Here is a 144179-nt window from a genome sequence, read left to right as displayed (position 1 = left end):
ACAAAGCTGGACAGGACTTTAACAGCTAATTCACTCCTGTCACAGGTAAGGAAACTGAGGCACAGATCAGTGAAATGATTCACTAAGACTTCATAGTTAGTTAAGGACAAAATTGGGGCTAGAACTAAGGAATCTTGATTCCATAACTGCACCTCCATCAGACCACTCTCATTAATTTTGGTTTAATGGAATTTTTGTTTCACCTGCATGTTTGTTTTATCTTAAGCTCATGTTTCTCTCCTATAACCTATTCTGGATGTGGTATGAGATTTTTCTTCTTAGAGAATGTGAAATTATACCACTGCATTTAGTGGCCTTGCCTAAAGAGTCACACTGGGGAGGAACCCTCCCACACAGTGAGTTTTGTCATGGGATGTCACAAGAAAAAGTCACATGACCTTTCCTTCTCCCTTCAGAAACAGCCTGAAAAGTCAGATTATACTGCAGATCCAACCTTAGTCCATTTGGTTTGATGTTTCTCCCTAATCCCAAACCATTTTCTGGGCCTGAGCCCAGGTACTGGTGTGGCCAGGAAAATGCCAGAAGCCATATGGACTCCCCAGGCCACCTCCTGGATGAGGTTGATGGCACACACCTAGGAACCAACTCACTCCAAGAGATAGAACAGATGGTATTCCAGATATGAATATGTAAAATTTAGACTGCTAAGGTTGTTAAATAAGTATGTGTTTTTAGGTGGATTCATGAAAATCAAGAATTTTATAACTGAAATGAAAGCCAAGCAAAGGAAACCACAAGGCACTTTCCAAGCTGTGCATTATTTCATATTCATTGGTGTTGGCCTCCATAGCATGCTGCAACCTCCAGAGAAACCACTGGAAAATAACCGGGAGGAGAGAAGTCAAAGCTGCAACAAAGGACCTCGACTTCAGATTTCCATGCTGCGAGACCCCAGAAAGGCCAGTGATGGCAGAACAAGAAGTGAGCTGAATTTATCTTTGGCTTTACCATCTCTTTCTATGGCCCTTTCCTGAGAAGTCAACCCTGAGTATCCCATCCCCAACTCAAAGTACTTACGCTTCAATCTGGCTGCCCAGGAACAAGGCCTGAGGGGCACAGCAGTAGTACAGTCATTCAATCAGTGGAACTGGATAAGTTCTAGATAGACTTCCAGAAATCTCCAACACAAACAGTACCCAGCAATAATACTGTCTTGTATGTGCAGTTATTTCCAGTTCACAAAACACTTTCATACTTATGATCTCCTTTGACTGGATCTTTATAACAACCCCATGAGATAAATTGTGCATGAATTCTTACCCTCATTTTAGAGATGAGGAAATAGAGGCTCAGAGAGGTTAGATGACCACTCGGGGATGCACAGAAGGTAAATGGTGCCATTGGGACTTGAACCTAAAACTTTTTGATTCTATGTCTAGTGATGCATCTGATTTGGCATTTGCCAATGAATCAACAGCCAAAAGAGCCTTCACTGGGGAAGAATTCCAACTGCTGCGAGAACAGCCTAATCCATGGATTAACTGCTTTAATGAGTTAGAACATCAGGGGGTGGAATAAAGTGATATTCCCATTTTCTGGAAACATTCCAAAGACAGAAACTGGATTCTTATTATGCATCATTGATAAGAGTGCTTCACCTTGGGGCACCTGGGTGGCTCAGTCGTTAAGCGTCTGCCTTCGGCTCAGGTCATGATCCCAGGGTCCTGGGATCGAGCCCCGCATCGGGCTGCCCCCTCAGTGGGAGCCTGCTTCTCCCTCTCCCACTCCCCCTGCTTGTGTTCCCTCTCTTGCTGTGTCTCTCTCTGTCAAATAAATAAATAAAATCTTAAAAAAAAAAAAGAGTGCTTCACCTCTCCTTGTACCCATGACCTTTTGCTATTCCTCCAACTAGAGGCAGAATACATTTCCCTGCTTCACTCATGATGGATGTGGCAATGTGATTTGCTTTACCCAATGAAATGTTAGCAATCATGATGTAAGCAAAGACTCAAAATGAACTTGCTTAGTTGGGTTTGCCCTCTTGTATTCCTACTACCTGCCCAATGTAGCTCGCTAAGCCAAGGGAAAAAAAAAAAAAAAAAACGGGGGCGGATATAGGCCCAATCTGCAACTTTCAGCTGAGCCCATCTGAAGCTGAAGTGAAGTTATCTTCACTCCCTGTTTTTTTCCAGGCAGCGAATCACCACCTCTTCTTAAGTCTTAGATTGGCAAGAGTTTCAATAACGGGATTGGTATCATCATAGGATTATGAAAAGCTATTATTAAGGACCCAAATGGTACTAAAAACAAGGTAGGTAAAGTTATACTCACAAAAAAAGAGCACCATAGAAGCCAAATAATTATTTAATGAGTGATTGAAAACTTTGGGCATTTGAAGGCTATTTTATAATTAGCATGTTAGAGAAAACACATTGCCATTAGACAATATTTCCCCTGTGCCTCTTTACATACTGACCTGGTGCTTGATATGCTAGGAAGACAGACCGCCCATCCCCTAGTGGCTTATTGACTAAAGCAGACAACACAGAGGCAGGCAATTGGTAGAAAACATTGTATAGGTAACAGATAAATAGATAAACCAAGGGCAAGTTTAGATATTTTATTTGGTCTGATTCTACCATGTTAACTTTGTTGGATGCATTCATAATCTTCAAAGCCCCAGAAAACCCAATTCTTCTGTCTCTTTAGAAACCTGTGGCAGGCTTCCATCTATAGAAAGTTATATGCTTTTCTAGGTGTTTAAGAAGTTCAAATCCCCTAGTTCTTTCATCAGCTTTTCCAAGCTGGGGTGGTTGGGGGGGGGCGGTTATCAAAACCAGCCCACTGATGGAAGAAGGACGTGGTTATTCATCAGTTATCTGAGGACAGTTTCCAGGAGATGCTGGAAAAAGTACGCCTCACACCTGGCCAGCACTCAACAATATTTGCCAAATGAAAGGAGGGAAGAAGACAGGAACTAGCCTGCCCTACCCAGCCTTCCATCCTTCCACACTGTTTCATCTCAGTTTGATCAAAAGTCATCCATTTGTCTGCTCCCTCCAACTCCCACTGGTTCCAGCCATGTGATTCAGCCATCACAAATCTCCAAATTTGTTCACTGATCACATTTCCCCCCTAGTCCCTGGCATAGTGCTTGTTTCAGACTTGATTCTTTTTTTTTTTTTTAAGATTTTATTTATTTGAGAGAGAGTGAGAGAGAAAGCACAAGCAGGGGAGAAGGACAGCGGGAGAGGGAGAAGTAGACTCCACGCTGAGCAGGGAGCCCAACGACGATGACGTGGGGCTTGATCCCAGGACCCTGGTTTCATGACCTGAGCCAAAGGCAGAAGTTTAACTGACTGAGCCCCCCAGGTGCCCCCAGACGTGACTCTTGATACCTGCAGATTTTCCTTTTAGCTTTCAACCCCATTTTTATGTGCCCCAGAACACTGTATTTTGTACACGGTCTCCATCCTGGCTGTCACTTCAGAAGGATGGACCTTAATTCTCAGTTTCTTTTTTAATATTCTTTCTAACAGCATCATGATGGGTACTGAAGTATCCAGTGTTATACTGCTTACAAAACACTCTCTTGCACACTAACTCATCTGACCTCACCACAATGCTCTCAGTACAACCCCACCTGTTCAAATGAGTACTTGGAATACAAAGAGGGTCACAGAGTTGGTATACAGAGCAACCAAGATGCAAACCCAGTTTTCCTGTCTTCAACTCTGGAAAATATTTCTTTGGATTATGCTATTTCAAAAAGTACTATCCCTGCTGAAAGTCTCGGACATCCTTTATAATATTCAAACTTAGAAGAGAAAAAAACAATAATTGCTAAGAACAGGAATGAGGTATTATGGTTCAAAAAATGGCCACAATAAGACCGATCCACTTAGAATGCTTGTATTTGCCCAAATGACTGTCAGCGATATTCCAACACATTAATACAGATCTTATGATTCTGGGTTCAGTTAATAGGACTCACTCTTCCCAAAATAACTCCAGCCTTAGTGGGTAGGATGAACTTCAGTACAAAAGCCCTGAACACTATAAACCTCAACTTCCAGCCATGCTCTCAAAGGTGATTAAAGAAATGTCAGGGGAGACCAAAGGTTGGCATCATATTGTGAACCACTCAACATCTACTGGAACTTACTACCTTTATAAATATTTACATGACAGAGTAATGGAACATTTGGAAGACCCTAAAAACTGCATCTTGAGAAGGTATCCAGCTTGCCCAGTGGCCATTGTCCAATCTGATTCCACTTTGAGATCATTTCCAATAACCAGCATGAGATGGTAGAAAAGTTCTAGGTCCAGAGGAGGTGTCAAGGGTTCGGCTACTGGTTGTTCCACTGACTTCGTGAAGTTGAGCAAATTCCTTGGCCTATCCCAACCTCATTCTTTCCACAAATATTAATTGAGCACCTACAAAGGTCCAGGCACTGGGAATTAGAACAGCCCACAAGACAAAGTTCTTGTCCTCAAGGAACTTACACGCTAGGGGAAATGCATGATAAATAAGTAAACATATAAGGAGCATAAGAAAACAGTAAGTAGATTTGCAGAGATAGAGAGGAGAGGTGCTATGGATAGGATGCTATTTTGGATAGACGGTCTAGAAAAAGGGGGAAGAGAATTCCAGGTGAAGGGGATAGCATGTGGGAATGCCCTCAAGTAGGGGGATCCTGGTGTGTTCAGAGAACAGAGAGAAAGCCAGTGTGGTTGGAGCAGACAGGGGAAGGGAAAAGAGTGGAAAGGGAGGAGGTGAGAGGTAATCGCCATCATGGAGGGTCTTTTAGGCTTGGTAATAACTTGGGATGGGAAGACATTGGTGGGATCTGAGCAGGTGACATTATGATCCAACTTAGTTTCCAGGAGCATAATTTTGGCTGCTGTATGAAGGCAAGCCAGGCTTTTCCTCGCCAGGAAGCAAACTGGTAGGGACTAGAGAAACAAAGTGGGCTTCCCACTGCCCCTGTATGAGCTGACTGAGCCAGTCACTGTGCGATCTGGTGAGGCACATCTAGACCTGTGATAGGTCTTTCCATCCCAGAGGCCCGGAGCAGTGCCATTCCCCTGCCATTAGCCTACTAGTGACTAGGGAAGGACAGATTCCAGCCATAGCAGCAGAGCCTGCAAAACCTGGTGACCCCACCCATAGCCCCGAAGTTAGGGTGGATTTTCAGAGTTGGACCCTTTAAGTGATTTCAGACATAAATGACGCTATCTGCTGCTTTTCACTTCCATCCCATCACCAGACTTTGTTCCCAAAAAGTCATCTGGTAAATCCAGTAGGGTTAAGGCACTTGGCCTTGGCCCAGCAGAGTGATTATTCTGTGGATGCTCAAGACTTTCAGATCTTATTTCCTTTTCTGGGTCACCTGCTTGATGTGACTTCATCCAAATACACCAGTTTGATATTTTTAGTTATACATTATAACTGCATTTCTACTCTCCCGCAGAAATTCGAGCTAAGGGTTGGGGCAGAGTCCCCCGCGCTTGAGACTTAGAGACTGGCAAGGCCCCTCGCCTCCCAGCCCTCCTTCTGGAGCCAGCCCTCCTCACCGCCGCCGCGCTGAGCGACTTCGAGAACCCTGAGTCATTTCACCATTTCTGTTTCCCCCTCTTTCTCCAGGCAACTTTCCCGATACAAAGGAACACTGAAGCTCTGCGAGCGCCTCCCTCCAGCAGGGCGGGCACCCGCACCCCCTTGGCCTCGCTCCAGCAGCCGCGGAAGGTCGGGGAGCCAGCTCCCCCCGAGCGAGCAGAAGGCGAGGGCGCGGGAGGCGAGGCGCGAGCGGGCCGGGGAAGGAGGGACACGGCGAGGGGCGAGGGCGTGGGCGGGCGGGCTCCGGCGGGCAGTGCCGCAGTGAGTCGGGTGGCGGTGACTCGTTCCCGGGTGCAGGAGGGGAGGAGGGGTTCCTGACTCACTGCGGCACAGGCGGGGCTGGCGCGGGCCCAGGCTGGGGCTGGGCCTCCCCCGCGCCCCTGCAATCTGCTTCAGGGGTCCTCTGTGGGCTTTCCGAACAGCCTGTGCTCCTTTCCGCGGGAGCCCTCGGGGCACCGTATTGTCACCATACAGTCACTGTTTGTTTATTTCCACATCTGCCCCAGGAGACTCCGTTAGGGCAGAGCTTTCTAATCCACCCCCTGATGGGGATTGGGGGGCCCTCCGCACTTGGCCCAGTGCCTGGCACGTCATCACGACTTGGGGGATCAGTAAACAGCAGTGGAAGGAAGGGAGAAGGAGCGGGGAGGAGGGAGACAGGGCCGGAGAGAACAGAAGAACAGAAACGGAAGGAGACTCCAGCCTCCATTTCTGCAGAAGTGCCAAACATCTCCCTGTGTGCTACAGGAATTAAAGCCGTGGGTATACGTGGGATTTGGCTTAGCTGCCCCTCACACATTTGGGCATCATCCCCAGTGTTTTTGCTCCTAGAATGACAGTGATGGTGGTCAGGAGGGAAGAAAGGACAAGGAGGGAAGGAGTTGTCTCACCCTTAAAAATGGCCAGGGTCATAAACACTCCATTGGCCCCAAGCCAGCAGTTGTCCCCAAAAGCAAAGCAGGTTGGTGGCCCCTCCCTTCTTTATCATCACAACCTCAGAATTTGCAGAGCCTGGAGGATTCTCTAACAGCATCCCATTTTACAGGGCGGGGGGGCTCCGTCATATGCCCAAGTAGAGGAAGACAAGACAGGAATGGATGTGTTGGGGCTTGGATTTCCAATCCATTACCTTGCCTACTGCACCCCACTGCCTCTCCCTGAGCATTCTCCACTCCCGGTTTCTCTAAGATAATAGTTCTGGGGGAAGCCCCACATTGTAATTTGTTCAGGGCCTGGACCCTGGTAAAGGAAAATGGGGAATTCTGGGTGCAGATATACAGGCAGCCAGAAGCTTCTGAAGCCTCCTCCCTTCCCCAACCCGGGGCGGTGAGCAGCTACCAGCCCCCGCCTGATAACAAGCTTTCTGGAGCGGCCCTTCGCTGGGAGAGGAGTGTCTCTTGCAGCTCCAAAAACAGATTTTGCCATCTCATCCCCACATTTGCAGTCTCAAGTTGGCTTCTCGTGATTGGCCAGAACTTTTCCTCACTAGAAAGATGAGGAGAATCTGCCTCCTCCCACCAGCTGGGAGGAAACACTGTGCAGAAGCCAAGGTGCAATGGCTGTCCCACCCCCCCTCTGATGGGGTACAGCGGAGTCAGGCAATGATGCCAGGGACCCCCCCCCCAAGGGTCTCCACACTTGACCCTGGGAGCGGTGGCATCTGACAGGGCAGTTAACCTTGTACCTTTCATTCTGCAATTGGGGGTGTCATAATGGGTTCTTTGGCTTTCTGGAGCAAAAGGTTTCTCAAATTTAATTTTAAAAGTTGTCATCAGGACTGGCAGCTCGTGTACACAGCAGATGGTTGCTAATATGGTTCAAATTGGGGGCAATCAGAGCTTCCTGTCTGCCTACCCCCATTCACTCCCACATTACTGCACCACACTGATTCTTAGCCTCCTCCAGTGTGGAAAACTCTACCCTGAGAGATGCAGTCTTTTAGAGTGACCAACAGCACTTCAAGGCATTCCCCAGGGTTAAGGCTTAATTAGCTATTAATATCACTAATGCAGCCGTTCTTTGCCTCGGCTGTTCATTAGAATCACCTAGAGAGTTTAAAGGAAGGCTGATGCCCAGGCCACACCTCAGACCAAGTAAATCACTATTTCTGGTGGTATTGTTGGAAAGTTCCCCCAGGTGACTACAGTGTGCTGTAAGATTGAAAACCACTGTTGTAATGGTAACTGCTGGTTTTGCCTGCCCACAACTGTTCTTTCTAGTAAGAGCACCTGATATTCTTCTGAAAGCCCCATTCTCTCTGGATCCACTCAATTTAGTAATGCTATCCCCAGCATCACCTCCTGTACCATGTTTTTCCTGGCTGGGGGGGGGGGGGGTTGGGGGGGTGGGGGTGGGGTAGGGGGTGGGTTAGGTAACAGGTCACCAGTTTGACCAAATAGCATGTTCCATTCCCCTGTAGAAAGTAAATGGTTCAGGCATGACATGTGACCCAAAGAGGTCCAGTGAGAATCAGCCTCAAGACTTTTGCTGAAACGAAGGGGACGGTCTCTTTGTGCTGCGATTATTCAGCAGAGAACAGAATGAGTCTTGGGCTCACAGCAGCCATTTTTTGTCACCATATGGAGAAAGCCTGCCTGTAAATTAAGGAAACATGGAGGAAAAGAGAGATTAGTGATGGAGTGAAAGAGCCTGAAACCTAATTAAAACCATGCCCGAAGCCAGATACCCTTCAGTAGCAGAAACAAATTCTCCTTTTCACTCAAGCCAATTTGAGCTGAGTTTTCTATGATGTGCCACATCATAGCAGAATTAATCTGTTACATAACTAGATGTTACCTTGAAATGCAAAGAACAGGGTTCTGATCTGAATGAGCTTAGATATTCATGGTGAATGGTCCCAGGCACCTAAAGACAAGAGGATGCTGTCCACCTTCAAGGTTGGTGGCTCTCAAAACAGATGGGTGCTGAAACTAAAGACAGACGTATCCCAGTCCATTGTTTTCTTTCGTAAACATCAGGAGTCATGAGTATCTCAGTCTTAACTAAATAAGAAGATGCTTGAGGCAGTAGATAAGTCTGAGGCATAATGTGTGAATTAAATTTTAACCCTGTCTGCTAGAGCTTTTTATTTATTTATTTATTAAAGATTTTATTTATTTGACAGAGAGGGACACAGCAAGAGAGGGAACACAAGCAGGGGGAGTGTGAGAGGGAGAAGCAGGCTTCCCGCTGAGCAGGGAGCCCGATGCGGGGCTCGATCCCAGAACTCTGGGATCATGACCTGAGCTGAAGGCAGACGCTTACACGACTGAGCCACCCAGGCGCCCCTGCTAGAGCTTTTTAAATAGCCAATATGAGAATGATACAGGAAGTCATATGGCCAAACAAAAGCAGGCCACAGACCATCAAGACAAGGTACCAGATGCTTTCTCGGTCAGGGGCACTCTCCTGGAAAATGTACCCTCTGTCTGAAGGTACAAGTGGGAGCCAAGTCATTGACTCACTGAATTTTCAATTTGGAAGTCATATCAGTGAGCAATAGCTGCAAAATAAACTATCCCTAAACTTAGTGGCTTAAACAAATGATTTATCTGGCTCCTTATTCTGTAGGTCAGCACTTGGACTTAGGGTCAGCTGGAGTGTTCTGGTCTCAGCTGGGCTCACTCTTGTATCTGCAGTTTCTGTTCAGCTAAGTGCCTGTTTCTGAAACTGGCTGGTTGTTGGTTGGGGCCATGGGTGACTGGGCCTTGTGTCTCTCATCCTTCAGCAGCCCAGCCTGGGCTTATTGACAGGGTGGAGGCAGGATTCCAAGAGTGAGAGGAAACTCACACAAGGAATCTTGAGATCTAGGTTTGGAACTTGCACATTGTCATTCTATTTGTCAAAGCAAGTCACAACTCCACTTTCTGACAGGATAAGTTGCAAAGTCCCATGGCAGCGAGCCAATGAGAACTCAGAGATGATGTGACCCAACCTTTCCCATTGACGGGCAGCCAGGGGGCTTATTCAAGTCCCCCTCTGACTATGGAGGATTAGTCTGGCCTCCACACTGATGCTGTGTCCATGCCAATGCTTTGTTTTCTACACTTTTTTTAGTTATTTCCCATATAATGTAGGTTTGCTTGACTCCTAGCAAAATCTCTGTGAAGTAACTAAGGCAGACAATGTCTATATTTGCTACTTAATAATTAAAGAAACACATACTCTTATTCTCAAGGTCACCCATCAAATATATTGGGATTCTTTCTCTGGACCAGCTACTGGGACACAAGAGAAAATAGGGCAGACGTGTCTATCTGCACAAAGCATAGAGTTTACCATTTAAACGACAGGTCCAAGACCATCCTATTCTTCCTCTGGACATACTTCTCATCCCTAGTTGCTGTTATGGATCTCCTAAGGCTGGTCGGCATATCAAAGCCAACTGTTTATATTTGTGATGGGAGCTATTTATATTAATTTATGGAGTTGTCAGCCTACCCTCATTCCCTTTCCTGCCCCTGCTATGGAGAATTTTCTTTTTGACTACTCAGCTTTGTTACCTCTCCCCTGGGGAATTGTCTTTCCTGGGTAGAGTCCCAGGCTTCTAGTGACAGCTGAATGTGGATAATGGGGAGAGCAAGTTGAAAAGAAGCAGGAGGAAAAGACCAAGAGAATGATGACACAGGAGAGTCATGTGTGGTGGGGCTTCAGAAAGAGAAGAGGTAGGGAATAGACAGAAAGGGATTTAGAGAATAGGAAAGTCCAGAAAAGTTACAGGTTATATGAAAACTAGAGAGAAGAAAGAATTTTTTTAAATGCTGTGCTGAGTCTAAGTTGGATCTCTTTTGTTTTGTTTTTCTTTCAGATATGCAAGTAAAGTTTGCTCTACCTTTTATTTTGATAACTTTTGGTTACTAACTTTGTTGAGTTTTTTTTAATGTAACATTTTGGTAAGCTTAGACCACATGAAAACTGGAAGTTTAGCTGGGGCAAATTTAATTAAGAATTATTATGTCCCCCGGCAGGACAACCAAATTCTGTACCCTCACTAGATACATGGTCCAGATAAAAAAATCAGTCATCCTTTTCTTAAAAATGCAAAAACAAAGACAAAACAAAACCCCGCGAACTCCATATTTCTTTCAGATTTCATTGATTTTTCCTTAATGATTTTTTTTTCTGCTCCAAGATCCCAGTTAGGATGTCACATTCATTTAGCTTTTTTTTCTCTGGATTGTGACACTTGCTCAGACTCTCTCTCTCTCTCTCTTTTTTTTTTTTTTTTTGGATAACCTTGACAGTTTTGAGGAGTCCTGGTCAAGTGTTTTGTAGAATGTCTTTCCATTTGTTTGGGGTTTTTTTCTTTCTCTCTCTTTTTTTTTTTCATAGTTAGGCTTGGATTATGGGTTTACAGAGGATGACCACAGAGGCAAAGCGGGATTTTTTAAAACACATCATATGAAGGGCCCATATGAATCAATATGACTTATCACCGATGATATTAACCTTGATGACCTGACTAAGGGAGTGTTTGCCAGGGTTCCCCACTGTAAAGGTACTTCTTTCTCCCTTTCCATAATCCTATTCTTTGGAAGCAAGTCACTCAGTATAATCCATCCTTTAGAGGTAGGACATTCTGCCTTTTACCACAGTAAAGAATTTTATTTCCTGGAATTTCTCTTCAAGTTAGGAATGGAAAAGGGCATAACTCTCCAAGTGTAATGTGCTGGGAATTCCCACGTCCCGCACGGTGGGCAGGCATATCAGAGAGTCTGAAATGAGGAAATGGTAAGCCACATGATGCTGAAAGGGATGTGTGGAAAGGGAGAAAGTTTAGCAGTTGTTCTTCCTGGAGACTTGGGAGACAGGTACCCGGAGAGGATATTCCCAATGTTTTCTGGGCCACTCACTGTGAGAAGCCCCTGTACTACATCTTTGAGGAAATGTATAGTAAAGATTTCCATTTGTCTCCAAGGCCTCAGAAGCCACACTGCTATCTCTTCCAGGCCAAGAGTGGTCCACAACAGAGTCCTATCACACTTGGGTTGTATGGGCAAATGATAAATCAGGCTAGGTCTGGCCCTGAAGTGAGAAATACATAGTCCAAAGACTAGATCAAGCCTATTGTGTAATTTCTTGACCCTCATGGAAGTTTTTAAACAGTCTCATGGAAGTAGGTTTTTGCAATAGCATTCCTTCCAGAGCTACTCCCCATTATTTATCTGAACATGCAAACGGTCAAGTGGCTGATGGTGACATTTTTGTCCAAAGATTGGACTTTTGTGAATCTTGTATTCCTTGATTATTGTGACCCCTGTATTCTTTGATCATTGCTACTTACCAAAAATTTTATATATATATGTATATATATGTATAAGTAGATAACAAACATATTTATATATACATGTATGTATATAATATGTATATTATATATAAAGTTATATATATATATATATATATATCCCATAATTGTCTTATTATTTTTCTACCACAGAGAGAAAGATTGGTCCCCACTCAACAGCCTCTGAGTGGTTGCTTTGTGGTTGCTCTTTTCATCATGTACATCTGTATTAAAAGATAAAGCATCAGTAACTTCTACCCAGCAGTCCAGCATGTTGCAAGAAATGAAATGTAGGATCCATGTGTTTCCACAAAGGATATGCAAGCTTCCACTAAAAAGATTATTTCAGCGTTTAGGGAAGAAATAAACATGTTCTAACAAGAACCTTGCAGTCAGCAAAACAAGGTGTGTGGTAAATAGGTCCTTTCTTGGGAATTGGCAGAGCCCCAGGGTGTGTGCTGCTGGTGCATCCAAGGAGACCAATTAAATTAATAGTCTGGTAGGTATCCAAAGAGATCCTTGGCTGGGGGGCAGAAGCAAGACCCTAAACAGGTGCTGCTTTCCACCATTTCTGGGCACAAAGTCTCATTTCCAGCCCAAGCGGAGGCAGTAGGAAATGCAATAGTTCAACCAAGCTTTCTTTCATCTCAGCATCCTCTGTGTAGTAATAATGCAAGGAAATTGAGTTCATAAAGAAAAGAAATGCCCATAGTTTTTAAAGAACCAGTCCTAGTGATAAGCCTGGGATAGGCAAACATTCTCAGTGATTCAATTACTCTTAGACAGAGGCCAGTTTCCAAGTGACATTGTGTGCCACATGCAGCCTTTTTTTCATTTTTTTCTGTGGGCTTATTAGAGTGAAGACATTTGCATGCTGTTTGTTATCCACTAATATCAGTAAAGCCATCAGTGACAATGGAGCCAGCCATCTAGTGTTTGCCATCGGTGTGCTGGCAGACAGGTGTCCTTTCTTCTTCCATCTATGTTTTCACTGGTTTCTGAAACCATATTTGCTTTGAGAAGGAGCAAGGTTGGCAGCCTGGATGCTCATCTGAGTTAGTGTCTGAAATATGTTGGTCATCTAAATCTAGACTTCACGGAGGTCTCCAACTGGCTAATTCCTGGGCCCCTGTGCTCCAGGTTAGCTTTTGTTTTGTTTTGTTTTATTTATTATTATGTTATGTTAATCACCATACATCACATCTTAAGTTTTTGATGTAATGTTCCATGATTCATTGTTTGCGTATAACACCCAGTGCTCCATGTAGAACGTGCCCTCCTTAATACCCATCACCGGGCTAACCATCCCCCCATCCCCCTCCCCTCTAGAACCCTCAGTTTGTTTCTCAGAGGCCATAGTCTTTCATGGTTCATCTCCCCCTCTGATTTCCCCCCCTTCATTCTTCCCCTCCTGCTGTCTTCTTCTTCTTCTTTTTTTTTTAACATATAATGTATTATTTGTTTCAGAGGTACAGGTCTGTGATTCAACAGTCTTACACAATTCACAGCGCTCACCATAGCACTTACCCTCCCCAATGTCTATCACCCAGCCACCCCATCCCTCCCCACCCCACTCCAGCAACCCTCAGTTTGTTTCCTGAGATTAAGAATTCCTCATATCAGTGAGATCATATGATCCATGTCTTTCTCTGATTGACTAATTTCGCTCAGCATAATACCCTCCAGTTCCATCCATGTTGTTGCAAATGGCAAGATTTCATTCCTTTTGATGGCTGCATAATAATATTCCATGGTATATATATATACCATATCTTCTTTATCCATTCATCTTTTTTAAGGTAGCTGAGAAATGATCAAACTCAGCAAGCTGCTTCTCTTGCATTAACAATAAAATAAATAGTGCTCCACAGGGAAACATAAAATTCTTTGTTTCAATATCAAAATCCAGAGCGGGGTGGGATATAAACCAGAGAAGAAGACCATCCTTGGAAAAACCTATTCCAAGGCCAGAAGCAATCAGATCCTTAGCCAGGAGGAAGCACTGGTTGGGACAAATGCTGTGCTGCCCCAATAGTCTGGATGACAATGCTCTGCGAGACTAGGATGCCTCAGTCTTGGAAAGAATCTAAATTTCTATCAGATAAAAATGTCTATACCGGCCCATCCCCTTATTCTCATGGTGGTAGGGCTGAGTGCAGGATGGCTGTGCTTGCCACATTTGGCTTCATCAGCTGTCCCAACCAGCCTGTTTACCTCTCTCCATCCTGAATCCACAACGAATGGGCCCATAGGTGGGAAGGGAAAGGCAGAAAGTAACTCAATAATGCTATCATTTCTAATGAGCTGGTGTATTAACACTTGTCACTTAGTTTAAAAAAAAGACTTCTTATTATTTAAACTATATGACTCCTATCCATTTACAATTGTAATGAAACTAGCCTTCTTTAATTAATTTTTTTAATTTAAAAGTAATACATACTTATGTAGAAAATATAGCTAACTATTACCCATGATGCCAGCAGCCACAGAACAGTTCAATTTTATATGTGTATATGTAAATATGAATATATATGTATATATAGTTTTGTACCCCACTTAGTTTAACAGTTTATTGTGAACATTTTGTCATGTCATGAAATATTTTTTAAGAACATGAATTTAATAGCTGTTTAATACTGACCCCAAAGGCATGTGCCAATTTTATTATTTGAGACATTTAGAGTTTTCCCATTTTTTCTGTAGTAAATAATGCTTAATATTTGCCTGCAGATTCCAAAGTACTAAGATTTTCTTTTTTTTCCTTATTTTTCTTTATTTATTAGTTATGATAGTAAAATCAGAATTTTGGCACTGAACAAAGCCTTAGAAAAAATAGCTCTCACTCTATTTTAAGGAACTGTACTTTGAGATTTTTTTTTAAAAGATTTTATTTATTTATTTGACAGAGAGACACACTAGAGAGGGAACACAAGCAGGGGGAGTGGGAGAGGGAGAAGCAGGCTTCCTGCAGAGAAGGGAGCCCGATGTGGGACTTGATCCCGGGACCCTGGGATCATGACCTGAGCCGAAGGCAGACATTTAACGACTGAGCCATCCAGGTGCCCACTTTGAGATGTTTTTAAAAGCACAGCAAATTAGATGGAATGATGAAACAAACATTAATTAATTATATCTCCTTCAGAATTTTAATTAAAGAAATTAGAATATAAAGCTGAAGCCTTGCTTATTCTATTTATCTCATCTTTTCCCCTTTCAAACTGACTGTCATAAATATGATGTATATCACCTAGTCCAGATTTTTATATTTTTGCCACATACATATGGGAAATAGATAGAGTTTCTTTTTCATATGTTTAAATGTTATCAGACTGAATGCAATATTTTTCTATTTCTTTTTCCATTCAACATTTTTAAAAAATCTGTCTATGTTGATTCATATGATTCTAGTTCATTCATTGTAACTGCTGTATAGCATTCTATCGTGTGAATATATAATCTGTTTATCCATTCCATTTTTCATAGCTCTTTAAGTTATTTCCCCGTTTTCTCTAGTACAAACAGTGTTGCGATTTGTATGTGACTTAGTTCATATCTCAGCCATGTGCAAGGCCAGCATTCTTTCAGTATTTACCTGATGTATCAAATGCCTTTTCCATCAACCTTTCTGGGTCTTGTTACTTTAAGTGTACCTCTGGAAATTAGCAAATAGATGGATTTTTTTAAACCAATATGATTGTCTGTACCTTTTATGTAATCTATTTGTATTATTATAATTACTGATATATTTGGACTTCTCTCTTCCATCTTATTTTGTGCATTCCGTTTTGGAGATTTTTCTTTGCTTCTTCTCCCTGTCCCTGAATTTTATTGGATCCATCTCCTTCGGCTTCTTTTATTGGTTGAGATGTCATATTTTATTTCTACTGTTTTAGTGGTTAACCTTACAGGTTTAAGATGTATACTTAAAAAATCTCAAGTTTGGGGTGTCTGGGTGACTCAGTCGGTTAAGCGTCCAACTCTTGATTTTGTCTCAGGTCATGATCTCAGGGTTGTGAGATCAAGACCCATGTGGGACTCTGCGCTGCGCATGGAGTCTGCTTGAGAGTCTCTCTCTCTCCCTTTCCCTCTGCCCCTCTCGCACCTCTGCCCACTCCCAGTGTGCACTCTCTCAAAAAAAAAAGGAATTCTCAAGTTAATTTGCATCTTTCTCCTTCTTCCAAACAGTACAATTCTTAGTAATGTGCTGACTCTGACCTCTTGCACTCATGCTGTTATTTTCTAGTACATTTGTTCTCGCATTTCTATGTGTTTGAGCTGGAAGGAGAGATTTCCTGGGTCAGGTCAACCTTCCATTGGAAGTCACAGAATAAAATTTCCAAGTATTGAATATTTGAAAATTTCTGGATAGATATGCACCAAAATATTGATAGTAATGATCTCAAAAATGGTATGATTAAAAGTGCCTTTTAATTCTTTTCTATGATTTTGTTTTTCTACATGTCCTCTTTTTTTCCATAATGAAAAAGTAGAAAGAGAGAGAGAAAGAAGAAAGACAGAAAGAAAAAGAAAAGAATGAAAGGAAAGTAACTTCCTTTACTGTTTTGTTTTCATTTGTACTGTGGTTTTCTTCTTCTTTTTTTTTAAGATTTTATTTTTAAGTAATCTCTACAACCAACGTGGGGCTCAGACACACAACCCTGGGATCAAGAGTCACTATGCTCCACCCACTGAGCCAGCCAGGCACCTCCTTCTGTGGTTTTAATTTTAACTAATGATAGGTTACAGTTTTAAACTCACCAATAATGGATAGCTCAATTGCCCCATGTATCAGTTATCTATTGACACAACAATGCCACAAAACAAATGATCTCGAAACCCCAATAGCACACAACAATGAGCATTTATTTTTCACACATCTGTATCTGCTGATCTTGGTCTGGCTTGCTCATATGACTGGTGTGGTAGAATAATGGTATCCAAAGGTGTCCATGTTCAAATCCCCAGGACCTGTGAATATATTACCTTACATGGCAAGAGGGACTTTGCAGATATGATCAAGTTAAGGATCTTGAGATGAAGAGATAATCTTTGATTATCTCGGTGGGCCTGATATAAACACAAGAGTCCTTATAGGAAGTCAGCAGGAGGTCATACAGGAGAGATGTCATGCTGCTAGCTTTGAAGATGGAGGAAGCATTCATGAGTCAAAGAAATATAGGTGACCTCTAAAAGCTGGAAAAGGCAAGGAGATAGGTTCTCCTCTGTGGCCTCCAGAAGGAAGGCAGCTCTGTGTACCCATTTTAGGCTTCTGACCTCCAGATCTATAATAATAAATTTGTGCTGTTTGAAGCCACTAAAATTGCGATAATTTGTTAGAGTGACACTAGAGAACTAATACATCTTGAGATGTCTGGCTGTCAGATGATCTAAGATGACTTCAGCTGGGATGACCAGGGCGACTCAGCTCTCTTCCACAAACCCTTAAGCCTGGGCATGTTTTCATGATGGTGGCAGACACAAAAGTACAAGCAAATGGAAGCACAGAAGGCCTTTTGTGACCTAGGCATAGAAGGGGTACATATCCCTTCAGCTTCATTCTATTTACTAAAGCAAGTCACATGTCCAACTCCAGATTCAGGGGTGTGGAAATAGACTATGCCCTAGACTCTACCTTGTTAGAAAGAGGAGTTATGAAGTCACGTGACAAATGACATAGATATAGGATGGGCAAAGAATTAGGGCAAATGATGCAATCTACCATAATGAATTAAACAGTCACATTTGGTTAAATATTAAGTACTTCTAATTCCAGATGCTCTATCAAGATTGTATCTCTTATTTCTCAGTTGGTCTCATAATCTGATCTACCCTTCTAATATGAGGTTTGGGTATAGGTAGAAGTTCACATTCTTCCCTAATGTGGTTCTCTGCTAAATCCCACTGACCTCAAATTTGGATATACCTCACCTTACCTGGCAAAACTCCGATCTTATTGCATCCAATGCTGATGGGTCTTATGTAATTCATGATGTTCTCTAGCTGAATTGTTCAACTTTTGGGGTCTTAGTGGTGATGCTCCTCCTCTGGGACATGGCAATGATTTCCATTCAAATTGATCTGGAGTGGCCCACCCTGCTGCCCTCTACTACAAAATCACCACATCCTTTACTACAAGGATCCCCTTCATTCAGGTCACAAGGCAGCTACTTCAATTATCTTACGTGCCCCTCTGTCCCACACTCTCTGGGGTATACAGGGGATTCTGAATGCCTTACAAAGCATTCTGAGGCTAAAGCAGGTGGTATAAGCTTTCTTGATGATTAACCACATCATGCCATGTATTCTTGTCTATTCTGCTTTTACCTCTTCTTGTTGGCATAGGATTCTTCTAATAATCTTGAAATATTCCTAAGATATGTTCATTAAAATTGAGACATAATTCCCCCCACTCTGGCACTTCTCCAAAACAGTATGGCTATTTCTCCCATTGTATTATCTCAGATGCTTTTGGCTCTAAATAACAGAAAGTCTGACTCAAATTAGATTAGAGAAATAAAATTATTATGTCACAAAAGAAGAAGTCTAGCATTAGGGTTGTTTGGTTCAAGACCTCAGCAATATCACATTATCAGCTCTGATACAGGTTCTTTCCATCTCTTCACTCTGAGAGCCACACTGTTGACCTCCTTCTAAAACTGGTTTCCTGCTAGCTCAGAAGTTGGCTGTAAATCATACTGGGAGCCTGCTTCCTCCATCACCAGCGGGAGAGAGAGGGAGAACACCTCTCTGTAATCTTGTATTAAAAAGTTTTCCCTTTTCATTGGACCAGCTCAAAACAAGTAAGAGTGGACAGAGGAATGGCTTGTGCTGATCGGTGAAAGCCTGAATTTCTGAACCAATTGCCATGAAGACAGTTGACATTACCATAATTTGGTTCAACTAAAGCTCCGCCCCTGTAACTGGAGGTGAGTTCAGTTTTCCTAGTCACACAGACTATGTGAAGTAAAGATGGACACCTAACAAAGTCTTCATTCTACCAGTAAGAAGATAAGCAGTATGGATGTTTGTTCTCCCACAATAATGTTCCCTAAAAACATATTTCAAAAAGGTATTTTTTAAAGATTTTATTTATTTATTTGAGAGAGAGAGAGAAAGAGCATGAGCAGGGAGAGGGGCAGAGGGAGAGGAAGAAGCAGACTCCCCGCTGAGCAGGGAGTCCCACCCAGGCTCCATCCCAGGACCCTGAGATCACAATCTGAGCCGAAGGTAGATGTCTAACTGACTGAGCCACAGAGGCAACCCACAAAAGGTTTTTTTTTTTTTTATATCTACTAGAAAGAACCAGTACATTCATATCTGATCTCTTGTCCTTCAGTTTCTCTCTCTCCCTTTCTATTTTAGTAGTGAGAAACTTCCTACTCCTTTCTGTCTCATTGAAACTTCTCTTTAAATATACACTAAATTCTCTCTACCTCTAGCTCATTGTGAAACCCTGTGTTTAGACTCCAATTCCCCTTACCATGTAAAGGAAAGGTTTGAAATTCTAAAATTCCTTTTTTCTTTGTCAACAAAAGCTAGTTTTATAAACTGTCGTTTAGTAGACAGAGCCCCCTTTATAATGATGACACTAACATTTGTCTAGGGGGCATCTGCCATCCTCATGAAGATATAAATGCCAGTAAGCCAATGAGTAGAGTGTACTAAGGCAGCAAGACAGATTCAGAATGTATTATAGAAATATAGAAAAAAAAAAAAACCCACAGAAAAACAAAAATCACATCACACTGCCTGCCTGATTTTTCCTCCAGGCAAAGAATATTAGACCCTTCAAATTTCAGACCATGTCAACTCTGTCCATGTTGCTTAACATCCAGTCCAAAAGACTTTTCCCAGTAATTCTCTAGTTCACCATTATAATGGCTTCCTTCCTAGAAATTATTAGAATTTATAATTATCTATTTATTTATAATTATGCCTATTTATTTCCTTGCTAGTTTATTTCCCATTTCCTGCACTAGAATGTAAGAACCATGAGGGTAGAGAGTTCAGGTATATCATTCACTACTTCATCTCCAACCTCTACCAGAGGACCTGGAACAAAAATAGACTTCCACTAGTTATTAGTTGGATGAATGAATGAATGAATGAATGAATTTGTCTCTTTCTAAATTGAACAACTCTTAATGGACCTTCAGATCCATTATCTTAGTGGATTCTCAGAATAAAGTTACTCTTTTCACCAGATAATAATAATGATAGCAGTATCTGGGTACAGAGATGTTAAGTGACTTGCTCAAAGACACATAGTAAGTGTTAATATGAATCTCAGACTCAGGTCTTCTGTCTCAAATTCTGTGCTCTCTCCATTCTGACCCATGCTTTAAAGTTCTCAAAGCTTAAGAACCACTTCAACAGGTACATATGGTAGAAAGCCCTCTCTAGTCAAAGAGAACAGAATGAGCAATGTTAGGGAGATAGGAGGCAACAGGGAGCATTCTGGGAGAACTGTGGTGCATTCTGGGAGCACTTTCCTGTACCTAGCCCCATAAAATGCCTAGGGAGATGCAAGACTTTCCAGAGGGGAGAGGAGCTTTTTCCTGCCTGTGTTTGGCTGTAAACAACCACTACTGCCTCTAGCAATGCAGAGAAGCAAGTTCCCTGCATAGTAAGAGTCTGAATGGAGGACACAGAATAGGAATCCCAAGGTGGAGGAGATTAAATTTAGCCTTTGTTTTCTTGGAATGTTCCCGGAGCTAGAGCTACTCGGGAACAAGGCCAGCAATCAGAGAGCAGGGCTTCTCCTTCAGCAAAGGGAAATATCCCAGGCCCTGCAGGCATGCCCCATTTCATGCTGAAGGATTGGCCAGGGCGGATGTCTGTCAGGAGCTTGGGGAGCTGACCACAAATCAGGAGGGAAGCTGTCAGGATGAGCAATGCTGGCTTTTTCCTACCTTGGAAACCCCAAAGCCTCTAAAACCAGAGACCTGAGGCAGCTCTGACGCTGCAACAGCTGTACAACCTCATACGTGCTTGAAGAGCTTCCTCCCAATGTAAGATATGATAAACCTTATCTCCGAATAAGCACTGGTAGGACCAGAGCCCACCCTTTAGCAGCCACTGTTCTCACTGACCCTTAATGAAAAGCTTTGCCAGAGGACTTGGGCTCTGTATTACCTTCCTAGGGCTGCCATAACAAAGCATTACAAACAGGAGGCTTAAAGCAACAGAAATGTATTGCCTCACAGTTCTTGAGGTTAGAAGTCCAAAATCAAGGTGTTGGCAGGACCATGTTCCCTCTGAGACTCTGGATAGAATTTTTCCTCCCCTCTTTCTAGCTCCCAGTAGTGGCTGTTAATCCTTGGCATTTGTGAACTTATAGCTGTATCATACCAATACTTACCTTCATCCTTACATGGCATTCTCCCTGTGTATCTCAGTCTTCATCTGGTGTTTTTCTCTTCTTATAAGAATAGTAGTTATATTTGGATTAGGGCCCACCCTAATAACTTTGTCTTAACTTGATTTCATCTGCAAAGATCCTATTTCCAAATAAGGTCCCATTCATAGGTACGAGGAGTTAGAATTTCTACATCTGTTGGTGGGACACAATTCAACTTATCACAGGTTAGTATTATTATCTCCATTTTTTGGAGGAAGAAACTGAGGCTCAGAAAAAACAAAAGAATTGTGTGATGTCACAGTGGTGAATCAGTTGCCTCATGACCCCAGTTTTTTCCATGCCTCTCTGTATCTACATCTTTTGGCAGTGCCTTTCTACACTGACTCTGGGCTTAGTCATGTGACTTGCTTCAGACAATAGATAGAGCAAACATGATATAAGCAGAGGCTTGAAAAGTGCTTTTACATTAGGACTTGCCACTCTTGCATACTCTTTGAGCTCTGTGGTCATCATGTGAATAAGCTCAAACTAGGCCTGCTGGATAATGAGTGACCACATGGAGAGAGACCCCAATCATCCCAGTGTCACCATAATAAATCAGCCAGCACAAGCCAAACCTCCAGGTGACCACAGATGCATGAGCAAGCCCACCAAGATCAGGCAAGTTCAACCCAAATCACCAGAACCCATACCTGACCCACAGATTCATGATTAATCATGAATAAATGGTTATTGTTCTATGCAAAAAAAAAAAATTGAGTGTGGTTTGTTATACTGAAAAAATTAACTGATATTGCCACAAAGATGTTAACGGCAGAGCTAGTTGTGGTAAGGTGGTGGGAGGGAGCAGGTAGGGAAGGAAGTGTATTACTGAATCAATTAGCTATTGCTATGCAAAAAACCACCCCAAAACTAAGTATCATAAAATAACAACCGTTATTTCTCATCAACCTGTGATTCTACTAGGAAGCTCTGCATCCTGGATCAGTCTTGATTGATCTTGGCAGGGCTTGCTCAGACATCAACTATCTGCTGCTAGATTGGTTATCAGCTGGCTGGTCTAAGGTGGCCTCAGGTGGGATGCCTTGGCTCTGCTCCATGTATCTCTCACATGCCTCCAGCAAGCTAGCTCAGACATGTCCTCTTGATGGTACAAGCGTCCAAAACAGAAAGCGAAGATGGGCATGCACTTTTCAGTAAGATGGCTATTATCTCATTAATCAAACACATCTCATGGCCAGGCCCAGAATCAGTGGGAAGGTCACTAACCAATGCTGTGGATAAAAAGAGGTATGGGGGCACCTGGGTACCTCAGTTGGTTAAGCATCTGACTTTGGCTCAGGTCATGATCTCAGGGTCCTGGGATTGAGCCATGTCAGGCTCCCTGCTTACCCCTCTCCCTCTGGCCCTCTCCCCTGCTTGTGTTCTCCCTCCCTCTCTCTCTCTCTCTCTCAAATAAATAAATAAAATCTTAAAAAAAATAAAGAGAGGCATGGAAATCTGTGTCTATTAATGCAATCAATATTCAATAACAAGCTAATAATCATGAAGCTGGACAGAGAACTGGGTTCTTAGAAGGAAGCAATAAGTCCCTAGTATTGACTAAGAAGAGAAGAAAATTTCCCAGAAGGCACAAGGGCAGATCCAGTAAGAGCTAAGGTTTTCCAGAGTATGGTCTTGGGCCTTGAATGCCTTTGGACAGAGGTACAGCTGAACATTTCATGGCTTCTATGACCTTATAATCACTACCACCGCTTAATTGTGAACATATTGTTATTTCCATGTCTCAAATTATAGGGTAAGAAATGCTCATTCTAAGGAAAAAACAGCAAATAATTCAAAAGTACATATGAAAAAATTATGGTGTGGCTTCTACCTCATTCCTCAGGGGTAGTCATTGCTCTCAATTTGGACCATTCTTTCCAGTCTTTTCCCTGCATATGTACTTTTTTGCATGTGACTTTCATGCATTATTGAGCAGGGCTGGGGTAATGAGGCCAACATTCTAGGCATCACTCTGACAGTCCAGAAAGCTAGCTTTTTCCTCCTTCTTGTCCAACCCTTGTGCTGTCCTTCCCTAACCAGAAAAATACTCCCCTTGCATGTTTGTGAAACATAACACTAGAAAGTCAAATGTAGAAACACTGGGGGGAACAAAATGAAGTGAGAGAAAGAAAAAAAAAATCAAGAAATATCAGCAGGAAAAAAAATGATAAAATGAAAAAAATCTGGAAAAATGCTGTGGAGATGCTCTGGTCTAGTATTTAATCTAAGGACCTAATGGAAGTACATCACATCCTGAATAAATATGGGTGATGAGCCCAGAGATTAGATACATCTTAATAATGAGCAGGCCAGGTGGGGCCTCATACCTCCCATTTAATGTTTGGTCCATTTTTAGTCTTATTAACTGGGCCATTTCAGTTTCAGAAGTCCCACTTCCACTGTTGCCTTTTACTTGAAAAGTGTATGTGTTTCAGCTAGCATTGGATTTGGGTGTAGATACATGTGACAGAATATGCAAAATAATGGTGCCTTAAGGAAGATAAAAGTTCATATTCCCCTCACATAAGGAGAATCTAGATTTAGATACCCAGGGCAGATTTGGCACTCCCTGATACCAAAGACCTAAACTCCTTTATTTTGTGGATCTATTATCCTTATCACATGGCCTCTACCTCATGGTCCAATCTAGCTCCTAAAATTCTAGCATCTACTCTGCATTCCAACCTGCACGGTGGAGGAAGGCAGTGAGGAAGGGTTGAGACTCTTTCTTTAAGGAAACTTCCCATCGGCCTCATACAACACTTCCTCTTATAGTGCATTGGCCAAAATGTAGTCTCATGACCATCGTTAGCCACAAGGAAAACTGAGAAATATAGACTTTGTTCTCTGGGGAGGGATATGTGCCCAGTTAAAAAATAAGATGTTCTACTACTAAGTATGGAAGGCAAAGGGTTACGGAGGGTCAACTAGTAATCTCAGACATATAAAGTCATCAAAATTTCCCCCCCCTGAACCCTTTTGAGAAACTGAGTACATAAACACATATGATGTCTGGGCACCTCAAACTTGTTTTAAATATACAATTTGTTTTCTCCAAAGGAGGATAGAAGGAAAGTTGTCCAAGTTAAAGAATGCAGAAGATTTTAAATGATCGCAGTCCACTTGGTCTCCACCTCCCCAGAGGCCATCCCAAACCAGAGTCTTTCCTGTAAACAGTGGGCAATGATCTCAATTTTTGTCTAGAAAGTCTTTGACTTTGAGGTAAGCAGTGCTCTCCTTACCTTCAAGTGACCAGTCTTCCCCAGGCTTTGCAATGAATGGGAAAAAGAAAGCCTGCATTGTGTTAAGCAGAACAGGTGGGCATGCTCTTGGATGTTTGGTGGAGTGCATAGAAAGACACAGGGAGGAGGACAGAAAGCTGAGAGTGAGTACCCCTTTGCATAGTCTGCTCATTTGGAAACCACTGGAGAGAGAGAAAGATGCTTTGTGCTTGTAGTAAGTTCTCACTCTCAGCTTTCATTTTCCTAATGTATAAAACAGGGACAGTGAAACCAGACTCATAGGCTTATTAGAAGGGTTATTTGGAAAATCCTTGCTGAAGTTCCTGGCAAACATCTCCACTTAATGTGTTCGAGTTCCCTTCTCCTTTTAGATATTCTTAGATTATCTAAAAAAGTATCTCATCTCCTTTTGGAATAAGATAATCTGATTGTAAGAACACATTTCCCAAGAAAACATGATGAGAAAAATTTGGCAAAGTGTTTAGAGCTGTAAAATGGTAGCCACTAGACATTTGTGGCTATTAAGCACTTGAAATGTGTCTACTATAATTAGGAACTGAATTTTTAATTTCATTTTAATTTATTTAAACTTACATTTAAAATCTGATATTGGGGCGCCTGGGTGGCTCAGTCGTTAAGCGTCTGCCTTCGGCTCAGGTCATGATCCCAGGGTCCTGGGATCGAGTCCCGCATCGAGCTCCCTGCTCGGCAGGAAGCCTGCTTCTCCCTCTCCCACTCCCCCTGCTTGTGTTCCTGCTCTCCCTGTCTCTCTCTCTGTCAAATAAATAAATAAAATCTTTAAAAAATAAATAAATAAATAAAATAAAATAAAATCTGATATTGATTCAAGTATTAGAAAATGTTTATGCATGTATGGAGCCACTTGGGTATGTGAATCTCCTTTTTCAACCATAAATTTTATAAAATTGAAATACAAATCAAGGATTTCCTATGAAAATTTAACACTTGAATAAAGATGTGCTGTAAGTGTCAAATACCACATATTGAAGACTTACTACAAAAAAAGAGAATGTAAAATATTTCATTAATAATTTTTACATTGATTACATATTTAAATGATATGTTGGATAAACAGAATACATCATAAAATTAATTTCATCTGTTTTTTTTTTTTACTTCTTTAATGTGGTGAATAGAAAATTTAAAACTGCATAAATGACTTGCATTATATTTCTATTGGATAGTGCTTGGCAGAGGACAGCAAATAATTGGATTGAGTTTTCTTACCAGCGTGGCTGGTGATTTTGGCCTTGGTCAGACATTTCATTAATTAATTGAGCACCTATTCAGAGCTAGGGAGAAAGGAACAATTGAATTATAAACAAGCATATAAACCAACATTGTAAAATAAGACAATTACAAATAATTTTCATGAGTACAAGGAAAAGATATGTGCCATAATGATTAAGGGAATAATTATCCAGAGATGGGGGTGTTTCCTTAAATGAGAGAGCAGGCAGAGAAGACCTCTAAGAGAAGGAACATCTGAGTTAAGACTTGAATGGTAAAGATGAGCTAGAAGTGCAACAATTTAGATGAGAGGAACATTTTACAGGAATATTAAATGATTATGTTCAAGATCAGACAGCTACTCAAGAGTCAGACTAGGATTATATACTCAGATTGGTCAGTCCCCAGAGTCTCTGATCCTAACCATTTGTGAAATGCTACTTTTCCCTTTGATAATAATACTGTCCTAGTCTTCTAATGGGGCAAAATTATTGCCACTGACTAACTGCGCTTTTCCTACCCTGTTGTATAGAACCTATCTCATTATGTTATGAAATTGGCATTCCTCAGTTAGATTCCTAAGGGCAGGAATCAATACACATAGGTATGTGGCATATCTTGGAGGAAAGTATCCTTTTCTACTCTTTTTAGCATTTTGATTTTCAATGACAAGGATAAATTACAAAGATTGCCGAAATGGTGGAAATTATTTCTGAGGAAAGGAGTTAAACAGATGTATCTTTCCAAAGCTAGGACTTAATGGGGTCAGGCTAACAAGCTTGAGGGAATAGAAATGACCTAGTGAGAAAATAATGGTAATTCTGAGAGGCGGACAGTGTGGATTTTGGAGTAGGGGCCCAACCAGCACTACAGTCCTATGGGGAGTTATTAGATCTGGAAGACAAGCCATCCCTTGAAGCTTCTATAGACTGAAAAATTGATGTAATCCGATGCATTGGGTTACAGAATTTTATAGACAAAACTGATGAGGAGTACCACCTTTTTCTCAGACTCTGAGTCTCCCATATTTCTTTTGAACTCCTAGGGACTGCTGTGAAATTACAAATGTGTGGTGTGGAGCCATTTAAGCTACAGACCTTGCTTGATTTTTTTTTTATGCTGTAACTAAAAATCCAGAAATCTAGTTGGCCTTTGCTTTACTTCACAAAAGAAAATGACTAAAGAAATTCTTCATAGGTACAAGAACAAAGATGGAGGAAAATGACCCCAGTTTTGTGTGAAGAAGCATGGGGGGATATTGAGATTCACGGGTTTGGAGAAAGACAGATAGACAGCTGTGTCAAAAGAATAATTCAAGTTAAAAAAAAAACCAAAAACCTCATTTTTGTGTAATAAGGGAAATTCTATATCTAACTCTGATCTCTCCTGTGGCTCCAGGCTTATAGACCCAATTGCCCACTTAGCATACAACCACCAACAGAAAAAATATCTCATGGTCATCCCAAATTGAACATGGCTAAAATAGAACTTTTGGGTTTTATGCCTAGTTTTTCCCATCTAGGGAAATGAGCACTATTTAATTGCTCAAGCCATACCTTCTGATATCAATTCTGTCATCAAGTACAGCTAATTCTACCTCCAAAATGTATTTAGAACTTCTTTTTAGCTTTTCATGTGTTCATTGGCCATTTTTTTATTATGTTATGTTCATCACCATACAGTACATCATTAGTTTTTGATGTAGTGTTCCATGATTCATTGTTTGCGAAATTTAAAACTTTACTTTTTTCTATCTCCAGAATCATCCCCCCCCAGTCCAAACTGCCATCATTCTGAATGTCAACAACAGCCTCTGACCAAGTGTCTTGGCCTTTATTCTTGCTTCCCAAGTCATTCTTCAGGTAGCAGTCACAAGCCAACCCAGATCCAAGGGAGGTAACATTGACACCCAAGCTCTCAGTAAAAGGCATGTCAAAGAACTTGCGGCCATTTTTTTTTTTAACTGCCACACTCACTCTTACAGAAATTGGTACCCATTGTAAAGTACTTCCTTTGGCATTCCCACTGCTTCTGGTCACATTCCCTGCCCAATGTGGAAAAAAAAAAAGTCCACACCAACTGCATCTTTCTACAAAGTCCATTTTTTGCATGGTTTACCTACAAGAACTCAGCAAGCCTGTCTGCTTAGACTTTGAGGTGACTGACTCAGAGCAGCCCCTTACCTCTGTATTGTTAGCTCTTCAGTGAGCCTTTGGAAAATTCTTTAGTCTCTCTAGGACTCAGTTTCCTGATGAATTAAGGGTCCTTATATCTCATCATGTCTAAGTGCCTTGCAATTCAGCCAACAATGTGAGAGTTCAGTCACTGACCATGCTCACACACTATAGATATATAGCTAATAATAATCTTTTAGTTGCTTTAGTTATAAGAGATCTGCTTACATTTCATCTTTTCATAGAACATGATGCAAGTCTTCTGAAGATTTGAGCTGTTTTGCCATCCCTCCTCCCCAGCATCCCTAAATCATTTGAACCTACTTTAGATGGTGTGATGATTTCTATAGTTAATTTTCTAAAAGCTACTTTCTCTTTTTTGGCCCAGCCAATTTATCCCCATTCCAGTTTTCCAAGCTAGCCACTATCTGATTTGGCCTTTTTCCCCCTGCAAGGTCTTCTTTTCTTTCTAACTGTTCCAATTTTTTCTTCAGTTGTCTTATTCAGAAGAACTTTATGTTAGCATAAATTTATAACAAAAAGCAATTTCCCCTCTGAATTTCTTTTGCTCTTGTGCTAAAAATACAATGCATGTTGACGTAGAAAACTGAATTCCTTTTACATTTAGGGGTTCATTTAAGCTAGGGTAAAAGACAAAATATATATTTTTTCAAAACTATTTAGATAAAAGTTGTTTAAATCCATTCTGATTGAACTGCTTATAAGGAGAAAAAAGATTATTTTGTTTATCCTCAAGCCTTTGTAAAGTACATCCTTTGGCATTCCCACCGCTTCTGGCCACATTCCCTGCCCAATGTTGAAAAAAAAAAGAAGTCCACACCAACTTTTCTAAATTTTGGTTCTGAGACATATGTGAATATATCACATATATGTAAATAAATATAACAAAAGTAAATTTAGTATTTTTATACAAACTAAACAACTATCAGGTATTAATAATCAAGAGGGCTGAGATAGCTTTAAAAAAAAAACTTTTCAGGGTGCCTGAGTGGCTCAGTTGGTTAAATGTCTGCCTTCGGCTCAGGTCATGATCCCAGGGTCCTGGGATCCCTGCTCAGCGGGGAGTCTGCTTCTCTCTCTACCCCTCTTTCTGCTCGTTCTCTCTCTCTCTCTCACATGCTCTCTCTCTCAAATAAATAAATAAAATCTTAAAAAAACCTTTTTATGGCAGTATAACATATACATGGAAGATTACACAAATAATAAGTATATGATTTGAGGAACTTTTCACAAACTGAAAACATCCATGTAACCAGCCAAAGGATTGACTTTTATCTTGCTAATGGATTCTCAGTGATGGGCTTTTAGAAACTCCTGTATAGTTGTCCTACATTGTTATTAATATTATCTAAGCATGAGGCTATTTTCTCCAACTAAATTATACGTTCAATATGGTTTCTACAGTAGGACTATAGTTTATACCTCATTTTTTCTACCACAGAGCTAGCCAAATGCCCTAAACTGAGGACAGCTTCAACAAATGAATATGAACTATATTCAGACTCAGTTTATTATACATTAATACATGCCAATTTCTTCTTTATATGCTTCTATTTCTTACTTCACCTGACTTTCTAAGTCTTTTTGCTGACCCCAACCTCACTGGCCAAATGGAATTTCTTAAGACCCTTCTTCATCTACACTTTCACTCTAGCTGAGCTCAGTTGTTTCCATGTTTTTAGCTAATATCTATGTGCTGAAGACTCTCAAATTATAACCTATAATTTAGTCAATTAATGGCATTGATGGCCCCAATTAATGGCCTCTTGGTAGCCATACCTTTGCAATGTGACTTTACAACTGCTCCCATGATGAGGCAGAGTCTATTTCTCCACCTACTGAACTTGGGCTGGCCTTATAACTTTCTTTGGTAAATAGAATACTGGGGAAGTGATGATGTACCAATTGTGAACTTAAGGCTCTACTTACTCTTGGAATCCTCCCTCTATTATATGAGCAAGCCCAAGGAATCCCACTAAAGAATGAAAAACCACAGAGATCATTACACCAATTGACAATCAACCAACCCCAGCAGCAAACCACCTAGCCAACTCAGAGCTGACTACCTATGCATTAGGGAACCCAGGTGAGACCAAATAAGACTCCCCACTTAATCCAAGATAATTTGCCAACCTGAAGAAATATAACAGGACAAATAGTTATTGTTTAAGCTGCTGACTTTTGGAGTGGTTTGTTACACAGCAATAGTTAACTAATATACCAGTTTAGACTTATATATAGACATACATTCAACTACCAGCCTGACAACTCCATATAAATGGTCCATAGCCATCTTAAAAAACAAAACAAAACAAAACAAAAAACAAACAAGTCTACACTAAACTGTTGATTTTTACCCCCAAGTACAAAACCTCCCCTTTCTAATCTTTTCCTCTTGGAAAGTAGCTCCACCATACAACCAGATATTCAAACACAAAATCTGGAAGATATCTTTAATTCTTTCTTTCTCTTACATCTCACACCCAATCCATCAGCAAATCCTGTTGACTCTATTTTCTAAATTTATCTTAAATCTACACTTCTTTCCAGCACCTCTAACATCATTCTCCCAGTCTAAGCCTCTGCCATCTCTTGCCTATAGCACCACAGTAACCTCCTATCTGATCTCCCCCTCTCTACTGCTAAATCTTTCCAACCCCTTTTCACACAAAAGCTAGTTTTGACTTTAAAAATCCTATAATATTATGTCACTACTTAAAATTCCTCAAAGACTTCCCATTGGGATTAGAATCAAATCCACATTTCTTATCACGGCCTATGAAATCCTACATGACTAAGTCCCTGCCATTCTCTTGCTGCCCTCTCTTTAACTCACCACATCCCAGCCACACTGGCCTTCTTGCTTCTCTCAGAACAACCAAACTCCTCCCATCTCAAGGCTTTCATTCTTGCTGTTCTGTCTGTTACAAATCTCTTCGCTTGCTCCTTGTTCTTTACCTGATGGGCTCTATTACATCCTTCTCAGGTTAACTCTCATCACCTCTTGGAGGTCTTCTGTGCACTTGTTTTCTTCCATCAGCCCATCTGGTCCAGCTCATTGAAATTATTACAATTTCTTATTCTTGGTATATTTTCTTTCTTTCTTTCTTTTTTCTTTCCTTTCCTTTCCTTCCTTCCTTCCTTCCTTCCTTCCTTCCTTCCTTCCTTCCTTCCTTCCTTCCTTCCTTCCTTCCTTCCTTCCTTCCTTCCTTCCCTTCCCTGTCTTTACTACCAGATCAGAAGTCCCATGAGGACTGGAGATTGTCTTTACTTTGTTCATTTAATATCATCTGTGCTTACCACAATTTCTGTCCCACAATAGGCACTCAGTAAATATTAGTTGAAGAAATGAATTTAATACAATCCCTTCAATAACAATATCAGATAGGTTTTTATTACCCCAATTTTACAAATAAGAAACTTGAGGTCAAATATTATGTGTATAACCATTTTTCAGAGCAGATAGAAGAGATGGAAACATGGTAGCTAGGCTAATTTATTAGAGAAAGAGTCAGGGACTAGAACCAAATTAACCTATTGGGAACCTATACAGTGCCTAATCCTTAGTCCCTCAATTCCAGTCACTTGAAAACCAAGCAAGTGTGCACTTGTCAGGAGGGAGTATTGTAAAGGGATATGGGAAAAAAAATGTCCCAACTCACAATTAGTTGTTTCCCACCCTTGGACTGTGGCTGCAGTTCCTAGAGTCACGTCCTCATAAAAATAAATCCAGATGTAAGGAGGAAGGGACAGACAATAATGGCATTTCCTCAGTACTTCCTTTTTAGCAGAGAGCAAAATATTTCCCAAAAGCCTCCAGCAGATTTTTAGTTATATTTCATTGACCATAATTTGGTTCTACTCCTACTTTTAGACAAATCACTTGCTAAGGAGACCAAGACTGCCACGTCTGGTCTGCATCCATCACCATTCATCACCTGGGCTAGGCTTCTTGCCACACAAATGCATCAAGATTTGGTATCCATGAAAGAAGGGGAGAATGGATGCAAACAACAGCATTTGTCAAAGCAATTCAATTACCCTGTGTGGGTTTTTGTTGTTGTTGTTGTCCCACTTTATCCTAGAAAGTATAGGTGCCATAGATTTAGTCCATGAACTAGGAAACTCAGAGTTCAATCTCATGACATTGAAGGTCTGCAAGGTTACAGACTATTTTTCTCAGAAATTGATGAACCCATATGTTACACTCAAAGAATTTCAACCTCTTACCTCCTGGCAGTGGATAAACTTAAATACCAGGCATAGTGAAACAAAACAAACAATATAATAAGGCACTGTTCTGATGATAAACCTAAAATTGTCCCGATAATAAATCCAACCCTGTTTTAATTTCAGTACTTGAAAAACAACCTAAATATGCTAATACCAAAATAAATCACTTTTGGCTAAATCTCAATGTTCCTTTCCTCATACAGACAACTTTTATTTTCCATAAAATTCAACCTGTGTGTTTCTGTTTCACTGGTGTGCTGAAAAGTATGTATAGACTAATAGAGGCAACTTTGGCCTGATGAAACCAGCCTTTCCCTGAGAATTGGGAGAGTGGATTCTAGTCTTGTTATATCTTAAAGATGGCTGAATGCAAGTCACTTCATTTCTTCTTCTGTGAAATGAAGAGATTAAATAGACTGAGAGCTTTCTAAGTTCTAAAATCTGTGATTATATTTGATATCCAAGTTGAAGCCAATTGGATAATTGATGTTACAACAAACAGTTCCCAAATTATAGTGGCTTAATACCATAAAAGCTTATTTCTCACATAATGGTCCAATTAGATTCATGAGGCTTTCCTGATGTCTCCTCCAAGCAGTGTTTCAAAGCCTCAGCTCCATTCATTTCATGGTGCTACCATCCTCTGTATTTGGCTTTCATGATTTCTGTAAGAGAGAATATGTAGAATAAAACATGGGTTTTTATAGGAGACACGTCAATTTGGGGAGATGCATTGGCCAGAGTCTTGTCACATGGCCTCAGACTAAATAAAAGTGAGGCTGGGTACTGTAATGTAGCTTGTGAGACCAGAAAGAAGCAACAGGATTGGAGAGTATTGAGACAGTTTCTGCCATAAACATTTTTGGAAATATTTCTTTCTCTGAATTGCAAGTAATTAAGGGAAATATTAATCTCACTTTGAATATTCCCATATGTCACTGCTTATCCTGTGTTCCCAAGTACCTCATACTACTACTGTGTTTTATCATGAATTAACTCTCTATATGTCTATGTCCCACTAGTTGCTGGTACTTCCTGAAAGAAGGACCTTGTGTACTTCCTCTCTATATAGTCAGAGCTCAGCACAGTGGATGGCACTTATTAAAGATTGGAGATCCTGGGCAAATCAGAAAAAAGAAGATACCCCCAACTGCTTTGTCCTGATGTTGGTGGTCAGTGCTCACTCCCAAATAACTATACTGAGTAGGGGTGATTTATAAGGTTTGATTTTTGTGTCTCTATTGGGGGGGGACATTAAATTGTTTGTTTAATACTTCAGAAAAGTTTGAAGAGAGAGCAATTGTCATTTCACAGGATGATGGGGAAGTTTTACTAAAATGAGGGTGGAAGAGGTAAAGCTATCAACTTTGAGCCCCATCAATGTTGAGGAAAGATAATAATGGGAGTAAATAATGAGATGATTGTGTATTTGTGAGGCTCAGATCTTTTTCACCACAAGCTGGCAAGGCCTCCTCCCTGAACCCATGGCTTTACCAAGAGAAGGTATCAGGGCCACCACAATGACTGACATAATAATTCTGCTCTAGGACAATTACTGACTTTCCCTCCACCTGTCCTATAGTCTAACACTGTCACCCAGCAGGGCCTAACCGAGAGTCCACTCCCAAAGAAGTGATTCTGCAGGTTGCTAGAATCCAAGATGCCCATACTCCAGAATTAGAAAACATTCCTGTGGCAGTCTCAGGTTTTCAGCATACAGACCAGGGATGCATACATGAGCTTCTTTTATTTCAAGTTAAGAATGCATTTTAGTGGGGTTTTTTTTACTTGAACAATAATAAACATTTATTGAAAGCCCAGCTGCAGAAATACACTATAAAATACAGTAGTCACTGGCCACACATGGTTATTAAGATTTAAATTTAAATTACTTAAAATTAAACAAAATTTAAGATGCAGTTTGTCAGTCACACTGACCACATGTCAAGTGCTAAATAGCCCACTGGACAATGTAGCTATAGAATATTTTCTGGCATCACAGAAAGTTCTACTGGACAGAAATGTTCTAGAAACTGCTTCCATATAGTGTGTCCAGCTTTCTAGATCAAGTTATCTCAACTCTATTTGGTAGAAAATATGATAAGCTCTTTTTAGGATACCAAAAGAGGACATGCATTTGGCTAAAATTTAGACATATACATGCAGTTTCTTAAAATAAATTTTACATATTTGAAAGGTCAGTCCACCTTGGAAAGTTAAATTTTGCATCTCTAATATGAATGAGGTTTTAACTGCCTGGAGCTCAGCCATCATTATAGATAAAAGGTTAAATAAAACCACAAATCTAATATCTCCTGACATCTTCCAGAGAGAGAGAGAAAACAAGCAATGTGAGACCCTTTTCAGATAACACTAGAATTAAGAATGAACTGAAAAAGAACCTTGCCTATTTTTAAGGGTGTGATCTCCAAGTACATATCATTTTAAAAATAAAATTCTATATTACAATATTCAAAGCACTGAAATATTTATACTCCTTGTACATGTTAACCTGTAAGCCATATAATAAGATATGGCATCATTTTTTTCCCCAAGAGAAGTTAGTCTACCCAAGAGGAAAGTGAATTGACAAGGGACCTATTCTATTATTGGTCCAGGAGAGGCAAGAATCCTACCTGGCCATCAGAGAGGCCAGCTGGACTAGTTATTAGGGCTGTTCATAAAAATTCCTGCTCTACTTCTCTAGGAATATGGGAGACTACACTTTACCACCCCCTAAAGCAAGAGAGGCCAGATGACTTGGTTTGCATGGTTAAATATGAGCAGGAGTGATGTATGTCTCTTCCAGTGTTAGCATTTAAGTTCCTCTGCTTGACTGATTCCTCCTTTCTCCCCAGGTTTATTTACAATCATAGAAACCCACATTGGAGTTTCCATCAGTGGAAATCCATTAGTGATTATGATGAAGAAAGGCCCTGCTAATATTGTATTGGACAAGTAGCGAGTAAAAGAATAAACGTTTATTATGTTAAGCCATTATGAACTGCAGTATAGTCTAGCCTGTTGTGACCAATACATCACCTAAATCCAGGTCATATGGCTCAAAATGGAAACGATGAGTTCTGAGCCTTTTGTTTCTGTGAATAAAAATAGAAAAGCTATATGTGTGCAGATCAAGAGTTAGAGGCAAGGGATCAAATTTGACAAAGTCAATCCTAGCCCTCATTTCTTATAGGCATTAAACACAGGAAGAAAAAATAACTTGTTTGTGCGAGTGTAAATGGTATATAGACGTTTATTGAAGCTCTGCTGTGAGGTGGGGCCTCTTTTCCTATCTGGTTGAAGAAAAAAGTGCTATATAGGCTGTGTATTTCTAAAATGCTTTTCCTGCAAAAGCCTTAAAATTTTCATTCCCCTCTTTCTAGATATGCTGCTAAGATCATTTTTTTCCCTTTAAGAAAAAATAAACCATTGAGATTAACATCCAGCTTGCTGAGTCACTTGTCTTCCACTTGAATTTTAACTACAGAAATCTGAAGGCAGCAAGGAGAAAGAGAGAGAGAGAGACAGAAGACAGAGACAGACACAGAGATGAAGACACAGAGACAGAGAGATTTAGGGAGAGAAGAAGAAAGATTGATTCTAGAAAGAAAGAAGAAAAATCTATTAAGTCAAATGGGAAAAGCAAAAATGAAATTTGGAAGATTTAGCTATGACATCAGTTTTCTTACTCTGTAGTAGGAGCCCTTTATACAATATTTTAATAAAAACTGTAATGTGATTAAGGTTTGAATCAGGTTTTCACAATGGAAAGAGCAAGGTCATTAGAATGGGAAAGACTTAAGGGTTTTAAACGCAGCACCTCCACTACTAGCTGTCTGACTGACAAAATTCAGCTCACTTTTCTGAGTCATGATTTCCTCCTCTGTAAGAAGGGAATAATAAAACTTAGCACATAAGTTGGTAAGAAAGATAGAATGCTATAAAATAAAATAAAGGATTTAGGAAAGTGCTTGATGCCAAGCAGAGATCACTGTTTCTTTCGCTCTTCTGTCTCTCACATTATCTCTTCTTTATTCTACAAGGACTTTTCTTTCTCCATAAGGCTTTCTGAAGACCAGTTTTAGAAAGGCAAACTGTAGTTTTAATTCTGCCACTTACTGGAGTACTGTGTTAAGTTTTTCACATTCCTTATCTAATAGTCACATAATTCTATGTGAGTTTATTCCTATTTTACAAAGGAAGAGACTTAGAGTTAAAAATTTGCCCAACTTCACATAGATAGCTTTTTAGTAATCTAATGCCACAGTAATGCAGTCTTGCAAACCTCAGTGGCCCATAAACAGCCATTTGGTATGGCTTGTCAACCTGTGGGTCAACTGGACAGTTCTGCTCATTTGCATTGGTCTCAGCAGGGCCCACTCATGCAACTGCTGTCATTTGGGGTTTGGCAAATCTCTCTAGTCTAGGGCTAAAGAATCATAAGTGAGCAGCAGGAAGTGGAGTAATCTCTGGCTTCTTTATTGAATGAAATGCTGACCATGAGCCAACAAACTAACCTTCCTTGAACCCTAAGCCAGGGACCTCCTCTGGTTCAATGCCTTAAATCTGTATAGGCCTGCAGTAGGGAAATGAGAAAGCCTCTGATTCTGACAGAAAGGCTGCCTCCCTCCCCATGTTATCCTTGAGAGAGATGACTGACAGCAGGACAGAGCCTACTAAGAAGTTTTGAGTCCCTACCATTTCAAGGGAAGAGCAACCAAGCTAGAAAAGCTAGAAAAGATTGAAGTTGATACCTCCACACAGTGCCACACCAAAATGTGGTCCATGAACCGGCAGCATCAGTATCACTTGGGAGTTTGTTAGAAATGGGGATTCTTGGACTCCACCCTGGACCTCCTGAATCAAAATCTAAGAAGCACTCCTTTTTAAAAAATATTTTATTTATTTATTTATTTTAGAGAGAGAGAGAGAGAGTGCATGTGAGTGGGGAGAGGAGCAGAGAGGCAGAGGGAGATAGAATCTCAACCAAATTCTGCACTGAGCATGGAGCCTGACTCGGGGCTCGATCCCACAACCCTGAGATCATCACCTGAGCCAAAACCAAGAGTCCCACGCTTAACCAAGTAAGCCACCCAGGTGCCCCTGAGAAGCACTTCTTTAGCAAGAATAAAAATAAAAATAGAGTCATACCACTGGAATAGCACCACTAGACGGTGCTAGTAGGTGAGTTAACCCTTCAAATCCCAGCACCTTGCTGAGCCTCTGACCTCCTAGTCAAGCTCTTAACACCTTCGGTTGCTCAACTGGCTCTACTCTCTAGAATGAATGTCTATTATTTTTGCTTATTCCACATGCATTTCCCTTCCTGCTGACCTCATTCTGAGACAACTCTCTTCCCCAACTCCCAGCCCGTGTATTTTGGATGGGATTTATCATGGTTCTGGGAAGGGACATCTGACCCAGGCCAGCTGATTAGAGCACAATCCTCTTCCAGCCACAGTGGCTGGTTCTGGAGGAAGCACATAACCTGGGACTGGCCAATGAAAATAATAGTCAGGGATATTTGTTGGAACTATTGGGAAAGTGGCATGCTCTTTTCTGCTGTTCACCACAGCAGGTGAAGTCTATCTGAGAATAAAGTCAACACATAGATGATAAGAGATAAATTTGATGACATTATTTGAGCACCTGAATCCAGCTTTGCTTAAAGCCATACCTGACCCCAGACTTTTTAATTGTGTGTCAATATGTTCCCCTTTTTGCCTAAGTTATTGTAATTTGGATTTCTATAACTTGCAAGCAACATAATCCTCATATACAAAGCCACCCTATGTTCCAAGCTTGTTGACCCCAAACAAGTCCTCAGCTCTCAGCTTCCACTCTCTCTTCTGTTCCTCATCAGCTGTGACATGGTCATTTTCCAACTTCCAAATTCCAAAATGTTTGTAATTGTACTTGTTGCCATGGTCACAAGCCTAATGGAGTTTCGTGAGATAATACTGGTCATGTCCCTAGATTTGGGCAGACATAATTTTTTTCCAAGTGTAACATAGACCTGAAGTGCTGGGTTCTATCTAGAACTTCACTATCCAAAGTATGGACCAACAGCATCAGTATCACTTAGGAGCTTGTTAGAAATGCAGGATTTCAGGCACCACCATAGACCTGCCAAATATAATTTGTATCTTAACAAATCCCTAGGGTGCCTGGGTGGCTCAGTAGGTTAAGCATCTGCCTTAGGCTAAGGTCATGAACCGAAGGTCCTGGGATCGAGTCCCGCATCAGGTTCCCTGCTCAGTGGGGAGTCTGCTTCTCCCTCTGCCCCTACCCCCCCCACTTGTATGCTCTCTCTCTTTCTCTCTCAAAATAAATAAATAAAATCTTTTAAAAAAATCCCTAGTAATTCATGTACATAAATGGTAAAAGTTGCTGCCTGGAAGTTAGAAGACTGGTCCTATAGTTCTTCCTCTGTCTCATTTTTTTCACCTGTGAAATGAACAGACCAGACTATTTCAGAGATTTACTGTAGACTGGACTTTCTAAGATACTCATGTTTTATAGTCCTTGGTTCAAATAAAGTGTGGCAGCCTAGCATACAGATTAATAGAAAAGGCAGGGGGCAGACAAATAAAAGAAAGCCTCTATCAGTCAGAAAGCAGTTGGTTGGACTCTGTGTGTAGAATGATATCCACCTCCAACTGGAAACAATTTTTATTTTAAAAATGAGAAAACAAGCCCAGAGATGTTAACAGGTTTTTAAAAAACCACACAGTGCAGGTATAGCAGAGCAGACATGAGAAGATATAGTAGAGATGAGAAGGTACAAAAGAACAGTGGGTAGTGTTTGGACACTGTTGCTCTGGAGCTGGGCTGCCCAGGCACTTATTACTGGGTGTCATTTGGAAGATCCTTAACTGTTCTGTGTCTCAGTTTGCTCATTTGTTCAGTGGGCATTATAATAGTACAAACTTCATGATGCTGTAGGGAATTAAATTTGTAAAGTGTTTAAATTATGTCAGCAACATATAACATTTTATATATGTCTGTTAAATAAAAAAAAAATAAATCCTGATCCCTGTCTGGAGTGATTTCCATGGTACACTGAAACTCTCCTATACCAGAAATGTCCCTTCTTTCCCCACAAGATTTTTTTAACCACCAGGCAATGTGTCTGAAATCCCACCTTAGTTCTTTTTAAAATTACTTGGATTTTTTTTTAGCATGGTGAACATGAATTAACATAATGTGAATTTAATATTAATTAGTTACCTGACAATCCATTCTTAGTAGAAGCTACCAAGGCAGCAGGTTAATTCCACTGCCATGTTGAAAGGAGAAGGAGATTTTATTAAAGGATTGAGTGGATAGAATGAAACAAAAAGAAATAAACAAGGTAACTCCTATTCATTAGTTTATCTCAGCACACAGCAATAGTTTGAAATACTGGATACATTTGGAAAGCTTTAAAAACATTATGAATGCCGAGGGCTCATTTCAACCCAATGAAATCAGAATTTCTAGAAATGGTACCCAAGCATGTGTGTTTTTTAAAAGCTTCCTCTAGTGGGCTGAATGATGTCTCCCAATGATATCATGTTTTAATTTCTGGAACCTGTAAATATGATTTCATTTAGAAAAAGGGTCTTGCAGATGTGATTAAGTTAAAGGCCTTGAGATGGTATTATCCTAGATTATCTGGGGTGAGGCTTAAATGAAATCAGAGTTCATGTATCCTTATAAAAGGGAGGCAGAGAAAGATTTGGACATATGTGCACAGAAGAGAGGTGATGTGTACTTCAGAAGAATGTGTATTCTGCTGTTGTTGGGTTGAATGACAGGTGGGATAGAAATCTGTCAGGATCTAGTGCGTTTTAGTGTTGTTCAAGTCTTTGAACCTTATTGATCTTCTATTAAGGTCTCCTGTCTATATTAAAAGTGGGGTGTTGAAGTCTCCAACTATTGTTGTTGAATTATCTATTTCTCCCCTCAATCTATTTGTGGTTCTGCTGTGATGTATATATTATTACGTCTTCTTGACCAGTTGACACTTTTATTATTATAAAATGTTCTTCTCTGTCTCTAGTAACAACTTTTGTCTGAAAATCTATTTTATCTGTTATTAGTATGGTCCAGTTCTCTTATATTTGTTTGCATTGTTTATCTTTTTCTGTCTTTTTTATTTTCAACCTATTTGTATCTTTGACTATAAACTGGGTCTCTTGTAGGCAGCATATAAGTGGATATTTGACCAATTTGACCAATCCCTGCCTTCTGATTGGAGGGTTTTATCCATTTATATTTAATACAACTGATAAGGTAGGATTTATGTCTGCCCTTTTGTTATTTGTTTTCTATATGTCTTACGTCTTTTTCCTCTACTCCTCCAACTGCCTTCTTTTGTGTTAGATATTTTCTAGTGTACCATTTTAATTTCATTGTCATTTCTTTTCTTATACTATATTTTTCTAGTTATTTTCTTAGTGGTTGCCCTGTGGTTACGTATTTTGTGTAAGGCAGTTATGCTAGCAACAAATTTTCTCAGTTGTTGTTGTTGTTATTGTTGTTTTTATCCAGGAATGTCTTAATTTCTTTTTGAGAGATAGTTTTGCTAATATTGAATTCTTGGTTGAAAGTCTTTTTCTTTCATCACTTTGAATATATCATATCATTGCTTCTATGGTTTGTGATGAAAAATCAGCTGTTAATCTTATTCAGGATCCCTTGTATGTGATGAAGCACTTCTGTGTTACTGTTTTCAAGATTTTTTCTTTGTGCCTTTTGATAGTTTGGTCATGCTGTATGTAGGTGGGGATATCCTTGAGTTTTCCTACTTGGAGTTCATTAAGTTGCTTAAATATTTGATTAATGTATCCAAAATTTGGGAAGCTTTGACCATGATTCCTTCAAATAGTCTTTCTACCCCTTTCTCTCCTCACTTTCTTGTACTCCCTTTATGAATATTTGGTATGCTTGATGGTGTCCCACTTGTCTCTGAGGTTCTGTTAATTCTTTTTAAGATTTTTTTTTTGTTTATCCATTTGAAAGAGAGAGAGAGACCACAAGTGGGGGTGTGGGGAGGGGCAGGGATAAGCAGACTCCCCACTGAGCAGGGAGCCTGATGTGGGGCTCCATCCCAGGACCCTGGGATCATGACCTGAGCCGAAGGCAGACACTTAACTAACTGAGCCACCCAGGCACCCCTCTGTTAATTTTTTAAAGTCTTTTTTCTTTCTGTTTCTCAGACTGAATAATTTTAATTGACCTACCTTTAAATTTGCTAGTTCTTTCTTCAGCCAGCTCAAATCTACTCTTGTTCTTCTCTAGTGAATTTTTCATTTCAGTTATTGTATTTTTAAGCTCTGGAACTATTTGGTTCTTTTTAAAAATAATATCTATCTCTTTCTTGATATTCTATATTTGATTGAGTCATTTTTCTAATGCTTTCCTTTAGTTCCTTAGATATAAGTTCTTTTAGTTCTTGACATATTGGTAATCACTAATTTAAATTTTTTGTCCAGTTAGCCAATTTCTAGGTGTCCACATGGGAAGTTTCTATTGATAGTTTTTCTTCTGCTTATGGGCCATATTTCTTTGCATGTTTCAATATTTAGTTCAAATACATTTTAAAATACATTTAAAATGGTATAATGTGGAAACTCTGGAAATCAGATTCTGCCACCACCACTACCCCCAGCATTTATTACAGCCACTGTTTGTTAGTTTGGTGCTTTTTCTAAACTACTCGTGTAAAGTGTGTATTCTTTGTTGTGTGTGGTCTGAAGTCTTTGCTCAGCTAACTTAGTGATCAGATAATGAATGGACAGATTTCCTTAAATGCCTGGAACCAAAACTTCTCACAATCTTTGCAAAGAAGATCTGTCTCTGTGCTAGGGTAGTGTTTCAACACTCCAGCAGGCAGTTTGCAACACTACCTTAGTCTTTACTTTGTACTTTTACAGAATCTCAAGGTCATTTAGAGAATAGGGCCTTCTCAGACCCTTTCTGGGCATGTGCATAGCCCTATTCATCTGTATGAATTTCTAGATTCCCAGGAATATATTAAAGTTTTTCAAAGCCCCTATGTACATCTCATTTCTCAGGATTTCCTTTTAAGTTTTTTTGTCAGCACCTTGTTTGCCCCAACTATCATTACTGCCTCAGGCAGCTGCTATGTTAAACATTTGCTGCTGATTGTTTTTGACAAGTGCCATGGGGAAAACACTGTTCACACTGAGTTCTGAGTCATATCAAAGACAAGCACTGAGAGTGGTAAATTCCAGGGAACTTTCACACAGGTAAAATAGTGACAATTCTCTTTGGATGGGGCTTCTGGGAAGCTCCAAACCAATTATACCTCCCTCCATTGTCTTCTAGGCTTCTAGGTTTTCAAGGTTACCACAGAACTGAGGAGAGGGAAGTGGGAATAGAGAAAGTTAAATGGTACAAAATTTGCTGTTCTTACCTAGATCTAGCCATTTTTCTCAAATAAATGCTCTCAAGTTGTTGCAAACCTTTTGTTAATTTCCAGAGTTCTAAAAAAAATTTCGTTTTGACAATTTTTGCCGGTGAGTTCATTGCTTTTATGGAGAAACAGATTATGGAGGTCCTTAATCCACCATCACAAAAGTGGCTCTCCCATAAACATAATTATATTATTGAGATGTTGACTCCAACAGGCCTCTTGCCCAGATGTTAACTCTCACATCTCACTTTTCAATTTTAATCCAGACTCTCTCTCTAGCATAACCCAGAAAAGCAAAAGGGTTAAAAATACATTTCAGTATTCTTTTTTGTTCTCCACTACAAAAGTGGATACCATTGTAACAGACTGAGCAAACAAGTTTTTAGAATCACCAAGGTGTTATATGATAGTCATTGTAGATAGAACATTGCAGCTCACCCAAACCAAGTGCCTCCTTAAAAGCATTGTGAAAGGGGCATCTGGGTGGCTCAGTTGGTTAAGCATCTTCCTTCAGCTCAGGTAATGGTCCAGTTATCAGGCCCCACATCTGTCTGGTTTCCTGTTCAGTGGGGAGCCTGCTTCTCCCTCTCCTGTTGCCCCTCCCCCCACTCGTGCTCTCTCTCTCATTCAAATAAATAAAATCTTTAAAAAAAGCATCTTGAAATAATTTTATAATTTTGCTATCTATTCTTTTTAAGAAGAGTGATATAGTCACATTTAAAAAACAAAAAATTAAAAAAATAAAATCACACATCTTAGTTTTTATTCTTCCCCAAAGTAACCATCTTTAAATATTTCACTTTTAAGTTCTTCTTGGTGTTTATAACTTTAATTTTAAATTATATACTTCTATTTCTTGATTTATGAACTTTGAATAATATGTATTAACTCTCTTTTATTAAAGATTAGATCTAAAGATTAGATCTAATTGGCTTTCTCTCTTATTCAAACACCCAAACCTTGTTTCTTTTATTAAATTTTGGTTTTGTCAATTAATTTTATAATTTTATACATAACTTTATATATAATCATGTAATATGATTAAAGTTTATTTCTTCTATCAACTTTATACTAATTCCCTTAACTCCTTACCACAGAAAATGAGTAAATTGGGGCTTATATATTAAATGACACCTCTTTACCTTGTCCCCTCCTCAGCTCCCTCCTTTAACTACCACATTCTGACAGTTCTACCACCACTTTTATAGGTTAGGGGTCATGACATTTATATTCTGTTAGGAAAACATAATGAAGTCTTTTGTGCTTGATTTACAGCTTGATTATACATTTTAAAAATCAATAAATAGCATTTATAGCATAATAATTATATGAATACTATTCACTGCAGAACAAAGTAGTGAGTCTTTAAATATTCCTTTGACACCAAATCTTCACACAAAGAAAATAATTAAACAAAAGAGATAGATGGAAGCTCCTTTCTTAAGCTCCATCAAAAATTGCTGGGGGGGGGGGCGGGGCAAGATGGAGGAATTGAAAGTGATAGAGCTGCGGAGCACAAAATTGGAACTTTTAGAGGTCGGCTCCGCTGAGGGATGTCACTCCAGTGGCTAAGCGGGGGGTGGAAACCTCGTGGGACAGTGTGGTCTCAGGACCCTCGGGGTCACAGAAAGACCGGGGGTGCCTGAATGCGGCAGAGCTCCCAGGTATCGGAGCGGGGAAGCCAGCTGCAGAGACAGAGCCCAGGCGCAGGCTCTCAGCTCGAGGTTGTCATAAACCGTGATCCGCAGCACAGTCGGGCCACTGCTCCTCCAACAGGGACCCAACAAGTGGCAGATCCTGGGAGACTCACCTTCTTCCCCTGGGAGGAGAGGTGTGGGAGCACACCGCAGGGATCTGCTGGGTTTGGAGATGCCACACGGGGTCGGGTGCCAGAGATAGAAGTGCGTGGTGACAGGCCGGGTGAGCACGGAGTGCGGCCGGAGACTGGGGAGATGGGAGTGACTGATGGCTTTTCTCTGGGGGCTCACTGAGGAGTGGGGCCCCAAGTTCCCGGCTCCTCCGAGGCGGAGATTGGGAGGCCCCCATTTTCACTCTCCGCCTCCAAAGCTGTACGGAAAGCTTGCAGGGAGCAAAAGCTCCGGAGAGCAAACCCGAGCAGATTACTTAGCCCAGACTGGGCAAGGGCGGGGCAATTGGGTCTCCGGCAAAGACTTTTGGAAACCACGGCAACAAGGCCCCTCCCCCAGAAGATCAGCGAGAACAGCCAGCCAAGACCAAGTTTACCGATCAATGAGAACGGCAGAACTCCAGCGCTAGGGGAATAATGCACATAGAATTCATGGCTTTTTTACCGTGATTCTTTAGTCTTTCAAAGTTAATTTTTTTTTTTAACTGTCTTTTTTTTTTTTGGAATTTTTCTTTTTCCCTTTTTCAACCAACATCTTATCAATCACTTTTTTAAAAAAACCATTTTTATTTTTCATTTTTAGAGTCATATTCTATCCCTTCATAGTAGTTACCCATATTTTTGGCATATATATATAAGTTGTTCTCTCTTTAAAATTTTGAGATAGTTTCTTCTAACAGATCAAAATATACCCTAAATCTCTAGTGTATGTTTTTTTTCTACTCCCCTGCCTGATCACATTCGCTCCCTTTTTTTCCTTTTTTTTAAAATCCTCTTGTTTCTTTTTTCAAACAACTTCTTATCAATTCCTTTTATAAAATTTTTTATAATTTCCAACTTTACAGTCATATTCCATCTCTTCATCATATCAGCCCTTATTTTTGTACATATATAAGTTTTTCTTTCTTTAAAATTTTGGGAGGCACTTTCTTCAAACAGACCAAAACACACCCAAAATCTAGTGTGTGGCACTGATCTATATACCGGCCTGATCATATTTGATCACATTCTGATTTTTTTTGTTTTGTTCTGTTTTTGTTTGTTTATATCTTTATCTTTTTCTTTTCCTTTTTTTTTTCTTTTTCTTTTTTCTCTTTCCCTTTCTTTTCCCACTGCTTCAGGTCTTTTCTGATTTGTTTAGAGTATATTTCCTGGGAACGTTGTTACCCTGTTAGCATTTTGTTCTCTCATTAATCTATTCTCCTCTACACAAAATGACAAGACGGAAAAAATCACCTCAACAAAAAGAACAAGAGGTAGTACCGACTGCGAAGGACCTACCCAATATGGACATTAGTACGATGTCAGATCTAGAGTTCAGAATCATCACTTTAAAGATACTAGCTGGGCTTGAAAAAAGCATGGAAGTTATTAGAGAAACCCTTTCTGGAGAAGTAAAAGAACTAAAATCTAACCAAGTCGAAATCAAAAAGGCTATTAATGAGGTGCAATCAAACATGGGGGTGCTAACTGCTAGGATAAATGAGGCAGAAGAGAGAATCAGTGATATAGAAGACCAAATGATGGAAAATCAAGGAGCTGAGAATAAGAGAGATAAACAGCTACTGGATCACGAGGGCAGAATTCGAGAGATAAGCGATACCATAAGACAAAACAAAATTAGAATAACTGGGATCCCAGAAGAAGAAGAAAGAGGGAGAGGGGCAGAAGGTATAATGGAGCAAATTATAGCAGAGAACTTCCCTAATTTGGGGAAGGAAACAGGCATCAAAATCCAGGAGGCACAGAGAACCCCTCTCAAAATCAATAAAAATAGGTCAACACCCCAACATCTAATAGTAAAACTTACAAGTCTCAGAGACAAAGAGCAAATCCTGAAAGCAGCTCGGGAGAAGAGATCTGTAACCTACAATGGAAGAAACATTAGATTGGCAACAGACCTATCCACAGAGACCTGGCAGGCCAGAAAGGACTGGCAGGATATATTCAGAGCACTAAATGAGAAAAATATGCAGCCAAGAATACTCTATCCAGCTAGGCTGTCATTGAAAATTGAAGGAGAGATAAAAAGCTTCCAGGACAAACAAAAACTAAAGGAATGTGCAAACACGAAACCAGCCCTACAAGAAATCTTGAAAGCGGTCCTCTAAGCAAAGAGAGAACCTAAAAGCAACATAGACCAGAAAGGAACACAGACAATATACAGTAAAAGTCACCTTACAGACAATACAATGGCACTAAATTCCTATCTTTCAACAATTACCCTGAATGTAAATGGGCTAAATGCCCCAATCAAAAGACAAAGGCTATCAGATTGGATAAAAAAAACAAGACCCAACGATATGCTGTCTGCAAGAGACTCATTTTAGACCCAAAGACACCCCCAGATTGAAAGTGAGGGGGTGGAAAACCATTTACCATGCTAATGGACACCAAAAGAAAGCTGGGGTGGCAATCCTTATATCAGACAAATTAGATTTTAAACCAAAGACTGTAATAAGAGATGAGGAAGGACACTCTATCCTACTTAAAGGGTCTATCCAACAAGAAGATCTAACAATTGTAAATATCTATGCCCCTAACATGGGAGCAGCCAATTATATAAGGCAATTAATAACAGAAGCAAAGAAACACATCGACAACAATACAATAATAGTGGGGGACTTTAACACCCCCCTCACTGAAATGGACAGATCATCTAAGCAAAAGATCAACAAGGAAATAAAGACTTTAAATGACACACTGGACCAAATGGACTTTACAGACATATTCAGAACATTCCATCCCAAAGCAACGGAATACACATTCTTCTCTAGTGCCCATGGAACATTCTCCAGAATAGATCACATCCTAGGTCATAAATCGGGTCTCAACTGGTACCAAAAGATTGGGATCATTCCCTGCCTATTTTCAGACTGCAATGCTTTGAAACTAGAACTCAATCACAAGAGGAAAGTCGGAAAGAACTCAAATACATGGAGGCTAAAGAGCATCCTACTAAAGAATGAATGGGTCAACCAGGAAATTAAAGAAGAATTTTAAAAATTCATGGAAACCAATGAAAATGAAAAAAAAAACTGTTCAAAATCTCTGGGATGCAGCAAAGGCAGTCCTAAGAGGAAAGTATATAGCAATACAAGCCTTTCTCAAGAAACAAGAAAGGTCTCAAGTACACAACCTAACCCTACACCTAAAGGAGCTGGAGAAAGAACAGCAAATAAAGCCTAAACCCAGCAGGAGAAGAGAAATAGTAAAGATCAGAGCAGAAATCAATGAAATAGAAACTAAAAGAACAGTAGAACAGATCAACGAAACTAGAAGCTGGTTCTTTGGGAAAGAATTAACAAGATTAATAAACCCCTGGCCAGACTTAACAAAAAGAAACAAGAAATGACCCAAATAAATAAAATCATGAATGAAAGAGGAGAGATCACAACCAACACCAAAGACATACAAACAATTACAAGAACATATTATGAGCAACTATGTGCCAGCAAATTAGATAATCTGGAAGAAATGGATGCATTCCTAGAGATGTATCAACTACCAAAACTGAACCAGGAAGAAATAGAAAACCTGAACAGAGCTATAACCACTAAGGAAATTGAAGCAGTCATCAAAAATCTCGCAACAAACAAAAGCCCAGGGCCAGATGGCTTCCCAGGGGAATTCTACTAAACATTTCAAGAAGAATTAATACCTATTCTTCTGAAACTGTTCCAAAAAATAGAAATGGAAGGAAAACTTCCAAACTCTATTTATGAGGCCAGCATTACCTTGATCCCAAAACCAGAGAAAGACCCCATCAAAAAGGAGAACTACAGACCAATATCCCTGATGAACATGGATGCAAAAATTGTCACCAAAATACTAGCCAATAGGATCCAACAGTACATTAAAAGGATTATTCACCATGACCAAGTGGGATTTATCCCTGGGCTGCAAGGTTGGTTCAACATCCGCAAATCAATCAACGTGATACAATACATTAACAAAAGAAAGAGCAAGAATCATATGATCCTCTCAATAGATGCAGAAAAAGCATTTGACAAAGTACAGCATCCTTTCTTGATCAAAACTCTTCAGAGTATAGGCATAGAGGGTACATACCTCAATATCATAAAAGCCATCTATGAAAAACCTACAGCAAATATCATTCTCAATGGGGAAAAACTGAGAGCTTCCCCCCTAAGGTCAGGAAAGCGGCAGGGATGTCCACTATCACCACTGCTATTCAACATAGTATTAGAAGTCCTAGCCACAGCAATCAGACAACAAAAAGAAATCAAAGGCATCCAAATCGTCAAAGAAGTCAAACTCTCACTCTTTGCAAATGATATGATACTTTATGTGGAAAACCCAAAAGACTCCACCCCAAAACTGCTGGAACTCATACAGGAATTCAGTAAAGTGGCAGAATAGAAAATCAATTCACAGAATTGTGAATGCCAATTCAGTGGCATTCCTATACACCAACAACAAGACAGAAGAAAGAGAAATTAAGGAGTCGATCCCATTTACAATTGCACCCAAAACCATAAGATACCTAGGCATAAGTCTAATCAAAGAGCCAAAGGATCTGTACTCAGAAAACTATAGGGGCACCTGGGTGGCTCAGTTGGTTAAGCGACTGCCTTCGGCTCAGGTCATGATCCCAGGGTCCTGGGATCGAGTCCCACATTGGGCTCCAGGCTCAGCGGGAAGCCTGCTTCTCCCTCTCCCACTCCCCCTGCTTGTGTTCCTGCTCTCACTGTCTCTGTCTCTGTCAAATAAATAAATAAAATCTTTAAAAAAAAAAAAGAAAACTATAAAATACTCATGAAAGAAATTGAGGAAGACACAAAGAAATGGAAAAACGTTCCATGCTCATGGATTGGAAGAACAAATATTGTGAAGATGTCAATGCTACCTAGAGCAATCTACACATTCCATGCAATCCCCATCAAAATACCATCCACTTTTTTCAAAGAAATGGAGCAAATCATCCTAAAATTTGTATGGAACCAGAAAAGACCCCGAGTAGCCAGAGGAACGTTCAAAAAGAAAAGCAAAGCTGGCGGCATCACAATTCCGGACTTCCAGCTCTATTACAAAGCTGTCATCATCAAGACAGTATGGTACTGGCACAAAAACAGACACATAGATCAATGGAACAGAATAGAGAGCCCAAAAATGGACCCTCAACTCTATGGTCAACTCATCTTTGACAAAGCAGGAAAGAATGTCCAATGGAAAAAAGACAGTCTCTTCAACAAATGGTGTTGGGAAAATTGGACAGCCACATGCAGAAGAATGAAACTGGACCATTTCCCTACACCACACACAAAAATAGACTCCAAATGGTTGAAAGACCTAAATGTGAGACAGGAGTCCATCAAAATCCTAAAGGAGAACACAGGCAGCAACCTCTTCGACCTCAGCTGAAGCAACTTCTTCCTAGAAACATCGCCAAAAGCAAGGGAAGCAAGAGCAAAAATGAACTATTGGGACTTCATCAAGATAAAAATCTTCTGCAAAGCAAAGGAAACAGTCAACAAAACCAAGAGACAACCGACAGAATGGGAGAAGATATTTGCAAATGACATATCAGATAAAGGGCTAGTATCCAAAATCTATAAAGAACTCATCAAACTCAACACCCAAAGAACAAAGAATCCAATCAAGAAATGGGCAGAAGACATGAACAGACATTTTTCCAAAGAAGACCTCCAAATGGCCAACAGACACATGAAAAAGTGCTCAACATCGCTCGGCATCAGGGAAATCCAAATCAAAACCTCAATGAGATACCACCTCAGACCAGTCAGAATGGCTAAAATGAACAAGTCAGGAAATGACAAATGTTGGTGGGGATGCGGAGAAAGGGGAACCCTCCTACACTGTTGGTGGGAATGCAAGCTGGTGCAGCCACTCTGGAAAACAGCATGGAGGTTCCTCAAAAAGTTGAAAATCGAGCTACCATAGGATCCAGCAATTGCACTATGGGTATTTACCCCAAAGATACAAAAGTAGGGATCCGAAAGGGTATGTGCACCCCGATGTTTATAGCAGCAATGTCCACAATAGCCAAACTATGGAAAGAGCCAAGATGTCCATCGACAGATGAATGGATAAAGAAGTGGTATATATATACAATGGAATATTATGCAGCCATCAAAAGGAATGAGATCTTGCCATTTGCAACGATGTGGATGGAACTGGAGGGTATTATGCTGAGCGAGATAAGTCAAACAGAGAAAGACATGTACCATATGACCTCACTGATATGAGGAATTCTTAATCTCAGGAAACAAACTGAGGGTTGCTGGAGTGGGGGTGGAGGGATGTGGTGACTGGGTGATAGACACTGGGGAGGGTATGTGCTCTGGTAAGCACTGTGAATTGTGCAAGATTGTTGAATCTCAGATCTGTACCTCTGAAACAAATAATGCAATATATGTTAAGAAAAAAAAGAAGAAGAAGATAGCAAGAGGCGAAAAATGAAGGGGGAGTAATCAGAGGGGTAGACGAACTATGAGAGACGATGGACTCTGAAAAACAGAGGGTTCTAGAGGGGAGGTGGGTGGGAGGATGTGTTAGCCTGGTGATGGGTATTAAAGAGGGCACGTTCTGCATGCAGCACTGGGTGTTATGCACAAACAATGAATCATGGAATACTACATCTAAAACTAATGATGTAATGTATGGGGATTAACATAACAATAAAAAATATTTTAAAAATCGCTCAAAATTATGTCACATTTGGACCAAAAGTGTATGGGATAGCTTGTTTTTCCTGGCATTTATAAGGCACTTTCATTTTTATTGCTATTCAAAGAGATTGATGTCAGACTAATACACCTTTTAAATCACACTATTTGTTAAATGATCTAATTTTTACTGATTTATTTCTATACTTGCTTCCTAGCTTTGATCCTAGGAAACAAATCCTACATTAATTCTAACATTTACTAAATCCCTAGGCTTCCTGCATTTTGTGGATTTTTTTGTGGATTGTTGTTTTCTGGGGTACAATCCTCAGAAAATGTTTTTATTTGTAGACAGAGTGCATAGGAAATAAACTTTCTGAATTTGTGTATGTCTGGAAATGTCTTTATTTTGCCCTTAATTCTTTATCAACCTTTTGGCTTTATACAGATTTATAGATTGCAACTTATTTTTTTTTCTAACACTTCAAGATTTATTCCATTGACCCCCTACTGTCTACATTTGCTGATGAGAAGTTGGATGTTGATGTGACTCATGTTTCTTTGTAAGCAACCATCTTTTTCTCCTCTATAAAAGTTCTTAAAATCTTCTCCAAGTAAAGTGGGAAATTATGCAAAAGAAGAAGCATACTCATTGTGTGGGATTAATTTATAACAATGCCAACCTATTCATATTAATAACTGAGTGATTATTTAATAAAAAGTCATGGTATTGAGAGGATGGGGAGAAGGAAAAGGGGCAATGTAAGAGAGCTTGATTATCATTGGTCATAACAATAAGTCAAATGATAGTTTATTTTATGAATCTAGAATTAGCAATGTCTGCATACTATTTAGAAACAAAAAATACTTTACCCAAAGGAAAAGCTAATGTCATTGAAAATTGTTACATATATGTATACATATATAATACATATATATATAATATGTACATATATATGACATATATAATGTCAAGGAGAGAAAAGCGCTATGAAGAAAAATAATTCAAGGTAAGAGAAATAATGATAGTGAATTGGAGGTTAACAAGGTTAGCTAGTTTGGATTGTCAGAGAAGACTCCTTTGAAAAAGCAGCATTTGAGGAAGTTAGATATGAGAAAATCTAAGGAAGAGTGTTTCAGGTAAAAGTAATAGTAAATACAAAGGTCCTGAGGTCGAAGTGTGTTTGATTGTACAATGAACAAGGTTAGTGTGATTATAATAGAGTAAGTAGAGAGAGAGTGTTGGGAAATGAATTTGGAGAGGTGGCCAGGAGCCTGATCTTGTAGGTTAGGACTCCTAAATGTGATAGGAGCCATTAAACAATTTTCAGAAAGATTTATTTTTTAAAAATGCCATCGTGGTAGCTATGTGAAGAAATCAGGACTAGAGAGCAAATCAGGAGGCTACTGTAATAGTACAAGTGAAAAATGATGGTGGCTTCAACTGTGGAAGTTGAGAAGTGGTTGGATTTAGAAAACGTATTGAAAATAGAACAACATTTGCTCACAGGTGAGATGTGCATGAGAAACAGATCAGTGACATAGGACAAGAGGAAGTAGGTGAATGTAGCTGCCATTTACAAATATAGGAAAACAATAGGGGGAGGGACCCATTTTGGAGTTAAAAACCACAAATTCCACTTGGTACCTGCTAGGTTTATATCCATATTTGCTTTATATTTAAGTGCAGGTATTGAGTAGTAAGTTGGATAGACAAACTGGAGTTTAAGAGATAAATCAGGGCTGAATATGTAAATACGAGAGCATTAACACATAGATGCTATTTGAGGTTCTAGAACTGGATAAAATCACCAAGAAATGAGTGCATAGAGAGGAGAGAAGGTGCATGACTGAACCCAGAGTTGGGGAGATGAAGAAAAGCCAGAAAAGGAGAATGAAAGGAAGATGCTTTCTGAGTGCTAATTTAGCAAACAGGACACCTGCTGAGATTGTTAATTAAGAATGTAAGAGATGAAGGGACGCCTGGGGGGCTCAGTCCTTAAGTGTCTGCCTTCGGCTCACGTCATGATCCCAGGGTCCTGGGATGCTGCCCCACATCGGGCTCCCTGCTCAGCGGGAAGCCTGCTTCTCCCTCTCCAACCCCCCCTGCTTGTGTTCCCTCTCTCACTGTGTCTCTCTCTGTCAAATAAATAAAATCTTTAAAAAAAAAGAAGAATGTAAGAGATGAAGAAGAGTAGAGGAAATCAACAGATGCATATACACGTTCAGTTTGAGGATGCCTTGATCCTGCAGATGAGAATACTCAGTAAGAAGCTAGGAATATGACTCTGAAGCTCATGAGAGAAGTTGAGATTGATAAAATAAAATTAACAGTTATACATATATAAACAATGGTTAAAATCAGGGGTATGAATCACATTCTTTTAAGACAAGGTGTCAAAGAAGGAATAGGACATTGGGTTCTCCTGATGTACCAAGGAAAGTACAGGAGTCTGGAAAAAATCAATCAGAATTCTCACATGTTAATTTAGAAATAAAATAATAATTGCTTTTATATATATCTCAGAGAATTGTAAGACTAAAATGAGATCATGTGTGTGATAGTGCTTTATAATTTGTACCCAGCTATACAAATGTGAGCTGCTAAATTTTCTACTCTTTGGTTTAGAGTACAGAAGTTTTCATGGTGGAGATTCAGGACACAGTCCATGACAAATGGAGCTCCCAGGGAGCTCAGGGAAATGTACAGCTTAACCTGCTGGGCATCACAATTTTGGTGCTTTGACTCATCTGCTATGGAAAATAAGGACAAGGGAGAGAACCAGAAGTGAAGCCACTTCATAAACAATTTCAGAAATGGAATGAATGGTAAAGAGTGTCAGGTGAAGCCAGAGGTTAAGAAACATGGGAAGCCCATTGGATATGACCAGGAGATCATTGATGCTACCTGCTGAGATATTAGAATGAGGAAAATGCTCTGGTGCCTGCTAGGTGGTAGAATTTCACTGCCTTTTGTGCCAAGACTGACAGAATAGTTCCAGGTATCCTTTGTCCATTCCCAGACATATCCTGAAGTATTCACCTCAACCCATCTCAACCTGATTTTCACTGCGAGAATTCTTGGCTCCCGGAATAAGTTCCTATTTAAGATCTCTTATCATTCCCTCAAAACCAGTGATCAAACTTGCTGTTCTGTTCTGACCTCCCTGGCTGACTCTTTCAAGTATATTTTGAGTACATCTTGACCCAATTCTTATTTATGCTGCTTATTTGGTATTGATCTCTGGATTTCTTCCTTGATTGTACTTGGCACTCTTTTCCTTTGACTATGTTGTTTCTGTTTACTCCAAGTAATCATCTTGCCAGCCTAGATCCCTTTCTTGGAATTCACCGCAACCAAGCCTTGTGTTCAGTGATCCATAGACTCATCCCATCAGCAAATGAAACCCTGAGGCTGCTAATGAAAAATGTCATACACAAGCCACAATATGTTGAGGCAGAGAGGTTAGCTGTAAAGGGAGCATGTGATAGTTAATTTTATGGGTCAGTATGACTGGGCCACAAGGTGTTCAGATATTTGGTCAAACATTATTCTGGATGTTTCTGTGAGAGTATCTTTGGATGAGATTAACATTTAAATCAGTAGACTGACTAAAGCAGATTACTCTCCCTAATGTGGTGGGCCTCATCCAATCAGCTAAAGGCCTAAATTAAATAAAGTCTGAATCTCCCCTGAGTAACAGAGTTCCTTCTGCCTGAATGCCTTTAAACTGGGACACGGGCTTTTTCTTGCCTTCAGAGTCAAACTGAAACAACAGCTCTTCCTGGGTCTCAAGCTTGCTGGCCTTTGGACTGGTACTACACCATTGGCTCTATAGGATCTCCAGCCTGTGACTCACCCTGCAAATCTTGAGGCTTATCAGCCTCCATAATCATATGAGCTTATAATAAGTCTTTTTGCACATATATACAGAGAGGAGCAGGGGAGAGAGAATATGTGTGTGTGTATGCATGTGTGTATACATTCTATTGGTTCTGTTTCTCTTTCTCTGAAGAACCCTGACTAATACAGAGGGAATGAATCTGATGGGGCTGCAAGAGTTTGTACTAAAGCATGATGATTATGAACTTGGGCCATGAGGTTCAAATTCCAGTACCATTCATTAACTGTGCCCTTAGTCAGGTTATTCAACCTCTCTAATCCTCGATTCTTTCCTCTGTTTTACCTAAACCCAAGAATGTTCCAGTGCCAAGCATGTGGAAGGTTTTAGATGTTGAGTAAATGAATGAATGAATACAGATGAAGAAACCAAGGCCCAGAGGACTTAAATTATACATGTCTAGTTAGTAGCTAATGAAAAAAAAATAACCTTCCACATTAAAGCAGCAGAGGTATGTGTCATTATGTAGAGAAAGTTAAAAGTCTCATCAAATTGATCAATTTATTTTATTTAACCAATGCTTCATAGTGTCAGACATGATGATTCTAAGTGCTTCACAATTTCCTTGTGAGTTGGTTATAATTATTGTCCCCATTTTACCTATGAGATAACTGAGGTACACAGAGCTGATGGAACAAGAAGATTCTTAAAAGATTCACTGAAGGAATACTGTGATCCCTTTCAAATAGCCTTTTTTTTTAAAGATTTTATTTATTTATTTGACAGAGAGAGGCACAGCGAGAGAGGGAACACAAGCAGGGGGAGTGGGAGAGGGAGAAGCAGTCTTCCTGCCGAGCAGGGAGCCCGACGTGGGGCTCGATCCCAGGACCCTGGGATCATGACCTGAGCCGAAGGCAGATGCTTAACGACTGAGCCCACCCAGGCGCCCCATCAAATAGCCTTTTTAATATTTCATTATTTTGACTACTATGTTCTCCTTCCTTCTGTCCGTAACTGACACAAGGTTCTTCCTTCCTACTTGACCACAGGTATGTGTTGGCATTGGAGAGGGTTCTAGGATGCATTCATGTACAAAAGAGAGCCTATAATTTTGATGCATTAAGGAACAGGAGTCTGGAAGCACCTAGCCTCTGGCTAATGAGCACTCTCCTCCTTTCCTACAATGCTGTTCTTAGTAAAAACCAAAATGTGATTTAAAACTCTGGATGTACAGTCTTATTTCTTCTCTACATGGCAAGACAGAAAGAGAAACCAATATTCCTGTTCTTTTTGTACCTCTCACAAGATCTGTCCCTACCTAAGTGGCTTCAAGGAACAAGGATAGGGCGCCTGGGTGGCTCAGTTGGTTAAGCGACTGCCTTCGGCTCAGGTCATGATCCTGGAGTCCCTGGATCGAGTCCCGCATCAGGTTCCCTGCTCGGCAGGGTGCCTGCTTCTCCCTCTGACCCTCCCCCCTCTCATGTGCTCTCTCTCTCTCATTCTCTCTGTCTCAAATAAATAAATAAAATCTTTAAAAAAAAAAAAAAAAAGGAACAAGGATAATCTGGGGAGTTTAGATTGGGAGCATTTAAGCTTTTACTAGGTACTATTCATTCACTACGTGTAAGTGGGGTGGGGGCTGGGGTAAGGGCGGGAAGAACATATAAAGAAAAAGCAGTAAACAAGCCATGTGGAAGGCAAACCAAGGAATCAAAACAGTGGATCTGTCAAATTGTATATTCCTGTGCCCAGCCTTGTGCCCTTGTGGTGTTTTGAAATATTGTCACAGGGTGCCAGGCATGTCCCAAAGGTGGACCTTGGAGAGGGGGGTTTCTGAGCTAAGCAAGTAGCTAACCTACTTGCAAATTGACTTTGGAAAGATCATATGATAGGAAGTTTTATAAAAACTTTTATTATTGGGACACCTGGGTGGCACAGTTGGTTAAGCACCTGACTCTTGATTCCGGCTCAGGTCATGATCTCAGGGTGGTGAGATGGAGCTCCCGTGTGGGGCTCCTCATGTTGCTCAGAGTCTGCTTGGGTTTCTTTCTCCCTCTCCCTCTGCCCCTCCCCATCTCAAGTAAATAAAAATAAATCTTTAAAAAGAAACTTTTATTATTATACTTTTTGAAGTTGTCATTTTTTAGTCAGTCATGCATCTTGCACCTTACCTGGCAAATATAAGCTAACTACCTGGATCTGGAGCTATTACAAACTAGAATACTTTGGGGCATGATGTACCAGAAAAAGCTTTCAGAGACTGAATTAGCACAGTATAAATATCCATCCAGCAGAGCAGGTAATTTTCTCATTACTCATCAAATGAGTTCCTAAGCATTAGTTACTCTACATGTTGGTTCTTTGTGGAAAAAACTCACAGGCAGCTGAATCATTTCAAAGCAAATTTTCCATCTCCTTCCTTCTCTGTGTGGTTTAGGCCTTTATAGACCCTGAATAACTTGAATCTCCTGGTTGCCTACTGGCAAAGATGACTATGGATATATTTTATTTTAATCAAGCAATGAGTAAATCCTAGGGGGAAAAATCTCATTATCATATTAAAAATAAATTTAGGGCTATCTGGTCATCCTTAATAGACTTAATATTTATCCAGTGTTTATGCTTCTCAAATTAGACTCTGTAACCTTTCCCAGAGCAAGATGAAGAAACTCTTAACCAGTATCATTTTCAGCATAAGCACAAGAGAGTGAAAAATGCTGCCACCACCACTAGATAATCCTGTGGGCCTGTGGTATTTTCTGTGAAGCTTTGAATCAGTCTGACTCTCTCCTCATATGTGTAATATTTAAAGATGTCAATGTGGGGCATCAGCAGTTGAAAATTCAGAATACCAAGCAAGTCCTCCCCTGTGACTCTCACATAACATGTGCCTGGAGGATGAGCCTATATCGATGTCAAACTTCCTTTATTTATTTATTTATTTATTTATTTATTTATTTATTTATTTATTTATTTAATTTATCTGGAAAATCCCCCGCTTCCTCCATTCTTTCACAAAACTTTCTGCATGAATGACTTTCAGTCTTAGGGCCATACATATATTTCGTTTTTCTCCACTTGCAGGCTTTTCTCCAAGAAACTTCCACATGCTAAATAAGTGTCACATTTGGGGGAAAAAAAAAATCCTGACTAAAGGATTTTGTAGTGACTTTGCATTTGTCACTACTTCCCCCAGCCCATGCCGGCTTGCTTTATAATGAAAGTCAGAACCATAACTCGGAGTTTTATTGGCAATTAAGGATCTGAGGACCATGCAGATCTTCTTCTTCTTTATTGTATAAGAATCTTAAATGTTTTATGAATATTTAAGTAAACAAATTTCAGCAACATGCCTTGTTTTAGGAATCCTGCTTTAATAAAATCCAAACACTATTTGTTTATTATTATTAAAAACATTAACATTTCAAAATACCCTTTGGGTCAGAGAATCTTTAAGAAAAAATGACTTCTGGGACGCCTGAGTGGCTCAGCCAGTTAAGCGTCTGCCTTCGGCTCAGGTCATGATTCCAGAGTCCTGGGATCGAGTCCCGCATGGGGCTCCTTGCTCAGCGGGGAGCCTGCTTCTCCCTCTGCCTGCAGCTCTCCCTGCTTTGTGCTCTCTCTCTGACAAATATATAAAATTAAAAAAAAATGACTTCTACTTATTTCAATTAAAAGCATCCTTTATTCAATTCTTACAGCTCTGCTAGCTCTAAACGCCCCCTTTACAGCTCTGCTTTCCTCCTTTTTCCCCCTGGGATTCTCTCTCCAATAGCTTGCAGTTAAGAACTTGAGCTTGGCTCTCAGGCCAGAGCGCGGGGTGGGTGTGTGGGTGTGTGGATGTGGTGGCAGGGTTGGGGATTGTGCGTTGTTTTTCCGGATCCGAGACAAGGATTTTCCATCGCCTGAAAGAGGCCATCAAGTTTTAACATTGCAAGGCACGACTTCTAATCGCATCCTTCCCGGAAAAGTACAAACAGTTCCTCAGCCGAGGTCCCCCACCTCCCACGCGCTCTCCAGCTCGCCCTCCCCGCGGAGAGCCCCGCGAGAGCCTCCCCAACACCTGTGAATCATCTGAGAGGCTGCCACCGCGGAACCATTTGCATACCCCACCACCCGCGCTCCCTCAGTGCCTAATGCACAACAAAGGAGGACAATTAGGATTGTTTCTTTATGATTATTATTTTTAGTCTCTCATATGACCAGCACAAGTAGCCTTTCTCGACCACGCTGTTTTGAGCATCACCCCCCGCCCCACGCCCCCGGCCCAAAGCTAGCCTCGACTGGTACCTAGGTTTGCGCACTGAATGAACCACCAGAATTTTGTAGCGTCCCAGAGATCCTTAACTCCTCAGCCCTCCACACTCCCCTTGGAAGTATGGACGGTTCTATAAGGTGTGTACGCGCTTCCGTGAACTATTCTTAAGAAACTCAACATAAAACCCCAGGCTCCGGTTGCATATTCAACCGAAAACAGCGTCACCTATTTTGCCCTCAGCAAACAACTCTCAACTCCAAGCCTTGAACTCCAGGAAACCCACGCTGGTCGGGGTAACTACCCTTCCCTCCCCCTTAGCCCAATTCATTTTATATCTCTCAGAGATAATTGCTCTGACGTACTTTAAAATAACGTGTATGAGTCTGTCACCCCAACTGACCACATTAATGCAAAATCCAAGCGCTCGATGCTGCTTTGATAAAATGAAGAAATCACTCATAAAAATAGCAGCCCACGTAGCCTGGCCATATATGGAGCTGGTGAGGGTTGACAGGGATGCCCCTTCTGAGCCGCTCCTTCAGAAAAAACAAATTGCTGCTGAAATCTCCTCGACTCCCTCCCCCACTTCTACTCCTCTGACTTCCCCTCCCCTTCTATGACTCAACCAAAGACAACTCAGCGGGGGGGGGGGGGGGATTACATATAATCGCATATATGTCGCATATATAACACAATATATACACACCCAGATAGATAGATAGATAGATATATAGATAGATATAGATATAGATATAGATATATATACATACACACACAAAGAATATCAGAAAACCAGTCGCGAGATAAATGTATTTGCCTGACACCGGGTGTTAAAATGGAGTCATAAGAATCGTCCCGTTCAGGTGTTTATAAAAGACTGAAATACAAAGGTTTGCAGTAAAGCGCACAGGGAGCTGAGTCAAGCGCTCCGCACAACTAGGCTCCTCCCCTCCCACCGCCAGCCTCCATCCTCCCTCCGCCCTCCCCTCAACACACTTCCTCCCCGCCCCTCCTAGAGAGGGCTATTAAAAGCTGCTGACGTCAAAAGGGACGGCCATCTTTGATGAGGGCAGAGCTCACGTTGCATTGAAGACGAAACCTCGGGGAGGTCAGGCGCTGTCTCTCCTTCCCTCCCTGCTTGGCGGCTCCTCCACACTTGCAACCTGCAAGGGGCCAGGCGAGCACCACCCTCCGAAGAAACCAAGGTAAGGAGCCTCCACCTCGGGTCGTGGTTCTGGTTTTGGATGGCTGCATACCCAGAGGGGACCACAGCCAGGGAGACCAAGTGAGCTTGGACAAATACAAGTATTTGTGCACCTAGGGTGCGGTATTCCGTGTGTGCGCCTTGGGATAGCTCCGGTCTGGAGCTTTATAAAGTATTTTCGAGGTGAGCTGCTTGGGGAAGGGAGGAATGGGGACACTGCAGATGGAGCGATGGGGAGGAAGCTCAAGGATACGTACCGAATAATAACTTACTCTTTTCGAAACAGTAGTGGGACTCTCTCTCTCTTCCATTTTGCGATGCAGTTTTCAGAGATGTTTAGGCTGCTGGGTTTTTTTTTTTTTTTTTTTTTCTGTAGACCAAAACAAACAAACCCTGTCGTTCTGACCCTGTTATTTTGATTATTGTCTTTAAGGCTCTATTATCCAGGGAAGAATTAGGGAGAAGGTAGGTTGTGGGCGCTGGGGAGGCGAAAGCAGAAGGGGGAGTTCCCGCCCCGGGCAAGCCGAGCTGCAGCAGCGACAGCAGCCTCCATGCCCCACGGACTTGATTTATGCCGCCTGCTCCACGTCAACTGCAGGCTGGCGGGAGGCGGGCGGGTCGTGCTGTGTGGGAGGGCTCTGCGGAGGGCTGGTGGGGGTGGGCTCGCCTCGGGGACTGCGGCGGCCCGCAGTCAGCACCCTGGACAGCAATACCGAGGGACCTCACGGGCGCCCGCGACCTTTCAGCACCGCGGACAGCGGTCCGGCAGCGATGCCTGGACAGACCTGGGTATTCAGGGCTGGAGGCCAAACTGCTTGTGTGAGACCCCGGTCTCACAGAGACTCATTAAGAGAGAAGGAATAGTAGGTTAAGAATTTTAAAAAAGAAAAAAATAAATCCTGCCCACAGGACTCCTTTGCAGGCAATTACCTCTCCCATCCTCAGCTCCTGCATAGCTTCAAAAAAATAAGTCTACTTGTGGAAATTTTCATGTTACCCTCTTCCCCCTTTTTTAGGTAGAAAATAAACACTTTTTTTTTTATTAAAAAATCTGCATTCATCCTCCAGTCGGATATCAAGGGTTTTGTTTGGTTTTGTTTTTAACACAGAGTATATTTGTCTGCAGACCTTTGGTGAGCATGAATAAGGTATATATGAAGATACCAACATGATCTGTTTACAGGAGTAATATATTTCCGTATATATTTCTATCTGACAAAAAAAAAAAATATGGGGGTAGTTGAACTAAGCAGAATCAACTTTAAGAATGAATCCCTCTTCCTCTTCCTTCTCCCCCATCCTTGTAATTAGGCATGAACATAAACACACACTCACAAAAATACATCTCTGAGAAGTATTACAGGTCCTACAGGGTATAGATTTAATCTCTTTGGCTATGGTTTCAGAGTGAGTGGAAGTGTTTCCTATGGACATTGGTTATCTCAGGCTGATAGTTTCTGATTTGGACATCATTAAGACTGGTTTTCCTCAGGAAAATTACCTTCAGGGTAATGCAGGTGTTAGATTGAAACCGGACTCTGACCTAAAGATCTACTGCAATTTCTATTACGGCACTGCGGGATTTTGCTGAGACAGTGATAAGTACTTTAACCATTTTCTACTCTGAGGCTTGGAGCCTCTGAGTGAACAAAAATTACCACAGGGTTATTTCCTCCTGTTTGATATAACTAAAATTGGCATAAAATGACCAGGAGCAAAACTGTACTATTTGAATAGTTGTTAAATAAGAGTAACAGCGTCATATGTAGGAATCTATGCAACTCATTAAAAGAAACACTGTCATGATCCCTTTAAAAGCCTCACAATAAGATCTTGGATTGTTTATGTAAATCATAATTCCAATCATTTCTATACTAGAGCTGTTAAAATGCCTGGTCCATATAAAGGAGGTACTTTCATTCCCAGCTATTTATTTCCTAATTTTTTTCAATTTCATGAATAACCATGTGTTTCCATTTGAGTGTATATTGACCTGTTACCGTATATGGATGTAAAATTAATATTCAGGGGTACGTAACTGCATGGAAAAATTTTATAAGTCTGCAATCCGCAAACAAAATAAACAACTGTGTTTTAGTGATGGGAGGAGGGGAGAAAAGATGGGTAGGAGTCATTAAAAATGCTTTGACTTTATGCTGCATGTCCAGACAGCTCTGCCTAGTTGCGTCAAATGAAAAAGCATAACGCTGCCGGAATTACGTGCTTGGACATTAGTAATTACTGCTGGGTTTGTTTGCTAGTGGAAGACCGGGTGGGGGGGGAGGAGAACGGGGGGTGGAGGTAGAAGACCGCAGTGAAACTGGCAAAGGGCAAAGATCTGGAAAGAAGTGACGATGTGCACAATTATGGAGCTAATTCTAGAACAGCTTACTGAGAAATTAAAGAAAAACATAATTGAAGCATGAATTTAACATTTATATTATTGATAAGCTTCAGGAAAAAAAAAGAAGAGATTTTCTCTTTTAAATTTTAAACATCCAGGGCAATACAGCAAGAAGAGGCCGGAGCAGATGGACGTCAGGATGTGCCAGGAAACATTCATGCAGACCCTCTGATGGTACCTGCTTGTTTGTTCATTGGCATTTTGTGCATTATCACCTTGGCATTCAGAATACGAAACAGTTTATAATCTTCTTAACCTCTCCATGGTAAAATCTCCCAAGAATTTACAATTTTATTCCTACTTTGTGAAACATGCACAACCACACGTGCGCAAACACAATAAAATGCCCCTTAATTAGTTAGTCTAAAGACATTCCTAAACTCTAAGTGTTAACCCCAGAGTGATGTTTATCAACCAGAAGACTGATATTTCTGCCAGTGGCACCTCTTCCCATAGCAGACAGCCTTCAACAGAACATGTAGGTTTTGAAGATTAGTAGAAATGTGAGATAACTTGAGAAAGAGATTGAGAGGGGAGACATGAAGGATAAAAAAAGATAAATCTGCTTTTTATATGATGTACTATGAATAAACTATTTTTCTCACATTATGGAAATGCTTTTCAATTCTATAAAGGTAAGAAAATTGGTGTTGTCAGCCTCAGCGTAGATACATTTCTGCAGTGTCATCCCTTGTCAGCAAGGACCAACATGATAGGAAGATATTGACCAATCAGTGAGCACCAGACACATAAACGAACCCCATGGAGGACATAAAGTCTCATGCTTATATAGTCTTTGACCTCAGTAAGTTTAGCATGTGGTAATCTTAGTAAAAACAATAAACAACAAAAATTAATAAATAATACCAGAATGAAATACAATAAAACAGTGGAAGAAGAATCATGAAGGAAATATATAATAATTTGCCCAGTGAATGTGACCAGAAATAAGGAAGGTAAACTCTAAGGAGGACAATATTGCATTGGGCTAGAATGATCTGAGCAAGGAGGCAGTACATCAGCTGGTTTTTGGAGGTTGGAGAAGTGGGGAGATTTGCTGAGTAAAAGTTACAGCATAGGCAGAACTATAAGTAAGGCAAGCCCAAGTTATGGACAGCAAATATCCATCCATTTGGGTAGTGAGAGGCTTATGTTGGGGAATATACTGGAACAGAGACTTGAAGCCTTCTATGGAAGGCCTTGAATACTAAGTTGATGGTTTAGTGCTTTATTTTCTACAGTTGATTTCAGAGAAGAAGCTGATATAATAAAGTAACCAGGTCCTTTTTAACATCTGAGAACTGCTATTCCCAGAATGGATTACATTTGTTTTCCTCCAGAAATAGAGGGGAGTAAATTGGTATAAAGGATGATTAATTAGAAGAAAAAAAAAAACAAAACCAGTCCTCATTTAGGCATCCTTTAAGATCCCTTCTCAGGATACACATGGACTTATGAGTCCTGCCCAGAAGTTAATTAAAAGTTTCAAATTTTCATTATTGACTAGAACAAATTATTCAAGATGAGCACCTACCAGAAAGATTGCAAAGCAGGTCAAGAGCCAGGAATGAGAGGTACCCAAAAGGTACACTTGCATGATAAACATGTAGAACACTCTCTTGTACCTTGGAGTATTCTGCATTGTCACATACACTGGCTAGCTGGATGAAAATAGAGGCCAGTTTTTCTGTGCCTGTTTAGGCAGCATGATACATAACAACCAGCCCCAAGTAGCTAAAACTGGAAGAGAAAAAAAAAAAAACTATAGTAAAATTTTGGAAAACTGAGGTGAGGTGGACAGAACATCATATTTCTTTCCCTACCAGCCTCGCTGAATCTGCTGAGCCCCCTCACTTCAGGACTAGCTCAAGGTCTGAACTATACCTTTTTCATTTTTAATCTTGTGGTTATTACTCTCTCAGCAGAGCTTCAAAATTCCAAATGCTGTCAGAACTGCTGAACTGAAATAGTCAGTGGCTCCATGTGGAGGAATAAGTGGCAGTTGCAGGCATAGATCTTGTTGCTATTTCAATTCTCACGCGGAAGTGTCAAGGGACTATCCTCATCTGTTCTTCACCAAAACACTGGCAGGTGAGACATCCTTAGGATAACGTGTTGATTTCCAAGATGATTCCCCGGGGGAAATTTGGAAATAGTGATGTTTCAGAGGAGGTCAAACTGGTGGTTATTAATCTGAATGCAGACGGCCTTGTAAGTATCAAGGGGGAGGGAGGAGACACCACACAGCATTGACATGAAGCAGGACATGGCGAGTGGAGAAAGAGTTTTGAAAAACAATTAGTTGTAAAAGGGGAAAGAGATTACAGGGAAATTTTCAGAGAACTCTAGCTGCAGTGTCAGAATTACTATCACTGCTGTAATGATAATAGCTACTCATTTCTACGTAATTTTCTTCACAAGGATTTCAAAGCACTTCACCCAATATAAAAGTACAACCAGTTTCTGATTTCTAGATGAATAATGCAAACCACAGTTATAGGATGAGTTCATATATGATAGTAGATAATGTTTAGTAAGCCATAGATCTCATGTAGAAGAATGGAGACACCCAGAGCCAGGATTAATCAGAATAGGCCTATGGGGGAGAAGAGTGAGCCACTAATTCTAAAAGCTTTTACCTGTACTAGTTCACTGAATCTTCGTAACAACCCTATAATCAGGGCACTATTACTATTTCTGTTCCAGAGGTACGCAAACTGAGGCAAAGAAAGGCTAAGAAACTTGCTTAAGATCACAGAGCAGAGCCAGGATTTAAATTTGATCACTCTGCGTCCAGAGACTAAGCTATTAACTATCTGTTAGGCGACCTCTTGCATCATCCACATTTTTCATATTGGCCAAATCAGGCACACAGAATGTACATGATTTCTTTTCCAATATCTTTTCCCCCTCAGTTGGGCTGCAGGGTGTGATGGCAAGGATGCCGATCAGGAGCAGGGAGACCTGGTTCTAGTCCTGAAGCATCTGCTTGTAATTTCCTGTTTGGGAATCACACTATCTTTACGTAAGTCACTCAGCCACCATTGAACTCAGTTTGTTCATCTGTAGAATGACAGAACTGGACTAATATTTTCCAGTATCCCTACCATTCAGAAGTTAATGAAATCAGTGCTGAAAACTCTGGGTAATAGGTCTGGGTCCAGTGACCTGTTGATCTCAGCTGTCACTGCCTTAATATTGCTTTAGTACCTGACCTGACTCCCTCCCCCATTATAAGATTATAAGGTTAATTTATATCCACAGCCTCCCCCGCTCTTCCATCTCTCTCTCCCTCTCTCTCTTTCTCTTTCCCCCTCTCCCAGTAATTTCTTTGACATCACCTTTCTGAAGTCTTTATGGTCAGACTTAAGAAACCCTGGCTTTTTCCTCAAAGCCCTTATCTGAGCCATCAGTGTTTTGGGGATCTTTCATCCTTCTCAATCAGATTTTATTGCTCTCTGGCACAGACTATTTCCTACAACCTGCCTAAACTTTTTATAATTATTTTCCCAACCTAATTAACTGGTTGTGGTTGTTTTTTTTATCCCTTTCTAGGCCCCCTTTTGATGATCTCCTGTGTCTGACTTAAAGCAATTTATTAGCTACTATTTCTTCATTTCTCCTCTTTCTTCCTCTGCCACTTGGAAAAAAGAAAACACTTTCATAGACTCTATGAGCCCTTAAGTACTTAAAACATAACAATTCCATGTGATCTGAATCACGTGATATTACTAGCTAGCTCAAAAACTAATCAAGTTTAATGGATGGGCTAGAGGTGGAGAGGGAAAATAGCATTTCAAAAAAGCTTTAAGGTCAAGGGACAAGGAGAAGGGGAAGCCTTAAAGCCTCTGAGATTTACAGTTCAGAGGCCAGCAGTGGGCAGTACAATGTTTATTAATTAAACTCAGAGTCCCATGTGAATTAAAGTCCCATGTTCCAGAAAACCACGTTCTCCTTGTTGCTACAATCCCATTCCTACTGTAGCATTTGAGCAGTGTTTCACTCATTTTCTTACTGCTGACCCTCAGAGGTTAGCCTCAGCAGTGATTAACGGATGATAAGAACAAATCTGTATCCCCTAAAAGAGATGGGGGACAATCCTGTTGAAGGGTTCGTGTTTCCTTTTAAATGCTCAACAATCACTCTAGAGAAATTCAAAGTGAATGACAATGTCAGCACCGGACTGATGCTCCATGACAGCTGCAGTAGCTTTGTGGCTTGCTTTCGGTGGTCACGGAAAAATATACATGATCCTCTTAGCTAGTAAAGGAAGCTAAATTCTGTTTCATGTGAAGGGGGAACGAAAACAACTCACTAATCTTTTCTTCTGTTATGGGGTTTTTATTGTTGCTGTTGACCTGATTTGGTTCCTAGTACCCAGAGATGGCTAATTCTCTTGTGTCTTAAGTTGAGACTGTTTGCAATTTCTGCTGATTCACCTCATCCATCCTCCAAAATGGTCCATTTTATACTTGAAGAACAAGGTTCTACTCCTGCTAAAATGGTAGGTTCTACAAAATGCCCATCTGGTCTCATCATTTCCCCATCGCTTCCTATATCCAAATCCCACCAGTCACAGGTTTTGAACTTGGGAGATGACTGTTCATGCGTGCAGGCTTGAGCGAGTGGCTTCTATTCTTTACTGATGGCAGCACTTCAAGAAAATGAGAGCCTCGGAGGTGCCTCCCCCCCCACCCAGGCCAGAATCGCCCTACACTCTGGCCCTGCTCCTATTTCAGACAAATCCCTCCATATAGCTCTGAGAATTCTGCAAGTTGGATAGAATCCCATTGCTATGGGGAATCTCAGACCAAATTGCTGATTTCCTTTCTTCATCTTCATCTTTTGTACAGTTTCAAAAAAATAATAACTGACAAATTGCAAAGCCATGTATTTCTTGAATTTCTTTGCAGTTAGTCCAAGATTGGTCTGATAGCTCTAAGTAACTCATACTGTGACTTCTCCATTGATAAACAGAAAGTGGAGGGAAATGCATGCCTGTGAGTCTGCTAGGAAGACTATGCAATAGTCCTGTTGAGTGAATTTTTTATTTTAATGGGAAATCCTATTGTAAACCTCACTGTAACACTAGAAATAAGATAGCATTCCTGATTTAGGCTGGAGAAATTGCTGAACATACCCACTTTTTCCAATTCCAAGATGACTCTCCCTGTATTCCTCAAACTTAAATCAGCTGTCATTATGGCACTCTTCATTAATTAATTAATTCAACAAATATTTATTGAGCATCTGTCATCTACAAGAAAACACTGCACTGATTACTGAAGATAGAGCAGTAAATAAAGCATGCATGTTTCTGCCTTCAATGCATTTTTCTGGGCATCCCCTTTTGAGGTATTATTATTTTAGAAGACATATTTCACATAGGATCCCTTTTTGAATCTAAGATACTAACCCAACTTAGAAAAGAACTTGGCTCTCTATTCAAAATGTACAATTGATTGAAGTTTTCTACTGAGTGGTCAGTATCCATAGAGAGTTTGCTGCATCATAGATGGAATATATATTAAGAACACCTGCAGCCATCAAGGAATTCAGTAAATGTCTAAGATATGCCCTTATGTAAATTTGCCTCTATGGACATGGCAATCAACTAGGATATCACTAACATTTCCTTTAAGTACATGTATCCCAGTCTATTGGGTCCTCTCCCTATATAGATCATTCCCATCACTCATGGGGAAAACAGGTCAAGCTTTGAGGAACATGGTACCTCCTAGGCCAGAAAACCTAGCCCCGACTATAAAGGTCATGGAACAATGCAAGAATAGGGTGACTGAGCGAAAGCAGCATCTTTTTGATGACAGTACTTCCCAAGCCAATCCACTTCCTTCCTCTGAGAACTCCCTGTCATGAAACAAGGTTCAAAGATTCAGGATCAAGTAGAAGTATGTATTAGTCTCCCAACTCTTGCCTTTAGAAATTTACCTCTTCTTACCAATGAGCAATGCTCCCATCTCCCTTATATAATTTCTCACATTGCTTTGTAATTACATATGCATTTTTCTTCCTTAACAGACTATAAAAGTTTTTGAGAGCAAGGGCAATATGTTAACCATCTTTGAATCCTTGGTAACAGTGCCTGTCACACACCAGGTATACAGGAAATGAATGAGTGAATGGGAATACCAACCACCCCTTTGCAGAAAAAAGAATTCTACTACTGTAAGTAATTCCTCCTTTTATTGACCAAATGTTATATCAGAACAACTCAGGAATGCAGATTCACCCTAACTGTTGGAATGAAGTTTTGTGCCAAGGAAGCACTTAATGTTCACCCAAACTAGCTGCCAAACTTTGGTAAATAATTTCTTTTTCTGATCTGCTCTTTTATCACTTATGAGTCAGGGGTTAAAATGCTAATGAAGACTCAGGTAATTCTCAAGGAAAGTGTTGCCAAAAGCAGGTTTATATTCAGAGATGAAAAGCCATTTCCTGTGAGTGATTTAAGTCAATTTACATACAGAGCCAAGCTATTTCACATATATAAAATACAAAGCTAAAATTCTTTACTTTTCACTAAGATTAAAAAGATATTTTTGATGCTGCTATCCACACATATCATAGTCACTGGGGGATAGATTGGTGGCTTCAGCTAACTCTAATTTTCTGGGTCACATATTTGCTGCTTCTCTGTTAGAATGGTGGCATGGTTGAGTTGGCTTCCCAGAAAATGTCCTCAAATACGTCAGCTTCTAACTTTTCCCTTCAAACATCCAGTGTTCTCTTGCCTAGGAGAGAAAAATAAACTGCGGCATGATGTAGTAAATCAGTCCCATTTATCTTAAAAAAAAAAAAAAAAGCTGTTACCGCAACTACAACTAAGCACTGAATTTTGCATTTCTTTTTCCCCAGCCTTTCTCATGAAACAAGTCTAAAACCATGGGTCAGTTACCCTGCACCCTACTTTCTCCATCTGAGAACAAGGATACCACTTGATGACCATAAGAAAAAAGTAACTAACTTATGGAATGACTGTGGTATGGTGCACTAGACCCTTGGCATACATTATCTCATTGAATCTCTACGGCAGCCTTAAAAGAGCTTAAAATTCTCATCTCTGACTGCAAAGTCTGTGTTTTTTCCCACCATCCTATGAGTTTTCCCATCAGTTGCATACAGTCCATGGCGATCTTCTAACGGAAAGCATGCTCCTGACGTGTAGAACATGGGTCAGCAAAATCCAAAGAACTCAGTCCTCTGGGCTAAAAAGTCAGGTGAGATATGGTGGTATGAGGAACCAGGAGAAATGGAAGTATCCAGACAAGCTCATTGAGCACTGGATTGCGAGAAATGGCTGCGTACTTGGCCCATTTATGCCACTGCGATTATATGACCCTGACCAACTTATATAACCTGAACCGAGCCTCAGTTTTCACGTCTATAAAAAGCAAGCAATAGCTGCCTTGCATACATCATGTGGTTGTCTTGAGACTTAAAGAAGCTAATGCTTGTGAAGTGCTATTCCCTCCACCACTCTGGGAGCGAGGAAGAAATTGTTGTTGCCATGTTCTGGTAGCTGTCATTTGCCATGCCAGATTTCCAGTGTTCTTTATTGCAGGTTATGTGAAGGTCATATGCTTCTTTTCCTCTTTATAATGTTGAGTTTGCTTAAAGACACAGGTCTTGGTATCACATTATTTTTTAGCTTGCACAGCATGCATGATAAAATGGGAAAATGTGTCAACAGTCTTTGGTTTTTCTGTTTGGGGGAGGATTTTTAAAAATGCCTTTGAATAGCATCTCTGCTTACAGAGTGGCCTCGTGAGTCTCCGGATAGCATTTGGAGACCCAAGAGGCTCAGTTACAGTTTAAACACTGGTCCCCTCTTGCTTGGTGCCTGGGGACTGAAGGCCCTTAAGGAGTTAAAAAGAAATGGTATGCAAAATTTTCTGCTATTCTGTAGCTTGAGAAAAAGAAATTTGCTGTAAGCTATTTAGTGAATCGTGATTGAAGCTACATCTTTTGGCTTCATTTTGTATTCAGCTTTGTGTTAGGTTTTTTTGTCAGGGAGGGTTGGATTCCTTACTAAATATTGTGTGTGTGCATGTATGTTTTGTATGTGCACACAATACGCAGGCAGAGAGGTGCAAACACAGACGCTTTCTTGCAGCCAGCCTTGGGTACAAGATTCCTGCATGTCTCACCTCATCATTAAAACCTTTAGTTTTATTCATAAACCAATAAAACCTGCATAGGCAAGTTACATGAGCTGCAAAATGGATGTTCCTAAGTCACAATCACATAATGATTTCTCTCCAAAGTTGGAACAGGCCCCCCAAAAACCCTGCCTGTGCCCATGACCTCAGATTCTGCTTTTGGGAGAAGTCCTGTGAATCTAGGCCTGGAGGATAAGAGAGCTCTTTGGGGAAAATTTTTGAAACCCACATTGTCTTTTGAGCACCTATTATGTACTACTTATTATATGATAGTCTACTATAGCTAGTATTTTTTTTTTTAGATTTTATGTATTTATTTTAGAGAGAGAGAGAGCATGTGTGCAAGTGGAGGGAGGGGCAGAAGGAGAGAATCTCAAGCAGACTCTGTGCTGAGCATGGAGCCCCACAAGGAGCTCAATCCCAGGACCCTGAGATCATGACCTGCGCCAAAATCAAGAGTCTGACAGTTAACCGACTGAGCCACCCAGGCGCTCCCTACTGTAGCTAGTATTATTCTTAATTTGTACAGCAACCTTCTAAGTGGTGGGTGTTATTTTCTATACTTAGAGAAGATACTATTTAATCAAGGCCCTTTCAAGGTGCTAAGTGCTGCCCCTCCATTCTGCATGAACCAGTGGATACATAAACTGGGGTTAGTGATGAAAATATCAGGCCTGACTGGAGAAAAAATGTTTAGGACCATTAGCCAGAATCAGATTAGTTCTGCTCCAAGTCTACATTGGGACCCACCAAGGGAGAAAGGACTGCAGAGATGTGTGTAATCAGACAGAACAGCTGGAAAACTAAGGTCCTACCTCCCTCCTCCACCCATCCCTCCCAAAGCACAGAATCTTTCTCAGGAGGTTTGCAGCTTGGAGCAGGCAGATCTGAGAGAAAAAAAGAAGTTGGGAGAGAGGGGGTTGGGAGCGATGATGAGCTATGATTGCTCACTGCCTATTTCCTATCTCACAGAGTACTTAAGCTGGGGCAAATAAAGAAAGGGTTGGAGGGGATGGTAGAAGCTATCTTCCCAGTACTGCTCTTCCCGAAGACTGGAGGTTCCCATTTTAAGGGACAAGGTAGGAATTGATGATTCTTTGAACATCAGAAAATAGTTCCTCCTTCTTCCACACAGCTAATAAGAGAGAAAACTTGAGTTTGAACTTAAGATCCGAAGTGCAATACTACTGACCCTCCACGATCAATGACACATTACTTTTAGGACATTCGTTCTTAGATGAGGAGCTTTGGACCAGCAGCATCAGCATCACCTGAGAGTTTGTTAGAAATGCTCTTCTCAGGCCCCACCCCACACCTACAGAATCTGATACTCCAGTGCAGTGGGGAGGGGCGGAGTCTGTGTTTTCATCACCTCCAGGTGATTCTGAGGCAGGCTCAAGTTTGAGAACCAATGTCCTAGAGATCTTAGGAGCTCCTTCATGTGTTCACATTCATCTTAAACTGGGTCTGATGAGGATGAGGTGTTTCCCCTGTTCTCTGCCTCACAAAAGTGGTGACCAGGAACTTAGAGAGAGAACTATCCTGGGCCACTGGATAGAAGTCTCTACTCACCCTCTCACTTAGTAATAAAGATGCGGTTACTCATAAGAATGAATTTGAAGGATGAGGAAGATGAGTGTCCACAGCATGAGGACAGGGGTCTTAGGTGGGGAACATAGGGCTGCTTTTTATACTTTTCTCCCCCTGCAACAATGGCTCAATCTCTGGCTCCTAGAATCTTCCCCCCAAAACTTATCAAAATGTAAAATCTCACCAGATGGAAGGACAGACCCTTTCTTCTTTCTGCTGCGCCAGCCTAAAGGATACCAGAGAGGAAAATGTACCCACTGTGCAAACGATACAGCCGTTCCCATTGCTCCTTTTTTGGGCCCCTCCATAAACTGTCATGGGTACAAGGAGGGGACTGGTCCCTTTTCACACATCCCTGCAATTTCTTATTTTCTGCTCTGGATCCCAGCACCAACTGCCCTTGGGGAAACAAAAGATCCTGGTGGCTCACACTGACCTTCTTTTCTGCCCTTCTCTCCTATAGAATCACGCATTTGGGTTGCTGGGGCAGACCTCACAAATGGCATTTTAAAAAAAATGACAAATGGCCAGGCCCAGAGATAAATGACTTACCAAAGTCACAGGGTGAGCATTGCAGCTGGGCTCTTGGCTCACAGTTGAGTGCTGCTTCCACTGCCTTGCCCCTTCTGCCTCCACCTCTTTCACATTTTCTGTCCAGTACAGGTCCACACTCCAGGCTGGAAATCTCTCAGTCTGTTGTTACCCTCAGAGGTCTTTGGCCTTGGATGGTGACCCAACATCTGTAAAACAAGGTAGGAACATTCTTATGATTCTCAGCTGCCAGGCAGAGCTTCCTGAAAAGGTTGACTATATGGCTTATGTCTTTTTGGTTTTGCACATGACAAAAACCCAAATATAAGTGGTTTAGGCAAAAATGGAGATTAATTCGCCCAGAGAATTCGAATAAATGTTGAACAGCTAAACCATGGGAAGGGCAGAGGAGATGTGCAAATACTATGGAGGCTCATGCTTTCCCTCCTGTCCCTGATTCCTTCTGCACACTGACTCCACTTTCTCTTGTGAAAAAGCCAGTTCCTCCTTCCACATACCAGAAACATGGCACCCAATTTGTCCTTCCTACACATCTGCCATGGAAAAGGCACAGCGACTTGTTGTCTGTACCCGGTGTTCAAAAATCTCAGGGAAAAGCTCTGATTGGCCCAGCTTGGGCCAGTTGCCCAGCTTACACCAATCAGCTGTGAATATGAAGTGTTATGCAAGAGTATGACTTACAGGCTGGAACCACATGATTCGATTGGGGAAAGAACCAGTTTCTTGGCAGACATAATAAGCCATATTATGTGTCCTATATACACAGACATAATTTTTATTAGTCACTTACCAAACAGGGTATATTAATTCACCCTGGAAGTGTTTAATGACACTTGTTTCTTTTTTCCAAATTGTTCCTCCACTCCCTCCCCCCCCACCCTTCGCTATGACCTAATTCCCCCACTATGACTTCATGGCAGCTCTGGCAAGAAAGATGGTAAAAGAAAAAAAAAAACAAAAAACATTTTTCAGATCTAAAAACTGGGGCCTAAAACTTGACTGCCCTGAAAAAGGCAGTCAAATTTATCAAAGGCAGAGCCAACTCAAGGATGAAGGTTGGCCAGATGTCCAGTTCTGCTCCTAATTCATGGATGGCAAACTGGTGGCCCCTAGGCTTAATATGATCCACAAACTTACTTTATTTGGCCAGTGCTGGATTTGCAGATATCTTAAATATGAATGCCTTAAGGCAGCATATGTCCCCTCCAATTTGCCATAGAGCCTAACACTACATGTCTTTGTATACCTGGTTCAATCCACCTGGTTGTCTTATCTTCCCGGCCCCTATAGACATTTGAGTTTCTTCTGCTGCCTACCAAAGTTAGAGCATTTGTGGTGGTTCTGTGAACTGCCAGAACCAAATCAAAGTAGAAGTTTCTTAGGTTATTTTGCCACAATTCTTCCCTCGAGATGTCTTCATAAGTCATGTCAATATTTTGAGAGACAAGATGGGGCAAATAAGTTGCACTAAATAGACCAACCAATTTTTACTTTTTAAAAACCTGAATAGAATTAGCTTTTTGTTTTTCCCACTGACCCTGCTGGCAGTCTGGTGACACCTATGAATCCCTTTGCAGAATGACATTTTTTTAATGTATAAAATAGAATACATAAGATTTCATAGGAAACAAATTCTATTGAAATACAGTTATCAAAATATTTCTGTGATTTGTGATATAGTAATACATGATCTTTTGAAAAGTACAGCAAGAAATAGCAATATTTGGTGGAGAGTCTAACAACAACCACAATTTCAAGTGGTGATGAGAATATAATTTTTTATATTTTATATATATTTTTTATATTTATATATATTTTATATTTTATGAGATATATTTTGAGATATCTGTAACAACCGTGAGGTGATAATGGAAGACATCTGAGATTTCTACTGGTGTTGCATCAGGGTTTGGGGCCCCTTCCAATGCTCCCAGTGTGGGGGTGGGAGTAAGCCAGTGGAGAGGAAGGAAGGGTAGATCGACATGTCATGTGGCACAAGCGATACTTGGGGTGCCCCAAAGCAGTTATTTTTTTGTTGTATAACAAATTACCCCAAAACTTAAAACAGCAATTCCTTATTGTTCTTGGGCCTCTGGGTTAACTAGGCAATTCTTCAATCAGCTGGTAGATTGGCTGGGGTCTTGTTGGTCTGTAACATCCTCACTTCCATGAATGGTGGCTGGTACTGACTGTGGGCTAGGGTTATGGATGACTAGACCACATATGTCTCATCATCCAAAAACAGCAAGAAAGGGTGAGCACCAATGTGGAAATGCTTTTCAAGTCTGTTTAGGCCACATTTGCTATTGCCCCATTGGCCAAAGTAGTCTCATGGCCAAGCACAGAGTCAGTACAGGAGGGGGCCACCCAAAATTATGGATACTGAGAAGGGAATTATTCCAACCATTTTTGCAAAATTATCTACCATAGCCCCCACCAAACTTGGAAGCATTAGTCAGAGAAAGCCCTTCCATCTGCCACAGGCTGGGCACCAGGCTCTGTTTGTCCATCCTGGGGCTACAGAACTCCCACTAAATTCCACAAACCGGGGAACTTAGACATGGCTTATTATTACCCTGCCAAACTGAGAGCCCTTGGGTTTAGTTTTAGATATCCTTGAGTCAAGAAGGCACCTGGAACATCTTGTTGCATCTCTGCAAGTTAACTAAACAACCACAGACTCAGATGTTTGGTAAATTCAGGAGGGGGTAGGCAAAAAGAAAATTTTCTCCTCTGAACATTAAGGATGAGTAAGCCTTTCTGGATTCAAACTGAAAAAAAAAAAAAATCACCTTCTTATTGTTTTGTGATGACGTTTCTTCATCTGAAATTTTGCCCGGGCTGGCCTTGGTGTGAGGACAGTTCATTTGAATTTTTTTTCTTTCCTTCCAGAAGCTCTCCCCCGTTTAAGCAAACTCTTCTTTCTGCTCTAATTGCAAGAGCTCCCCATAATGGTAGAAACAATTCTCAGCCAGTCTTCTGCCCAATGAGCACTTTGGAAATGGGAACCCAAGGGAGGAGGCAGTGGGAAATACCCTGAAGGCTTTTCAACTGTGCTGCGGCGTCATGCAAAACCAGCCAGGCACCTGCACTGGTCCCTCCCAGCAAGTCCCACCGGAGCCTTCGTCTTAGTTATTCTGTAGATGAGCAGGGGATGTCTGACTCACCCAGCGTCTAGTCCGGCACTTCAAAGAGCATTCTGAGTCCTGCTGTACATTTTCTCAGCTCGCTTCAGGTATCAGATGGCAGACTCCTGAGGATCAGACCCCGAGCAGAAGAACTGTTCACTCTTTCAGATCCTGCACCAGCGTCTTTACTGAGCTCTCCCACCACACGCACAAAATTCAAAGGTTTCTAAATTCTTTCGTCAGAGTGCTATCTTAGGTTGGGTCCTCCCAGAAGCAGACCCTGAGGAGGGGTGTGAGTACACATACTGTATTTGAGAGGTGATCCTAGGGAACACTGGTAGGTGAGCAAGGAAGCAAGAGAATGAGGAGGCAGCCAATGCGGGGGGCATTATGAGCAGGTTACCACCTGCTGGGGCTCAGTCCCAGAATGCTTCCTCTGATAGGCAAAGAATCTGGAGTATTTGTGAAGCAACTCCCATCCTTCATTGGCTAAGAGCTGTTCCCAGGGGTATAAACTTGCCTCCAGCCCTGTGGGAAGCCAAGCCTACTCCTGAAACTGGAGAAATCCCACGGCAGTGAGTCGTAGCTTGAGTAGCCCTCAGAATGTACAGGAAAGGTGGGTGCCAAGGAAACACAGTGGAGCATTAAGAATAGCTGCTACAGTTGTGCAAACGGTCACCTCCAGACACCCCAAGCACCACAACACCTGTCTCGAGCTTTGGCGCATTGTTGGTTTAGTCCTGTGTTTATTCAACATGTATTCATCGGGCTTCTACTGGATACCATTTATGCAGCACCTGTGTGCTAGGCAGTAAGCTAAGGTTTTGCGCACATCATCTCATTTGCTTCCCATGATAACCTGCAAGGAGGTATTATTAGTTTCATTTTACAGATGAAGAAAGTGAGGTTCAGGGAGGTTAATAAATTACCTCAAGTCCCTCAGCCTGAAAATGGCAGAGCTGAGATCCCCATCCTGGTTCACCTTCAGGTCTCAGCTCCATCCACTGTAACTACCACCCAATTAGGTCAGGACACTATTTTGCTCATTTGAGAGAAGGCTCAACCATGCCCAGCCCCTGTGCCTTTTCCAGAACCTTTCCCCTCTCCCTTCTTTGTCGGCCCTGTTCTTTTATCTCTTCTTCTCAGCCTGGCTCCGGGGAATTACCTCCTGCCCCTTTGGTGTTCCATACCCTTTCTCAGGGCAGTGGGCTGTCCTTCCCAACCTCCAGGGCCCCCTGACCCTGGGCACTGTAACCTCTTTCTCCAACCTCATTCCATCTTTGACTCTCCAGGTCCTTAAACACCCTCCGACTCACACCCACCCGTGATCTCTGCTCCTTTAGCCGGCTCTGTTAGGCACTTTGGCAGGTCCCACTGCTTCTGGTATCCTGCTAAAGGAATCAGGGAACCATCTCTTTGTGACGTCTCGTGACTTTAGGGCTGATTTCACTTTTCACCCGTGGGTCCCAAGCAAACGGGCAGCAAATGGTTTGTTTTTGAGCATCAGACCAAAATGCAAATCCCAATTTACTGTTGTTAAGATTTTAAAAATAAAATGGCATGAGGTGAGGACCAGGAGAGGGAATAATTATTCCAGCCTGCCAGCAGGGGAGTGGGAGGAAGGCGCAGCTCTTGCAGTCTCGGGGAGGACACCCCGCAGGAAACACAGAGCTTCAGCCTCCAGGTGGCAAAGGAACATAAATGGAGGCAGGTGGGGTGCAAAACGATGCTGCATGGCACCATTTTAGAGATACTAGGTCTGACTTCGAGAAACACACACTATCATTTTGAAAGACGATATCCTAGCGCATCAGCCAATACTACCTCTGGTGTTCTGGAACCACTACTGGTGAGCAGCCCATTCTCTCATCCTCTCCCAGAACAAACCAGAAGATAAAGTTGGAACTGCAAGAAGTAAAAGAATGGGGCTGAGATCTGTGATGGAAAAATGGCTTGTTGTAGATCAGTGAGTGAAAATTTTATACCATGGATCCAAATAGACCATTTTGACTTTTTCTTTTTTTTTTTAAAAGATTTTATTTATTTATTTGAGAGACAGAGAATGAGAGACAGAGAACATGAGAGGGAGGAGGGTCAGAGGGAGAAGCAGACTCCCCGCCGAGCAGGGAGCCCGATGCGGGACTCGATCACGGGACTCCAGGATCATGACCCAAGCCGAAGGCAGTCGTTTAACCAACTGAGCCACCCAGGCGCCCTTTTTTTTTCTTTTTTTAATTTAATTTTATTATGTTATGTTAATCCCCATACATTACATCATTAGTTTTAGATGTAGTGTTCCATGATTCATTGTTTGCGTATAACACCCAGTGCTCCATTCAATACGTGCCCTCTTTTATACCCATCACCGGGCTAACCCATCCCCTCCCCTCCAGAACCTTCAGTGTGTTTCTCGGAGTTCGTAGTGTCTCATGGTTCGTCTCCCCCTCCGATTCCCCCCCCCCCTTTATTTTTCCCTTCCTACTATCTTCTTTTTTCCTTTTTTTTTTCTTTTTGAGAGAGAGCGTGAACAGGTGGGAGGGGGGTAGACAAAGGGAGAGGAAGAGAGAGAATCCCAAGCAGGCTCCAGGTTCAGAGCACAGGCTGATGTGGGGCTCGATCTCACCACCCTGAGATCATGACCTGAGCCACAATCAAGAGTCAGACACTTAACTGACTGAGCCACCAAGGCACGCCCAAATAGACCATTTTTAAACGACGATTTTAAAATCCAAAGTGTTTTAGCAGAGAAGGAAGAGTAGGAGCCTTTGGCATTTAGGCTAGTTTTGCACCCCATCTTGGACCGCAGCTCTCTAGGCGCTTTGGAACCACACGACATGTTGTGCCAACTCTGCATCCCCGTGTGTGGGTTGCATCATAGAATCAGGGAAGGCTGAGCTGGAAGAAATGTTGGGAAGCCTCCAACCCAAAACCCTCACTCACAAGTAAAGATACTGTTGTGACTTTGTTAAATTAACACCTGTTACCTGGAGCCCCCACCCTACACCACAGTACCCACGAGGCTTCCCTAAGTGGAAGAGCAGAGGGAACAGAAGGGGGTAGAAGCCCTCTGATTTCAGGAGGCAGCACCAGGAATGCACAGAGGCCTTTCTGGAACCCAGATGCATTTCTTACTTTTGCTATGTAATAATATGACAGCAAACCCAGAGGCCTCAAGCAGTACACATTTATTATCTCACAGTTTTCACACGTCATGATTGTGGGCACAGCGTGGCGGGACTCCCTTCTCAGAGCCTCACAAGCTCCTGGAGCTGCATTCTCATCTGGAGCCTGAGGTCTACTTCCAAGCTCATTCAGGTTGTTGGCGGAATTCAATTCTTTGCCTAGTAGGATCGAGGGCCGGGTTTCCTGGTTGGCTGTCAGGCCAGAACCCTTCTCAGGTCCTCACCACGTGGCCCCCACAGGCCCTCTCACCACACTGCAGTTTACCTCTTCAAGGCCAGCAGCAGGATTTCGTCAGGAGGGACCAAGTCCTTCTTGGAAGGGCTTTCACCTGATCAGGCCAGGCCTAGGCCCAGATAATCTCCCTTTCGATGATCTCAAAGTCAACTGATTGGGGACCTTAATTACACATGCAGGATCCCTTTACCTTCTCCATATGACCTAACCTAATTACAGAGTGACAGCCTGTCATATTCACAGAAGCCACCCACACTCAGTGGGAGGAGATTCCACACAGAGCCTGTGTGCCAGGAGTGGGAATCGTGACAGCCATCTTAGAATTCTGCCTCCCCCACCGGGGAAAGCCCCGTTCTCCCTTCAGCCAGCCGCATCCTCCTACTCCAGAGAGCACCTGGAGGCACATCACACAGTCAGAGGCCTCCCAAATGACCGTTTCTCAGCGGCCAGGCTTCGTTCTGAACTGGGTAATTTTGATGTTTGCAGACCTGCCTGCTGGCCTGAGTTGGGGCCTGCGTTCATTTTCCTGACCTTGATTGCCTCAATCCACAATCATCGTTCCAGAAGAGGCAAGGCTCGCAGAGCCCTGGAAAAGCAGGCAGGGGGGCTCTAGAGGATTTGACTTTCAGTGTTTGCCGTCAGCATCCTGGAGAGTGATGCCAATGGCTCGGATCACTCTGTGGAGCCAGCCATCACGGCAGGCTTGCGGGGGGTGGGGGCAGGAGGAGGGGTCCCCTGGCATGAGCTATGGAAATGCCTCTGGGGAGCAGCTGCTGGGGGGTAATAGGGATGTTTGTAGCCTTGCTTAGCTTCCACAGAGCCAAACAAGAGGTCTGAGGCTGCCCACCCCATTCATGGGAGGTCAATGTGGCTGTGGGGTCCTTGGCATTCTGAACTTTTCCAAAGCTGGGCTGCTTTGAGCCAGAAAGAGCAGTGGAGGCCTTGACCAGAAAGACGGGGACTGGGACAGACTTCAAGGGGCAGGCTGGCAGAGGGTGCAATCAGGGCAAGGGTGGCCTCTTTGTTCAGTGATCTACAGGCAGCCTGGCAATGCCTCCTGAGCCTCAGAGGGCATCCGGTGGGTTGAACCCTGTGGATCCTCATCAGCACCCGTCAATTCTCCCTTCTTCCTCCGTCATCCACCACATATTTACTGAGCATCTATCACATGCTAAGCAGGAGGTTAAAATCTGGTGAGAGGGTAACAAGAGAGGCAGAGAAGGCCCCTCCGAGGAGATGGCAATTAAGCTCCGGATGAGGAGGGACCCATCACGTGGAAAGAGCATTTCAGAAGGTTGGTGCAAAGCCCTGAGACAGGAGCCAGGCTGGTATGTTTGCATGTCTGGGGATCTGGTGCCCCTGCCAAAAAAGAGTAACAAGGATCTGGGTAGGGCATTTCCAGCAGCCATGATAGCAGCCATGACTTTTCCCAGTGGAGGGCGGAGGGTGGGGACGGGGGGATGCCCAGGCTATGAAGAAAACATTAGACCCCAAAATTTCAAAATAAATGAAATGAGCTAACACGAGAGGCCTGTTATAGGAGGAAGCTCTCATTGCCCACTGGTTCTCTTCAAAAAACCTTTAAACAGTCAGCTCCCACTATGCACTTAAAATAGGAATTGATTTCCTGGTGCTCCATTCACCCAGCTTCTCAGTAATAAATTCAGTGCATGCTGGAAAGTGTCAGAAACCAAGCTGCATACGGAATAAAACAAAGCAGAGAGATGAGCGTATTGCAAGGCTTTTGACCTGCAAGCCAGGAGACACAAGGCTGTGGGAACAGTGAGTTCCAAGTTCCCCACAGACTAAGGGATTTTTATGGAATAAATACAGAAGTTATTTGGCTTTTTCAGCTGATTGGTTGCCTCGTGGTCTAGTTTACCTGAATCAGGGGAGTTGAGTCAGGGGAACAATGAGTCCAGAGATGGCATAAACAGACTTGGAGTTTGGGGGATTGGCTGGGTCCTTTGCTGATTTCTGAAAAGAACTGTAAATTTCTATAAGGTTAGGTTACATTTCCTTAATGCACCTGTGTTAACCATCTCCATTTTGTCCTTGACATAAGTAACTCCATTTTCATTTGGTTCTACAAAGGTTACATCTGAATATCCATTTAGCTAACATAAAAGAAGATTAGGAGTAGGCCCACCTACTCAGTACCTTAGAGTCTCCTGCCAGAGAGATCTAAATTAGTTTCTGAGAGTAAATATGAGAGTAGATGTGGCCTGTTCACAAGGAGTAGTTCTAAGAAGAACCACTGCGCTATGATCCCAGGAAGGAGCCAGTAGCTCAGGAGTAGGACCACCTTAACACGGCTGCCCCTTGTGACTTCACTTAAAAACTGGCTTTACCGCTCAACTGTGTAGCTCTTAAGAATGTAGACCAGTGGTTTCCAAAACTTGTCTGCACATCAGAATTGTTTAGGATCTTATAAAAATTTCAAAGCCCAGGCCATATCCTAAACCAATCAAATCACAATTTCTGGGGGCAGTTTTAAATAAACTTTTTATTTTGGAATAATTTTAGATTTGCAGGAAAGTTATGAAGATAGCATACCTCTCCCCTGAAGAATGCATACTCTTCATCCAATTTCTCCCACTGTTAACACCTTCCGCTATTATGGTACCTTTATCACAACTAGGAAATTGACATTAGTCCATGACTGTTAATCAAACTCTAGATTTTAGGTGGGGATTCCACCAGCTTTTCTATTCTGGGGTCCAATCCAGGTACCACATTGCATTTAGCTGTTGTGTCTCCCCATCTCCTTTCTGTGATAGTTTCTCCATTTTTCTTTGTTCTTCATGACCTTGATAGTCTTGAGGAGCATTGGCCAGGTACCCACAGAATGTCATCCAATCTGGGTTTGTCTGTTCTTCTCATTATTAGACTGGGGTTGTGGGTTTTGGGAAAGAATATGGCAGAAGTGAAGTGCCCTACACATCACCTCACATCAGGGTGTCTAGCAAATCCATATGACATCACTGGTGATGTTAGACTTCACTACTCGCCCAGGATAGCATTTGCCAAGTGACTCCACTGTGAAGTTACTATTTTTCTCTTCCTTTACTCTAATCTTTGGAAACCTGTCACTAAGTCTCGTCCAATATCAAGGGGTGTGTGTGTGTGTGTGTGTGTAGGTGGTAATCAAGCCCTACCTGCAGGCAAAAGTCTGAAGGGCACATTTTCATGGCCATGATACTGTCCTGATCTCTTGGCTTGGTTCCCAGTCATTACTGTGCAAACTTTCTCAAATGATCCAGGACTTGGCATACTCCTCCAATCCCCTACGAATGAACCAGTACCTCCTGGCTGTGTTACCTTGGGCAAGTGATTAGTCCCTGCTGAGCCTCAGTTTCCTCATCTGAAAAACAGGTGTCAATAGAGTATCTATTTCTAAGAGTTATTGCAAAGATGAATTAGATAACGCATACAGTTTTGACTGTAGTGCCGGACATAGAGCAAGCATTCCATAAATGTTAACTATCGACAGTAGTAATAATACTAGTAATGCCTTCCCTACTCCAGCCTTGTGTATCAAACATCGGGGCACCTCAATGACATGAAATGGTAAGTTGAAACTTACATTTGAGAGGGACATATTAAACAACGCATTCCAGAATGTTTACCTCTTAAGTGAACACTTCTTTAGCATTTACCATATGCCAGGCACTGTTCTAATCATTTTCATAAATACTGCCTCACTTAGTCTTCATAAAAAGCATATAAGGGAACAACTATTATTATCCCCATTTTACTGATAAGGAAACTGAGGTCCAGTGAGGTGAAGGAGCTTGGCTAACTGAGGCACATAGCCAGTGAGTAGCAGAGTCAGGATTCGAACTGAGGCAGTCTCACTCTCAAGTCCGTGTTGGTAACCACGACACTATGCCAGATGCTACAAATAAGTAGTGTTGAGTGTTGTGATACTGTTTAAAAGGGGAGCTTGGCTGGGTTAGGGAAGGGAGCCCAGTCAGGAAAATATCTGTGAAATCTTCAGTCAGGATATACCAGGCAAGTGTGGGGTGGGGTAGGGGAAGGAGAACGGAGGTGTTTCAAAAGATTAAGGAACATTCTGCTTCCCCCCAAAGCCAGCTGACGTTAGGCATCCTTTCCCTGAGAAGTCTCTCTCTCACCTCTCTTGTTTTCTTAATTCTTTAATGTGCACTTGGGGAAATTCAGCATGTCTTTGATTTTAGGGAGATCAGAGTGTGTAGGACACCTCTTGCAGTAACTGGAACTGATGGTTGGCATAAAACAATCTGGACCATTCAAAACACATCCTCATGCCTTGTCTTCTACACTTAAGGAAATCAGCCCGCCCTCCTTCATTTTTATGTCAGGAGTTTAGTAATGCAAAGGAAATTCCTGATTGTGAGAACTTAGATTAGCTATCAAACGTGTTTTGGGAAAACAAGTATTCATTTGAATCTGTAAGTCTAAAAAAATACTGTTTCTCTGGATTTCAAAGTATCACATTTAGGTCCTCATCCTGGGTATATCCCCAGGCCCATATTCTTGCACCTGAAATGGTGACAGGAATGCCATCTTATCTATCTTTTACACATACACACACACTAAAAATTCCACACATTAGTGTTTTGGTCTTTTTTTTTTTTTGAGAGAGAGAAAAAATGTGCACCTGCGAGCTCAGGGCGCAGGGGGTGGTGGCAGGGGGAGCAGAGAGGCAGAGGGAGAGGGAGAGAGAGAATCTCAAGCAGACTCCCTGCTGAGCACAGAGCCCCACATGGGGCTTGATCTCAAGACCCTGAGATCATGACCTGAGCTGAAGCGTCAAGAGTCAGACAGACACTTAACCGACGGAGCCACCCAAGTGCCCCTCAATATGTGTTTTTAAATGGATTTATAATTAAACTCATGACAAGGTGCTGTGACTTGCTTATTTTTTCTGTATTTGAAACTTATCTATATTTGAAACCTCAGGAGCACATGTAAATCACAAGCTATGTCCCTTCCTTTGTCCCATCTTTTCCCCATATAAAATTGACTTTCTGCTTCCAAAATTGGCAAGGAATAAAAGTACGTCATTCATATCATGATTGAAAATTTAAACATACCTTTACTGACATCTGATATTTCAAAGTAGCATGTCCTTCAGCCCAGGTAAAGAGCGTTCTCAAGCATTGGTGTTATTTAGTGGAGCTCATTGGAATTCATTTTATGCTTGAATATGTTGATTCCACTTCTTTCCGAAGCCTAATGGGAAAACTCAGAATTCCGGTGGTTTTGCTGGGGACATACTGATTCTGAACTGATTCCGAGCCATTTTATTTGAAAGAACAGTCTCACACTGAATTTTCCTGGTTTGGAGCAAAGGAAAGAATGATGGGTGTGCATGTTGTGTGCACATCTGTATGGGTATGTGGGCTGGGAGTAGAAAAAGTAGGAAAGAGATAAAAGGGGCTGACCTATTTATTGAGAGGGAGAGCAAATTGCACTTGCATGATTCTTCTTATCAATAAAGACTGAAAGATGCTGGGCCCAGGAAATGTTGATGTTTGGCCAAAACATCTTACAGAGAAGAAAGAATAGAGACAAGCTACCTTGACTGTGATGGGTGTGTGTAGGGGTACTTTGGTCATCATCTACACACAGAACCCAAGTGAAAACTGCTTGCTTGTGGGGCTAAGTCACTTTCCAGACAAGTCTACTAAATTGCCACCTTTTAAACTGTAAAGAATTTCATGGTCCCTTTGAAATCCAGAAAGAATAGATGTGCTGAGCGGTTCTTTAAGTGGAAAGATAGAGATATAAGAGGAGAATAAATCAATACTCACCACTAATATTTATTCTCTAGGAGTGCTCACCAGCCCCCCAGGCTCAGCATCCCTGTTAGGGCTTCTGTGGTAAGTCAAACACAGTATTTATCGAACATCTGCCATGCCCCCATGCTGTGCTGGCATCTGGTCACGATCTGGTTAGTGGTGGGCACTCTGGCCTCCAATGAAGGGGGAAGCTACTTAATCTTTCTGTTCCTGTTTCTTTATGTGTAAAATAGGGGTGATGATAACAGGGCTGTTGTAAGGATTAGCACACAGGATTAGACACTGCCTGGCACACAGTGAGTCAACCGTGTGTCAACTATGGTGCTTCTAGGTACTCAAGATGGATTAATTCATCTAATTAAAATCTGTGTGACCCAAAAGCTAGAAAAGAATAGGCAATATCTCACGGCTAAGGCAAGGACTTTCTTTCTCCCTAAAGTTGCAGAGAACACCCTAATTCTGCCCAGATTGCTGCACCTGATGATTCATTAATTGACGACCATCAGCAGTTCAGTAAAGATGTGCCACCAAAATCACTTGGGCAGATTGGTGGTGACATCTGGGTCTAGCCCTGCATTGACTTATTTTAGCTCTCTTATGATGAAATGGGATGGCAGCATTTTATTTTACCAACTACGTTCTTCCTGTCCTGGCCCACAACTTCAGTATTCCTTTTCAGACCAAGATAGACATTACCCTGAAAATAAATTTCAGCTTCAATAGAGGAAAAGGCTAAGAATAGAATTACCGGTTGTTCCTGATATGCCATATGAAAAATTTATATTAAGTCAGTCTTCTTTTTTTTCCTCTTGGCCTATTTTCTTTTATTAAAGGATGTGAAGACAGCACCTTCCATTACTGACTTGCCTTCCAAGCATGCTTTATTTCTGCTCTACTTGCCGCCTGCTACTTACTCATACTGATAGTTCAACCGTCTGTAAAACTTCTAACATAAAAGAGTGGAAAGAAGTTTGACTGCTGAGTATGGAAGGCAGAACAGGATGATGACACTATAGCAAACTCTTGAGGTATACCCAGTATATCAGTTAGCTTTCACTGGGTAACAAATAATCCCCAAATGTAATAGCTTCAAACAGCATTCATTTGTTTAGCTCATGATTCTACATGTCAGCAATTTGGGCTGAGTTCAATTGGGCTGCTGTTTTTAGTCTTGCTTGAGCTCACTCTGTGGTCAGTGGGTGGGTCAGCTGGGAACTGGTTGGTCTAGAGTGGCCTTAGCTGAGATGACTTATCACATGATGGTCTATCTCATGATCCACTAGGCTAGCCTGGTTTGTTCACCTAATGGGTGCATGCATACAAGGAGGGTTGGAGGACACCTCAGTCTAATCTATCTTGAGCCCATGCCTATGGGTAATGAGGCCTAAGAAGATGTTCTTCCTGATTGATTGCATGGGAATGATCAAACTCACACATGTAATTTCAGAAGCCAATAAAAAGTATGCTTGGCTGTATAGATAAGGGCATTCATATAGGGAAGACCCATGACAACCCATGAAATATTCCCTAGTCAAACCCAACACCTCATCTACTTCAGTTGTTAACATTTGCCCTCCTTCAACACAAATCATTTTTATGGTGTTTCTTCTGCTTATGAAAGCAATTCATGGCAATTGAAGAAAAAAATACGTAAAAAGAAGTATAAGAAAAAGAAAAAAATGTTCAACCATGATCCCATGGTTCAGAGGCAGTAATTTTAAATAATTATTATATTATATATGTGGTATAACACTGGCTTTGTTCTTTTCTATATTTAAGTATCTAGTGATACCATTTATTGAGCCCTATGTTTCAGGCTTTCTCCTGTTTTGCCTGTATTAACTTATTTAATTTTTACAATAGCAATCACTTCTGTGATGAGGAAAATAAGGCTCAGAGAGGGTAAACATCTTGCCTGAGATCACACTGCAAGTAAGTAGTGGAGTCAGCATTTGAAACACTGCAACCTCACTCCTTAAACCATTCTTAACCATTAGAATCTATTGTCAGTCATGATATTCACTATTCCCCTAACTTCAGTGTGCATCAGAATCCCCTAGAGGGCTTCTTAAAACAGATTGTTGAGCCCCACCCCCAGATATTATGACTCATGTGGTCTGGGGTGGGGCCTGAGATGCTGCATTTCTTTTTTTTTTTTAAGATATCATTTATTTATTTGTCAGATTGAGAGAGAGCACAGGCAGGGAGAGTGGCAGACAGAGGGAGAAGTAGACTCCTCACCGAGCAAGGAGCCTGATGCGGGACTCGATCCCAGCACCCCGGAATCATGACCTGAGCTGAAGGCAGGTGCTTAACCCACTGAGCCACCCAGGCATCCAGATTCTGCATTTCTAGCAGACTCCCTGGTGATGCTGATGCTGCTGGTCCAGGAACCACACTGTGTAGTTCTGTTCACAGCAGCGTTTAGGTATGTACTGTTAATTCTGCTTCACAGCTGGAAAGATAGAAGTTCAGAGAGGTTCAGTAAATAGCTTATGGACACACAGTTGGTTAACTCTATGTTATTTCCTATGTCCAGTTTGCTCTCGTGGAAAACAATGAATGGGGAATTTTCACTTCATCTTATGGCCCATGCTTTTCTTCTGTTGAGGCGATAGCACTCAAGGAGATGGTTCAGAACTTAGATGCAGCCTCTGTGACAGCCAAGCATTACTGTGAGATGCAGAGATTGCAGTCATTCCTTCTTTATTCATTCATTTTCTTGGTGAGGGGCTCCAGCTGGGAAGCCCTGGGATGGGTAGTGCTATGAGCTCTGCCCCCAGCAGCCTCCACGTACTGATATTTAACAGACTGTCCTGATCAAAAAAGATCTGAAAGGGAAAAAAAAGTGCACAAAGATGCTGCCTTTTTAAGCTACAGAAAGGAACCTGCTCCAAAGGCTTCTGTGCTATTTTTAAATAGCAAAGAGCCTGGTAATATTTTGCCAGGTTTCTTACAAGGAAAAAAAAAAAAAAACTTTCCTTGTGATCACCAAGCCTTCATGATGTTCCAGCTGGATGGAGTATAGCTTTTGTAGCCATGTAGGATGAGCTCATGGCTTTCTGGGTGGCCGTCCCCACTACTCAAAGTGTGGTCCAGGGACCAGCAGGATCACTATGTGGCTTGCTAGAAATGCAACAATCATAAGCCCCAGTCCAAATCTACTGGATTAGAATCTCTGAGGTTGGAGGAGCCCAAGAATCTGTGTTTTAACAAGCTCTCCTGGTGATTTTTATGCAGCTAAATTTTTAGAAGCTCTGCTCTATGGAGAACCCTGTAGAACTAATTATTTTGCTTCCCAAGGAGGACAGCTGACCTTCTGGAAACTTAATTTTGTACGTCACAAACTAGTGACCATCAGGATCACATGGAGAGATTGTTAAAACAAATTTTGGGACGGTATCCTCAGAGTCCAATTCAGCAGATCTAGAACGGGGCTCATGAATTTGTATTTCTAGCAAGTTCCCCAGGGCTGCTAATGGATGCTACCAGTCCTGAACCATATGCCCTCTAGACTCCTTCAGCCAACATTCTTCATAAAGAAAAAAAAGAACCTGACTTTAACTTTCAAGACCTTCTTAAGATCTCTGATTCTATATTTACATTTAAAAATGCTATTTTCTTGGGGCACTTGTGTGGCTCAGTAGGTTAAGCATCTGCCTTTGGCTCAGGTCATGATCCCAGGGTCCTGGGATTGAGCCCCACATCAGGCTTCCTGCTCAGAAAGGAGTCTGCTTCTCCCTCTCCCACTGCCTGCCACTCCCCCTGCTTGTGCTCTCTCTCTCTCCCTCTCTCTGTCAAATAAATAAATAAAATCTTTAAATAAATAAAATAAAATAAACAAAAATGCTATTTTCTTAATTAGGGAACTCATTTTCTTTGGAAAACTGCTTACTTCTAAACTTTATTTTTCAACCAAAGCCCACAAACTATTTTTGAAATAGTGCCAAGTCTGGTGTCCAGGGCATTTCTAAAGGATCTGGTCAAGTCTAAATAAGTGGAAGAGGGTAAGATACAGCTTCATGACTTCATGTGTGGAAGACTTTGAGAAACTTCCATCTGCTTAGACCCAGAGCTACTGATAAACATTGCATGGGGCTACATTTTCTGGGTGCATTAATCAGGCCCCACAAAAATAACATCCAAATGGCCAAGAGTGGTCTCTAAATTCTCTGGAAAAGAAAGCTTAATGTGTTTCTCTAACACTTGGATCTCCTCTAAGCCCTTAATGCTTCCCCTTCTATGATACTGAGGCTGGTGAATGAATGTGTGTGGGTGTGTGTGTATGATTTCTTAAGTTGCTTATTGGACTCTCTCATAAATATTAACATGTTCAAGACAGTTGAGAACATATTGCCTTAAATGGCCAAAGAAAGATTGGTGCCAGAAAGCTGCAGGAAATAATTAAGCAACATATATGTGAGTGCCTACTCAAGTTTGAGATGCAACATCTTGTCAAATAAAAATGTTATGAAGAAGTGTGAGCTATGACTGTTGTCCTCAAAAATCCTTACTCAATGATTTCTGTGTGCTAGCCACTGGCACTAAAAGGATGCCCTTTGAGAACTTGTCCTAGGGTAGTGGGAGATGGAGTTAACGCGAAGAGACCACTGCAGCACAAGGTAAACAATACCAGGACAGGACTCCTGAGAGCGCAAGGCAGTCCAGAGGGGCCTTGGCTCGGGCCACCAGCCTTCTCCAGGAGATGCCCTTTGTGCTGAATTTTGAAGGCCGGTTGGAAGCTGTGCAGATAGAGAAGTCAGGGCAAGGTTGAGGGGTGATGTTATGGCAAACAAAATGACAGGGGTTTGGAGGATTACAGTCAAAGTTAAATAGGTAAGCATTTCCATCAGTTTTGCTCCTGAGGGAGCAAATGATTAATAAGCATGAGATCTGATTCCTTAGAAAATGTTAAACAAACCTGCTGCTACCTCCGAAAAGCAACACATAAATCTATTTGAAGGGGAGCAGTGTTTGCACTTGTGATTAAAGCAGACTAACCTTTTCTGGTGGCTTTCATCTTAACGTTTTGTTATTCATGAAATCTTCTATTTTCTTCACATCCCCCTGAGGTTCTAGCTACATGGATTGCAGGCCCCCCAAATCCTGTCTGTCTGTGATAACTGTCTCCTAGAAAGCAAATTTATGGAAATTTTAGATATTTGTGTAGCTACAGAAAAAGAAATCTCAAATCTGGTGGAATGGAAAGAACAGGAACTCGGAGAGACTCAAGGCACGAATTCTGTGGACACTGTGTTTGCCAAGTCACCCCACCAGTATATACCAAATAAGAATGAGTGAGAATTGCAAACTTGCTTTCTAACATGGCAGCCATGATCTTCTAGAACCATCTAGAGCTCTACCATCATTAGGTGGATAAGACAATATGTGCCCTGATTTGCTGTCTGGAAGGGCCTATGGACACAGGAATACATCAACTCATTTTGAGATACACACACGCAAACTCAGTAGTGGCAAAATACAATTTCCCGAGTTAAAACAAGGCCCTCCTACCAACGTATAGTGAGTATATGTCAAAGGTTCATTCACATCATTAATGTACCAGGAGGCTGTAAAGTCCATTCACAGAGCATTTGAGGAACAAAGATTTATATAGACAGTCAGGAAAGGCATGTTAAAATAAATTTCTCAGCTAAGTATGAGACTGATTAATGTCCTATAGGGCAATAAAACTGTAATACTTGGGATTATCTTTTCTACCAAAGAGAAACCATTTGCATCTCGACTGGACGAAAGTCATTTGCCCAGTCTTTTGTAAAGTAACATCCAACTTGATAGTCTGGTTTCCCATTAAGAGCAAATAGTAAAAACTTTTGGGAGCAATAGATTTATTTATTCCCTTGATTATGGTGATGGTTTCAGGGCAATGTACATATGACAAAATGTATCACATTATAGGCTTTAAATATGTGCATTTATTGTACATTAATTCTATCCCAATAAAGCAATTAAAAGTGAGAAAAAAATAGTAAGCAAAACAAAAGCTCATTCCCTTAGGAAAATAGATGATCCTTGGGTGAGTCTGTTAGACAATGTCTCAGTATGGTATAAAAAGATGCTATCATCCTTTTGCTTTATTTCCAAGTTTTGGATAATTTCTTGACACTAATTAAAGCAATTGATTCTATAATAAAAGTGATTTAGGTTTTGGTTACTTGCTAATTGTATAACCTTGGGCAAAATATTTAAACCTGCATAAGGCTCAGATTTTTCCATCTGAAAAAAATGAAGATAATAATACATGCCCATGTCATAGACATATAACTAGGATTAAATAAAATGACACATGTGGAGTACTTAGCAAAGCACCTGGTATATATTACATTAAGGACTTCTTAGTTATTGTTTCCAAGGAAGGAGGTAGCTCAATGAAGAGTCTGAATGAGACAATATGGCAGACAGAAAGACTGTAGACCAAGAATGAGGCTCTATGGATGCTAAGAACTGCATGACCTTGACCAGGTCCCTTCCCTTTCCCTTATCTCTCATTTCTCACCAATTACACTATAGGAAGAGTAAACGAGGGTCAAAGTGGGATCTAACTTTTGAAGTGGAATTCACTCACCAGGACTTGAACTGAATCCTGATGGAATTCTGGCTTCTTCACATCCAGAATCTATTCATAAGCACTTAGGTTAGGGCTGTATGTTCACCGTACCGTAACTCAGTGGTCAATGGCAAAGACTCTGGATTCAGGCTCTCTGGCTTCAAATCCCAACTCTGCCATCCACTAGCTGTGGAACCCTAGGCCATCTACTTAACCCCTCTGTGCCTTGGTTTCCTATCTCTAAAATGGAAACAGCAAAGGCACCCATCTCACACAGAGTTACTGGGACTTTCACACTGAGTTTTCACATCCAAATATCTAAAGAGGGCTTGGCAGACACGAAGCACTCAGTGATCATTCCCTATTATTAGGGCCTTTGGATGAGTGGCTGAGCAGCCATGGGTCCTGGATACTAAGCAAGACCGAGGAGTGTTGTTGAACCTCTCAGAGTGGTGAGGGTTGAAATGTAATTTTTATATGCAGGGCAATTCCTCTTTGGGATGTCATTCAATAACAACTTCAAAGGTGTATTTGGGGTTGTCTGGCAGCATACACAGTCTAATGACACAAAAGCCTTCTGTGATCTACATATCACTCACACCCTGGGACTAGAAAAAAGGTGTTGACATCCACAAAGGGGCTGGCCAGGCAGGTTTCAGGGTGACATGGCCAGGCCTTCCACCCTGCTGACTGGCAAGGTTCCCTAGGCAGGATGTGCCCTGTTGTTCCCACAGAGCCCACAGATGGCTTACCACCTGCTTTTGGCAGGATAGCTTCTCTCTAGTTCTGTGGTACTGCTCAGCCCAGAGCTGCAAGATCTATCCCCAGAGGGTTCCAACAGTGGACATTGTAGCACCCCCATAAGATCACCTTGGATCCTTCTTACCACCCCACTGCACAGCTTCTGCAGGCTTTGCTGCTAAAGGCAACCTATAACTCCTCATGCAAAGGATTGCCTGTGTATAACCCCATAGAGGATTGCCTCATCCTTACAGAATTCCAGAAATGCCTGGGAGTTTTCGTCCCCCTGCCCCATTCAGTGACTTTCACCAATAACTCCAAAAGCCCAGCACCTTGGCCATGAGGTGGGACATACTCTAAGGTGCGTTTTACACATCAGATCTCCCCGTAGGATGACCTCATCTTACTTGGCTTCTGTCCCTTCCTAGGTTTACTTCCTCCACTCCCTCTCTGGTTTCCTAGGGCAGCAGCGGGGGGCTTCCCTAGTAAACTTCTTAGACACAGATTCTTGGCTCAGGATTGACTCCTTGAAGAAGCCAGCCCAGGACCACCTTCTCCCCTTACTCTCACTGCCGGTAGAGAAGTGTCTTTGCAAGGACTTGTGGAAGTTTCTACAAAGCTAGGGCTTGCTTTGAGCTGTTGGCCCCATCCTAAACTGCTTGGTCTGTAAACACTCTGAGGGCTGGAGGGAAAGCAGGAAAGGAAGGCATGGGGCTTGCAGTGGGTAGGGGAAAGCAGCCATTCAGAATCCTCCAAAGAAAACACTCATGTTCCCAAGGCAAGGAGTGGGCTAATCAGGCCTGCCTTACTAGAAGATGTTCCCATGCTCTGGGCAGTCTCAGAACCTCAGGAACTTCTCCTGAAAAAGATCAGCCTGCTCTGTGCCTCACTGACCTCAGGAAAGTTCCCTCAGCTTTGTCCTTCAGCTCAGCCACAACAGGGGGTCTGAGGCTTCTGTTTTTTCACTTGAAGTAAAAAGGTTGCTGAGGCACCTCAGAACTCTGCAGCACAGCCCACCTGCTAGCCAAAGGTGCTTGAAGTGACATCGAGGGATCCCTTCCCGGGAAGGTGTCAGGGCAGCCCATAGCCGGGCCTTTGATAAGAGAAAGACCTGAAGGTTTGCTATTCGAGTTGGTCAGGTTATGGAGTCCCAGTGGGCCCTTGCATGAGTGTAATGACCATAGCCGCCAACCTGCCAGATTTCCAAAAGTCAAGATGGTCTGACATGGACTCTGGGGCTGGAAAGCACTTCAAAGTTTGATCACTTAAAAGGCCAGCAAGCGATGCCTCCTCCCCTGGCCACAGATGACACCCTTAATTCTTGTCCACCATCTGGCTGTGTATTCTTCCAAAGAGCAAATAATTTCTTTTCTTTTTTTTTAATATTTTATTTATTTATTTGACACACACACACACACAGAGCACAAGCAGGGGGAGCAGAGGCAGAGGGAGAAGTGGACTCCTTGCTGAGCAGGGAGAGCCCATTGCAGGGGCTCAATCCCAGGAACTGGATCATGATCTGAGCCGAAGGCAGACACTAAACTGACTGAGCCACCCAGGCGTCCCAAGAGCAAATAATTTCTTGATGAAGACAGAGACTGGGTGGGTGAGGGTGAATGGGTCAGTGTAAGCTCTTCCCAGTTTCTGGAACAGCAACACACACACCCCTTCCTCTGCCTTCAGAGGCTTGTGGGTGGAAATTTACTGAAGTCAGCTGTTCCTTTTTGTAATACACAATTACTAGTGGTCTATATAATGCCTGGCAGTAGGAGAGGCACAATAAAGTTTTCTCAGGCACAACAAAGCTAAAAAAGAGCAATAGCTGATGAAGTGCACTCATTAAAAAACTTAGGAGACAAGTTTACCTTTCCTACAATCTACCAGAGGACTTCTGTGGGTGAGGGAGGAGATTTGTGTCCTGAATTCATTGAGAATGTTTCTGCTTTCTTGAGCATTAATTCTGGCTTTCTTTTCCTTTGTGTAATCTTTGATGACTTTGGGCTTCATTTATTGATTTTCAATGGGGCTACTAAGCATAGGACAATGAGACTATCATGCTTATAGAAATAATATTTAAAAATAAATAAATACAAACAAAAATACATAAAAATGGATCCCATTCAATTCAGAATTGGTAATACGTCAATCTGGGACATCACAAAGAAAAACCTCTCTTCAGAGCCAATGCAAGGGTATAACCAATTTACAGAGGGAGAATATTTAAAGTAGAACAGATGGATTTAGGCAGGTCTCTTACTGGCAAAGCGACAAGCTGCTTGCAGACAGATTAAAGCCATCTTAGAGAGGATGAGCTTTCAAGTTGTTTTTCAACACCTAAAAGTTCTGTAAGGGAGTGAGAGTTTAAACCACAACTAGATCACTCTAAGAAATAGTAATGGTTAAAATTGAGACAAGAATATATTCAAAATAGTTTGTTACTAGTGTCAGTCTTTTTCATGTGCATCTGTGAGTCTATCCACTATTACAAAGTACAGTTAACCAACCTACATATTTTTTAAAATTTTAATTTCAGTATAGTTAACATAGAGTGTTAGTTTCAGGTGTACAAGATAGTGATTCAACAATTCTGTACATTACTCAGTGCTCATCATGATAAGTGTACTCTTAATCCCCTTCACCTATTTCCCCCATTCTCCCATGCACCTACCCTCTGGTAACCATCAGTTTGTTCTCTGTAGTTAAGAGTACTAACCTACATATGTTATGTTACATAAACTAATGGAGAAAGAATGAATTATTCCACAAATGACATTGAGAAAAGGAGCAGTTTGGAGAAAATATCAAATTGGGGCTTTAACTCTTTCCATATACACACTAAAATAAATTTTAGCTGAATTAAATTAAACTTAAAAATGTCCATTGAGAAATACTTTTAAAAATGAATTTTTAACTGTTCTTGGAATATGCAAATATTTTCTGAATAAATAATGAGGAAATCATCAATTTAAAAGTATACATTAATAAGCCTTTGTAGAAAGCATTTTGGTGATATGTCTCAGATGTCTTTAAACATTTATTTTCTTTGACCTATAAATCCACTCCCAGAAGTCCATTGTAAGGAAATAATCCAAGATGTAGATAAAGTTTTTATATAAATATGTTCATAGAAGTCTAATTTATAATGGCAAAAAAAGAAAAGAGAGAGACAGAAAAGAAAAAATTCCATTAAACGTCCAAGAATAAGAGATAGCCAAATAAATTGTAATACGATGAAACACAATATAGCCTTTTAAAATGGCATTTGAAAAATAAATAAAATAAAGTGGCATTTGAGCAATGTTTAATGATTCATGAAAATTTTCAAAATATAATTACTAATTTAAAAACAGTATAAATTGTATGTTAGTATGATCCTATTTTAAAATAAATTTGTGTATACACATGTACACATACATATTGATTCTAAGTAGTACAGTGGGTCTTAGTCTTGGTGTATATTAGAATCACCAGAAGAACGTAAGAGACTCTTAATCTTAGGAAAAAAACTGAGGGTTGCTGGGGGGCGGGGGTGGGGGGAATGGGGTGATGGGCATTGGGGAGGGTATGTGTTGTAATGAGCACTGGGTATTATATAAGACTGATGAATCGCAGACCTGTACCCCTGAAACAAATAATACATTATATGTTAATTTAAAAAAATAAAGTTAAGTAAACATTAAAAAAAGAAGAAGAAAGAGAAGAATCACCAGAAGAGCTTTAAAATATACTGCTGCCTGTGACCCATTCTCAGAGATTCTCATTGAATTGGTCTTGGGTGTTGGCTGGGCATCTGGAGTTTTTTAAGCTCCTGAAGAGATTTTAATGTGCCCCACCCCTCCCCCACCAGATTTGAGAAACTTGGGCATACGATGTTTAAGATTCTTCACTAAGTGCACTGGGAGAGAGCATGAATAACCACTCAGCCTTCCAAAGCAGAAAGTTCATCTGGTGGCTGCTACCAAATATAATGGCATCGTGCCTAAGGAAAAACTCACCCATTTCTATTATCAGGAAAAATTATCCTAAACTAAGAAATAAGGCCTAAGGGACCCACTCACAGATTATGTAACTCTCTTTGTTTAACTTACTATTAACTTTTGATCAGGCTCCATACTCTGTGAAGTTACATGTTCCTTAACTTGAAGATTTTTGTGTGATAAAAATTTAAATGATTCTGTCTGGTAGAAAAGATAAAAGTTAGTTTTATTGCCCTAGAAGATGTTAACTAACTTTGTATCTAATTTAACAATCTCATTCCAGCACTGTTATGTATGAATTGTCCTTGAATCAAATTTATCATCATATTAGTTCCCTCATTAATGAGTTAAGTAAATCTTTGACACACACTCTATATTTTTATGAGAACTGTGTTTTTAACTTGTTGAAATTATATCTTGAAACTAGCAATAATCAAACACACATTAAATGATAGAAGTGAACATGGGACACTCACTCAGTAGAGATTTATCCAGCATGATAATCCTATCATTTGACCACAGAAAGCTTCCTTCCCTCTGATATTCTCGGTTCATGAAAAAAAAAAAATCCCCAGACCCTCCTCTGCCCACAAGGTCTAGTCCAAAGTGCTTCTTAAATCCACTCCATATTAATGATAGTGAGTGCCAAACAGAGTAACTGAAGAAGCCAAATTTATATACTGGGGTAGTTACAGTAGCATTAGTTACTTATCTTAAGCAACTGGAGATTTGGGTAAATCTAATTTTGTAAATCAGTCTTCTGTTCCCAGTGACTTACACAATCACTTCAGAGACACTTTATCATCAATTGGAGCTCTTCTGATATCAGCTGGGACTCCTGACGCTTTGGTTGGACTTTTTTTTACTTTTTGGTCCCATTCTTTCTGGAAAGTACTTAACAGTCTGTAACATGCTAGGACGCAAGCCAGGAGCTTTGCTATTTTAAAGAAACCCTGCTGTGAATTCATTTTTAGAGCAAATAATTTTCCATGAGTCTTTTAGCTTAACCACTTATTAGGTTGGTGCATGATGAGTTTTTTTGGAGTGGGAGTATATTTGTAGGTCCTGGTTGCTTCATGTGGAGACATAGCAGAACTGTTATCTAAGGCAAAAAAACTAATAATAATTATCTCCATCAAAGGTAAAAGTGATAAAGTCCAGGGCAAATGCCTATATTCTTGGATATGATATTGTCAGATTAATCTGGGAAATAATCATTAGGTTGGCATTTTTTGGTCCTCTCCTCTCCATGAAGCCACTTTGCAAGAGTCAGCTCCACCCTGGAATTTGTCCACTTAGAGATTGTCTTCGTTGTTTACAACCACAGTGGATCCTTTAATACCGAGAAGCAGATGGTGTCCTTTCCTGCATGGCAAACCTTTCCCAAAAGGATCAAGAGGGTAGAATTAGGTCCATCTAAGTTCTCACATCCGTGACTGCCTATGGAAGAAATAGTTACTGAGAGTCATGTTAAAGGATTTTGCTCTGACTAATCAGCAAATCCCAATTCCCCTGGCTACAAAGAACCCACTCCTTTTTTTTTAAAATATTTTATTTATTTATTTATTTGACAGAGAGAGAGAGAGCGCGCACACAAACAGGGGGAGTGGCAGGCAGAGGCAGAGGGAGAAGCAGGCTCCCCACAGAGCAGGGGGAGCCCAATGCAGGACTCGATCCCAGGACCCCAGGATCATGACTTGAGCCGAAGGCAGTCGCTTAACCAACTAAGCCACCCAGGTGCCCCAAAGAACCCACTCTTATGTGGGGATCCATGCTTGTGGCATCAACACCATAACTACACCTTAACTTCTTTCATAGAGCCAGTGACCTCAGGTTTGCAAGGGAATCCAGTGTCCCTTCTCTTAACTGAATCTTCACCACCATTGGCCACTAAGCTTTCCTCGCATATTTCCAAGAAGCAGGAATTCACTTCATTGAAGGCTTCCAACCTAGACTTTGGACAGATCTCTTCAGTATTCTTTATTGAAACAAACTCTATTCTCCTGTAACTTTTTCCCAGTGCTGATGTTTTTTGTTCCTTAGAGTCTGCAGTAAATTGATCTCTGCCAATTTGGCATTTGTCAGTAGTTACTTAATAGATATCTGCAGCCTTTAGTCGGTAGAGTAGGTGACATTTGTAGGTCTCCTCTCCCATCACTTTGAGACTAGGTATTATGTTCAAGGAAAACAAGCCTCGGGATGAATTCTTCCCTGCATGCACATATTATTAGAAGGAAGACACAATCCTAGTTGGACAACCTGTTCTACCAACACAATGCCCCAGCTTTCTTTTGGGCACTCCAGTAAGCACCTTGCATAAAAGGCTTATCCAGGGGGATTCAAGGATATTCTAGTAACAGGATTCAGGTGACCTTACAGTCAGATCAGGTAAGAGCAATGGTTCTTAAAGTGTGTTCCCTGTACTTTCACAGTGGTACCACCTGAGAATTTCTTAGAAGGGCAAATTATCAGACACCATTATGGAATCATTTACTACATCAGCAATCTCAGCTTTAACAAGCTTTCCAGGTGGGAGAGCCAGTGAGCAAGAGAATGCTTAATCAAAAGAGAATAAAGGGCCAAATTTAAACTTTAAGCCAATAGCATAGATCCAGACCAACTACACACACACACACACACACACACACACACACACACACACACACTACTATGTTCCACTACTATGCCCTGGCCACCACACCCTAGATTTTGCTCAAACTCAGAGCCCCTGTTTGCCAAGATTCTTTTGCCTATCTTTGTTCTCTCTATGTAGGTCAGACATGTGCAAATGTAGGCAAGAATATTGGTGGATGGCCCTTCCCCACATTTGTAAAGCAGTAAACTCCCAAGTATCTCTCTCTCTCTCTCTCACACACACACACAATGGTTTCCAAAAGGTCTGATAAAGTTTGTTTTTCAAAATTTGAATAGTTGTGTATCTATTTTCAGTGTTTATTTGGAAAACATAACACAATTAAAACTTCTGGTTGTATAGGTATTATTACTTAGAATAAGGTTAAGTTTGAAACATGAGTCCATTAAAACCAATTTTTTAAAAGGATTAAGTTAATAATCTGGTGTGCATTTATGCTTTAATTGTGAAGAAAACACAGGAGGCCTAGGGTTTTGAGCAAATTATTCACATGGGTTAACAGGTCTAGGATGTGGAGGACCTGGCTTTGGGTATCTTCACCATGAGTACCTTTCCTAGGAAAACAGATCATGGTAATCAACATCATTCTTCTGTCAAGCTGTGTATGTCTCCAGAAGGAAAATGCCAACATTCAGTTAGTTTAGCAACACAAATACTACTGATTCTTTGAGAAACCCTATATAGCTCATATGTCTCCTTTTAATTCAGTAGAGAAAACATTCTGTACCAAGATCAGTACCACTAGAAGAGATCTAAGCTAGAAGAAACTACAGTTTTGGTTTTGTTGTAGAAAGATGATATGATGGCAGATAAAAAGAGCAATTGCCTCAACTTAACAGGAGGAAAAGAGCACAGGCCACATGGGCAATAGTTGTAGTATTTTTATACGTTCTGAAGACCTTCAATGAGCCCAGACAAGACTAGTCCCTTCCTTCCAAGTTTTTTTTTTCTTAAGATTTTATTTATTTATTTGTCAGACAGAGAGAGAGAGAGCACACAAGCAGGGGGAGAGGTGGGCAGAGGGAGAAGCAGGCTCCTTGCTAAGCAAGGAGCCCAATGCGGGACTCTCTCCCAGGATGCTGGGATCATGATCTGAGCTGAAGGCAGACACTTAACTGACTGAGCCACCCAGGCATCCCCCTTCCAAGTTTTCTGAAGTTTGAGGTTTCAGTGGTACCCTAAGATGAGCCCTAGATTGGGAGTTAAAAGATTTGGGTTCCAGATGATGATGTGACCGCCAACAAACTACTCTACCTCTCCAAGCTTTCCTTCCTCCTGTGATGATGATGCTCCAGTAACCCTCAAGTTCTAGCCACTCTGTGATGTTTTGGTTGTGGAGTCTTCACATCCAAGTAAGTCTAGCCGGGACTTACCATATTTTGGCATGGCTGGGAATACAGGCAGTTTCTGTTCTCCCGCTGCCCCTGCCCCTTTCCTGATGCAATGATGTGTTCATTCCTTTCAGTACCTGGTCTACAATCATCCATACTTCGTGAAATATAACTCCCAAGCCGATGGAAGCTGTCTTAGGCTGGGTTCCTCAGAAGCAGACCCTTAGACAAGGATGTGTGTGCAACGATTAATTAAGGAAGTGCCACCAGGAAAAACAAGAAAGGAGAGGAGGAAGCAGGACAGCAAGATGGAGAGGAAGCAGGGAGTGGAGTAAGTGCAGGAGAGCTTTTAGATGTGGCAGGACCGCAAGAGACCTTTGGATGATCCATTTTACCTCATATCTCACCTTAAGGCAGAAACAGCTGAGCTTCTGTTCTGCTGTGCCCGTGGGTCACCAGCTCTGGGCTTGCCCTGGCGAGACCCAGGCACTTACAGCTCTCAGTGGATCAGGTGAAGGATCCTTAGGGGGGGTCTTACAAAAAGGGTCCCAGGAGGGAGTCAGGAGTGAAATATGCCAAAACTAGGGGATGCCCGTATGGAACAAGTGAGGGAGATCCCAGGGGGCTGAAAAGAGCACCAACATCCATTACTGAAGGCAGGACTGTCTGAACAGGAACATTCAGCAGCTAACAGCTGTTGATTTGGTCCTGCAGGCACAGAGATGGTTTGTTTTGATTAGAATGAAGGTCTTTGTGCTTGGTCTTGGATTTTATCTGTTTAGTCCTGCATAGATATCACTGTTCTCCCAGGAACCAGCCAGGTTCCTTGGAATACAAACATCTTCATCAGTTTCCTCCTAGGCAAGATGAAGGAAGAGACCTGGAAGCAAAAGGCTTCTAGCTGGGGCTCCTGGAGCCAACCCTTAGAGGTGGCCATTCCACTCCAGCTGCATGCTGAATGTGGCTAGCGCTCAGTAAACATTGGTTAAATGGCTGAACCGATTTCTATGGTTTGCTTTGACTAGGATCAGGGTAAATGAGATGAAGTCCCATTCTGTCCTTCCCTCTCTCCCGGTCAGTGAGTCCTCTGTGCTTGGCTCCCAAGTAAACAATCAGGAACTGTGGCATAATACAAACCTCAATGCTAAATACCCATTTGGTTGCATTTGCAAAACAAAGGAAACATTGCCACTTTTGAAAAAGAGAGATTTAGGCATAATCAGTGTTGGTTGTGGCTGGCAGTCCTTTTGCAATTAAGAGATACCAAAAGCTGGCTGCATGGAAGCCGGCTGCTTTAGGGTCCCAGACCAGGACCCTAAAAAACAAAAACCAAACTGAAGCCACCTATCTGCCATACTGTCATTATGCCCAGCATAGCCCACAGAAGGGGCTCATCAGGGAAGTCAGACTTTTCTTTTAAAAAGAAACCAGATCAGGACTGTATTTGTTTATCTGTCTAGATGTACAGACACGGAATCCCATGTAGGAATGGGGTGGAGTGCAATGGTTTGGAAAATAAGGAAGCCGAGCTTGAAAGGCACTGGGCTGTAACGGTGGTCAGTGGCTTCCCCCAGAGAGACTGGGGAAACAGTGACATATCTGTGAACTGGGTGAAAGATCTTTTCACATGAGATGGTTCTTAAGGCAAATTTTCCTGTAAAGAATGCATTCATAGTGTTTAACCTAGCCCATTCTGTGCCATCAAATATTGAGAAGAACTTGGTGGGGAGAAAAGGAGGCTGCCTTTTCTCAGATCACAATAGCCACATATTTGCATTTCTAGATGGTTTTATCATAGGATCATCAGAGTTTCCCATTGGATACTTGCAAAGCCCTTCAGTGCTACGGGAAGCTATACATGAATCCTCCCATTCTAGGGGCATAAGAAGGACCTGTTGTGGTAGAAAATGCAAATTCTAGCCCCACCTTCATCAGTCTCCTTCCGTAGGTGGTATGACTGGCAGTCTGCATTTTTACAAGCAACCAAAAAGGTTTAGATGCAAGGAAACCTTAGACCATGCTATGAAGAAGTGTTGTCGTGAGCACTGTGACTTATCAGTGAGCCAGATCATGGGCATAAAATGGAATGAAGGTGGTAAATCCATTTATTCATGAACCACTTCTTCTTCATATTTGAAAGATATATTTTGGGGGCACCTGGTGGCTCAGTCGGTTAAGTGTCTGCCTTCGGCTCAGGTCATGATCCCTGGGTCCTGGGTTTGAGCCCCCCGTTGGGCTCCCTGTTCAGCGGAGAGCCTGCTTCTCCCTCTCCCTCTGCTGCTCCCCCTGCTTGTACGCACTCGCTCTCTCCCTCACCCTCTCTGTCAAATAAATAAATAAAATCTTTAAAAAAAAGAAAGATATATTTTTTTAATTCAGCTAAGCAATTTGTTAAAACCAGTAGTGCCCACTATGAAGAGAGGAGGAAGTTGAATTTCCTGCACAAGAATATCCAATGTAGAAGAACAGGGAGCCAAGTCCAGTCCACACTTTGAAGAACTTATACAACCACAAACATAGCAGATTTAAGAACTGGCCATTTTTAACAACAGAAATACAAACAGAACCTTGCTACCTTGCTAAAAATTACGATTTGCTCTGATCCTTAGTTTGGCATTAAGACACGTAATTTAATTATTATCATTTCCAGAGGAAGCGTTTATCAGAACTATCCAGCTCTAATCATCTTAAACGAGTCTTAGCCTTCCCGGACTTTGTTATTTGGAGAAGGAAAGTCTCCGTGTGCTTTTTCTGATAAGCATCTTCCCTTTGTTCTCTGAATGAAAGACTGTCTCATGGAAATTAGCCAGTGTGTCCATCCTTCCAGTACAGGACACTGTCGTGGGACATGGAACCCATGGCCCATGGAGCTTTCCATCTGCTGGGAAGCAAATGCTGCTAAAAGTCTGCAGGTCGTGTAGAATGGGGCAAAGTGGATCATGGCATTTGGTGCAGTAGCAGAAGTGCAGACAGGCCCAGAGTCTGGCTCGCCCAGTGGGGACTCTCAGCCTCTCCCACTGACCTTCTGATCTTGGCTGGTTATTGAGTCAACTTGTACTTCATCTTTTCTTGCTTCATATGGAGATAACATGGTTTGGGGCAGCACTTCTCAAACTTCTGATGCTTGATGACCTTGTTCAGTAGGTGATCTCATTCAGGAGGTCTGGGGTGGAGGCTAGGATTCTGCATTTCTTTTTTTTTTAATTTTATTTATTTATTTGAGAGAGAGCGCACAAGTGGGGAGTGGGGCAGGGGCAGAGGGAGAAGGAGAAGCAGACTCCCCACTGAGCAGGGAGCCCGATGCGGGGCTCAATCCCAGGACCCCAGGATCATGACCTGAGCTGAAGGCAGACACTTAACCAACTGAGTCACCCAGGTGCCCCTACAATTCTGCATTTCTAACAAGCTCCCAGATGAAGCACGTGCTGCTGGTCTGGGGACCGCAGTTGGAGTAGCAAAGGTTTGGGGGTTCCTATATAACCCCCCTAGCTTTATATAAAGTTCCTAGCACATAGCAAGTTCTCAGTAAGTGATGATGATTATTATGAGAGTTATAATGACATAGAATGTTGGAATAAATGCAGCCGATTTTTCTTATTTGAGAAAGGCTGCTTCGAACCTGGGTCAAATTCTGATTATTCAGAGTAAATAATGCTCCTGATGCACTTGAGGCATCTTGGGGACTTGTCTCAGCAGCAGTAACTGCACTTCACTAATCCCTTAGAATGGGCACTTTGGGTCTTATGGTTGCATTATCTTCAAGGAGAAATTTCAACCAGTAACAGTAATGGCAGTAGTCCCATCCTTGATCACATCCTCATATCACTGTAGTTGAGGAAAGAGATCCTGCTTCCGAACATATCCAGTACCAGCTCCTTCTCGAGAGTGAGGACAGAAACCCAGTGTGACTGCTCCACTGTTTGATTCTGAGTCATGAGCTGAATGAGGGCTCCCACATCTTAGATGGGTGATACTGGTTTGTTATTGCTGTTGTTTGGGTTTGTTTTAGAAGATGAAAGGAATAAGGCTCAGACGTTTATTCCTGACCCTTGAGTTTGACCAAAGTTGTGCAGCATAAATAGCATAGTGGAGGGGAATATGAGACGCAGGTTTCCCATCATGGAATGAATAAGTCACGGGGATGAAAGGTACAGCATAGGGAGTGTAGTCAATGGTATTATTATAATGCCGTGTGGTGACAGATGGTAGCTACACTTGCAGTGAGCATGGTATAACTTACAGACTTGCCAAATTACTATGTTGTACACCTGAAACTAATGTAACATTATGTGTCAACTATACTTCAATCAATCAATCAATCAATCAATCACGTAGTGAAATGGGGTATATGGGTGCAATTCTATTACTTAATATCCATAAAAGCTACAATTTATTATGAGGAAGTAGCGATCATGGGGCTATTATGTGACAATGTAGCTGCAAAACATAAAAAGCAAGAAATGGGCTGAAATGTAAGAAGAAATTGATAAAGCTACAGTACTGCCAGGGACTTGAATACATGGAAATCAATAGGTCAAGTTGACTGAAGATTTCGGGGCATTTGAATAACAGATCTGCCTTTTCAGCTTGATCTGATGTAGATAGGTAGCAAGAGAGAGTCAGAGATAGAATAGACTTTCTTTTTATTTATTTTATTTATTTTTTTAAAGATTTTATCCATTTATTTTTACAGAGAGAGAAAGCAAGCAAGCACAAGCAGGGGGTGCAGCAGAGGTTAGAGGGAGAGGGAGAAGCAGACTCCCCACTGAGCAGGGAGTCTGACATGGGGCTCTGTCCCAGGAACTGTGATCAGACACTTAACAGACTGAGCCACCCAGGCTCCCCTAGACTTTCTTTTTAGACACAAATCAAACATTACCAGAAATTGACCACGCATTGGGGTACAAAGGAAATCTCATCTAATTTCAAAAACCAAATCATATGGGCCACCCTCACTGACCATGATGAAAATAAAATTAGAAATGACAAGCAAAAAACCTCTATTATTTAAAGTTTTTTTCTATCAATTAAATTTTAAAACCATACTTTCAAATAACTCTTGAGTTATTTGAAATTAAACTCAAAACAGAAGAATGAGAATAAAGGAAATTAAAACTGAAATTTAATGCTATTTAGAAATAAATAACAAAGGCTATACTATATTCCCAAATTTTTAGGATAGAGCCACAATAACACATAGAGGACAATTTTACAGCAATAAGTATGCTGTACCAAAAACAAGAAAAATGTGAAATAAATGAATCTCTTGTCAATTCAAGAAGTTATAGAGAGAACACAGTCACATCCTAGGAGGAAAAGAGAATTAAAATAAGCAAAAAACAGGGGGGGAAAAGAAGTGGAGGTTAAAAGCATTGGTAGAGATGATAAATGATATCCAAAGCTGGGGCATCCTGAGATGCACCTGTCAAGCCACTCTATGTTATTTTCCAGTATGTAAATGAAACTAAAAATAATAGTTTTCAGTTTTTGATTAAAAAACAAGAATAGCCACACAGTGTGCTTTGAGAATAAATATGCTTTGAAATTATGCTTTTAAAAATGACCCAGGTTCCTGATCTGAAATTTAGCTGTGTGGTTAATAGAGAGTTACCTCTAAACGTGTTTTCTAATCTGCAAAGTGGGGATAGTAATAGTATGCACACCATATGGCATTGAAGGTTCATGTAAGTTATTATATGAAAAGCACTTAAAACAGGGCCCAGCAAAGAGTAAGCCCTCAGTACGTGTTAGTGTGATTTTATTAATAATTAAGGAGAGTTGTCCAACTTGGTTTATAAAGTCCCTTTGTTCTTCTTTGGGCTTGGTTGAATACAGTGAGTCTTCGATAAACTTTTTTTGAATTTTAAAGTATATTTTCACCAGAAAGCAGGCAGGTTCTGCAGGAGGAGAGAGTGATTACCCCGAAGAGGCTTTGTTCAAATGATCAGCAGTGTGAGAAGACACCAAGTTGTAGATTTTAGCTCTGTGATGATTCAGCCAATAGATGTTGATGTATGTGGGTTTGTTGATTTGTTTTATTAATTAAAAGATAAAGCATGAAGAGAAATAGATGTTAGCTCAGGGCACACTCTCCTTACATCTTTTGCAAGATGTTCCTGCCCTATGGTGCTTAGGCTAATGACGAGTGTCCCCAGAATAATAGCTATCCATGTCTCTGTTGATCTTGTCTGTTAAAAACACACATCCCTTATTTCCATGCTCACCTCTCCTTCTGGATCCTAACCCCATATTTGAGTCCAGACTCTGCATGGAGAGAATAGTCTTAGCCTAATGAATGAAAATAAGTAAGCCCCTAGACAAGGAAGTAAGGGATGTCTCTGTATTGTACTTGCCCCGTGTCTGATGTGTCTCAGACTTGTGTGCCACATTAGAAAATGAAGAGCTTTGCAAATTATACTTGACATCAAGGAATAGCGGCACCCTGCCTACTTTGTACCATGTACAGTGACAGCAACAGCTTCTCAGATGTTTCTGTCTCTAATGCAGTCCAGTGCTGCTGCTGGGGCTGGGAACCTTGGCCTGTAGCTGGTCATGGAAATTAGGAATCTCTGTGAGGGCTGTGCAGGCATCCCACGACCTTGTAATGAATTACACGGATTAAATCTGATTTGTAGTCCTAAAACTCTATAGAAATCGTCAATCAAAAGCAAATTCATATTACATGTCAAATTAAAAAATCAGGGGCACCTGGTGGCACAGTTGGTTAAGTGTCCGACTCTTGGTTTTGGCTCAGGTCATGATCTCAGGATCATGGGATCGAACCCTGCATTGGGCTCCGTGCTTGGTGCAGAGTCTGCTTAGAACTCTCTGTCCCTCTCCCTCTGCCCCTGCAAACTCTCTTTGTCTCTCTGTCTCTCAAATAAATAAATAAATCTTTAAAAAATAAAGAAAGAAATAAAAAATTTAAAAAATGGTCCAGGAAACAAACCTATTACATGAGAAAGGGCTTCTTCAGACAGATATAGACAATGTGTCTTTCTACGGGAAATGTACAATGCTTTGTGGGTATGAAAAACTGAAAAGGAATGCTTTAAAGGTTTTTGTTTAACTTGATTTAACCCAGGGATCAGCACATGTTTTTTGTATAGGACCAGAGAGTAAATATTTTCAGCATTGAGAGTCAAGTGGTCTCTTGCAACCACCCAACTCTGCCTTTGTAGCCTGAAAGGATCATTGACAACAGGGAAGCCAATGGTCATGGGGTATGTCTATAAAACTGTGTTTATAGACCCTGGAACTTGAATTTCATACTCTATTTACATGTATAAGTTATGTTTCTTCTTTGAGTCTTTTTTAACCATTTAAAATATAAAATCATCCTTTGCATACCGCCAGTGCAAAAATAGGCAGTGAACTGGATTTGGCCATAATTCCCTGAAGCCCCTGGTTGAGCCTACAGTCTCCCTGCAGTCTGGGTAACTGCAGAACCTCACCACTCCCTGCCCACCCGGTGGCACTTACTAACACTCCAGGAGACACGGTTCCAGATATGAGAGCTATGCAGAAGTGCTGTCTGTGGGCCAGTGGCAGCAGCATCGCCTGGGGCTTGTTGGAAATGCAGAGTCTGGGACCCCATCTCGGACCAGCTGACTCAGAATCTCTGAGCGTGGGACCTAGCAGTCTGTTTTAACCAGGTTTCTAGTGATTCTGATGCCCGCTGAAGTTTTAGAAGCACTGCCCTAGACCACACCTGGAAAACTGCTGGCTTGGGAACATTAAATGCCACCTGTTGGGCGGGGTGGGGTGGGGGGAAGATCAGTGCATTCATTCACTCAACAAATCAATTAACATGAATTGAACACCTACTAGGGGCCAGATCCTTTACTAAACACTGGCGATTTGAGATAATTAATAGGATACTATTGGACCCTTAATAGAATGGGAGATTATCTTACAGCAGAGCCCCAGGGAATAGTTTGGAGTGACTCTGCTCCCTAATTTCTTCACTTAACTGAGCAGGCTTTGCTGGCCGGGACCATACCACTAGCTCGAGCGACACATAGGATGGAGGTTCAATGTGCTAATATGAGTGAATGTGCTATGCCCCCTGGATAATTTATAAATGCCATTTCACTATGACCATCCTTTTAGCTGGTCAAATTGCTGTTCATCAACATCAGTATGCCTCTTCAGGTCTTATCTCTTAGAAGGTTAGTATGCTTGGGTTTGGGGTTTGTGGGGAGAATTTATCAAACACTAGCATTACCTATCCCAACAGAGGATCCAGAGGCATGCCCCATGCCTACTTTCCCTCTAATCTTTTTAGGAGAGTGGACACTGCTCTTTCAGCTTGGAAATGCTGTGCATTTGAGATCTGTTAGATGCATCAGCCCCCCTCCCAAATCAGACATCCCCCACATTTTAGAGCACACTAAGGTGTGGGAGCTCCTGGGGAGACCATGGAAGTGATGAAAACAAAGATACCCATCACATGGCTTCTCTGCCCTCACACCAACTGCCCATCAGCCAGATCCTCGTCAGCTGCCATCAGCTTGAAGCCAGGGGGCCCTACAGCTGTTTTTCAGGTGCTGAAAATAGCAACTTTGGGAGGAGATTGCCAAGGAAACTGATGAGACGTGTGTGTGTGTGTGTGTGTGTGTGTGTGTGTGTGTGTGTGTGTGTGAGAGAGAGAGAGACAGAGACAGAGACAGAGACAGAGAGACAAGGAGAGAGCAAGAGAGAGAGCACCATCAACAAATAGACCTGGAAGAGAGAACTAGCAATAATACTCTAGGTTGGAAAACAGAGGACCTGCCTTCTAATAAACTAACCTATTAGGAGGAAAGGTCAGTTGCTTACTTAGAGTGAAGGAAGATGTTCCCCCAAGGAACCCAGCAGCAAAATACAAAGATAAATAATAGGGAGAGAAGATGCTCTTATTTGTCTCCAAGTGGCAATCCTGTGAGAGGTGCTACTTCGAGATTGCAGGCTGGGGCACTCTGCTGGTTTCCCTGGTTTCAGGCTTCTGCAGGTGCTCAGCACCACAGCAACGTGCCTCCTGCCCAGCTGTTAGAAAGGAAAGCTAATTAACAAATACTGGATTTGTTCCCCTCTTAGCAAAGGGTACAGGCTTATCCTGAATGAGCAAGTCTTTCCGAATATGAAGCCCCCACATAGTTACAAACAAGGTTGATCAGAACTTTCTATAATATATTCCCCTCAGAAAGCCTATGAGACTGGTATTATGTGCCTTGTTGAAAAAAACTGAAGCTCAGAGACAGTGATAAACTTGCCCAGAGTCAGCCAGCAACTGAGTGCCCGAGTCAACCATCTATGCAAGCTCTTGTCCACTCCACTAAGCTAGGGCTCATGATCTACTCCACATTTCCATGGATGCACCATTTTATTCTGGAGGGTAGATCCCAGCAACCCAGAAGAACACAGGAATTTTGTTTCTGCCTATTTCAAGGTTCAGAAGTAGCTTAGTATAAATTCCTTCCAGTTTCTGTTTGCTAGATCCCTAATTTACAAAGTGGAAACATGTATTTAAGTGAAACACAAAGCATATAAAGCTCTATATCATGAGTACATATTATGGTGGCCAGAATTGGTGTTCAAAAATTAGCAGGCTCAGGGTGCCTGGGTGGCTCAGTTGGTTAAGCATCCAACTCTTGATTTTGGCTCACATCATGATCTCAAGGTTGTGGGATTGAGCCCTGTGTCGGGCTCCGCACTCAGTGGGAAGTCTGCTTGAGATTGTCTCTCGCCCTCTCCCCCGATTCATGCTCTCTCCCTCTCTCTTTCTCAAATAAATAAATCTTTTTAAAAAATCAGCAGGCTCATGGTATGATGCTCTGTCAACATTTTAAATGGTGCACATAGAACTAGCCTAACATAAGCTTACTACCTTTTTTAAAAATACTGGTAAGTAGAATGTAGTTCTGAAGGTTTTTTCCTTCTTTTTTACTGTGATTCCCCATTTGTCACTTTGCCCAAGAACCACTGGGTATAAAAGAACTGTGAAATCTATTATCTCCAAAGAAGATTCACTTTAGGACTCTTCCTATTGAGGAACCCTGAATAGTTCTGAGTTACTTCACAAAAGTAATACATGTGGAAGAGTCTAATAATACATGCTAAATTAAAATCCCAGAGGAGTTCAACCTTAGCTGTTGGGAAAGCAGTATAGCAGCGGGCCTGGGAGATGAGGTCATTGAGGGCCTGCCTCTGCGAACCTGATTTTTTTTTGATGGAGAGTTTTCATTTTATTTTTGCAAAAAAAAAAATGCTTCTCATACAAGTAATAATAACAATAATTATTAGAATAATAATTAAACATGGGGACACCCGGGTGGCTCAGTCAGTTAAGCGTCTACCTTCAGTTCAGGTCATGATCCCAGGGTCCTGGGATCGAGCCCCATGTAGGGGTCCCTGCTTAGTGGGGAGTCTGCTTCTCCCTCTCCCTCTGCTCCTCTCCCCTGCTCATGCTGTCTTTCGTGCTCTATCTCTCAAATAAAGAAAGTCTTAAGAAAAAAAAAGAATAATAATTAAACATGGTATTACTCCAAAGCCCTAAATCTAAGTTCCTTTCCCATCTTCAATTTTCAATAGAACAAACACTGATATGTTTTTTGGTTGGGAAATCATGTTCCTATGCAATATTTTTATTCCATTTTAAGTTTCTTTAGGCCTGCTTCTGTTATTGTAACACCCACTGCTAAAACAAAACAAAATGTTCACATTTTCAGTAGTGTAGTACAGTTGAAGTGTGCTGTCATTTCATATGAAGGTTCAGGTCTTTGTGGTTAACTGTCAACTTGCCTCCATGTAGGGATGCCAGGGGCCCAAGTTCTTGCTGTCTCATAGCCCGGCCATCCTCTAAGGCCCTGTTTTTTTGGCAGAGAGGGAAAGAGAGGACATAGAAGGAATGCCTTAGCCTGGCAGGGATGCACATCATTTCCACTGTAACCCATAAGCCATCTCTAGCCACATGCACCACCTCCTTGCAGTGGGAACTGGAAATTAATTCCCAACTGGGCAGCCATTTCCCTAAGACCCCGCTCTACCATGGAAGAGGGAGGAAAAATTCCAGTGCACACTTGACCATCTCAGCCACAAAGCAAGAGCCCATGCCTTCTACAGTTGTGCTACTCATAGAGAAGGTTTTAGCATATCAAATATTTATCATCTCAAACCCTTCCTTGGGCTCTTTATCCCATTACCTCTGATAGCCTTTCCTGGGGACGTGACTTCCTCAGGGAGGCCTGCTGTGCCCCATGGGCAGCTATGGTATGACCCCAAATAATTCGTTTCACACCGAATAATTTAATTTCCTTATTTTACTTCCATCTTCCTCATCAGGCTGTTGCTCTGTGACAGCAATGAATTTACCTGTCTCATTCATCACTATAGCCTTAGTGCCTAACACTGTCCTGGCATCTTACAAATACTCAATAAATATTTGAGGAGAGAAGAGAAGACAGGAGAAAGAAAGAAAGGAAAAAGGAAGAGGGGGACAGGGCTGGTTGGCTCTGGAGGGAGCTCAGTCTGGCTACTTGTAATTTGCATCATATGGGATTTCAAGAGTGTTACCAAGAAAGAGCCAATCACATTTCAGGGACAAGGATCCATCCCTTTTTGGAAAAATAACTGTGCATGCTCACATAAGCCTTCTTGGCAACCTCTGATAACAACTGAAGGAGACTAAAGATTTTTTGCCTTTAGCTCCTTGCTGGGGAGGAAAAATTTACCTCTATCCTTCAAGATTCTTTTAGTTGGTCTAAGAATTAAACTGACATAAGACAGATTAACAGGAGAAAATCAAATTTAATTATATATGTATGGGGAATCCACATAGATATGAGTTCCAAAGGCAGTCAGGCAAAATGAGGTATATATGTCATTCTGAACTAAGGAGAAAAAGGTAGGAGTCTGGAACTTCAAAGGAAAAAATTCACAGGAAGATAAAAAAAGAGTAAATGTTTGGTAAACAAATGTTTGCTGGGCCATACAGAAACAGTGGGACATAGGAAGTAATTGTAATAATCAAACCTTGCTAAATCCTTCTGTGTTTACCACCCCTACTTCTTGTTATACTGTAGTTATCTATGGTGATTTCTCCTTTCCTGCAGGAGGTCCTCTATCTAAATTCTTGTAGGCAGTTAGAGGGAAGGTCAAATTTTCTTCCTGAGTCTCTTGGGCCTTGATTCTTTTCAGCTCGAAATAATCTGCATGCCAAAGTGGCACATCTTGAGGTGGCCTGCCCTTAGCTCCTATATTCCAAATGCTTCTAAATGCAGTGGAATACTACTCAACATCAAAAATGAACAAACTATTAATACATGCTACAACATAATAAATCTCAAAATCATTATACTAAGTAAAAAAGAGACAACAGATAGTACATACTGTATCATCCATGTATATAAAATTCTAGGAAATGCAAACTATAGTAACAGAAAGCAGATAAGCAGTTGTCTCAGCACAGGGGTAAGATGAGATGGGATGAGTGGGTGTGTAGGATTACAAAGAGCATGGAAAAAACTTTGGGGGTGATGGATATGTTTTCCTAATTGTGGTCATGGTTTCCTGTGTGTGTACCTATGTCAAAACTTTTCAAACTATACACTTCAAATATTTATTATATGTCAATCATACCTCAATAAAGCTCTTAAAAATAAAATAAAAATGGAAAATAAATGTGAGGTTAAAAGTATACTAACCCAGAACCACATCCCTCCACACCATCATTCCAAACTCTTGGTGGTTTGTGTCTTAAAAATGCTTCATAGATAGACAGGTATGTGTCTCCATTATAAAGCTGGCAAGTATGCATTCATAATGCACCTTTTGGAGAAACAGCAAAATTCTATTGAACCCTGTCTGAGTATGGCTTCTGTCTTCAGAAGATGACTGAGTCATGGAGACAGAGTGTGGGCTATTTAGATCTCCTATTTGCACATACTACATGCACTTACATAAACTCTCACATGTTCAAATCTGCTTTTTCCAGGTTCTGTGTCCAAAGCCTTCACTGACCTCTAGCCCAAGCACCCAGCCACCCCACCCCCACCACTACCATGGCTGAAGACGCGGACATGCGCAATGAGCTGGAGGAGATGCAGCGAAGGGCTGACCAGCTGGCTGATGAGGTGAGGGATGGGACATGAAAAAGGAGCAAAATTTGGGTAGCTGAGTAGTTTGTCTTATTCAGATTCAGGTGGAAAAGGTCTTCTAACATCTCAGTTTTAAAAACGGAGGAGTATGACTTTGATTTTCTATACACCTGACACCTCTACAGACAAGAATGGGTTGATAAACCTACATACAACTAATGTCTTAGCCTAAACTCCCAATTAGTAGAAATCTAGGGAAGTCAAGATCCTCTAAGAAAAGCAATGTCTTTGGGTGTCCGGAGCTGGCCTAATTCTGAGAGCTGATTGTTACATTTTCCAGAATCTTGCAAGCTGATATTAAAATTGAATTATATTTAAAAAAAAAATTAATTAATTAAATTGAATTATATAAATTGATAATTAAGTAGATTATATTAAAAATCAAAGGCGATACTCAAAATTCATCACTTCTTAATTTTTTTCCTATATTTTCATATTACCTATGCTCTCAAAGTTCTTGACTTGTGTTATATCTATAGTGTAGGAATACCATGTAACAGCATGTTACTGTACATTTTCCCAAGTTCACCTTCAGTGATGCTATGCTGTAGTTAAAAATCAGACAGGTTAAGGCTATTTATATCACAGGAATCTGCAAACACTACAAATCAGGGTTTGACTTACTGTTTTGTTGACTGTCTAGACTTAAGAAAGTAGAGAAAATGTTAATAACATAGATTAAACTTAAAAATGGGCATGTCTCTAGTCATTACTCTTTAATTAACACAAAAAAAAATGGAGAAAATCTTCTAGTAGTTGAAAATTTTTATTCTTTTCAGCAAAGAAGTCACTTGCATCATTGACAAACTAGCGAAGTCCCAACATTTCTCCATTGTTTCACTTTCCTCTTACTCATTAATGCAAATGAAAATATCAACCAACATTCATGTCAGAACTACATTTGTCCTTTGCATGCTTAGCAATGGACACAAGAGTTCAGTAAAACTTAACAAAAGCTTTCTGTGAGACTCAGTTGGCTACATAGAATTTATAATAAAGGGCATTGTGTATTTTATTATCTGTAAATTCTATGCTCTCCATCCCTCATATCAGGAAAATAATAAACTTAAATACACCTATACATATATGTATATTCATATCTGTTTCATATTCGTATTCATCTATTTTAGCATTTACCAACATACCACTGCTTACAGCCATTGTATTTCAACAAGCAGCCTCTTCTAGGAAAGTTAATGTTCTTCCCGCTCCTTCAGGATCTTGTCCAAAATAAGTTTGTCACTTAAAAGCAAAGCCTTGAGAAATCACACTGGTTGCTGGAGTCTAGTAGTTAGTTACAAAGGAACTGAGAAAAAAGTGACAATGATGTGCCCGAGGGACCAGTGCTAACTTCAGACCTTCCATCTCACTTTGTCTTATCTAAGGATGAAGATAATTATTATAGCTGTCTCCTACAGGCTAGTTATTTCAAACATGCTTGATTTTTTTCACCCTAAGGCGATAGCTTAATTTGTATTGATAAGAACTTCCAATTGTGTTTCTCGGAGCTTTATAAGAAACTTGATGTTAGATTCATCTCAATTCATGAGAAATTATGTTTGTGCTTAAAATTCAATATTCCTGGTCCAGGGAGGCCAAATTAATCCTCTGAGTATTTGAGATAATTTTTCATGCATCCTGCACATGCAAAATTATCTTTTCCAGATTACTTTGTCTTTGATATCAAGATCAGCTTCATATGGTTTTGATTTTAGAAGATCAACTTTAATGTAATTGCTTTAGGGAATCTTACTATGTAGAAAGACTAATAGGAAAGAGATTGAAAATGTGTTCAGTTACAAACTTAAAAGAATGTGTGATAGTAACCCTTTGTGTTTCTCAAGTGAAGAGAGTAGTTCGGATTTTCCAAGACCTCTGGATCCTGCATTCATAATTTTTTTTTTTTAATCCCAGTCACTGGAAAGCACCCGTCGTATGCTGCAACTGGTTGAAGAGGTAAGGAGTGGCCATATTTCAAGATAAACTAATCCCTTTTGCCGGCATATTCTTTTCCTAGACCCTACTGCCTTTTCTTATGCCACAATCCCATTGGTTCCATTGATTCCATTGTAGCCTATCTGGAATTCACATTACTGAGGGAGATGTCAGGTAGCCATCAAAGGATCCCCTCTCCCTCCCAGCCCTAGCTACCTTTATAGTCTGGGAAGTAGAGAAGGATGGTATTTCTAAGTAAATGTTCCTAAGAAATCACAGAAGACTGAATCACTTTAAGCAAATCTAAAGGCATTACCTACATAAAAACTTCACTTGCAATGATTTTGATGCCTCTAAATCATGTCTAATCTTGACATTCTGTTTTGACTTAGCCACACATATGACTTTTAAAAATACATACCCCATAGATACAACATTTTCAGAAATTGTAATATTGAGAGTCAGGCACTAAAATTCATGAAGTAATAGGAAAATTCTTTGATAAAAGGCATTTCAAGGCCGTAACGCAAATACAGAAGCTCTTTTATATCCCTGACTCTGGTTTGAACATCCATTTGCGAGGCATGGTTAATGAATCCCAAACTATTTTTATATGGGCAAAATAGGGCAGATAGCAATAATGGAATCAAAAGGGCATTTACAATAAACCTTGCTCATTCCAATTGGGGAGAGCAGCAGTCAACCAGGAAGAATAAGTGGATTAATTGAACTTGCCCACTGGGAGAGATGAAGTGGAAAAAGAATGGGATGGGCTGTATTTATCTTTACTGAATAAAACAAGCCTAATAGTTTTTATTCAGTGAAATGCTGTTTTAGCTATGCTTTGAAACTGCTTATCAATTCATGTGTGGTTATCATTTTTAAGGATCTTGCATGTTCTTGAGCAGAATGATTAAATGAGCCTACTTGCCTTGCGCTACTATAAATTGCTTATGCAATGACATGAAAGGAAAGAAAGATCAATGTTATAAGGCTAAAAGGAAGTTCGGCTGCCTCACGCTAGAGAAGCCAACATCTTCCTTTATTTCTGCAGCTTCAGCTTCTTACCCAGAAATGAAATATTGGCTAAATGTGAATTGCCACAAGAGGAGTGGGGAGAAGGGGACACCATGAACTCCCAGGCCACCGGGAAAGGGTGGGAGGTACATTTAATGAAATCTGTTATCATGAAAAATGAGTGTTTGAGCCTGCAATGTAGCACAAATTGGCCCCCACAGGAAGGCAGGCCAACAAAGGAGACCTTGGAAGCACAGAAAGCAGTTTTCCCTCTCTAAATGAAGAGAAATGTTGTCTTTGCTCTATCCTGGGAACACCACTCATGCAGAAATACTTGAGGACCAAGAAAGAGGCAGGTATTCTAAATCTAAGTGTGCTGGCAAGGCTTTCAGAGTTGACTTATTTTCCCTCAACCCATCATGAGAACAAGCAAAAGGAACAAATCTTTTTAACATTCCCACATGAGTTCTCATGTTGACCTGAAGGGAACCCACATGTCAGCTGACATAATTATGTTATACATCTTTATGACCTTCAGCCATAGCCTCCAGGCTCATTTTTCATTTTCATTTATGTTTGTGCATATGTGAAGTAAATTTCTAAAATACCAGAACTATCACCAATCGCTCCACCTGTGCAATGTTGAAACCCTGCTTAGGAGGTGGAAGTGGTAGAGCAAATGCATCAGGATGCATCACTTTGAACTGGCCCCTCATCCATCGGAGTCTTTGGGCCAATGAATACTTCGTTTTTGCCTCTTCTTAAATTGCAGGCAGTGTCGACCAGTCTTGAGTAAGGAGTGTCTGCTCTAATTTATTCTCCGGCGGGGAGAAAGTCTCAAAAGCTCTATTGATTAAAGTAGGATACTTGAATCATACATTTTTGTTTCTCCTAAAGGATTTCTTGATCAAGCATGAGGTTGCATCTTAGAACAAGGGATGAAACAGATGGAAGCTAGTTCCTACCTCTCATAAATGAGAGGAGGCTATTAGATTTTCTATCCTTAGGAACTTATGAGCAAGGTATGATTAGCGTAGATTGATTGCTCTTACTTCCTCCTGGGTTATTTTATATTGATGGTCAAATACCCCTTATGTCTAGGGCATTGGCTATTCAGAGGGTAGTCTGCTTTTCAATCAAAAAAGAAATTCTCTTTAAAGAGAATCAGCATTAAATATTCATCAAGGGCAGAAATAACTTGGCAAATATGAGCACTGAAATACCAGGATCTTACCCAGGATCCCGAAGTGCATCAGTGCTATATAATTTGAATTGAGCTGAATTCTTATTGAAATTCAGTCTCAAAGACGGGAAAGGTTACTAAACTTGTGAAATCTCCCTGAGGCAGACAACCCCACTCTCAGTTCAACATAGGACTTTGTGCCAGCCCTCACAGACATTAGGGTGTAACAGAGTGGCAGGTATAGAAACTTGCTTTTTAATAGAAACCATTATTGGCATCTCAAGGACAATGTAAAGTTATACAGAAGTCAGTTGGGAAAGTTCAGAAAAGCTGGATACCATACACAGGCAAAAAGATGAGAAATCATATAGCACTTGGTTCCCAGGCTAGAGTTGCAAACTGGCTCTTTTGATGGCTGCATGTCAAGAAACATGTATGGAAGGCCTACCTTTGGGGGTGGGAGGGAAGATATAAATTGGTATCATGCAGCAAAACAGGTATGAAAAATAGCTCTCCAAAGTCAAGGCCTTACCTGCCTTTGGAGCATGTAATTAATTCTGGTAACAGAATCATGACTGTCTCTTCAAGAAGGGAATATTTGGTTCCAGGCAAAAAAGTTGATTCTGTTGACAGTGCATGCCAGAAATGAAGTCTACACATGAATGCCTTGGGCTATGAAAGGTCACCCCAGGAAAGGCCCACTGCTTAAGGGCAGGCCAGTTCAGAAGCACCACCTAGAGCTTTCATGGAGTGGTAGTTACTGAGGCTCTTTAACACTGCATGGATGTTTTAAGCATCTTTTCTTTTCATCCCAACTTATCTTTCAAGACACCCTGGCAATGAAAAGAAAATAAGCATTCTAAAGCCATGTCTTTGTTATGCCAGACTTTCTACTGGATAACTGAAGCAGGGTAGTTCTTTTCATATAGGTAGATGTGGGGTTTTTTGGAATTCTCGCAGTTAAGAAAGTGCCTGGAGAGTCCTGGTTTTAGCTCAGATGTGTTGGACTTTGGGGAAAACATCTCAGAATGACAAAAGAAAGACTTAAAAATGTTCTAGAAATGGTCTTGGTTCATCTGCAAGAAAGGAAAAATAAAAAGAGAGAAATAAAAAGAAAAAAGAAAGAAATGAAAAAAAAAAATCCCTCATATCTCCAACTCTCTGGTTTTTAGGTAGACCGTTTTCCCAGCAATCTCAAACAGAAACCAACAATTGAGCTAAGACAAAAATGGAACCACCTCCTCTCACTCCTAGCTATTAAAACATAATACTTGTTAAGAAGAAAAGAAAGTAATATTCTGCTTTCCCTGAAATATTGTCTTCATCCCTGCCCTTCTCCTCCCTTGCATTTCTAGTTTCCCCAAAGAACAATCCAGTTATTTTGATAAAAACTGTCAGCAAAACTATGGAGTCAAATGTAAGTTCTAACATTTATTGAGAATCTACTATGTGCTGGGTACTCTACCCAGAGCTATCATCATCAAACGTATGTAATCTAACTTAACCCTTGTAGGTAGCCACCTTTTACTATTATTCTGATCTCCATCTTACCAAGGAGCAAATCGAAGTATGCAGTGATTAAGTAACTTGCTTGAAATACCCAGCTACAAATGGCAGAGATGAAACTAAATTAAAACCCAGGTCTACCTGATCCCAGAGTGTGAATTCCTACGCACAGCACTTCCCTTCCATCAGGCAACTCCTACCATATTTCCTTTTTCCTTTGAGAAAAGGATCTGAGAAAACAAACACAGTAGCCCATTCTAAACTGATTGATATTCTATACAAAGTAAATCCTTTATCTTAATTGCTTTTTGGAACCAGAGCCTCCCAAAGAGTTGAACTGTTAGAAGTCTTTACATTCTGTAGCTCATTTTATCCTTATACATACTCTGGAAAGTGAAGGAGCTGTTTCTGTTCCTGTCTGGGCACAGAAATGGTTAAAACACAGGCCAGTGCAGACAAATGTCCATTTACAACACACTGAAATAAAAGATTTTGAAATGTGTCCTGGGATCTGGAATCTTGCTGCTCCATCGGTATTCTTGCACCAGCAGTATCATTAGATGGTAGAGCTTATTCAGAATGCAAAATCTCAGGCTCTATCTCAATCTTACTGAATCAGGATCCATGTTTTAACAAGATGTTTCCTATGCAGGGGCTTCATATGCACATTAAAGTTTGGGAGGTAGTGGTCTGGAAGCTTCTGATGGTAGTCGGTAATGACGATAGTTTTCATTTGCCAAATATCCTGCTATAGATGCATTTTCTGAAGGTATTTATTTTATAAACACTTATGTCTTGCGAACTCTAGGCCAGGCACCATTCTACCATGTGCCACATACTAATTCATTTAATTCCCATGACAACTCAATGAGGTATTAACTATTATCATCGCTGTCTTACAAATGAGGGAACTGAGGCACAGAGTAATTAAGACATTTACCTGAGGCTCCACAGCTAGGAAATGAAATCACCAGGATCCCAGGGCAGAGTCTGGCTCCAGAATTTGTGCTGTTGATGACTCCGGAAGTCAACCCAAGCTCTCCAAACTACTTCCTAACCTCACAACTAAATCCTATCAAAATGTTTTCAGAAGCAGCTTGGTTTTTCCTGTCTGGAACATTCTCTGAAATGGTGAGTTTATAAAACTCACAGAAAACATTTTCAGTGTTCTATTTTTTAGAAGCCCTATTGAGTTGTTAAAATACTGTTTAAAAACAAAACAAAAGAAAACAAAACCCTCTGTTGACCTCCACTAATATCCCTCTCTTTCTTTCTTAGTTTAAAATAAGTCAGTGGAGGGGCACCTGGGTGGCTCAGTCATGAAGCGTGTGCCTTCAGCTCAGGTCATGATCCCGGGGTCCTGGGATAAAGCCCCACATCGGGCTCCTTGCTCTGAGGGAAGCCTGCTTCTCCCTCTCCCAACCCCCTGCCTGTGTCCCCTCTCTCGCTGTGTCTCTCTCTGTCAAATAAATAAATAAAATCTTAAAAAATAAATAAAATAAAATAAGTCAGTGGCAAATAAATGGGGCCATGAGAGATGTCTTCCTTTTGAGTTTATTCTAGGGGCCACCATGAGCATCCCCTGAAAAACCAATTAATCCAAATGGTTAGCAATGCCATTTTATACTTATTAACAATCACCCTATAAAATGAAAAGTCTTTCCTTAACAGTTTGAATTCCCAGCAATGATGATTTTTAAGGTTGAGCTGTACAAATATCTGTGTTCCTTTTCCCCTACCCACCAAGTCCCACTCCCCTCCACCAAATAGTTCAGGTGGTGTTTGGTTTGTTTAGATCATGTGGAGTGAGATGAAGAGTGCCTTTTCCAGATTTCTGCACAAAAGAAATTCAGTAAAGCTTGTGGATGAATTATTTTCTCACATTCTATTATTGTGCAGAATTTTAGATTTCAGAATAAAGAGCCTTTATTTCTCATCTGTCCATTGGTTTTCTAAATCTCACATAACTTTTCCCCACAGAGAGAAAATGGGAGGGTGAGTTCTGTTTGGGGCTGTATTTCTCAACCTTTGTGAAGCAGTCATCTATTTTGATAAACCTAAAAATCTCACCCCCAAAGTTTCTTACTTTCCAGTGGGGCATCCCTTCCCAATTCACTGAGGGAAACTTCCTGATGTATCATGCCAGAGAAGATTTAGTCTAGAAGATTTTGAAAGATTTGCTTTCTATGGTTGGTGTTACAGAACCTATAAGGCATTTTTGTTTTGCAAATATAAAACCACAGTATAGTATTAAGTTGTGTATTCCAATTTCATGCCAAGCCCCATCCCCAGCCCTACCCCCATGGAGACTGAGCTACATCTACCTCATCTACCCTAAGATTCACTGATAGAGCAAGTCCACAGGTGACCCCTTCTTCTGAGTCCCTCCCCAGCCCTTAGTGCTCTTGCCCTATTTCCTCCCTCTTTTTCCTTTGGTCCTTCTTCATTTTCCATTTCTAGGGCTAATTGTCCCCTTACTGATTTCTCTTTCTCTCTTTTCTCTCTCTAACTCTTTTTCAACTTTGCTACCATTATTGGAATGTAGAGTAAAGATGCTGGTATCAGGACTTTGGTTATGTTGGATGAACAAGGAGGTAAGTTGAGATTTCTTCAGTAAGCACAATTCTTCATCTGAATAAAGTGCATTTTTAAAAAAAAAATTATTTGTGTATACACAGGTGGTCCTTTCAACATATTTATATGCATATATGAGGGTTCTAGAGTTTTCATTATCTTGATTTTTTCCCTTTCTCTGTTGAAAAGATTGGTAAATGTATGGGAATGTTGAGGCCTTCATGGCTGATTGAATGTCACTAATCTCCCTGTTATATATGTTGGAATAACAGAATTTTGAAGGCAAAAGTCATTATTTTTTGGATTTTCTTTTAATGGTAGTATTTTGGACAGTTTGAGAATTCTCTGAACCTCCTTATCCCCAATTTTTCCCATAAACTTAGTTTTCTTGTAATAATCCCTAGATAGAATAAGAGAATAGTACATCACGTCCATTTCTTGTGACCATCCTAATTCAGTATCTGGCAGTTTTGATTTCCAAGTTATCATGAGGATTCCTTTAGTAACTAGGTCCTCTTAGTTATATCTTTAACAGGATATAAGCCGAGGGAGATTATAAATGAACCATTTAAAATATTTAAATTGTTTTTTAATTGTTATGGAAATGCTGAAGCAGTGAAAATCAGAATCGGTGAAAATCATCTCTGTACTCTAAAGTGGAATCTAGAAGGGTAATTTTTTTTGTCTCAATACATCTAGTCATATGGCAATGCTTATTTAACTCTAGCCACGGGGTAACTGGGTGACAGACATTAAGGAAGGCATGTGATGTAATGAACACTGGGTATTATATAAGGCTAATGAATCAGACCTGTACCTCTGAAACCAATATGCATTATATGTTAATTAATTGAATTTTTTAAAAAATAAAAAGAAAATAATAATAATAAAATAATAATAATAATAATTCTAGCCACAAGTTAGCTACCTGATTCTACTCTGAATTCTTATCATAACAAGCAAATTGTTGAGAATTTTTTCTCTTTATTTATATATATATTTATTTATATGTATTTATTTTATTTATATTTATTATGTATCTATGTGTATTTTTGAAAACATTAGAAAATTCTTAGGAATCATGAGAAATTTTTTAATGTCAAAGATAAAAATGTAATGTATTCACAAACAAACTTCAAAAAAAAACCCTCAGATGGGGTGGGGGGGGTTGGGAATTGCCCTACAGATAACAGGCATAAGGCATTTTCCTAAAATACAGAGAGACCTTACATATGATCAAAGAAAAGGGCAAAAACCTACAAGCAAATTGGTGTAAGATATAAATCTATAAATAGACATATGAAACCATGCTTCAACCAACAACAATAATGAGATGCCACTCTTTAGCAGACTGGTACAAATTTTTAAAATTGATAATCACTAATGCTGTGAGTATTTTGGGAAAATGGAGATCTTCAGTGTACAGATAGGCACTATAGACTGATATAAGTGTTTGAAGAGTAATTTGATAATATTTTCAAGATAATATTTTCAAAGTATGAAGTATATTCATCCTTGGCCAAGACATTCTACTCCTAGAATTATATGCTGCAGATGTACATTTCTCTATGTCTTACCTTTAAGAGTGTAAAACTGGAAACAGCCTAAATGTCTGTCAGTGGGGAGACTGACCAAATGAATTATGGACTGGCCATAAAAGAAATATTCTTCAACCATTACACTAAATGAGACAAATCTTTACCAACTTCTGATGAGTTAGGGCAAGGGCAGGGAGGGACTAGAAAAGGATATCATTTGGGCTTCTCTGGGAAGCAAATGCTAAGAGTCAGAAGTGTACAAGATCTATTATGGACACCTGTGATGGGTCAAGGGAAGAGGAGCAGGCGTAGGCAGGGAAAGCTGTTGACTGAGGCAGGTCTGACACTTGTTAAGAGGAGAGGAGCAAGGAGGAAGAGTCTCACACTCCAGTGCTGCTCCGAGAAAGTGTCAGCCAGGCTGATGGGGAGCCCAGGAGCTAAGAAAACCCAATGGAGGAGCCCCACCATAGGCAAGGATGCCTCAGCTCTAGTGATTCCATTGTGCTCAGCCATAGCCATGAGCTAGAAGCATCCCAGCGACAGCATGGTCTCCATGGAAATGCTTTGGCAGATCCCATAGGTGTAGCAACTGGACATGTGAGCTAACTACAAATTCCCTCTTGAAGGGAGATCTGAGGGGCACATCCTCATGGCTGTCATATAAAGACTTTTGTTTCTATATTATTTATTTGTATTGAGCTTTGTCAATAAATATATACCAACCAATTAAAAAATCAAGAGAAAAAAGTTTTTTTAAAAAACAATTGAACATCAACCCTTACACTTCCCCACAATTTTTAAGATACTAATTGGCAAAAATTTAGACACAAATAACTGAATCTAGTGATGTAGTTTTGTTTTGAAGGAATTATAATAGCTGTGGCAGTCTTCAGAACTCCCCAGATAAATTTGCTATAGTTGTAAGGGTTGCTGGCTTGATCTGTGTAATAATGTCCCAGATTTTGAAACTCTGAACATGGCAAATCATCTTTTTAAAATTAACCCACAGGTGCCCATGTAGAAGAGTGGTACCTCGTTTCCAGAGTTAAATTGATACACACTTATATAATTAGGAGTTCCACCTTTGAATACTCTCTTAGTAATTTGCATGTGAAGGGGGTAGAAAAGGGAGAATGATAATTGGAGGAAAGTTTTGAGAAAGATTCAAGGTAATGCTTTCTTCCCCATACTATAAAGAATTGACATAAAGACTTGGAAAGTAATCTCTACAAATCTGGAATCAAAAAAAGAGAAGGTGACTAATATGCTTACTTGAGTTGCAAATTTCATTGCACTTTGATGAAGAAAATCTCGAGACAAAATTTGCCAGAATCTCATACAAAAATATATTCTTCTCAAGCACAAATGATTCTCAGGAACATCTATATGTTATTCTCTGAGAAAGGAAGCAGAAGAGCAGATTTTTTCCCCCACAAGATAGTTAATGTTCTCCGCTAAAACATTTCATTTGTGGCCACACCACAATAAATGCTGAATCCCTCGGTTAAACATATTTCCTAGACTAGCCCTGGTTTTACCAGATGCGTGGTGATCACAATGATACTGAAAAAACACACAACTGTAAAACCCCCCAAAGTGTGTGGCTTCTGCCTGGTCTTAAGTGGTACATGTTCCATTTATACTATAAGGTGATTAGGACCTTTTAAAATGACAGATAAGCATAAGTCAACAACGATCTTCATTGCCGTGGTTAATGCATTTTCATCCTGCATATGCTGTTTTTAGTTGTTTAGATCAGTAACTGCTTTAAAATTTCTCTCCAGTTATGCTCTCCTAATTTTGTCTATGCCTCAACACCAAAAATGTTGATTGCTTCTATCCTGCAGCTGCACAGGAGTTTCAAGAAACAGACATCCTTCTAAAGAGCCATTCCAGGTTGTCCAGCTAAATGGTTGCACTTGAAAATTCTTTACGGGATTCTTGTTTTATACCCAGGTATCAGGAGACACCAAGGAGCATTGAGCATGACAGATGGCCCTGGAAATGTACTGAGTCCTGGGACTTTTATTCCTCTAGAAAACTTATCTCGAAGCAAAATCCCCATTAAACCACCTTATCACTAATGGGGGATGACTTAACCTTTCACCTCCATATCTCTTGTTCCTTTTGTTGGTCTTTGCTGGGTTATGTGTTTGTTTCAATACTGAAGATGCAGCCCTTGGGAAAATCCCGTGGGATCAACTCCAAACTAAACAGTGAAATCTTTGACCTCTGCCTGACAGAGGAAGGGCAAAATAAGGCCTCTTCCGGAGTGCCTGCTGACTTTCTTAAAAGGTTCATGGCACTACAAGGTAGCATTTGAGAAAACATTCCTCTTGCTAAAGTCTGCACACCAATATCTGTTATGGATGACTAAAGCTGCACTGTCCAGTGTGATAGCCACTAGCCACAAGTGGCTATGTGAATTTAGGTAATGAATTTCCATATGTTCATCAATGCTAAGGATAATGAAAATCACATAAGCAGCATCTGGTAACTGACTATACTCATGAAGGCTTATACACTGGGTCAATAACTTTGACATCTTGCTATTCTTCTACTATCTGTTTTTTAACCAGGTTGGGGATTCTAAGGGCCTCATGTCACCTTGCTTAAGTAAGATTAGTAGAAAAAAAAAATGTCTAACTTAGATCCCTGAGTATCCTGCCATTGGTGGATCTATCATAAATAACCAGTCATCCAAACATGGCAAAAGAAAGTATAATCCCTTGCCCCAACATTTAGTGTCATCTACTGGAATACCTCTCCTAACTCAAAATGTTATTGTCCTCCCAAGTCTCCAAGAATAGACAGAAAACAGCCAGAAAGCAAGCCTAGTAAGGAGTGGTAAGGAGTGGTCAACTATGGACAGTACATTGCATCAGCTGGTGAGATGCTGCTGGCCACCCCAGGATGGAATAAATATATTGGTTATTTTCGAGCATTTCCTGAGAGATGTCCTCACAGAAATTGATACTTCATAAGTATCAATGAAGTTTCAATACGCCAAACACCCACAAACCTAACACAGTACCCTCCAAAGATGAATAGTTAAAATACCGATGACAAAATGGTTCCACAATATTTTTTAAATTAAGGGTTTGGCTTATAATTGTGTGAAATGATAAATTCAACCAATATTGGAAGCTATAAAATCATTTTCTGAATCAACTTTTCTGAAAGAGCTTCAGCATCCCTCTCTTAGCTATGACCTTTGCCTAATAGTCTGGCAACCCGTGATAGAACCCAGCTCGAAGAAATACCGACTGGGACCAGCTTGTTTGTTTTTATATTTTAATTTGAATTCACTGGTTCAGAAACACAACACTTGGGGACCAATTCACATTTTTATTTTATTACATTTTATTTTTATTACCTCCTAATCCCTGGGGCCACCATGGGTGGGGCTCCTGAAATGTCAGAGAAACTCTTCAAGAAGGACAAATGCCTGAATATGTATCCCCATGCCATAATCTGTGTGTATTTCAGCTTTCATTAGTGGAGTGCGACATATTTTCCCTGAGTCCAGATGCACCTTCAATCCCACCTCCACCCAGCGCTCCGGGAAGCTATTAGCAATTATTCCATTGGGACTTCTGTCTGTACTTAACATGGCTCTTCCTTTTGACAATGTTGAGCTCCTTCTCTCTCTATCAATCCCCCTATTCAATAGTTAATTTTATCTGCAAGCTAATTTATTACATTCTTTAAAGGGAACTGGAAAGAAGTCTTTATAAAGGTACAAAAATCTTATGGAATATAAAGACTTGCCATCATTTTTTTTTTCTTTTTAGTCCTTTTAAAGATTTTCTTAAAGACATTACTAGACCTATGCTTACCCAGCAGAAGTTCACCAGCACAACACTGTTTTTCTCCCCAGCTATCCAACGCTGGAGAGATACTTAAATTTTGCCTTCATCTATCATTTGAAGAGCAGGCACAGGTAGCAGATTCTCAATAAGCTGGGTTCTATTCTTTAGCCCCATTAAAGAGAACACAGTGGGCTCTTGTTTTCCAGACGGACAATCTCTTATTGGGTCAGTAAGGAACCTATCTTAGTTTTTTGGACTGATACTTTCCACTGGAAAATTTAACGTGAAATTCTTTCTAAGTGATTATGTCTGCCCTTAGACTGGAAATGGATTTATCAGTTTTATTCTAATCAAGACTTTATTCCCAGAGGCACAGGCAGGTGTGCACAGAAATGCAGATGAAAAGAGAGATGCAAGTGTAATTAGGTTTTGTAACTCGACAGCCAGGACATCGCATTGCTGCTTTCCTTTAAGGGTCTTAAAAGCTGTTTTAAGAAACCCCTTCATTGAACTTGTAATTTACTCAATGTGGTGCCATAACTTTTGAAAAATTAGTTGAGTTAGTGAATGTAACCCAGGCAACCTAGAAGCACGAGCTGGTTTTATGGCTATCGATCTACGTCTCAGATGCACTCAGATTGGCTTTGCTGGCAGAGTTGACTCGGTAACTGTTCTATGGTCCAGCCCATCACCCCACCTTCAGAGACCCATGTGTTTGTTTTCCCTGCTGTCTGCCATTGGGATCCAGCATGCCCCCCATTTTAGAAACTGGGAAATCAGGGGGCAGAGAAGTGAAACGCCTTCCAGAACTTTCATAGCAAGTAAGTCATAGGATGAAGAGAGGAATTTAAATGTCCCAGTGCTTGGAACATGACTGCTGATGTTGCTTTCTTTTTTAAACAGCGCCTATGAATTAATTATTCAAAACCAAGAACTGCCCCTGGGCTAGGGAACAGCCCACTGCTAGGGGAAAAAATAAAAAGATCTGGTACCCATTGCTAATTATCCCTTTAATTGTTGATATTTTCCCCAGAGAAGATTGATTCTATCTGCAACCCTTACCTGGTCGAGGATGCTTAAAACCCAAAGATAGAGATATTTAAAGTTGAAGCAGTTACCTTCTCTAGTAGCATGAAATCTGAATTCCTAAAACATTAACACCCTGTTTTTCTTTCTCTTGGGTTTCACTGGTGTCTGAGTAAGTGAATAGGCTGTGCTGTTTTCCTGGACACTAGGAATCCAACAGGCCCACGTACCCCATCCCATTGTGTCTGAATTACAAACTATTTTGAGCATCATTTTTGTTCATTTCCTTCCACCTGTGCCTGTGTAGGGTGGCAGCAGTCTCCAGCAATGCATCCTCTGGGACCATGCATTGTAATATCTTTCTCTTTCAAATTCTGTTCCACATAGTCATTTCTCATGTTCTGCTGGAAACCCCCCAAAAATTCATTCCACACTGTCATCCCTTTGTCCTAACCAGAACAACTCGATCGTGTCGAAGAAGGCATGAACCATATCAACCAAGACATGAAGGAGGCCGAGAAAAATTTAAAAGATTTAGGGAAATGCTGTGGCCTTTTCATATGTCCTTGTAACAAGTAGGTACTGGGTACCAGCTCTAATCTGTGGCGTCCAGTTTTCTTTCTTTTCTTCTTTCTTTTGATTTTTTTCTTTTTTAATGTCAAAGTGAATGTCTGAAGTTTTGTCTTTTTTTTCTTTGTCCTTTTCCATCCGCTTCATTCTGTGGGGATAAAATACTTGTGTTTAATCAGAACAACTGGAACGCATTGAGGAAGGGATGGACCAAATCAATAAGGACATGAAAGAAGCAGAAAAGAATTTGACGGACCTAGGAAAATTCTGCGGGCTTTGTGTGTGTCCCTGTAACAAGTAGGTGCTGCCTGCCTGCCTGTAGCTTTGGTTTCCCAAGGCCCATCTCCAAGCCTTGACAAGCTCATTCCTGCCAAGTACAAAGGCAGGATGAGCATGTGGCATGCAGAACAGATCAATACCGTCTCCAATGCATTCATCTCATAGCATAGATGATATAGTGGGAGTTACTGCTGATGCATTAAAAATCAGGCATACTACAGTGAAAGCTTCACTGTCAGCAATTTTTATTGATGAACATTTCAACATTTTCCAGAAAGTGTACCTTGAGACAGAGACAAGCCTCAAGAAAGAGGCACCCAGGCAATTTTATTTTCCTGCAACCCCAAAAGCCAAAACTGCAGAGCTAGAAAAGATTGGAGGGTAAGTTTGGAAGTTGAGAAACACATATGTTCAAGGTTTGATTTTCCAGAAGCAAAAGAGACAGGTAATTTGGCCTAAGCAAGCATCTATAACACAGAGAATATGACAGAGATTGCCCCACCAGTTGCCAAATCCGCCCCGCGATTAGACTATAGATGCCCCAGCTGCACCCACTGCAGAGGCCATGAGCCCTTCAGCAAGAGGTGCTCAAGCCTTACTCAAATTGGACCCATCCCTGTGAAATTCTTCCTCTTGGAAGATCTATCCGTACACTGACTAAAATGTTGAAATGTGTAGATTTTGCATGCACGACATCACAAAACTTTCAACTGTTTTCAAGGTTCTGCAACGCTTTTTTTTTGGAATGTAGCAGAAATGTGACATGTGGTTATAAAGGTTTGCAACAGAAGGAACCTGAAAATGAGGGTTCTGGAAGATAGTCTTATTTGACTAGCAGTGGAAAAAAAATGCATGAGTGGATTGTCCAACATGCATTTGGAAAATTAAACCCATTACCCGATCTCCCTCACCCCTCCCACTTCCCTTTGAACAGAAGCCTTTTTCCTAAAAGCTCTCCTGATCCTAGCTTTTAGAACAGCAATTTATGTCATTTCTAGCTGATTATATGACCATTCACATCCTTTAAACTTTGAGGCTGATTTAAAATATCCCACTTCCTGTTTAGGAGGGGGAGGGGCTCGATTTACAGATAAATTTAAAACTGTTTTAAAAGAATGATCTACAGTAAAGCCTGATTAACTGGAATCTAGCCAACTGGAACTCTCAAATGTATTTACACTTTCGCTTCCTTCCACTTTTAGTAAAAAGAGACGGTTGAACAAAGGGATGGGGGATCACATCAGGGACTTAAAATGGTTTTTCTTGAAGGGCAGTCTAGGCAGTTCACATTCTGTCACTCAGTCTACATTTTCCTATGTAACTTCCACACCTAAGGGGACCAAACAATAAGAGTTGGTCTTCAGAGGAAAGGCTATTAGGCACATCAAGTGAAACCATAACCAAGGAAAAATTTGGTCATGTTCACTACCCTAAGACTCTAAGGCAGGAAAGTGCCTTGAGAATCTAACAGATATTCAACAATCACCCCTGAAACAAAGTTTTCCTCCATGGCCCACTGTTAATTAACAAAGTCACATCATTCACCAAAATGACTCATGGCTACACATTCCAGTTAGTTAAGACTTAACTGTATATCCTTTTCTTTGGCCACTTGCCCCCCAGGTGAGATATCCACCCTTTTTGTGATGAATTCCAACAGATACAATTTCCCCATTCATCAACTGTGTGGAGAAGGCGTGGAGGCAGGCCCCGCCCCGGGATGGATTCTAATGTTCAGATGAAATGATGGCCCCTACGAATTCTACATAGTAGTCGGCACAAGAGACCCTAACTGAGCTTCAAAGCTTGAGTGAAGTGTTCCCTATTGTGTGTAAATAATGCTTTAAAAACCATGTGTCACAATGCAGTGGCTGGTGGTGCCCTGGACTCTCTGAGGGCTTTGCCCTGTCTCAGCATGTTTCAAAGGATTATGGTAGATGTACGGCAGTTCTGTGAGTCTATGTGCAGCATTGTGGGTGCAGTGATTCGCCTTCTCTCAGAAACGCAAACTTTCCCACCCCTTTGACTTTGCCAAAGATGGTATACCAGATATTTTACATAGCAGAAAACCTCACAAGGTCCATATAACTTCTTGTAATGTGAGGAGGGAGGGAACGGGGAGTCAGAAAGAAAACAAAGCCAGACTCTAAGCTCTATTAAATTAGTTTTTGGATCCTGTCCCACGGAGTGGGCCCATGGCTCTTTAGTGCAGTAAATTCTGACAGCTCCGAGGTCTGTGGCATTATACACTAGATTGTGGGAATTGCTGAAATTCCATTTGTACAATTTTCCAGCTTATTCCAGGGTTGCTTGGTCCCCTCTGCAAATATTAGTATTAGAGCCAGTTTTAATAGATGGCTGAGATCCTCCAATACAAGAAAAAAAGGGGGGGTGTAAATTCTGTTGTCTTATAAGAGAAAATATGAAAATGGGACCACAGGAAGTTCTCTTGTTTTTGGACTAAAAGCATGTGGTTTCTACTATGCAAAGAACCTAAAAACATCTTTGATTGCCTTAAATTACAACACACCCACCAAAATATGCTGCACATGTTTCTATTGGGCACAACAGGTATGCCTGGATTTTAAGTTTCTCTCCAAGGCAGATCAGTGAAATACGGCCCATGGAGACCACACCAGTTCCAGACCACTCTCCCCTGCCACATCCCAGGATAGCTTGAAGTAGGAGTTTGTAATCACTCCCACCCTGCCCCCTAGCCTGACAAAGAAGCTATTGAACCTGCGTTTCAAATCCTCATGAAGGCTATTACTGTCCTGCTAGTGCCTTTTTCGAGAATGGTCAACTTCTGGAGTAGTTTGGCTTAAATGAGAATGCTTCACTTTCTACTCATGCCTGTAGCTGGTGCATGAAGAAGACATAGAGGGATTTCCTTTTCTGGTGCTAGATGGCTTGTTCTCTCTTCTATTTTCCTGCATTCATTTCACTATGCCTCTTTTACTTTTTGTCTCTGTGGACAAAGGTTTGTACATCGACTAGATGTATGGTGACTGTTTGGAAGTACCGATATATTATCTAATTCAAATCACTCTCGAGGCAACTCAAAGACCACCACCCTTGGCCAACCACCAGTGCTTTATGTCCTTCATGCAGAGTTGGAAGGGTTAGTCCCACACATGCGTTGGGGGAAAAATTAAAACAGGGAATCTTTGCATGATGGTGTGTAAAAACTCGGTCGAGTATGTTTTTCTTGGTGACAGTGTGTTGCTGTGGTGTGATGTACACACTCTACTTGGCAGTCTTGTTATGTGTCTGTCTGCCAGTATGTTTTTCTGTGTGTTTTGTGTCTCAAAATATAACCATGTCACTGAAATAGAACTGAATGTCCTCCAGCTACCTTAATCCTTGTCTTAAATCCAACTAAACTGCAAAGACAAACCAAAACAAGAACAACCTTTGGGCAAAGGTTGCAGTCTTGACAAGTGCAATTGGCTCGATTGGAAATGCAATGCTGAGTAGCTGAGGCATGGTGGTGGCCAACTGTTTGGGTCCAAATCATGATATATCGGTATTCTCTAATGCCTCGAATTAAAACCCATTTGCTTGGTTCGGTTCTTCGCTTGAAGAGGTGACCATTGTTGTGAGCTTGATGCTCCACCCCCTTGCCTTGTCACTCACCCTCTTTTTTGCATAGGCTTAAATCAAGCGATGCTTACAAAAAAGCCTGGGGCAATAATCAGGACGGAGTGGTGGCTAGCCAGCCTGCTCGTGTGGTGGACGAACGGGAGCAGATGGCCATCAGTGGTGGCTTCATTCGGAGGTGAGCCGCGTGCAGCTAGCCCTGGAGCAGTCGTCCATTGTTAAGTAAACAAATCATCCCAAGCTGAGTGGGTCTTAAAGCAACAACCATTTTACTGGTTACTTATGAATGTGTATGTTGCTGGGCAGTTCTGCCAAGAGCCCCTCCTGGGCTCCCTCATTCCGTGCAGGTGGGTGCACGATGGCCCAAGATGGTCTCAGTCACTCGGCTCGTGGTTGACTAGGGCAGGGCGCCTCCACTCTCCCCCGTGCGGTCCCTCCAGCGAAGAGCCCTGGCTTCTTACATGGTGGTGGCAGCATTCCAAGGGGGCAGGCTCCAATGCACAAGCCCTTATCAAGCCTTGTCGGGTTTGCCAGAGTTTCATCAGACAAAGCGAGTCACGTGACCACATCCAGCCTCAATGAGGCAGTAAACAGGTGTCTCATTCCATAAATGGAATTGAACAGAACTTATTAAAGAGATTGTTTACAGAGATGTGGGCCAGGTTAATAACAAGCGATGGTAAAGCATTGGTGGACTAGCAATAGCAGGAAAAGTCCTGAAGGGATGGGAGCTGTTATCAGAACCTGACAGTAGTTACCATTGTGGGGGAGGGGCTATAGAGACATGCTGCTGTTGCAAAACTAGCAGGAAATGAGAAAGGGAAATAAATGCCCCCATTCCTCTTTCCTCTTGCCCTCCAATATCTCATGGGCCATCTGCCAAAGCCTACTGGAAGCCGGAGGGTTAAGAGAATCTGGGTGATGCCTTTGTAGAGAGGTCAGCGTCTCTGGGCAGAGAGCAAAACAGGTCGGAGAATGGACCTGGGGGGACAAATAGAGAATAACAAGCATACCTGACTTCTGATTTCCTGTGAGACCTGGAAGCAAAAGCCAACTTAAAGACCTATTTAAAAATCTCAAATTACACAGATCTGCCTATCCAGAAATCAGCTCTCAGGAGACCAGAAAACAGAGTAAATAATGACAAATATTCCTGTTGTTAAAAAGAGAAGAAAAGGAAAAAAAAAACCCTATCCCTTTTTACAGGCTACTGCTAGGACGCAGCAGTGACTAGGGTACCTAATGACTAGTGTAGAGATAGTTGTACAGCTATATATTACTGGGCCATTGTAGCTGATGTTACCAACCAATAACCCACATTCAAATGACAGTGACCTGTATAAGGTCTAGATAGCTACATAAAGCCTCACAGATGACAATTCTATTCTTGTTTCTATCTGCTCCCAGGGAAACTAGACCAGGGGTTCTCAATCCTGGCTGCACATTAGAATGACCCTGAGGCTGTTTTTTAAAAACATCAGTACTGAGGGGCGCCTGGGTGGCTCAGTCAATTAAATGTCTGCCTTTGGCTCAGGTCGTAATCCTGGGATCCGGGGCTCCTGGGGTGGGGCCCCACATTGGGCTCCCTGCTCAGGCGGGAGTCTGTGTCTCCCTCTCTCTCTGTTCTTCCTCCCGCTTACATGCTTGCTCTCTCTCTCTCAAGTAAATACATACATACATACATACATACATACATACATACATACATACATAAAATCTTTAAAAAAAAGTGAGACCCAGCCATCTGTGGGTCTTAAAGCTTTTCAGGTGATTCTAATATACAATCAGCATTCAGAATCCTGGAACCAGAGTATGCCTTAGCTGTTGATAATCATTTAAATAAGTTTCTTTTTTATGTAAGAAAGCTAGGAAGTTCCCCCTTTAATTTCTACTGGCCTAGGCTGCTTTAAAAACCTTTGTGGGCTAGTCTACACTGGGGGTGACCATGGGGAATGGGTTTTAACCCCTCTGAACATTTTTAGCTCATCACCACATGCAGTGGGAAAATATTAATTAACCAGAACATCCTAGAATGAATACTTACCATTTGCAATAAAGAGTTACTACCTTCTTAACTTTCAAGCTGAACTGTGAAAAAAATGGCCAGGTGGTAAGGCACTTCGAGAGCCAACTCCTTCCTTCCCAAACTGGAACAATAATCTTTTATCACAATTTTTCCCCTGAAATCACCCATTCACAATGCCACCAACCCCAACCCCCCCCTGCAATGAAATCTGAGCAAATAGAAATCATCTTGAATAAGTAGCTCCCTTTGGAGTTCTTAGGAGCCAGCAGGATTAAGGGGGCAGACTGTATTATCCTTACTCTTCCCAGGGATTTTGGCCCCAAATGCGGAAGAAGATGGAGCAGAGAAATTCTCTGACTTAACACAATAAGCCTTTTCTTTCATTCTCAATTTAACTCTTGGAGACTTTGTTTGACATTTCAGAAAGAAAAATATAGTTTCTAATTAGTTCCATCTTCATTCTCTGACCCAATCCTCTCAACTAAAATGATTTTATTCTTAAAAAATGAAAATTAGGATAAACATATGAACATAGGGAGGAAATGATGTGCTGGTGGAAATGAAAGAAGTAAATAAATTAATCTATTTAATATGCCTTCTCTAAAAAAGAAACTTAAATGTTTAAAAATGAAATTTAAAAATTATTTTCTAGGGACACCTGGATGGCTCAGTCAATTAAGGGTTTGACTCGATTTCAGCTTGGGTCTTGATCTCAGGGTCATGAGTTCAAGCCCGGTGTTGAGATCCATGCTGGGTGTGGACCCTACTTAAAATAAATAAATAAATGAATGAATGAATAAATAAATAAAAATTATTTTCTAATGTATAAAAGCTAAAATGTACTCATTGAACAAAGACTAAAGATGCATGGGATTGATACCTAAGGGGTCTCCAGACTTTCCCTTAGCTTTGGGTCCTTGGTATTTGAGTTTTTTTCATACTTTCTATCTTCTAAAAATTACATTTTGACTCCCAGGGTAACAAACGATGCCCGAGAAAATGAAATGGATGAAAACCTGGAGCAGGTGAGCGGTATCATTGGAAACCTCCGTCACATGGCCCTGGATATGGGCAATGAGATCGATACACAGAACCGCCAGATCGACAGGATCATGGAGAAGGTGAGCTTATGGCAGTCAGCAAGCTTCCATTGTTCATTACTTCTTCTGAGATACCACTGAGGAAGGATGAATGGCAAAATAAGCCCCTCAAACTGTGGCATGGGATTCAGGCATACTGATAGATGGAAATTTCCCCCTTATTTTTCCAAGACAAAAATTCACCAACATATAAGTAAATAAGAGAGTAGAATTTAATCTAGCAGATATTCCTCAGAGGCACCTCTGTTTCAGGATCCAAAGGCCATAAAGATGAGAAAGACATCATCCCCACTGCTAAGAAACTCACAGCCAATGGGAGGCAGTGAGCCTCCAGCTGAATTTACTACCACACAAAATATAATTTGCCAAGAGAGCCACACATAAAATGCTAATAAGTAGGGTTGATGAGGAAAGATTTCAAGAGTTAAGTGACGGGAAAATCTCCAAAAAAGCCAAATCGAGTCTTGAAGGTTGGTTAGGAGCTTGTCAAGAGATGGTATAGGAATAGAATCAGGAAATAAAGGAAAGAATACTTATTTTAGTTTAACGAGAAGATGAATATGAGCTTTGATTTTATAAATGCCAAAGCTTTAATGATAGTTCAAAAAAGCCCAGATTCCATTTCCAGTTCAACAGTTCACATGTCCAGATCTCAAAATAGAAAGCATAATCTGATGAAGTTGAGTTCACACAAGGACACCAGATGTGGCTCTAAGAGAAAACCCCCTGGTGTCAACAAGAGTCATAAGGAAAAGTGAAGAGAACAGAATGGGAAGGGATGGGTTTAGGGCCTTGAGATTGGAAGGGAACAGAAAGAAACACTGGATAAGCCTTATAAAAAGATTTGGGGCACCAAAACCTGATATTCCACACTACAAATCTGACATACTTTCTACGATCTTGTATTCTTCCCCCTCCCCGATCAGTAGAGTCCTGAATATTGCTTATCATCTCTTAAGATATCAAAATGCCAACAGGAAGAAATACATACATTATAGGTTTAATGGTAATTGTGCATCTATAATCAATTCTAGTTGGCAATCTTACATTGTATGAGTTTATTCCTGAGCTATATTCAGCTCAAGCTGTATATATACAGCTCATATTGCTGTATGAGCTATATTCAAAGAGAGATACTGAAGTTTTGAGCCTGAAACCCTGAGTTTCTTTTTAACAATTCATTCCACTTTAGTGAGCAGAGAAGGATGCTTTGAATCCTAAGGCTAAACACTGAGTTTCTTGGAACCCAAGCATCCTCCACTGACCTGAAAAAGAAAAGAGTAGACATAAAGGGAACGCTTTGCCGTATTGTGCTCTATGTGCTCCCTATTAAAAATATCTGATTGCATAATATTTTGCCTGATCAATATTGAGTTACACAAATGTCAGTGTTGGTTGGCAAAAGGCTTGTGCTTTGCTTACTTTTACAAGTCATGACAGACTTATCATTGTTAAGAGCCTTTGATATGCTAAAGCTTTTAAAGCTGCACAAATCAATAGATTTTAGAACAATATTGAGAGTTTTAAAAAGCACTGGAGCCAACACAAGCTGACCTAGCCCATTATGGCCAGAAAAAAACAATTGCCGAACCACCTTCCAATGGGAAAATGATTTGAAAAAACAAGAAGTACTCATTTTCTGTCATTGGACCCAATTTACTCACAGATGTAGGGAGATAATGTACCTCTAACTCAATTAGAGTTCCAGAAGTAGTACTTTTACTAAGAGAGAGGGGTCAAATCTTTATTGATAGAGTAGGACTTTCAGCACCAAAAAGTGTTCCTGGAAAGGCAAGTGGCATCTTAATTTTGCCACTTTGCATTTCTAGTTCTCTTCTCTAGGGAAAACCTTTCATTTTGGGCCCAGTTTACTGAAGGGCAAAGATGTATGCAGCCATGATGTGTAATTGGAGTCAGGCAAGTGGATGGGAAAGAGCCATTATGGTTTGTATCATTCTTTAAGTGCTAATTTGTTTAAGAAGTGAGAGAGGGGTCTAGTTGCCTTTGAATAACTAGCCTTTATCTTAGCTCCAAAATCAGAATCTGAACATGATTAGAGAGAGTCCATTTCAACCCAGCATCGCCACAAATGATACATGTTATATGAGCTGCACAATTTTTAATAGATTTCCACCTGTCTCATGTAAGTTCTCACTTCTGATCATAGGAAACAGTGTTCAAAGGTCTCTTGCATATCTAAGAGTAAATTAAACTCACAGTCTAAGAATAAAAAGAATCTTGGGGCACATGGGTGGCTCAGTCTGTTGAGCATCCAACTCTTGGTTTCAGCTCAGGTCATGATCTCAGGATTGTGGGATTGAGCCCGCATCAGGCTCCATGCTCAGCACAGAGTCTAGTTGGGATTCTCTCTCTCTCTGCCACTTCTCCTCCTCACACTGTCTCTCTCAAATAAATAAATGAAACCTTAAAAAATTAAACGAATAAAGGGAATCTTCTGATGTTTCTCCCATATTCTCCCATGGCCCCCAACAACAACCTTCACCCTACCCCATCAATCACGATCCTCTCATCTCTTGGATTGATAGTAAAGTTTTGGAAGTCCAAAACAATGTAATTTTTAATACATCCCCATGGACTGTCAAGGAATTACTTTGTCTATTTAAAAACTTTGCTTTCTGCTTTAAGATATATATATATATATATATATATATATATATATATATATATATATACAGTCTTCTAAGGTTGAAATGGTACAATTCTTTCAGAAAACTAAAATGGGGCAAGTTGTATTAGCTTCTTTATGTTGTTCAGGAAGTAGTAATGTTCAAACTTCAATTTAAAGTTGTCAGTGGTAGATGCCACACACACGTTGAAATACAGTGAGGCTGAAGCTTTAACATTCCTTTGAATTCTCCTATCAATGAGGAAACACAGCATTTGAAAACTAAGACCTTGAGTTCCAGTGGCATTTCCTGCTCACCAGCTTCATGACCTGATTTCTTCATCTGAAAGATAATAAGGGAACAGTTCAAACCTTGGATGAGAACATGGCTACCATGTAGGGTAATAAGCATCCACTTCTGGAATTCTTAGCAGGGGCCTAAAAGCTACCTGCCATGGTCTGAAGTTGAGAGTTCCAGAGTGTGCAGAAGGGTGGGCTAATGATCTCCTTCTAACTCTCTTAGTGGCTCTGTGGGGATCATCCTTGCTTTCTCACAGGGGCAAATCATGTGGCATATCTTGGGTATGCCAGTGAGCTTAAGATCCTCTAAATAGAAATATGAAAACTGGGGTGGGCTATATTCCATAAATACAGTCCTAAAGCGTATAAAAAGAATGAACACAGAGGCCTTCTCCAAATACCAGGGAGACATCTAAAAGGAGATTACCTCAGGATTTGTTCCTAAAAGATGCTATTTCTGTTATATAATAAAGATATAGTACCTATTGCATAAGGTATATGGGCTTGAATTTTGATATGCTTCAGAGAAAATTTAGGTAGAAATCACAGATCTTCAGTGAACATAGGTCTGTTTTGGATCCTTTGACGATGTCCAGAGAATAACCTCATGCTCTACTTCAAAATATCCGCTTCCACCACCAGGTGAATGCTCACCAGTGTATTCTTAATGCAAGAGTTTCTAGAATGCTTGCTTCCAGACATGCCATCCATTTTTAAATTAATGATTTTCCCCCATTTGTGTTTTCCTTAGTATTCAGTCTGGAAAAATAGCATAATTCAGTCTGCAGAAACATTTCACATTGGTCTGAGCCTAGAATTTTCCTTTGCACCAAAGTATCATTATTTCTGATAGAGTTTATAGCTAAAGAGAGGAGATTTAAGAGCCAAGTAAAATTGGAAAGAATACCTATTTTCCAAATCAGGAACCTAAGGTCCAAAATATGAATCTATAGATGAAAACAAGGAAAATTAATGCTCTATCTTAACTTGTTTTGAAAGTCAACTTTTGATTATCCAAACAGATGGTAGGAAACCATTGCCAGATAATTCAGAATAATGAATAATCTAGCAATATTTCTATTTTAACTTGGCAAATTTCTAGTTGAATATAGGTAATTCTAAGTGTGCTGGGAATTCACAATTAAACTAAATAAAGAAGATCCAGTTTGGTGGAGATTGGAAAGCACCAAGCACCATAGAAGATGCAAAATTGGTAATCACTGAACAAATACAGGTTGATAAAAAAGCAGCTCAGTTTCCCTACACTGCCTCTCAGCTTTGTGTTCCTCTTTCCAGGCTAGAGAGGGCAGACACCATCACCAGTCATGATAAGACAAAACAACAGCCTAAACAGAATCTTCATTTTTGCCTCTGCTTGCTCACTCAGACCTTTCTCAGTGGTGTTGGGAATAGTTCATTTTCTGGGTTTTAAAAGTCTATCCTGGTAGCAACTCTGGGTTTCATGCTGCATATACAGCAAAAGGTAACTGAAGCAGTGAGATCAGTCAAGGCACAAAATTATGGAAAAAGTGCTCTTGTTAAAACAAGCCAATGATAAGGGACACCTGGCTAGCTCAGTCAGTAGAGCATGTGGCGCTTGATCTTGGGGTCATGAGTTCAAACCCCCAGTTGGATGTGGAGCCTACTTAAAAAATAAATAAATAAAATAAATAAATAAACAAGCCATCATCAAACTCCATGGGAATGAGTCTTCAAAAATGGAACTTAAAATTATTAAACATCCCAACAAGTCAGATTTTCACCCAATAACAATAATTGCAAGATAAAATATATTGAGCACTTAATCTTTGCAAAAAATTATTCCAAGCACATTATATGTACAAACTCATTTCATTTTCACAGCAGACCTAGTACTATAATGATTAACATGATGATTACTAGTGTGGATTCTGACTCCAGGCTGCCTGATTTCCTCATTTGGAAAAATGAATTAATAATAATATACTCCTCATAGTTGATATCAATCTTGATGTCAAGGTTGAATGAACTGGATATAATAGACATTCATGCTTGTTAGCAGGATTCTTTTTTGTCCAGCTTCGAGACAAGAAAGCCAAGGCCCCAAGATGTTATGTAATTGGCCCGAAGTGACACTGGTTAGCCATGATTTGAACCCAACTGTATAAGTGGTGGTAATTAAACTCAATCCACAGATGTGAAAGCCTTTCATAACGTCACTGGGTGTCATTCCAGGATAGAAAGATAAATGATGTAACCCTGTCCTCAAAAGGATGCACTCTGGTAGGGTGAAACAGTCATGAGTACTAAGATGGAGCTTCTATGATCATGTCCAAGTAGAACCACAAGCAATGGTTCTGGAATCACAAAAGAAGAGAGGGTCAGTTCTGACAGGAGAAGTTTCAAGATGCCTTCACTCAAGAAGGGGGCATTTGAACAGACCCAGAAGGAAGAACAGAATGTCCAAAGGTAACCTGAGTTTTGTTTTCTTCCCCCTTTTCTAGGCTGATTCCAACAAAACCAGAATTGATGAGGCCAACCAACGTGCAACAAAGATGCTGGGGAGTGGTTAAATGTGCCCACCTGTGTTCTCTTCCAAATGCTGTTGGGCAAGATAGCACCTTTGTGCTTTTCTCATCTTATTACCTAGTAGGTCTGCACACATACACACATCAGTCCACCCCCATTGTGAATGTTGTCTTATATCGTTCATCAGCTTCCCCAAACTATTATGTGTCTTTTGTTCTTTCTGAGTCTCTTTCTTTCCAAAGGTTGTATATAGTAGTCATTTGGTGGCTCTAACTCCCTACGTAAGATGTCTTGGGTTTCATTTTTCCTTTTCTCTCCTCAGTGGTGTTTGCTGAATGACAACAATTTAGGAATGCTCAACGTGCTGTTGATTCTTTCAATACACAGTATTGTTCTTGTAAAACTGTGACATTCCACAGAGCTACTGCCACTGTCCTTTCTTTGAGTGTCAGGCTCTGAAACTCTCAAAATTTGCTGTCCTTGGTTCCTCATGGTTGTCACCTGTCTTTATGATTTCATGATTAGACAATGTGGAATTACATTACAGGCATTGCACTAAAAGTGATGTGATTTATGCATTTATGCATGAGAACTAAATAGATTTTTAGATTCCTACTTAAACAAAATCTTTCCATGACAGTAGCATACTGATGAGAAAACACACACACACAACAGAAACAACGAAACAACAACAAAGCATGCTCAGTATTGAGACACTGTCAAGATTAAGTTCTACCAGCAAAACTGAAGTAGTGTCACTTTCTTTCTGTCAGTATATAGACTTATTAATCATGATCATCCTTTTTTAAAAAAAAGAATTTTAAAAAAAGATGGATTTGACACACTCACCATTTAATCATTTCCAGCAAAATAGACGTTTGGCTGAACTATGTCAAATGAATGTAATATAGGATTTGTTTGCTGCTTTTGAAGGCTATGTTTTGGAGAAAGCAGTCTTGCTGTGAAACAGTGTGGAGATGTAAATTTTATAAGGCTGACTCTTATTAATCACCATTTCCCCCTGTGGTTTGTTATCAGTACAATTCTCTGTTGCTTAATCTAGAGCTATGCACACCAAATTGCTGAGATATTTAGTAGCTGATAAAGAAATCTTTAAAAAATAATATAAATGAATGAAATATAGATAAACTGTGAGATAAATATCATTACAGCATGTAATATTAAATTCCTCCTGTCTCCTCTGTCAGTTTGTGAAGTGATTGACATTTTGTAGCTAGTTTAAAATTATTAAAAATTATAGACCCCAGATGTCTGCTTTAATTTCTTTATGGACTCCGTCTGATTTTGCACTCACATGAGAAGAGGAAGCCTGGCCACTCCATCCCATTGCTCCTCAGAAGCCAGTTCTGTGTGCTGAGAACACTGTGTGGAAAAAACAAAGATGTCCCTTTTAGACACAATTCCAATGGCAGGTGACACTTGGCTTGATTTTTATCATCTGTTTCAGAAATATTTGTGTGTGGATTCAGTGTTGGCTATGGGAGAAAATACAGTTTTCCAGAATATAAAAGAAAACATCTATGGAAAAAATCTGTGGTACACAGACTTGACCCTACCTAGATTTAGGTATATCAGGTATGAATCCACTCTTCCTTCCTCTCCCCAAAATCCAGTCCCACCACCAAAAGTGAACCCTCCACAACCACACCACTGCTGCCCTCACTTTTTTTTAACAGCTTTATTGATGTACCATACAATTCACCCATTTAAAGTGTATAATTGAATGGTTTTTAGTATACTCACAGATTTGTGCAATCAAATTTTAGAATATTTCTAACGCCCCCAAAAAGAAAGCCCATACCAAATAGCAGTCACTCCCATCCCACTTCCACCAGCCATAGGCAACCATTAATTTATGTCTGTCTATAGATTTGCCTATTTGAACATTTCATATAAATGGAATTATACAGGACGTGATGGCTTTGTGTCTGGCTTCTTTTACTTAGCATAATGTTTTCAAGGTCCATCCATGTTGTAGCATGTAACAGAGCTTGATTCCCTTTTATGGCCAAATAATGTCCATGGTGTGGATACCACATTTTGTTTATCCATTCATCCATTGATGGACACTTGGATGGTTTTCACTCTTTGGCTATCATGAGTTATGATGCTGTGAACATTCATGTGCAAGTTTTTGTGTAGACCTGTTTTCAATTCTTTTGACATCACCATTTTTGCCATCACTGCCTCTGTCACTACAAGCCAACATTTCCCCCGCCATCATCTCCACCAGCACCTGTACCAGCCTTACCTCCACCACTGCTACTACTGCCTTGATTACCACCACCTTCCCCTCTCCTCTTCTTCTGCCACCTCTCCCTCCTCTTACCTAATATCTTCAGCATCTCCATCTTTATCACTGCCATCTTCCCAGTCACTAGCATCACCTCCATCCCCTGCCACCACCACCAATGCCCTCAACTTCACCTCCTCCACCACCTTCACCATCACCACCATCACCTCCCTCACCACCACATTCACTAACACCACCATCACCACCATCACCTCCCTAACCTCCATCTCCTCCTCTGCCTCCCTCTTCTGTCCCATAATAGTGATACAGATGAATTTGTCCTGGTTGCCTTGGCTGGCCACCAGATAATTTCATCCCCAAAAGCAGTTATGGAGGTTTGCTAGAGAAGTTAAGGAGTGGA

General features: G+C 41.0%; 1 protein-coding gene across 2 annotated transcripts; it reads left to right on the top strand.

Annotated features, from left to right (window-relative positions):
* The first annotated feature begins 60285 nt into the window (after nt 1-60285).
* SNAP25 (synaptosome associated protein 25) lies at nt 60286-141998 on the top strand. Of its 2 annotated transcripts, XM_044918986.1 has the most exons (8): nt 60286-60442; nt 113742-113880; nt 115819-115860; nt 122091-122139; nt 129245-129362; nt 132997-133122; nt 135947-136091; nt 141480-141998. In XM_044918986.1, the coding sequence occupies exons 2-8, from the start codon at nt 113809-113811 to the stop codon at nt 141546-141548; spliced, it is 621 nt and encodes a 206-aa protein (XP_044774921.1). In that variant the 5' UTR covers nt 60286-60442; nt 113742-113808; the 3' UTR covers nt 141549-141998. The 2 variants fall into 2 exon arrangements, with proteins under 2 accessions (XP_044774921.1, XP_021544593.1); XM_021688918.1 differs by lacking the exons at nt 60286-60442; nt 129245-129362 and adding an exon at nt 128953-129070 and having other exon boundaries at nt 113809-113880.
* The last annotated feature ends 2181 nt before the right edge of the window (nt 141999-144179 follow it).

Source organism: Neomonachus schauinslandi, chromosome 10, assembly GCF_002201575.2.
Source record: "Neomonachus schauinslandi chromosome 10, ASM220157v2, whole genome shotgun sequence".
Taxonomy (NCBI): domain Eukaryota; kingdom Metazoa; phylum Chordata; class Mammalia; order Carnivora; family Phocidae; genus Neomonachus; species Neomonachus schauinslandi.
The sequence above is the reverse complement of the archived record's forward strand: the minus strand, read 5'-3'. Positions and strand labels throughout refer to the sequence as shown.

Bases quoted from the DNA above. Each gene is read 5' to 3' on its own strand.
- SNAP25 (XM_044918986.1), top strand. From the start codon at position 113,809: ATGGCTGAAGACGCGGACATGCGCAATGAGCTGGAGGAGATGCAGCGA. The intron at 129,363-132,996 runs GTAGGTGCTGCC...TTTTTTGCATAG, and splicing joins TGTGTGTGTCCCTGTAACAA to GCTTAAATCAAGCGATGCTT. The intron at 133,123-135,946 runs GTGAGCCGCGTG...TTTGACTCCCAG, and splicing joins AGTGGTGGCTTCATTCGGAG to GGTAACAAACGATGCCCGAG.